Source organism: Cryptomeria japonica, chromosome 7 (assembly GCF_030272615.1).
Source record: "Cryptomeria japonica chromosome 7, Sugi_1.0, whole genome shotgun sequence".
Taxonomy (NCBI): domain Eukaryota; kingdom Viridiplantae; phylum Streptophyta; class Pinopsida; order Cupressales; family Cupressaceae; genus Cryptomeria; species Cryptomeria japonica.
In genome coordinates, this window is record NC_081411.1 from 592,517,669 (window position 1) to 592,661,847 (window position 144,179).

Here is a 144,179-nt window from a genome sequence, read left to right on the forward strand (position 1 = left end):
TAAGGCAAAACCCTACATAGCCACCCAAAACCCTATTTTTTAGCTATAGGTACAGATTCAGATCCGAGCGTCGCTGCAACTTTCAGGTCCGACAAAGTGCACAGTGACTATTCCAAATGCCAAATTTCATCAAAAACCCCTGGGATAGGGGCGTGGTTCCCTAGTCCTCCCTATTTTTAGTAGGATTTGACAAAGCAGCAAGTTTCAGATCTCAGTTTTCAGTTCTACAAGTACAGTTCCAGATCTGCAAAATCAGGACAGTTGCACAGCACCCTGGTCCTAGACATTTTGGCTTAGATTTCAGACATAGGTGCACTTTTGAATTTGCCTCCTAATCTGTACTTTTCAGCAGCATATCAGTTATTCTCAGTCTTGCATTTTTAGATTAGGGTTACTAGTGTACATTTGCATCTTTCCTATCTCTCGTTTGTAACAAGGGAATAGAAACCCTAAAGGGTAATCCTTAGCTCTCTCTTCCTCACAAGAAGTAGCTGAAGTATGTTACCCTCCTAGGCTCTTTTGTATTTCGTAAGTGTGTATGCAAGAGTAGGATTAGGGTTTGCTTGCCTAGTCTTACATTTTCCCCTACACATCTTTGGTGAACCTAACGTGAACCCAATTTTATTTTCATTGCATTTAATTGTTAGATCTACACTTAGTATCTTTTCATTTTGCTTTATAAACATAAAATTCCAAAAAAAAAAGTGAAAAATTGAAGAAAAAGAAAAAAAGAACTTTCCTTTTACTTGCATTGTGTGTTTAAATTTTCATTTCAAAATGTCAGATCTTTATTTGCAATATGTTCATACTTTTGATGATGTGTGCAATTATGTTTATTATGAGATTAGTAAGGATTAATTAGATGAATCTCTCGAAGATTTTTTGAACCCTAAGCCTTCTAAACCCTCATTCTGCCAAAAATTAATTAACCTTGTTACTATGTCATTTTATGGTGATGAGAAAGATAAGTTGAATTCCTCTCAAGGATACATTCCTATCAACTCCTCCACTATATCTAGTGACATGGTTGCTTACAACAATTCCCTTTATGAGGATATGTCTCCTTTTGAATCAAAAGATAAATCTTTCAACCGATATGACCGTGCTTTGTTGGATGATTCCCTTGATGACTTTATGTCTTTGCCTAAATCTTCAAACAAAAACAATACATCTAAAAGGATAATCAACACGATAAATGTGAATGAACATAGCAAGCCTCTTTTTTGTGGTCCAAGGTGCTTATCCTTCTTCAACTTCACCTCTCTCTAATCAACCTCTATTCATTGTTCAAGCTGCATATAGTCATGTTTCCTTTAGTACTCATAGCAAACCTATCATTACTGTGCAAGGAATAAATCCCACTAAGACTCTTTATAGTTATGCTAAACAACTAACTAAGGAGAATCATCATGCGGTTGCCCATACCTATAATACAATAAATAATAGGCAACCTAATCCTCCTTTGGTTATTCCAACTTCTCTTCTTGGTACTCAACTTATTCTTCCTCAAGCACCTCGTATCTCACAAACTCTTGGTAAGGAATATGATCTCATTGAACAACTTAAAGCTACTCCTGCCAAGATATCCCTTTGGGATTTGACTCAAACTTCCTCAACCCATCACGGAATGTTACAAGATGCCTTGAAAACTTTGAATGTCCCATTCGCAATGACATCTAATAATATGGCTTCTTTAATTAATTCTATCACATCCCCCAAAGCTCAAATTGTGTTTACACAAGATGAGTTACCTACTAGTGAGATCCAACATCAATATGATCCTTTAATGATAGTGGTTATCATAAATGATAGTGTGATAAGACAAACATTAGTGGACAATGCTTTTGGCCTTAATGTTTGTAGCATTAACCTATTTCATAATATTAATTTTGATGCATCTCTTATTAAGCTCGATTCTCTTACTATTCAAGGCTTCGATAATGTGCTAAATTTTCACTAGGTATGATCACCTTGCTTGTCAAGGTGGGTCACGTTACTTTTCCCACTCATATCCATGTCATGTATGGATATTTGACATATAGCTTGTTATTAGGGATACCTTGGATTCATAGCATGCAAGATTTTCCCTCCACATTGCATAGGCAAGTTAAATTCATTTACAATAATAAAACATATACCTTGCTAGGTGACACAAATCTCCAGTCTTGTTTGCAAACATCAACATCCAAATCCTCTTCAACCGGTTCTTCCCCAACAATCTTAGATGATTCTTCCAAAGCCTCCACTCCCGCTAGTGTTTTTGTTTCTTCAAATTCATATCCTACCAATAATTCCTCAAGTGAACCTAAAGTTCTTGAGGAAGAACCTTCCCAACCTGATTCTACTACTGAGGATGCCAACTCTCCTGAAAAAGATTCTTGCAGAAGATGATTGGGGATCCCTTGACTTTACTCCTACCTTTATAGGAGAATATAGAATTCCCCCTAGAGAACCCAAGGTCGAAAAGAAGAAATAAGAAGAAGAAGAACCTAAAAAGCAATCCACCTTATCTAGTCCATTGAGTAATAACTTTGTGGCAGTTTCTTAGACTTCATCTCCCTTGACTTCTGATCTAGAGGATTTTGATCCTTCACTTTATGAAAATCATTCTTCTCTTTCAGAAATGGCTAACCTCTATGGTCTTGGCTTTCACATCTTATCTAGGTGTGGATATAATGGTAATGGATGTGGTGCTCAATAATAAGGGATAAGGGTTCCCTTGGAAAACAACTTTCATGATATGACATTTGGACTTGGCTATGATCCTTTTGAGCGTATTAAAGCTTCCAAGATACCATCTATTAGTGTTAATGTCATCTCTACCTCTCTCTCAATAAAATATGTAGAGTATTTTGATTGTTATTCTTCTTGTGTCTTTGCTTTGGATGTTTTTCCTACTGATGATTCCTTAGCCAAGTTCCTAGGAGTTTATGACAACCTTCCTTGTTATCACCATAATCACAGTTTTCCCTATTGTTTAAATGCAGAAGCCTACTTTGGGAAAGAAAGAAATAATGATGAGATAGTTAAAGAATTTCCTTAGTCGCAAGATACTCCTCAACAAAGTAATCTCCTCATAAGTGACACTATTGATATTAGGATGGATCCTTGTGTTGAAGATAAAGTCATTAAGATAGGGAAATGTCTTGATGAAGAAGAAGAAGAAGAACAATATTCCAAATTGTTACATGAATTCCCTAAAATATTTGCTTGGATATATTCTGACATGCCTCGTATTGATCCTAAGATTGTCACTCATATCATTGTCTTAGTTCCTGATGCTAAACCTGTGAAGCAAAATATTTGAAAGATGAACCCTAAAGTAGCATTACTTGTTAAGGATGAGATTGAAAAATTATTGGATGTCGGATTCATTCATCCTATCGATTATTCCCCATTGATTTAAAACATTGTGGCAGTGGCTAAACCTGATAATAAAATTAGGATGTTTACGGATTTTTGAGATCTTAATAAAGTCTCTCTGAAGGATGATTTCCCTCTCCCAAATATCGATATGATAGTGGATTCTATAGTAGGTCATGCTTTATTATCCTTCATGGATGGTTTCTCGGGATATAATCAAATCTTCATTAATCCTCAAGATCAATTTAAAACCGCTTTCACCACCCCTTGGGGCACATTTTGTTGGGTTATGATGCCTTTTGGATTGAAAAATGCAAGTGCAACCTATCAACGTGTTATGACTCTTATCTTCCATGATTACATGCATAAAACCTTAGAAGATTACATTGATGACATCTTAGCTAAATATGTTCTTCATATAGATCATGTTAGGATCCTTCGTCAGATCTTTGAAAGAATTTGTAAGTACAATATGTGCTTGAATCCCTAAAAGTGTGTTTTTAGTGTGGATAATGGTAAACTATTAGGATTCATAGTCTCGCATCGTGGAATTGAGGTGGATACGAAAAAGATAGATGCCATTGTTAATATGCCACCTCTTAAGAATGTTTCCCAACTAAAAAGCTTACAAGGGAAGATTCAAGCTATTTGTAGGTTTGTTTCTCAACTTGCGGATCATACGTTTCCCTTTACTCAATTTCTTAAAACAAAATCTCCTTTCAATGGAATGAGTATTGTCATCAAGCATTTGAAGACTTAAAAACCTATTTGGCCAATCCTCCTATTCTTCAACCTGTTGACCCTTCTAAACCCTTTTTGCTATACACAATTGCTTCCCTTCATGCTCTTGCAGCTTTATTGGCACAACGTGATAAGGATGGTATAGGATGTCTGGTTTATTATATAAGGCATACTCTGCTCGATTATGAAGTCTGATATTTTGCAATAGAAAGGAAATGCCTTGCTTTAGTCTTTGAAACCCAAAAATTAAGGCATTACCTTTTGAATATTGAGGTCCATGTTATCATTGAATTTGATCCTCTAAAACTAACCTTTTGAGATGCTTAGCTAAGTGGGTTATGATGTTGATTGAGTTTGATCTCAAGTTTGTCTCGCAAAAGCCAATAAAGGGTCAAGCGTTGACTAGTCACTTAGTTGAGGCTCCTTCACCCTTCTCCCTACCTAGCTCGGAGTCTTTTCCTAATGAATACATTTTCTCTACTGATATTGATGAGGTTTGAGAATTATATTTCGATGGCTCTCGGTGTCGCATAGGATCGGGGGCAGGGGTGGTCTTAATCTCTCCTAAAAAGAAACCTATCCTTTTATCATATCATCTCAATTTCCTATGTACCAATAACATTGTTGAATACAAGGCTCTTATAGCTGGAATTAAAGAAGCCTTAGCATTAAATGTGAAACATCTGCATATCTATGGAGATTCTCAATTAATCATAAGACAAGTGACAGGAATTTATCAAGCTAAGCAAGAAAAATTATCACAATAAAGAGATTTAGCTATACCCTTGTTGCAAAAGTTCAATTCTTATACCATGGAGCCTGTCCCTTGAAAAGATAATCGACATGCTAATGCAATGGCATGTGTAGCCTCTCTTGTGTCTTTAGAGAACCCCTTAGTAGATCTCAAATTCATTATTCACAACCTCGCTACCCCGGCTATTACTGATAATCCTAGTGATGTGGCATATTGTTACGTTATAGATCCTGATGAATGGTACTCGCATATCGTGAGATATTTGAATGACGGTACCTTTCCCGACTCTACAAATAAGAATAATAGGGCTAGGATTTTCAAGTTGGCTGCTAGATACATTATCCTTTCTAATGTTCTTTATAGGAGGGGTTATAATGGTCTCCTCCTTCGGTGTCTTAACAAAGTTGAAATCTTGGTTGTCCTTGAGGAAGCACATTTAGGTGCTTGTGGGGGCATTTTGGGGGTAGATCCTTAGTTCAGAGATTGCTCTGAATGGGATATTATTGGCAAACCATGGAAAAGGATTCCTTTGCATTTATTAAGAAATATCATCAGTTTCAACAACATAGCAATTTGATCCATGCTCCCACCAAAGAACTTTGATCTCAAGTGCCATCTTGGCCCTTTTCCACATAGGGTTTGGATCTCATTGGTAAAATATATCCTCCTTCATCTCAAGGACATACTTTCATCATTACTACAATAGATTAATTTAAAAAGTGGGTAGAAGTAGTTCCTCTTCGATCCACTACCGCTGAAGTAATTTATCAATTCATCTTATAAAACATAATTTCTCGATTTGGAATACCTTTCTCTTTGGTTTTAGATAATGGAACTTCATTTAAGAACAAATATGTGAAAAAGTTTCTCGAGAAATATCATATTTACTATAAATTATCTACACCATATTATCCTTAATCAAATGGTCAAGCTGAGTCTTCAAAAATGATAATTGAGCAAATTCTTTGTAATATTGTGAACACATGTGGTAAGGATTGGCATACTCAGTTAATCTACACTCTTTGGGCTTACCGAACGAGTGTACACATTGCTATGGGATGTACTCCTTATAATCTTGTTTATGGTGCTGATGTCATTATGCCTTTAGAGTTGGAAATTCCATCTTTAAGAGTTTCTCTCAAGGGTATAATGGATGATGATTCCTATAGAGAACAAAGGCTTCAACTGTTGGCATTTGATCATTTGATCTTAACCGATAATTATTTATTTGCTTGATGCAACCGGTACATGTTTAATTAGAATGTTGTATGATGACTATGTTGTATGTTGTCATTCATGGCAACTATGTTTTTGCAGTCATCTAAGTCCTATAGGTCAACCGGCAAGGCTTAACTGGTAAGCAGAGACAGTTTTATCAGAACTAGCAATTAGGACTTTAACTAGTAAAAGAAAGATAGAATAATATTCCGACAACCGGTACACGAAATCTATGAGGAATGGGTTGATGCGGTTTTGTAGTAGCAATGAAGACTGGTAGATGAAGTTATGTTTGTGATCGCATGTGCATATTCGATCAAGTGAATGAGTTCCGATTGACAGAGCGGGTATTTTGACAGAGACTTAATCGGTAGTGATGAAAATCACTCAGATATGTAATACGACATAGAATTGGATTTGTTATGTCGGTGGTCGACATAAAAAAGGCGTACAATGAAAGATTGTCTAGATGCATTGAACCTATGGAATTGTTTCAAGGTTCTAGCCAACCTAATAATGTTTTTAAATTGTGTGATAAGTTATGAAAGAATATAGGAGTATGAGCTTGAATGTGTGAGACATCATTAGTGAATTTCATATTTTTGATAGTGCGATGATCAGAGGAGTTGAGAGATGAATTTTATGTGATGTTTTAATGTTCTAAAGAGGATCTTATCAGACACTGAAGGTGTTATACTGAGATCATTTGTACTTGTTATCTCCCTAACAGTTGCAGCAAGAAAATCCTCTTACAAGGTCACTCCTAACAGGGTCCAGTCGGATCCTAACAGGTCTGATCATTAAATTCTCTAACCAGGTGACACATTAACTTGTGTTTACAAATCCCAGTAACTTGGTTAGATCCTAACAGGGTTGGTCCTCACAAGCCTTATTGTATAGCTCTTAACTAAGCTTAGACACTTCTAACAGGGTGTGCCCCTAACTGGGTGTTGTAGACCTTAACCGGTCATATCTCTATACTGTAGATAGTGGATCTTTGTGGGTACTAACTCCCATAGTGGTTTTTCCCATTTGGGTTTTCCACGTATAAACTCTTGTGTCATGTGGTTTATGCTTTATGTGGTGATTGCATACTTAGTTTTATTTCTTAGATGCCTATTGAGTTTTAAGTTGGTGAAATTGATAAACATATTTGTATTGTTTTTACTTGCACTGATTCACCCCCCTCTTAGTGTCTTATAAGTTCATCATCAACAACTTGAGATGCTCGATGAGCATCGCATAAATGCTCTTGATCATATTCAAGCCTATCATAAAACTCTATAACGAAGCTACAATGATAAATTCATTCAACGTTCCTTCTCAATAGGTGATTTGGTACTTTATGAGAATCAGCACAATGTGAATGCCTTACCCGAGGAGAAAGGAAAATTCAGTCCTAATTGGATTGGACCCTACATTGTTGTCGAATTATATGGATCAAGTGCTTAAAAGATAGCAGATGTGGAAGGTATGCCTCTCAAGGAACCCATAAATGCTATGCACCTTCGTAGATACTATGCCTAATTTCTCTGTCTATCTCTCTCCATCTAGCTTATTCCCTCTCTCTCCTTGCGTCTTTTCCTTCTTCAAAATTGGATAATATGTTATCATATCTTCATTAAAGTATGTGGTATTAAATGATATTGTAATGTTTAGTCTACTTACTTCATTCTTGACAAGCATGTTTCTTAACTTTAGTGTTTGTCTTGGATTCATTTATGTAAATTGTAATAGATTTACATTTTATATGTGCTAGCATATTATACAATTTCATATGTGTTGAGTAGGATTATATCATGTTGTGTTTAATTAGGTTTAATTAAATCACATTAGTTATATTGTTCTAAGCTTAACACATTTTCCTTCTACATCACCAAAGTAGCATTTAATTAAATACTTAGTTATTTAATTAAATCACAAGTATCAATTTAGTCATGAAGCATTGATAAATCAATCACATAGAAATTAAATTAGACATACATGTTTACTACCAAATGTGTTACTTTTAATCAAAGCAATGCATACATTGTTTCATGAATTAAAATAACATGTTTGAGACAAAACATAAGCATAAATATATACATATCGATAAAATGCCATAACATGTATATCAATGTACATCAAAAATATCATATCATGATCATCTCCTATCTATGGACTAGTAGCTGGAGGACGGTGACTAGATGTCCCCTCCTGATATGGTCATGGGGGTGGTCCCATGGGAGTGTATCATGATGTTGAACGTGAGTGACTCCGCGAGGAGCTCCTATGATCCCTCTCCATCATGATCCCTCGGTATGTGGTTGCCTCTGCCCGAGATGCTACTAGATCACTCTTTGATTGTTGTAGTCTCTCTAGCAAGGATCTCTCCCTCTCTCTCCAAACCTCTATCTCGAGCTGAATAGGGGTGAATAGGTCTTCATGTCGCCCTGTATTCCCATGTGGTCTATGCATTGTTTGTGACAAGCTAGGGATGTCTGTGGCCATGATGAGATCTGTCACTGCATTCTAGATCAGGGAGCGCCACTCCTAGACACCAACTACAAAGATAGAGAGAGATTTTCATTAGTAGCATTCTATATCATTAAATTTAAATATTCAGACACATAAATTAAACAATCACAAATAATTTTACCTGGATCTCCCTCTCGCCAATAGGGGTCATGGAAAGGGGCCTGTGACCAGGACCTGCTAGAATCTCTGCACTTGTAGTGTCTCTGCACAGTGGGCATAGGATGGTGGGGACTAGAATCAGGACCCCAATAGGGTCCTTCTCCACTCGCAATGGAATGCTCAGTGGATATAGGGTTATGGTGTCATCCCCGAAGTGATGAGGAACTACATCTGACTCATTCTCCTCACCCTCCTCCTTGACATACTCCTTGTCCTCCTCTCCCTCCTTGTCCTCCTCATCCTCTCCCTCCTCATCCTCCTCCTCCTCCTCTCCATCCTCCTCATCATCACCATCCTGACCTCCATCTCTTATACTGTTAGCCTCATGTCACCCTGCATCATCATCCTAATCATTTATACCCTCCTGACCAGGATCCTCGGATGTGTCAGGGTCCTCCTTGTCACCTATGTGTCTCCATGGCCTAAGGTTCCCTCTAGGATAGTCTACTAGAAAGATGGCTCTAGGGTATGTCCTACTCCACCATGTGATGTATCTCTGGTGTGTGCGCACATCATCTCTATAATCGGTCGCGATGTCCCAATCTGACCCATTTGAATCTGTGATGTCAATCTCATCTCTAGTAGGCCTCAGAATGGCTCCAAGCCTAAGAATCACATGTGAGTGTCGGATATAGACAGGCACATCTGTAGGAACACACTGCTCAAACCCAAACTGCTACCAAACTCGGTTGAAGCTAAATGGGACAATGATGTGGCTATAGCATCCCTCTAGTGGATGGTTTTGTTGCATGCAGAACAACTGCCTATATATCCCCGTCGACATGTACATCCTAAGGTACAGTCTCCATCTGATAACCTTTGTTGTCAATCTATTAGATCTCACTCTCCAATGTAGCACATCCCCATACCGCCACTCACAAGTAAGTGGATATGCGAACACTTTAGGCTTCTCTGAAACCAAATCAATGGGTACCCCAGTAGGTCTAATGCACGTAATGTGCTCGAATATCCATATATGTAGCAGTGTGAAAGTCATCAGGTTGCATCTGTGTCCAAACACTTACTCTCCTAGGTCATGGTATAGGTGGGCTAGCATGCACCGCCCTTAGGAGAATACCCATCGATGTCTCTCCATGTCTCTAACTATGTAAGTGAAACTGTTGTGCATATGTGCGTCATACCCATTAGGGCACATGGCTAATGCAGTGGTCGCAATCATCAGTTGTATCACTAGAGTCTTTTGGTTTTGAAGCCTAGCCTAGCCTAACAGAAACCCCCTAATAATTTTGGCTCCAAAACCTCACCAGTGGGATGTAGGAGCCAACTAATCATAATGTGGCCCCTCGTCTCATCGGGCATCTCTCGCCCGATGTAGTAGACCTTCTCCCTCCTATAACTAGTAGCAGTGTGGTCGGATCGGTATCTCATTGTCTCTCCCCTGACGGGAAGACAAAGTATGTGGTGTACATCTTCGGGTGTCACCGTCATCTCCCCCACGGGTAGCAGAAAAGTGGAGGTATCCACGTCCCATCTCTCCATCAATGCAATCAGCATCATCAGATGGAACTTGATGGTGGAAATGGTCATCATGTACCACAATCCTACCACATGAAGCAACTCTCTATCCTTTGGTGAGAGCCTCAGAATCTAACCCCGCAAGCTTCAAAAGGTGTGACTGGCAGTGTGCTTGCAGATAGACGGAAGAATCTATAAAATCGAAAACATGAAATCATTAGTAATCGCTCAATCAATCATAATCATCTAATATAAAGAATCATCAATCTATTCTATCCATCTGACACCTGATCCCATGTTACCCTTGGTCGCTCTGAGATGGGACTAGGGTGCCCTGAGTGGATTGGGGCACCCCTCTGGGACCAGAGCACCCAGGGAGGACCAGGGAGCTCGTGGGGCCCAAACGGGGGGCATATCCAAAATATAGGTGATGACATAATCAATTTTGAAAAACAATGCAAACAATAAGGTCAAACAAGAGTCAATGGAAGGTCAACTCACCTCGTCGATCGGTTCGCTAGTCAAAATAGCTTGGCACAAGATCTCCATCTATGTAGGTCGCTCAAGTTGATGTCGAGGCATGATGACTACTAAGCGGGCTCCTCTGCAGTGAATAGTGCCAAAATTCAAAAAGTGACAAATGAAAGTGTCGCTTTCATATTTATGAGGTATGCACTTTTTCATTTTTATGATTTTAAGTTATAAACCCTAATTTCTCCCTTTTCACTCAATCTATCATAACTTGAGCTACGGAGATGCGATTTTCGTTCTGTGGGTGGCATTGGAGTCATAAATTTTCTTGCTTGCTCCACATTTGTTCCATAAAGCACTTGTATGTAAAATCGAGCCTTGTTGTGAACATGTTCCATCAAGGTTTTCATCACAATTCGATGTGGTAAACATGATACCCTATTTCACCTCACTAATAAGCAGAACGAAACAAGGAGGGAATATAGCTACCTGTGAATTTCATCACTTTCCTTACTAAGAATTAGGTGATTCTGTGATCTAACATGTGGTTTTTTAGGGTGCGGTTCCTAACTGTGTACTACTGATACCGCTGGGGGCTTCATCTGAAAACTTATGGATATCCTTTTTCAAATAATGTTTACTTTTTTGTACTTTAGCTTGCATATGCACGCGGTGTCATATGACCGCTAAAGTGGGGGCTAAATGTGGCGTGGTAAATTGTATACCCTTACTAGGGTGGTACAATTCCACGCTTGGTTTAGCACCCACCATAGTTTGTTTTGCATCTTGCATTTCTCATCTCCTTTAAGCATTTAATTAATTAATTTAATTAAATCTAAATTCATATTTCACCTCTTCACATATTGTAAAGTTAGGCCCTTTACCCTAAGTGTGCCCCTTTTCATTTTATTCCTCCAATAAATCATTAAATCATAAACCCTAATTATGTCCTATTTTTATCTTTAAGGATCGATTTTGCATATCAAAACATCTTGAAACCAGCTATAACTTTTGGATTCACTCTAATATCATCATATCTAACGGCCCTAAAAATTTGATGAAAATTTGATCAGACCATGTGCACTTTGCACACGGTCCCTAACATTTTTCCCGAAATTTCAGGAGCATAATTCTATGATATTATAATGCTTAACCCCAAAATATTGGTGAGAAATTCAAATCGTAGGTCAGCCTAAAGATGAAATTAAGATCTAGGGTTTGATACATAAGAGTTCTATTTCTTCATTTGAAGGGGTCCTTCTAAGAATTTAAGAGCAGGTTTTTGGAGCATAAAGAGTCTTCTATGTAGCGAAAGAGTAGATATTTGAAGTCTTCAAAAAAATTCAACATTCATCAATCAAACATTCATCAAGCACTATTCCATCAATTGGGGGCTTTTGAAGATGTAGGAAAGCAATAGGAGATCACCGACTAAAGATTGGCTTGTACCTCTCCCTTGGGGTTTGGTATCATTTCATGTTGTTTCCATGTCTTTGTATGAGCTTCATTATATCAATTTGATTCACATTCATGCTTTCTATCACTTTGCATCATTGATTTAGGGCATTTCTATTGTCAATTACAAGCAATTAGGGTTTACTCTTTAGGGTTGCTCTAGATTGTTTTCTCTCATCCTAGGATCTTGCACACACACAAGGTTCTTGCACATACAATTTCACTTTACAAATCAACTATTCGTTGAGGTGGAAATCACCAAAATGGGGGTTTGACTAAGGAAAAACCCTACATAGCCACCCAAAACCCTATTTTTTAGCTACAGGTACAGATTCGGATCTTAGTGTCGATGCAACTTTCAAGATCGGAAGAGTGCACAGGGATTGTTCTGAAGGCCAAATTTCATCAGAAACCCCTGGGACAGGGGTGTGGCACTCTGGTCCTACCCAAGCTAGGGGCGTGGCACCCTAGTCCTCCCTATTTTCAGCAGGATTTGACAGAGCAGCAAGTTTCAGATCTCAATTTCCAATTCTACAGGTACAGTTCCAGATCTGCAGAATCAAGACAATGGCACAGCACCCTAATCCGGGACATTTTGGCTTAGATTTTAGACACAGGTGCACTTCTGAATTTGCCTCCTAATCTATACTTTTCAATAGCATATCAGTTATTCTTAGTCTTGCATTTTCAAATTAGGGTTACTAGTGTATCTTTGCATCTTTCCTATCTCTCATTTGCAACAAGGGAATAGAAACCCTAAAGGGTAATCCTCGGCTCTCTCTTCCTCACAAGAAGTATCTGAAGTGTGTTATCCTCCTAGGCTCTTTCATATTTCATGAGTGTGTATGCAAGAGTAGGATTAGGGTTTTCTTGCCTAGTCTTACTTTTTCCCCTACACACTCATATATAATATATATTGTATATTTATATATATTATGGTATAATATATACATATATATATATATATAGAGAGAGAGAGAGAGAGACTAAATGAGAGAGAGGGGGGAGGTTATGAGGGAAAGAAGGAGAGGGGGGGAAAGATGGAGAGGGAGAGAGGGGGAAGAAGAGAGGGGGGAAGAAGAAAGGGGGGAAGAGAGAGAGAGAGAGGGGGGGGGAGGGAGAGAGGGAAAGGAGAGAGAGACCAAAGAGAGGGGAGAAGTAAGGAAGAGAGAGGGGGAGGGAGGGGGGAGAGACTTGAGAAAGAGACAAAGCCTAAATGAGAGAGAGAGAGAGAGAGAGAGAGAGAGAGAGAGAGTAAAATTATGGAAGGGGGGGAGTAAGGGAGAGCCTAGGAAGTATCAACAAAGTTCTTGAGGGGAAGAGAGATTAGAGAGAGAGAGAGAGAGAAAGTAATTAGGGTGTAAGAGAGAATCAAATAGAGTTGGGGGTAATTACGGGGCGGGGTAGGTGGAGAGAGGGATGGAAGTATCATATTAACAAAGGGGGGAGAGAGAGAGAGAGAGAGAGAGAGAGAGAGAGAGAGAGAGAGAGAGAGAGAGAGAGAGATGAGGAGAGCTAGGTACAGATAGATTTAATGTGGGAGGGATAGCAGGAGAGGTAGATGTATAGACATAGGGAGAAAGTGTCCAAAAGGAGAGTATAAGAGGGACAGAGGGAAACAATTTATTTAATATAAAATGTTATATCAAGCATATATATAATTTTTTTAATATATATTATATATAAATTAATATAATTAATTATATCATATTATATAAAATTATAGAAGAGATTATAATATATTATACATTATAAACTAACAAATTAGTGTAATGGGTGAAAAAGGTTGATGAGAGGAGATCAAATGGAAAGCTTTTCTCTCCTCAAGAAAAGGAGTGAAAGTTTCACAAAAGATTCTCTTCAACCTCTCACGCCCATTACATTTAAAAGAGGGGGAAGAATTCACTAGATCCAATCTCAATAGAAAGAGATTGAATGCTAATTGAATTGATAATGAATTTGGAAAGTGAAATTAACCCCTCTTTTAGAATGGATGAGTTGAGTTATGCGATTTAAGACTAAGTGTAAAAGCAACAAAGAAATGATTATAAGTTGAGATAGAAATGTGGGATGAAGTTGTGCACCTAGAATTAGCAGTAAAAGGCCATGACGAAGCTCCCCTGCAAATTTAAGCGAATTTTTTTGAGACCATGTTGAAAGTGCACACGATCCTCCAAAAAATCTGCGCATTGAAAAGGGTTTTTTCGTCTCTGTTAATGAAGTCTAAATCTGCAAATATAGATGTGCACCTACAACCTACACACTAAAAAGAGAGGAAATGTTGTTGGGATTAGGGGTTTGCCTTCAAGTCAAACCCTGGTTTTGGAATTAACCAAATGATAAAAATTACTTGCAAGTAAATGAAAGTAAATGACTAAAATAGAATTCACCTCAAGAGAGGATGCAATTGAAATATCGATAGAGTTGTTTGAAAGGATAGGTAGAATTGAATGTCAATAGAGATCTCCACTTCAATGGTTGAATCCTTGACTTGAATGCAACACCTAGTCTTGAAAGGAGACTTGAGATGCTCAATGGATGCTTGAATGGACACTTGAATACTTGAATTCTTGAATGCTTGATTTCTTGATTTTGCTTAGGATCGCAATTTCTACTTCATGTATGTATCTTATTATTATCATCTTGTGTAAATCAGAGAGAAGAATGCATCTTATATATTCGTCAATTAGGGTTAATTGACTGATTTTTCATTATAGGCAGACATAGGGAAACTTTTCTCGCATCAAAATTGCAAATCCCAATGCAAAATTTGAGTGGAGGGGGCCCAAAATAGGGCAAGGACATGGGCACCATGCCCCTGTCCTGCCCTAATTCAGGATAGGAAACAACAAATGGGAGTGCAGGATGCGAGGAAATGTAGGTTTCAGGAGGTGTGAGCATGTCTCGAGTCTCCAGTCAAGATTAGGGATTTGTTTCACCAATGTGAAGACCCAAATGCTGTCGAAAATTGTAAGGTCGCAATTTTATGATGCTACAATTAGTTATCAAAATGTATAGTTAAAATAATAGGGTCAGTAATGGATATCCATTTTTTCTAGAAAAAAACTTGCACCCTTGGGATTTACTTTGGGATTGCTTTGGAATCTAGCTTGGACATGCCAAACCTGGAAACTCAACACAAAAAAAGTGTTTAGAATTTTTTGGGGGTTTTTCAGGCTTCGCCCATGTGGCTAACGACTTCTTTTACTCAAATTTGATGAAACGAAAAGGGATTTTTAAGGAGATTATCAACTTTCTACCAATATAAATTCTATCAAATTTTGAATTAAATAAATAATTATTATTAAATTTTTTGCCTACATTATGTCTAAAATCTTGATTGATAGGCTCATTGAAAAACATTTATAGCTTTCAAATGGTTTAACATTTTGTGAATTTAAAAGATGCACCACATTTAATGCTTCACATACTATAGGATTAAAAAATTAAAAAAATTAAATTTTATTAAGTTTTGACCACGTTATGGTGGTCAGACATATGAGTTTTTATATTTGTAAAAAGTTCTATTAAAAAACTTATAACTAATTATTTACTTAGCAAAAAATTAAGAAAAAATGTGTCACATCTGGGCATGTGTCTTCTACTTATATTTAAAGTAGTATAAAAAAATATTAAGTTTTGCTTGTACTTAGGTTGGTCAAACATGCACCTACTTTTTATCTTTTTCCTAAAAGTTTAGTACTATTGCATTGAAATTTCAAATTTTCACCAAATAGATTTAATTTTTTCAAAAAATAACTAGTAGCTTAGAAATTAAATTTAAATTGCTACAAATTTTGTTCTTACATATTTTTCAAATTATGTTCATAACATATTAGAATTTTCTTGCCAAGTTGAACTCTATTTTTATAAATTTGTATTGTCACTTAAGGGCCTAATTTGGCCTACCATGATCCTACACATACCTATTTCCTTTTGATTAAGTAGATAGATTGGATTTGGAATTCATCTAGTTACCACCTCAATAGGATTGCATCCAAAGTTATAGACTACAACTAGCAAAAATCCTTTGGGAACGGAAATGTAGTCTATCTCTTTAAGCTTTCTTTCTAACACTTAGTATAAAGTGTTGGTTCCCAAATCAACAGATTCTAAGTCCTAGAGAAATTGTCACTAACTCATCAACAGACTCAAAATGGGACTTGGCCAATGAACGAGATTCAGTCACAAAACTGAGATCTCCTGCACTTTTGGCTCTGCGAGACCAAGGCGGGTCAACCTATGTAATGTCTAAACAACTTCTAGCTTTAGATATTCATGACATTACAAACTACAACATATCATCCCAATAAAAATGTACTAAGGAAGATGGATAAACTTTTGGTTTTGGCTACAACCTTAGTCTATAAACATTTATGCACTCATTGAGGTTGGGTTTCTACACTACTCCTACTCCTAATGCAGAATATAAAAGAAATTTTAATGAAGGAATGATTCTAAAACCGGAAACAAGAACCATGATCAGTGCCTTATCAGGGCAGCAGAGTCATCTTTCAACATGTAGATATGATACCCAAATAGGTTAACATGTAAATAATGAACCTTCAACATCAATGCATTGCATAAACATTATCCTTCCTAGTTGTATAACAACCATGCTTGAGAATCCCATATACACAGAACACTATCTCTTTATCTTGTAAGAAGCAAATTAATCTCTTCCTTGAAGAGAAGCAAACAACAAGATAAACACCTGAATTGCAGGGACGAAACAAAAGACCCTTGATCATTTCATTTCATAAAATAATGCATACATAAGAGAGACAGTTGTAATAAAACCTTTAAACTTGCTTGTATTCTGGTTACAAACTGTTTGAAACATCAAAATATCTATAAGTTTAAAACTTAGCACTATACATGGAAGCTCGACTTCCAGAATGTTGAAAAACTACATTCATAATCATCATACCGAGAAGAAGAGAAAACTAAATACATCAAAGAAGAAGACCTAAAAGAAGCTCTAAAAGAATCTTCAAAAAGTCACATGGCTACTTCTTTGAATTTTAAAATTTGGAAATCTGCATTCTTCTCCTCAAGTCTGATGTCAATCTGCACCTTTGAATCTGAAAATGGCTTCTCAGAAAATCTGGAAAAATACCCCTACCAACACAAGTCTTTGTGACCAAAGACTTGTCAAAATCTGCACTTTTCCCTTTGACTGAAAATTTTCTATTTTAGGCACCTGACCATCTTTGTCCTATGATCTGCACTTTCAACTTGCCAAATAAATTTGGAGAGATTTGAAAAAATCTTTGCAGTCACATGTCAAATTCAGCCTCTTCTCATTGACCAAAGTGTCAGTTTTGCATCTCTGCCCACCTCTGATTGAAGCCCACTTTTCTCTCAAACCTGAAAAAAGAAATTTCCTCCTCAATTGGTTGTACTTGTCTTGTAACTTTCTAGATTTTTCATTCTCATGAAAAATCAATTCCCATTTGTCTTTTTACAAAATATCCACCTTTAGCAATAAATATTTTATGTTGCACCTCCTACATTTGCCACATTGTTATCTCTGTTTAAGTGAAGAAGCAGCTAGCCTCTCAGTAAAAAACATTTCACCCTACTGCATCCCATTTTCTGCACCCTTTACTCAAAAATAATTAAACCACTCAAGAAAATAATTCCCTTTTAATGCAAATAATTTTCAGATTTAAATAAAAAAAATGCCCCTTACTGCAGATTGCACCAGGGTGGAAAAATCTTCAGAACAAGACCCTGTGTAAAACCATTTTCATACTCTGGAAAGTTGTCATCAATTGTGATACTCTATGTCCCCCTGGAAATACTAATACGTGAACACATTGCTCCGGTGAAAGATTATCAACACATTACCACAAATTATTTTTTTGGGTAATAACACTCATTTTAGCCTCTTATGCTTTCTCTACAATGCCATTAAAAGAATTTTCATACGATGGAAAATACTTTGTTCGGTATATTTTCACCTTAGTCCTAAGACTAAAACCTGCTTTGTGAACCTTATTTTATGCAGACCCTGCCATCATGGCACTCCACAAACACATCGGGATGGGGAAAATGCTAGTCGGGTTGTGGAACACGGCTATACAACTGCCCATTACATTTACAAATCTTTCTAACAAACTTTCTAACAAACTTTGTGCCTCCACATTCTCCCTCATGCGCTCGTTGCAAAGCCTTCGGTCAAGAAAACAACTCAATCATGACCGAAACCCTAATCTTTCTCATATCTCTTTGTTCACCTTTCCGTTTACCCTAACTTTGTTTTTCCCGCGGCTCTTTATCTATTGTTTCATTTCCCTCACAGGATGGCGGGATATTTAGAACTTTCCTGCCTCGCATGCTTCCCTAGTTTCCTTTCCTCAACCCACGGGATGGCGAGGAGGGATCTCCATCTTTCTCCATCTTGCCCCGCGCACCCCTTTTGCTTTGTCCAGTTTCCCCGCGGGGCAGCGGGGGAGAGCCTTCTCTCCTCGCTCCCGCAGGGTCGTGCCTTGTAATTGCTGCCTCCGAAGGCCACGCGGGGTGGCGGGAGGTAAAACTTATTACCCTCGTCGGCTCACACCGATTCATGCTCCGCTTTATGATTCGCGTGGAGTGAGAATCAAAAGACTTTCATGGAGTCTTTTTTTTTAATTTCTTGTCATTGTGGGTCGTTAACTTGATTCAAACGATGTATGCCGACATTGGTTTCCATGTTAAATCATATATTAAAATGATTTAATGTACATTTGATTCATTTTCTGATTGAACCACTTAGAATTATTTGATAAATCGACCTCAACATAAGGTGTCCAAACCTCATGAATGGTTTAATTAATAATTTTACCTGTCTCTTTATCAATTTAATTTAAATATAATATTATCCAAATCAATTTGATTTTGAACAACATATATTTAAATAATTGCGGTTTAATTGATCTCATTTGGACTTTATCATTAGTCGGGTGCTAGGTGGGCCCGGCTAAAAAAATTTTGTTGCTAGACCACTGACCTACAAGAATGCCCTGAAACACTAATCAGAGAAGTTCGGAGCTTTAAAAACTGAGCAGGTACTCATCAAATTTTTTCGTCTTCCAACTTTGAATTTTGGCCAAAAACACTTGAGTAACCCATGAAACCGCCCTCAAAATCTAATCAAAACACATCATTAGGGCACACAAGCTGGCACACTAGAAAATTGTAGTATGAAGAATCCAAAATATCAAACAGATTCTCAAAATGATTTCCAAGGTGAAAGATATTAATCAGAAAAGTTGCCTACTTAGAAAATCTGGAAAGTGTTGTTGTGAAACCCTGAAAAAGTGTGTTGGAATGGATCTTGAAAATTGATCAAATGAGGAGTTGGGGGGCTACAAACCAGGAAAGTGGTAGATAGTTTTATAGGGAGTCATGAGGTTTAACCACTTCTATCTGCAGGTGAAAGGGCATGAAATACAAATTCAAAAAGTGGGCTACTGACTGTTGTTTGACACAATCCAGTTTGCAAAACTAAACTTTTTGCAAAAGGAATCAACTTTGAAAACCTGTCAAACGGATTCATGGGGCCAAGCCACTTGGCATGGGGCTTCAAAAATAATAGGGAATCATGGACAACTCTACATTAAGCTTGAAAATCAACTGGTACAAAGATACAAAGCCTCAAAGAGGGCTTACTCATAAAGGTGCAATAACTACAAACAGCCACCCTAGCTTTTGGACCTCCAAAGGAGACTTCACAAACTTGTCAAAATTGATCCAATAGGTTCTTAACACCCCCCAAAGGGGATTTCTCATGAAACTCAATAGGTGCAAAAATATGAGCTCACAAACTGAGCTACTTAGGCTTGTTCTACAAAGCGATTCTGAATGCAATATACAAAATTTTGAACCTAGGTCCTCAAAATTATGCCAAATTTCGAAGGTCCCAACATAAAGCATCAATACATGCAAATGTGTAATTACACAAAAAGCAATCAAATACTAAATCATTATTGCAAGTTGTTAAAATAGTCAATTGATACATATGAGAAATGAAATTAAGCACAATTTATTTGTGCCAGGTGGAACATTTTATGCTCCCAACTTGGACTTTTAGTGTATGGAGCACATAATGAATGTGTAGTAAATAATTGATCACCATATTTATTGAATATGTAACTTGATAATAAATATCTCATATATTAAGTATAGATCTATATGTTAGTACCAAAGGAAATCAACTTCCAAGCACATTTTTATATCAAGATAAAAAAATAGTGGTTTAATTGCCAATTATTCTTCCATTTATTTTTTATATAACATGTGAACATAATTTTTTATTTTTTTTAACAAAAAGGCTCTTCAAAATTACTTTTTTATTTTTGTTATGGTAAAAATTTGATGTTGTTTTTCTTGCATGTGCAAATATGAAAAGAATAACATTTTTTTTCTTGAAGAAATCGTCATTATGTGCAATAAAGTTTATCAACATCACCAATTGATGTCCTTACAAATAGTATAAAATATGGCACCTACTAGTGTAATAAAAGAGAAACAAATATAAAACATGTACCCAACATTATAAATCAAATTTTACCAAGAAAGTAACACATTAAAGACAAGTTCTTCTATGTATCTTGAAGGCCAATCATTTTGATTGAGTCCCATAGTTACCATTCTCTATATTGTCTTTATGCTTGTATCTTTGACTTTTCATATTTGGAAGAAACTTTTTATTACCAGAAAAGTAATTTATAAAGTAGGAACATTAGACCATATAATAATTATCAACACATATTTTAAGTGGTGGATTTAATAAGTACACTTTGAGGCAATCAAATTAGAATAATATGAAAGGAAAATGGAAAAAAGAAATAAATCAATTAAAAAGACAAATAATTTACAAACTTGGCTCTCCTCCACGCCTTATAATGGTTGAATACCAAGCTAGAAATAACGTTGGTTCAATAGTAAATTTGGTAAAAGAAAACTCCCACAAAAGTGAGATAAATAACTCGTGTCTACTATCTTCAATAACAAATACAATCTTAGGCCTCTTAGGCATACAACCAAACTAAAACAATAAGGTTTACTCTCTAATATCACTTGCAACAACCACCCAAACATAGTGTACTTGTTTAGTTGGTGCTAACATTTTAATTTATCTATTGTACAACATGAACAAGAACAATGTGTGAGGATAAACCTTTCTTCAATTTAGAAGGGAAGCTTCCTAAAATCTAACTTGACCTAACCCTAAGCTAAAATAATCATAGACTAAAAGTTATAGACAAATATTCACTATGTAGGGATTTGAATAAATAAATAATTATTCACCTATTTATCTTCCTTGGATACATGTGTCATATTATTAATAGTAGTTGTTCCCTAAATTGAGATTTTTAGATATTAGAAGAAAGTACTTACTAATCTAAGAACACAAATGACACCTTTAAACTAGCTAAAACAAAGGCCATAAATTCAATGCAAATAAGGATTTAAGAGTTAAAAACAAATAGCTAAAGCTATATTCAAAGGCCTAGATTATTATATATGGTTTAGCAACTAAATATGCAGCTAGCAGTTTTGGAAAAACCTTGCATGCTTAACTCTTTAAAAGTCTCAAGTTCCTCATTTTTGCATTGATGTCGCTTTACTAGGTCTTTGATTCCTATTACATAAATTAAAGACAAAATGATTACCAAGCTATTTGATATTAAACTAAGGATATAAATTTTCCTTAGATAAGATTATAAATGCTTTATCCAAATAGGATAAGAACAACAACTAACATGATAAGACTTACAAAAAATAAATCAAAAAGAATAAATATTATTCCTAAAATTTATGATAAAAAATTAATTAATCATTATAAATGAAAAATTACTTCAATACCCTTCCTTGATGGTCAATCTACTAACTATACCAATCTTATACCAAAATTTTACAAATTTGTTGGGTTTCAAAGACATGGTAAGAATGTCTACATTTTGATCATTGAAAAGACAATACTACAACATAACCAATCTATATTTGACAAGTAAAATGAAATGATATTGAAGTTCCACATGGTTGGTATGCTCATAGAAGATTGGATTCTTGATAAGTTTTATCACCCTTTAATTGTCACAAAACAAGGGTGAAGGTCCTCTTTAAGGCATCTTCATGTCTAAAAGAATCTCTTTGAACCTTATTGCCTCACATGTTGATTTTACTACTCGATTGTACTTATATCGAGGATAGAGCTATTGTCTACTTTTTCTTGTTGGTTCATGTGATAAAACTTGTACCAAGGCTAAAAACATAACAAAAAGTGGTTTTTTTATTGTCTATATAACTTCCCAATCTAAATTTGTAAACTTAGTCAACCTATGATATTTGCTTATGTTATACAGAATTCCAAAGTCAAGTGTCTTATTCACATATCTCAACACCCTCTTTGCTATATTCCAATGTTCTACTTTGGGTATTATCATAAATCTAGAAATGAAACCTATAGCATCTAGCTCAAACGAGTATAATGGTTGTAAGATAAATTAAGTTTCTCACTAGTTGCCTATATTCTAGCTCATTAATAGTTTGAGAGACAATATTGGTCAAAATTTTCATCCATTTCTCCATAGGTGTTAACAATATTTAGTAATCTATTATTCAGAATTTTTCTAAACAAAATTGTAAGAGGTCCAAATTAGTTATGTCAAAATTTGTACTCATATTAGATTTAATCTTTGTGATTGTTTGTGCCTCCTTACTTATAGTAATGATATCATCTACATAAATTGCTAGTAGAATGATATCATTGCCAATATTTTAACATACAAATTGAAATTAGAAGGAATTTATTGGAATCCTTGTTTAGCTAAGTACTTGTCAATTTCGATGTGTCATGCCATGGATGCTTGTTCCAAGCTCCAAGATATATAAATATTTTTTTAGTATACATAAGAAATGCTTCTTCCCTACAACTTTAAAACCCTATGGTTGAGACATGTCAACTTCTTCCTCCAAATCTCCATTAAGAAAGGTATTCTTTACTTCCATTTGATGGATTGTCTAGTCAAACTGAGTTGTCAGGGCTAGAACTAATCGGATGGTCCTCATATTTGGTGTAGGAGAAAAAGGTTTCTTTGTAGTCAATTCCTTCTCTTCATGAGAACCTTTTTTCAACAAAGCTTTGTACTTGTCAAGAGTACTATTTATGTTGAACATTATTTTATACACCCATTTGCAACCAATGGATTTATTCTAGGGCGAGAGATTCGAGAGATCCCAATTCTTATTTTTCATAATCCTTTCATGTATGATGGCTAAGATCATTTCACATTCAAATTTTATTTTTGTCTTCTCAAATACATGTTGCTCATAAACTCTTTGAATTTTAGTCATTCAAGCAAAGTTAATTGTGTTCTTCTTTCTCTTTCTTATTGATGATCTACCCTTGATCATTTCACTATCTCAAATATCTCCAATGGTGTTTTCCACCATCTTGATCTCTTCTTAGGAGCCTCTTCAACTAAATCATTGTTGTCAACATGACTTGGGCTATCTGGTTTTATGTCTTTGAATACGTATTCAAGTTATCTTCAATCAATTTGGGTAACTATTGCTTCCCTAATATACTCATAATACTCATAATCCTCCCCTCCTTCAAGTGGAGCTAGATGAAGTTTACCACCTAAATCCTTAGTCATAACAAGTCGATCTTCAATAATCTTGATCCCTAAGGAAAGTTGGAAGAGCTCGAATTTTTTGTGAATCACAACATCTCTATTGGAAGTCAAGAATTTATTGTCAACATCAATTAGCCTATGTGCCTCATGATTTTCACCAGACCCTATAAGCATTAATTTCTTACTCTTAAGATCTAAGTTAGTTCTCTTTACATCTAGAATCCAAGTATATGAAATAAAACCAAAGACCTTAAGACAACTTTCGATTTTCTCTCATACCAAACTTCCTCTAGGGTCTTCTACTACACCACAATTGTTGGAGAGTTGTCTAGTAATTAAACTATAGTATATATTGCCTCATCCAAAAACTTCTTGAGAACAATCATATTCTTCATCATACAAGAAGTCATCTTTGTGATAGTACAATACCGACTCGCAGCCACTCCATTCTATTGTAGAGTGTAGGGTATTGTATATTGTTATTTTATGTTGTGTTTAATACAAAAGTCATTGAAATATTTCAAACCGAATTCACCTCCATAATCAAATCCAAGAGTGATTATGTCACAACCAAACTCTTTATCTACTAATGCTTTGAACTTCTAAAATTCATTAAACACATCTAGTTTTAAATTTCAAAAAATACACCCACATTTTCCTACTAGAAGTATCTACAAATAAAAGAAAATACATAGCACCAATAATGGATGTCATGTTTATTGGTCCAGGCTTTTCAAACTTGCTCATCCTTAAATGGAGTTCAATATTGCTTCCCTACTTTGCAAGCTCCACAATTACTATGTATCTACTAATTGATGTCAAGTAATCCATCTATCAAATTATCTAAGCCAACTAAGAGAGATAAGATAACTTGAGGTGAGTACTACCATTAGAGCAATTTGGTTGCCAATGCACACTCTTTGACCTATCTAATGTCAACTAGTCAATACAATCCATGATCTTCAATACCAACTGTAATAATTTTTTCGTCTTCTTGTCAACTATGTAGCATTTATGTTTGCTAAGAGGGAAAATGACACAACTTGACTCACAAAAAGTAAACTAAGCTCCATTCTCGATATGTAGTACACATTGAGAAAAAATAAATTTCGTTCAAAGGATATTGCTACCAACAATTAAGTACTCCTCACCACCACCAAACATCGCTAATTAGAGAAAATTGTGTACTTCATGAACTAATATTTTCTATAAATAAAATGGTGTAATGCTCCTAAATTTATACATCATGCAAATAGCATAGACCAATCTATTGGTTTTGGGGCCATGAATGCATTGAAGGTTGATTACTTCTCAAAGTGCTCTATGACATGAGTCTTTTGTACAGGGTCCTCCCTAGTTGGATTTTTTTAACGAACCTTTTTTCCAGTGCTTCTTCATATGACCCATTTTACAACAATAATGACAAATGTTTTCAAATTCCTTTTAGTGTCATCATTAGTACCTTGTCCTTTCTTTGGTGATTGTTTACCTTTACCCTCATCCTTGGCTAAAAATCCCTATTCCATGCTCTATCTCATTGCTACTACCAAATTGTTTCTTCTATCACCTATGTTGTAAGAGATTATTGCATAGCTCTTCAAACTTCAAGTCAACATTGATAGAAGTGATATTGAGTGTGTCAATAAAATGCTTGTAAGCATGTGGTATGTTTTTCAACATAATTGCCACCTTGTCCTCTTCTTTCATCTTCCAATTGATGGCTAACAACTAATCCCGAATATCCTTGATTTTGAGTAAATTCTCCATCCATCATGATCAAAAGAGTAGATTATTTAGATAGAAGACACTGCCTATATTTGAAGTCTCATGTAGTTCTCATAGTTCTTCTAAATTTTTGCAAAGTTCATACATGTTTGACCCTCCAAAACCATTTCATCAATCACTAATAATTTTATTAACATGACTTCTTCTCTTTTGCATTCATCAAACTTGACCTAGTCTTTACTCACAATTGTTGGTCAGATAACAATACAAAGAACGGTCTTTTGAGACATGTATACTTAAGATTGTGAGCATCTGAGCATCTGCTACTTCCATGTATTATATTTTTTGTCAATGAAATGTTTGTTCCCTTCCAACATAATGTTGGATAAAGAAGTCATCTTCCCTCCCACAAGTTGTAATCATGAACGGCTTATTCAAAAAGTCTTTACAACAAAATACTTTCTGAACCCTAGTTTAAAATTTTGTAAATTCTTTCCATAAATTTTGTTGTAATTGCAAAATATTTAAACTCCATGCCCTCTTTGTGAACAAATAGTAAAAAATTAATTGGAAAATTTAGCAAAACCTAGCTACCAAACAAACATTCAAAATTTTGTAAAAAAATCATCAAAAAAATTTAACAAAACATCCACATTTGAGACAAAAACTATTAAAGAACACATGACTTTAAAAAAAATGTGAAAAATGCTCAATCAACAACTATCCAGGAAAATGGGGAAAAAGGGCCAAATCCCTAGCTGTCAAACCTATGCTACACATGAACTTCGGAAAATTAGTTGCCAAAAAAAAAAACCCCACAATTTTGCAAAGACTAGTGCAATTATTACTAGTCTAGGCTATATTTTTACTTGCTAAAAACTTGTGCAATTTTTACATAAAGTTGGACGAGATTTTTTATTTTAAGTGTCGATTAAACTTTTTAACATGGTCGGTAATGCTAACACAGCATGCCCTTCGGCTCCACATGAAATGCTTTTGGCCTAGAGCTATAAACTGATGAGGTCACAAATAGGGGACCTCATCCCCATATAACAATGCTAAGGGCTCAAACCCATGAGCACATTAGATCAGCGAAGGCACAAACTTGCAATCATAATGGCCCAGTGGGGATTTGAACCTCGGTGGTCACAACAACACCACCACTTAACAAACACACTATGGGAAGAACCCCCAACATTGGACAAGATTGCGATCTACTTGAAAGTCACAATTTTTCACATGCATGAACCCATGATTTTCCTTGCATAAACTTCACACAATCTAACACAATAAACCAACCCATGATTTTTCTTTTAAAATCCAAGACTTTTATCTAAATTTGCAGATTGTGATTTTTTGGCCTCCTGATAGTTTCGTACAATTATGTATAATTTTATGCATCAAGCATCTTTTGACCCTTCATTGTGCTTCATAAGCAATTACATGATCTGTCACTTTCTCAAATGTTTAAGTTCAACTTGTCTTTGATGCTATACTACAAAAATTGAACACAATAATTACAACCAAGATATTCAATATTAAACTAAGGAATTGTTGGAGTAACTAGGACAATAATCTAATTATTTGTTAATCAGGTCATTTAATTACTTTTTCACTTAAGATAAACTTGGGTTTTTTTTAATTATCTAGAGTTTGTTTTTTTAGAATTAGTTCTAAATGTAGTTGAGCTTAATTTAGCTCCTATTTTGCATTGTTTTAGTTCTCCTAATTGTAGCATTAGAGTTTTGCACCTAGGTTTTTATTAATTCTTTATAAGGATTCATTCATTCATTGTAATTGTATCTCCAATCATTCTTTGTGCAATGATACATAATTTTCTAGTTGTTATAGAGTATAATTTTTGCTTGATCTATTTTGTGTGACAATCATGTTGTTTGCATATGAATCTTGGCTCATGTGGTTGACCATCAACTTCTACATGGTATCAGAATTAATCTGTCAAGTGCATGTCTACATGCTTGAGGAATCCAACCTAGGGTGAATTTTTTGTGCACCTTGGGATCAAACGGAGATTGTCATTGCATCTACAACATCCAAAAACCCTAAAATTGATTATCGCTTCTTGACCAATTGAAAAATTAAGCCAAATTGGCTGAGGACACAAAAATCAAGATCTGATAGAAGCTGACAAATCAGGCATTGTGGAGTGAAATGGAGGTCACCATCATGCTCAAAAGGCCCAAAAACCATAAAATCATGTGTCAAATCATCAAAATTCAACAAGTTGAATCTAAAGCAAAAAACTACCAAGCACACTTGTTCGTACAGTCGTATAGATCTATACTTGTACAGTTGTGTATTCAATTCGTGTGGGTCAGGTTCACAAATCGGTAGGTTTGAAATCTTTTTATAGGATGTTGAATATTTTCAAAAGTTTTTTGTAAAATCTTTTCAAATCACATCGCATGTGGGGGGTGTGAATTTTAAGTGGGGGAAGTTTCATTAATCGCACCATACCAAATCAGTACAACTACCGACCTCTTCCTTCACATGCCATGCTTACATCAGCCCACGCAAACCCCTTGACCATTTTTGGTGGGTTCCCTTATATTTAGTGCATCGCTAAATTAAGTGAGGGATTCTAATTTTAGCCACATAAATAGAATTCCAAGCCTAGACAAAGAATATTTCGGTGACTTTTTGAGGCGAGAGGCAAAAAAAATTTCAATGATAGAGGAGAATATTTCATGAATATTTTGCTAACGTCACCAGTACAGCCTCTTGTGCATGCCCTAGCAACCCCTCTTTGCCCTCAATACTTTCTTGTGGTTTTTTGCCCATAACTTCGTCATATGGAGTCAAAATTAGGCAAATGAGTTATCGTCAGAAAGTATTTTTGATGTCGATCTTCTCATGGTGGTTGTTTGATTAGATTCTACACCAATTGTTCATACCAAGCCTCCAAATTCAACGTTCAGTTTATGTTTATCATGATTTCAAGTCTATTTTTTCATATTTTGCCCCAAGTACATTTTATTGAGTTTTTTATGCTTTTAGTATCTACTCAATTAGTTGGATGTTTTGGCACTTCAGATGGATTTGTTTGTTGGAGAGGGTTGTAATTGATGTGCTCTACATTTTCTTAGATTTTTGGGATCTAATTTCATTTGAGGAGGTATCATTGGTTTTTTTAATTCATCCTTTAGTTGTCCACCTAGCAAAGGGCAATTATGTGTCTTGGTGTCATGGTATCCTGACACGTTACAGGTGGCTAGATATGCTAACTTATTTGTATGGACTCGTACCTAAACCAATGAGTCCTAGAGGTAAATCAATTTAGGCTAATATCATAGACCACATTGTAGGTGTAATTTGTTTTAGTGTTGATTATAACATTATGTGTGTTATATCGGACCTTGAGTGTCCTTGCACACTTTGGGCTCAACTTTGGGAGATTCATGGAGACCCTCATATCTCTCCATTCCCAAAGGATCTTACAGTAGATTGTTTGATTCCTCTTGCACATGCAGATTTCATACCCTTTGATGATGATACTATAGAGGAGATTGAATATATCAGAAGTCTTGCATGTTTTGATGGATCGTAAACCTATCTTCGTATTCATATCCTCAAATTGAGTTCTCATCTCAATCATCTTCATCTTTTGTTGTTTATGATCAGATTGGCATTGTGTCATGCATAGCCCCCATCAATTCAATGCAGCAAGACATTGTTCTTCCAAATATAGCTACTTGGGATCTGTATCTTCCAAACATATCATCCTTGTTTGTGGAGTCCCATATTGTAGATTTTGAGGATTATTTTGAGGAGATTCATCTCCTCTTTGTTGATAGTCACATCAGTGTTGTCAACCCATCTTCATCACCCATAAGGCTTGTTCATCAATTTTTGCAGAGTCCTAATTTGTCACCTCCTACATTGGTCGAGCATGTCCCTAATTGGTTTGTGATATCATATATCATGGACATAGCGACATTTGAACAATTTCCAAAGGCACGCATAGTTTGGATTTGGATTCTTACATCTTCCTATTTATGGGAGTGGCTTCTCCTATCTCCAATGGATTTGTTTCTTCCTAAAAGGAGAAATGTCTGTAGGCAATGGATCATGTTTTGTCTTCAGGCGTTATCATTGGCACAAGAGCTATTTCATTGGGGGTATTCATATCCTCATTTTCTCTCTTATGGGAGGGTAGGGGCATTCATTGTACTATTGTGACCAAAGAAATCCTTGGGGAGATGACATTGAGTCCTCCTTTCCATCTTTCTCTAGTACAGTTATTGTATTTTCTCTTTTTTGGAGAGGAATTTTCTCCAACTAGATTTTTCTCCTTTTCTTTGTTTGTGAGAGTTGCATTGTTTTGTACACAAATATCTAATCAAGTCATCATTCTCAAAACTCATTCATGCATACATTTTTGCATTCATCTCTAACTTTTTAATTGCTCTCTAAGTTTTTGATTAAGAAAGCAGCAAAAAACGAGGGTGTTGACCCTTAGTACAACAACCCTTTGGGCAATAAGAGAGACAACAAAACAGGGGGGCAATCCCCCCCCCCCCCCCCAAAAAAAGGTCGGCCTACGACAAACCACAATCCAAGCGATACTGTCATTAGGACCGTCAAGAGAGAGGTCAAGCGGGGAGGACCCTATAGGGTTACAAACAATAGCACCAACAGAGTGCTGCTACAAAATAGCAACAGGCTGCTACAAAACAATACCAAGTTGTTTCAGAGGAACAACATCAAGAGCAGAATCAATAAGAGTAAAAGGGAGTTGTAAAACAGGAGTAACAGGAGTTGAATCCATAGGGACGGATGAGGCCACAACAATGGCATCAATAGCAGCATCAACAACAATAAGAGGCACATCATCCTAGAAGATCTCATCCTCCTAAAAGGAGCCAACCCAAATAGCATCAGAAGCATAGATAGTCAAATGATCAGTTGTAGCACATTTCCACCGAGTAGGAGCACCTTTATGCTGCGGAATAAAGCAATCCGAAGCTAAGTGACCTGTAGAGAAGCATTTTCGATAGTGAAAAAGGAGGCCCTCAAAATCCAAACACTAGAGTTCAAGGCCTATCCCCAACTACAAGAACCACATCCTCCGAGAGAGGTGAAGAGATGTCAATATCAACTAAGATGTGGGCAAAGGTGGAATGGCCCATAGAAGATGTAGCATCATCAACTTTCAAAAAACGGCCAATAGATTTGTTGATGGCCTCGTAGAAGGAATGCTCCTAGAAATGAAGGGGAAGATTCAAGAGACGCTCTCTAAGTGAATCTTAAAGGGAGGTGTTAGAATAATTAGAACAATTATCTAATTATTTATTAATTAGATCCTTCAATTACTTTTTCACTTAAAACTAAATTTAAGTTGTTTTAAGTTATCTAGAGTTTGTTTTTTTAGCATTACTTCTGAATGTAGTTGAGCTTAATTTAGCTCCTACTTTGCATTGATTTAGTTCTCCAAATTTTGGTATTAGAGTTTTATACCTAAGGTTTCATTAACTCTTTATAAGGATTCATTCATTCATTGTAATTGTAGCTTCAATCATTCTTTGTACAATAATACAGAATTCTCTAATTGTTATAGAAGATATAATCTTTGCTTGAACTCTTATATGTAAGAAGTGCAAATGAATCTTGGCTCCTATAGTTGGTCATCTTCTACAAGAACAAACATTTTTTAAATAAAAGTGCAAACGTTTTATCCAAATAGGATAAGAGACGACTAATAAAGCAAAAAGAATAAAATATATTTTTTAAATCTATCCTAAAGGATAATTGACTAAAATAAATAAAATATTACCTCAATAATTTCTCTGCTTTTTGTCCCTAAATGATACTTGCAAACTGTATTTCATGACTAGGACTACTACGCACCTAATTCCTTTACTTTCTCTGTCACTAAAAACTACTTCCAAATTGCTGGACTAATCTGATCTGCCACTAACATCATCTTCTCCTGCGTCTTTGGTGCCTATGTTTGCCACCGTTAACATTTATATCAAGTCCAAAACATGACCTTTTTTGACAGCAAACAGCTGCAACCTTTCTCAACCTGTGTGATTGTTGTTAGTTTGAAGAATAAAACTTCAACATGAACGATCTTGCAAGCTGACCGGGAAAACTACAAGTCGAATTTGGTCCAAACACTGATTATATTCTGAGTATCAAACTAAAAAACTAAGTATGAACATTGATTTTCCATGGGTTGCAACACTTCGGACACTTTGAATTCTCATTGAGACCAATTATTTAGAAAGCATTTACAAAATGAATTCATGTTTATGCTGAATGCAAAATAGAAGATAAAAAGACACCACAAAGTCAAAATGTACACAATTTCTAACGCCACTGGCTGTTTTCGAATCGTCTTTTGCAGCAAAGACCAATTACAAAACTGCCAATTTTCAACTGGGGCAATTATGAAACAGCTACTTTTGTGAAATATTTGTCCTCCAACTTCTGAATGGCTAACTTTTACATACGGACTCCAAATAAGGTGTGGTTTATTTGAAATTGCATAGCTTTTCATGATAACTTTGAATAATTCACAAATATTTAAGTGACACCTAAAGTATGTTTTTGGAACCTTCAACACGAGTGTTAAGTTATTATCACTTGATCATGGTATTGTTGTGTAACGTAAATCATTTTCAGATCCATTTATGGATCAAAATGTGATATCTAAAAATATAGGATGTCTCAGAACTACCATTCTCGAGCCCACTTAATATGGCTGCATGACGCGCCATTTCAACAAATAATAAATACCAAGAAATTCATCTTTGGAGTAAGTTACCATTTCAACAAAATTTGTATCTTTACGGGAAGTTACCATTTTGACAATTAGCTAAAGAGGCAACATACATCTTGTAATAAAATGTCAAATGATACAGCATACAGATCAAGTATCAAACTAACTGCTCTGTTCTTGTGGGTTATGGAAAAATTCTACATCAGGAGCTTGGCTTTGTGTACAGATAAACACCATGCGATCTGGTTAAAAGAGTGAATCCGGACCTCAAGTTTTCCAAAAAAATATGGTTAGCTTGTTAACACTACTCCAGCAAAATACAATGCCCATTCATCCAGGATGTCTACAGGACAGTTAATTCAACCACCCTTACCCAAGCTTTTGCTCTTAATTTATTTGCATGTATTAGAGCTCGGAGAATAAAAAGGCTCCTAACTCCAAATACAAGGGCAACTAGCAGATTCTTTTCTTGGAGACCTCCAAGTGGCTCTTCTCTGATGCTCCAGAACATACATCAAATTTCCATACTTTATATGCCATGCTAGTGATTTGCAATAACAGTCTCATGAGTAACATCTGGCCCATGGGTCATCCCTAAACTCATTTGGCCAGGAGTTAACTTCGTACCCTGTAAAACCATAATATTACAAACTGACACTAAAGTTCTACTATATCCTTCATGATTAGAAGATCTTCATAGTTCTTTTGAAATCTCTCTTGAGACATGGGAACCTCTGACCAGCCTTTCAGGTATAGCTCTGGATTTGACATGAATTGCATTTCTTTCTGCTCAAACAAACCAACATTTTCTAATCTGCTCTCTTCCTTGTCCATTTCCATTGGCATTGGTTCTTGCTTGGTGGGATCTGCATCAGGTGTTTCTCCTTGAATTTGTGACCTGTGAAATTCTACAGATTGTTTACTGCCAACAGCTTCAGGCCAAGACATATTCTTCCCAAACACCTGCCCATATATTTCAATACAGCCATTCAAATCCTCCTGACTCCGAGCTTTACTCAACTTATCATTAAGTGCATTAACCAAAGATATTTTTTTGAGGCAGGCCTTTCCCATTGTGTTTGGTCTGTTCACTTCTGTATGATCACCCGTGTACACTGCAGAATTTTCATCCTCTAATAGAATTCTATCTTCATGTTCACCTCCTTTCAGCTTTTGCAAGCCCTTATCAATTAGCTTTCTCAACCTTTCTTTGTGCTTCTCTGATCTTTGAGGATTAGATTTTAACCGAACTTTCAAACCTTCCACAAGCATATCATCAATATTATTTTCAGCTAGACTATCAGCCTGTTCTGCTAATATGCCTTCAGAGATAACATGCCCATCTACAGAAAGTCCTTGTAATGGTGTTGTACTCAAGGAAATAACATCCTCAAGCAATGATACATTCTGCATATACCGTTCAAATGCTTCATCTTCAGCTTCAATCTTAGAATCGAAGTGTTCTTTCAATTTTACGAACCTCCAGCTATTTATTGCTACAATTTCCTGCACAAGCACATCAACACCAGCTGATTGTAACTATTATTTCTCGGTTGATTGAACAGAAAGATTAACACATTACTTTTAGAGAATAACTAAGTTGTGCTTAAACACCTTTCTCGATAATGGTCTTTTCACTCTGATTTGAGATTGTGATCCTGGCATGTAGGGATGACTATGATGCAAAGATGGAGGATGGTATGGCCTTGATGAGACTGCATGTGGAAACCTGCAAGAGAGCATCGTTAGTCATAAGCATTATCTAACACCAAATATACTCACAATGCCCAAACCTGGCTAAAACACAAGTACACAATCTAAAATATATATGCAAGCAACATACATATTTGAAGAGGTGGTCATTCGCTGCTGATCAAATAGAGTTGAACTTTGAGAAGGTAACTTTTCTGAATGGCCTACAATTTGCTTTAGAACTGCATAGCAAAAAATTGAAGCAAACAATTTAGCAACATATATTAATGAATGATGCTAATCAAATGAAATCCTCCATTAAATTGTGGAGCATAACTGTATGCAGACAGATGTCACCAGCTAGAAACTGATTAAAATGCAAAGTTTGAAGTTGATGAAGTTTGATATTTTTTATTGATACAATTATATAGATAACTGCAGAAAAGGCAAATAAATTGCCAGAAACCCATAAGATGAGAATAAACCCTCAAAACATTATTGAAGCAATACGAATCAGCAAGCCACTTTAGTTGTGTAATTCTTACAGCTACAATATATATGAAAAAATTCGGTATGGTGATCGGGATAAAAAGGGAGAGGACTGATGCATGTGCAGCCAATGATCCCATTGGACAAGTTAAAGACTGGAAACCCAACATTATTATCCAAGCAAAAAACTGTGTACTTCTCAAAGAGAAGAAATATATAATATATTTCACATAAAGAATTGAGATATTGGGATATCCTGTGTATTATTTTTCTAATGCACACATTCTCCAATGTAATTTGTGCCTATATTTCTAAAAAATATTAGGATATTCCAATAGCCTGTGAAAATATAACCCCTCAGAAATTTTGTAGATTAGACAAGAAAACCACTGTTATTATATTCTAAAATTCTAAGTAATTCACTCTTGTGGACATCCCAAAATCCTGTCCACAAGGAACATAATCACCATAACACAGAAAAATCTCATAAAATATCATGCTGGCACATATCACATAAAAGTTAAAACTGATCCAACAAGGTAATTGTATTCTATTTTCCAGCGTCAATCAAAATTCAAATATCAAGTTCTTTTCTTTTAATGTAATGAACATTATCCTCATTGATTGTATTCATAAATTTTAGAACTTATGCCTGAAATACTCTTCATCAACAGTGTTCCCTCTTCTTTGAACTTAGAAATGAATATTCGGGCCCTTTAGTTTGTCGAAAAGCTTATCTGCAATAAGAGATCAATAGTGTGAACCTGCTCCACAAAAGAATTTACTGTCTGTTTACAAGGTAACAAAAATTTCACTTTACAATCTACATGGCAATCTACAAGCAAAGAAAATTTTCACTTTACAATCTACAAGCAAAGAAAAATTCCACATGACAATCTACTTTCTACTTTACATGTGCATGACTAGCTAATTGGACATCATAGCAAGTTTTACCATCTGAGCTAATTATTTGGAATCTGAGAAACAGATGAAGCAAATAAGGATTCATTTATGGTCGTTAATAAGAGGAAGACATTAATAAATAAAGCTCTCCTTGATAGTATTATTTGCAATAAAGCAAAACCAATCAATCTTTTATTTTCTTTCATAATTGCACCCTAAAATTTCATAATGTATTTTTCTCTTATAGTTATTTTCTTCATAAAAATGAAATCAGATCCTGTAATGGAGGGATATTCTTGCAATCAAGCAACAAGGCCATCCTAAGCATGGAAATGGACCATATAGATATCATCTCTCTTTTGATAAGCATGAGACAGGATGTGAATCAGTCTTGCAAGAGCAATGCTTAAAGCTGTCAGGAATGGCAATTAATAAATAGAATTAGGTTTTGAGACACATGTCTGCAAAATTACATTATACATAGAGAAATCTTAAGAGTTTTTTAAAACGCAACAAAGGAGATCAAGGACAAGTCACACAAGATCATTCTTGGAATTGCCACAATCCTTTTCATGGATACACAAGTCACAACAGTTCATGAAAAAGTATCATTCATAAAATGGGTACTCAGATTCAGCTTTGCCAAGAATCATGAATACACCTCAAGTTCAAGAGTACAATCAAACTAACTAAACTAGAAATATGTCAAAATGAAAAGGATTCCACTCAAATGGATACTCAGTGAGTTTGACAAGTACTAGTGTTAATTATAGTCTCAGTCGTAACACTCAGGAAAATAAATCTGTCTCCTTATTTTATCAACGCACAGAAACTAAGTCTGTTATTTGCGATTTAATTGTGATTAAATTTAGTTAGTATTAACTAACAAATTTGCTATGCTATGTATCGTTGAGTTTATGTAAGGAAGTAATCACCGGTGTAGAAGGATCGTGGCTCCACACAGGGGTCATGACCCTATGTGGAACCACGTGGTTCCACATAGGGTCGTGACCCCCTGTGGAGGCACGATCCAATGGAAACAAAAGATATATATGCGCTACCCTCTCTGTTTATAAGACATTCGATAGAAGAAAATAATACAGTGATCGGTAGTAAATATAATCGTTTGTTTTCATCTGCAGAGGCAAATCAATAAGACTAATAAAATCGGTTTTACATTCCTTATATCCAACGCTAAAACTTCTAAACTAGTTGTCTCAGAATTCTGATTGCTCAGAAAGTAATAACAGTCTATTTAAATTTACAACTAGTTCCCCAAAAGTGGCCACTCGCTATGAAGGAAACTGCCACATCAAAATAAAAGAACAAAATTCCCTTTAGTTTTAATTAATTTTCCTTTTCCTGAGCACATTTTCTGCAGACAAACATTAGGACACGTTTTTTGTTTTACCTCAGGAGGAAAAGAAAAACTAAACAACATCCCAAATGCCTCAATGGCCTCTCAAAAGGCAAAATTCACAATGGAAATTGATAAAACTAATCTCTCCATTCCTTGACATTTACATTTTATATATCCTAAAGGATTCTTTTCCCATCAAGAATATTATACAATTATCCTCTCTAACCTCACCTTACATGCACAAATACAAAAATCTAACATCACACAGCCTGCACAAATTCCCAATAAAAATGGAAAAACATGGCAAATCCGGAGCAGACCTGACTGCTAGTGATCTGGGGCAATGGAATGGACTTCAAAAGGACAGTCTTAGGGCAGATGGTCACACTATTTCCCACCGGTGGGGGTGAAGACAAAAACCTTTATGCCCACTCCCTACTACTACACACAAATGTAAACGGTTTTAAACACAATTGCCTCCCAGGCCCTTTTACTCTAAAAACAAAGAAGCACCTGCAACAAGAAAGAAAGAAATCCTAATATTGTTTACAAACAACCAAGTAGGCTCTTTAACTGTTCTCCAACATGATATTATGGCCTTTATCAGGTTTGTTAATTCTCAGCACACTTACTGAGATATAAGGTATCTAACTAGTAGATAAGTTCCCTTTAGTTCCCAAAATCAACAAAATTGGATTCCACTTCTTTTAACAGCTAGCTCTTTGGAATAAAGCTCATTCAGAGTACATTATCATTCTCAAGATATAGTGTTCATCACTCACTTGAGCATTTCCCTACCCTACTCAAGAAGACAGAGTTGCACTTTTCTTGCCACCCAACAACAACACCTACTTCATCTATTCATTGCTATCAAAAGCTTCCACTTTGTCTTATCAATTATGCAAATAGAACAGCAAAAAAAAGAACTTAACAACATTTGGGGGGTTCTATTTTGATTCTTTTCCACCACACTATAAGTTCTGTTTAAATTTGCATCAGTACAAAAGTCATTACACTTAACATTCATACAATGGCAAAAATATTTTCAGAAAGTGAACATCCATTCTTTCATGTTCTGGAATCTCATTTTCCCGAGGACATTATTTAAAAATGTCTCCACACCTCAGATCCTTTTACTATATACAAGAAAAAGCATCTGTCATTGGACTTAACATTCATACAATGGCAAAAATATTTTCAGAAAGTGAACATCCATTCTTTCATGTTCTGGAATCTCATTTTCCCCAAGACATTATTTAAATGTCTCTGCACCTAAGATCCTATTACTGTATACATGAAAAAGCATCTCAGTTAAACGATCGATATTTCAAAAATAACTACGTTACCATGTATGCCTCGTTTTCTGGACATACCTGGATTGAACAGCCCAGATTTGGATCCTGGGCCAGGTTCAGCCTGGGTACACCCAGGGCACATTCAAGGAGGAACCAGGGCAAAACTGGGAAATAAACTAAAAAATGTATTCTAAAAAACTGGTGAAACGAAAAAAATATTTTTCTAAATCACGAATAAGCTCTGTAAATTTTCTTTTCATAAACATTACAATTTTCTGAACCGTGCTGAAGTTTTTGAAACCTCCCAACCTCAGCACTCCTGTCCCCACTCCAGGGAGAAGAATGACTTGGGATATTATTGTAGACCATTTGACATTTTATTTGACTCACAGGCAACATATTTCCTACAACCCATCTAGCTACCTTAGGGCTTGAAACTCCATACTTCAGTCCAAACAGGTCAATTGCATATGCGGCTGCTCTTACAAAAATAAGTGAGGGGACTATCAAGAAGGCTTTATTGTCTCACCTCCAAGATTGAATGTATAGTCACCTTTTAATGCAAATGGTGGGATTCCTCCTAACATCAGTGGCTCAAAAGAAAATAATATTCAGCCCCCCACAGCATTTCTTTCCTAAATATTTGGCTGCTTAATGTTTTTTAAAAAATCCCTAAGCTCATTTTGCACATTGTTCTATTTCTATGAATATGCAGCCCTTGTATTGTAGCATTTATAAGAATTAGATATTTGTATTGTAGCATTTATTGTATATTAATTAATCTAATAAATAAAAATATCTATAGAAGTTTATATTTATTTATTATATATATTTATATATTATATTCTTAATATTAAATATATGTTTTTGATAGATTAATGTGGATTCTATAGGGGCCCAATAGTTAATTAGGATTATATAGGGGCCCACTTCCAAAGACAAGAAGTGATTAAAACAAAACCTTTCAGCCAAGATCACTCCAAATGGCCTACAAGAGACTCCATAAGATTCAAATCAGCACAAACCGATGTAGACCAGCCAGTAATCCACCCTAATTTCTTTTTTGATCTCAAGACCATATAAGAAGAATTATTCTTTCTCCACAATGCATTCGTATAAGACAGAGATCCAAAACCCCTCTTCTAGGTCATCCTCTCATAAGTCCAAAGCATTCAAAAGAGAGGTCCTCTAAATGAGGAGAGGAAGAAGTCACAATATTTGGAGAAGAGTCACCAGCAGAACGAATGGTGACTGGCTCAGAATGCAAGATGGGCAACCAATCCACCATAGGAACTTAGGGTTGACACACATTCTGAGCCCAAGAAGACAAAAGCATTTTGTTTATAGAGGACCCACTATCAAAAGAAGCACTAGTAGAAGGGCAAGCCTTGGATAATGTTATCGCAAAAGCTCACACCCTTGCTGAGCTATCAACTCAGCAACCTTGTGAAACATGGAAACAACCCCGAAGTGTGGGACCTTGCACAAGGGGGTTGAATCTCCGGAGAAGGCCGGCTTCCTTCTCAATCCAAGTGCAGGTATTGAACCAACTCAACACCTCAAATCTTACTTCTAAACTACCCTAACAGCTTACAGAGGAAAAGGGAAGAGAGAAATGCTTAAAATGAAAGGAGGTGATGCACCAAGATAAGAGATTGTTCCTCTCCCCACCCGAAATGGCACAAGGAATCAACTGAAATACCCAAAAGATGCACAAACTTCAGTCGTATGAGTGACCCAAACGCATGTATGGAGGATAGAATTTGCTAAGTGTCAAGAGGGGAGGAGAATTCCCACAAGTCACACTCAAAAAAACAAGTTAACACAGCATATACGGAGAGAAAAGCCACAAAACATACACTTACGATGAAGGTAAGGAAACATACACAGCATGCATAAATTGAAGGAAGGCAAGAATGTAATTTCAATTCATTCAAAGGCCAAAGGCCAAACTTACAGTTGCAGAAATGCAAAAATAATTACAAGTCTTCAAGAGAAGAGAAGAGCATAGGAAACCTCAAGGCAGCAAGGAGAGAACCCTTTACAATGAGGCATAACAGGCTTATATAGAAAAAAGGTTACAAGAGTGATCATGACCCCTACATATCAGTCTGGGAGTGCAAGGAAGTGCATGCACTTGACTTTTGTACATGAAAGCAACCTAGCCATACCCACAAAGGGCAACCTTGAGAAGGGTGGATTGACTGAACTTCCAAAGTCAGAGTATGCAGACATGACATAAGGCACTACAACAAGCATGGCCCCGTACCTCCCTTGATGGAAATCCTGCCAAAAACATTAAATGCACCCCTATGGCTCCACAAAAGAAGGTGCATAAGTCACCAAAACTGTCGGAGCATTAAAACCTTGAGTGTCAATCACGCCACCCGGAAGTGTCGCCAATCGGAAAGAAGTCTGGGGACTTCGGAAACTCGGGTTCCTGAAGTGGAGAAGACAAGGAAAGAACTTCGAAACCTCAAGGTTACGGAGTTCTGGGGAAGAGGAAAGAGATGCAGCAGGGAACTTCGGAACCTTGAGGTTCTGGAGTTCCGGAGAACTGAAAAAAAGGATAAGGAAGGAACCTCGAAACCTCGGGGTTCTGGAGTTCCAAGAAAGAAGGGAAGCAAGGGAAGAGAATTTCGGAACCTGGGGGTTCCGAAGTTCCAAGGTCAAGGACTTAGGAACTTGGGAACCTGGGGGTTCCGGAGTTTAGGTGTTGAGGAAGAGAAGACTTAGGAACTTGGGAACCTAGGGGTTCCGAAGTTCCTGGGTCAAGGACTTAGGAACTTGGGAACCTGGGGGTTCCGGAGTTTCAGGGTTGAGGAAGAGAAGACTTAGGGAACCTAGGGGTTCCGGAGTTGAAGACTTAGGAACTTGGGAACCTGGGGGTTCCGGAGTTCCGGGGTTGAAGACTTAGGAACTTGGGAACCTGGGGGTTCTGGAGTTCCGAGGGTTAAAGAAGAGAAGATTTAGGAACTTGGGAACCTAGAGGTTCCAGAGCTCCATGATCAAGGACTTAGGAACTTGGGAACCTGGGGGTTCTGGAGTTTCGGGGTCAAGGACTTAGGAACTTGGGAACCTGGGGATTCCGGAGTTCCAGGGTTGAAGACTTAGGAACTTGGGAACCTGGGGGTTTCGGAGTTCCGGGGTTGAAGACTTAGGAACTTGGGAACCTGGGGGTTTTGAAGTTCCGGCAAGACAACACTTCACACTTCATGATTCCATTGTTTTCTCTTTGATTAACTGGGGCAGCGTTGCTCCATAAAACATATCTCTGATCGGTTCTCACTAATGGACCAAGGGTGTCATAAAATGACAACATTTTTGGCGACCTCTGCGGGATGCTTGCCTGCTAAGCATATAGATCAGTAGCCTGTGTAATCCATTGGGCACAGAGTCGCAACTGCAAGAAAGAAGAAAACTCTCTCCTTTGTAACCTGCAAAGGATCAAGATCAGCCATTCTGAAGGGGAACAGCCTATGCTCGTGCACTTCTTGGAAAACAAGAAACCTAACTAATATTTACATTGTTACAAGAAGAGGCTGTATATGGTGAAAATGGATAACAAATAACAACAATATTGAAAGACTAAAATGGATTCAACCACCAAACCCTAGCCTAACAATGAACAAAGATCCACCATAACATATGAAGATAACCTAAGACAATGCAAAATAACTCAAAAATCACAAAGATTATACCATCACATGTCCAATAGGGTTTTGATCTCCATTCTTCCTATCTCCATTGATCTTGTTTGATATGCTTGCTCTCAGATTTTTGTATGCACAAGAGCTCAATAAAGAACGGAATGTGGTTGCAAGTGTAGCAAGTTGCATGAAAGATCATTAGCATGAGTCATTAGGGTTTGACAATGAAGAAAGCATCTCCTTAAATAGAAGACACAATAAGAAATGGAGGGTTAAGATTGAGAGGTGTAAAAAGAGAGGTCGGCTAGGATTAGAGGGTAGGTAAAGGAAATAGCAAAATAATGAAAGAGGTAGGTAGTGTATGAATTAAGAGATGAATGACATGTGTCATGTGTGGAAAAGGATAATGAATTAATTAAATAAATAAAGATTTATTTAATTAATAGAAGAAGTAGGATAATTAAATAAATAAAATATTTATTTAATTTAGGAAAGGGATAATTTAAATAAATAAATGTATTTATTTAAATGAGAAATAAGGCTAGAAGAGGATAAATGAATTAATTAAATAAATAAAAATTTATTTAATTAATACAAGAATTAGGCCTAGATAATTAAATAAATAAAATATTTATTTAATTAGACATGACAATTTTAGGTGTCTACATTTTGCCCCTCTTTGAGACAATGCGGCTTGTCGCGTTGTTTCAAAGAAGATAAGATGAACTGATACAGAGTTGCCCCAGGATGGGAATGATATGCCCCCTCGAGAGATTGGATGAAAATGTCTGAAAAGATTGCAGACAATCTCTCGATAAGAAAGACGGGATAGAAAGGAGTGATCGGATAAAGTGACAAAGTCACGGGATAAGGAAGACTGACTCGGGAAATGAGAGCTAGGGCAATCTATAAGATAAACTACGGGGGAAATACATCCTCATTGTCATCTACACCATCACAAGAGCATAGTGCAAAGCAAAAATAAAGCAGCAACAGTCAGCAATGATGGCTTTTATTCATAGATTTGACCGTGTTCGCCGATTCCAGCGACCAGCAGATGCAGGAGAGCCGGTAAGTACCCGAAAACCTCCTCGTAGTTTGATGCATTTATTGTTGTCATTAATGCATACTAGGTAATGTAATAAATGCGCATTTATGTCTTCCAGGTCAAATCGACAGTTCTGTGATGAACATATGCTGTCGATTGGATAAGCTGCTGAGAGGATACACTCAAGAAGGTCCTCTAGGGAAGACTAAGATAGATCAAGGCACTTTGTGATGAACAGTGAGTACCAAGATAGAGTACTTTGTGATGAACAGGGAGTACTAAAATATGAGCAGCACTTTGTGATGAACATGGAGTGCAAATGTGAGTAACACTTTGTGATGAAAAGTGAGTGTCACACATGTAGTACTTTGTGATGAACAGGGAGTACTACTAGGATAGATAGCAACACTTTGTGATGAACAGTGAGTGTCACTAGGATAAATAGCTATGTGCATTTAGATAGCGAGTAGCATTTTGTGATAAACAGTGAATGCCACGATAACTGACAAGATTGATTGTGTGACTGCAGGAGTATTTGCCGATGTTGGAGTCACGGGAGAGATTCCCATCGACTCAGAGGTTGCGACCAGAGTTGTCGATCCAGGATAGGATTTCCATTGAGGAGATGGGTCTTACACATGTGCTATTTGTGCCTGAGTTTCGAGCAAACATGGGGTTGCTGACTGCGTTGGCTAAGAGATGGCACTCAGAGACTTGTACGTTTCATCTGCCGATGGGTGAGATGACAGTCACCCTAGAGGATGTATATAGGATTCTGCGGATACTGATCGATGGGGGGTTAGTACCCTATGATCGAGACGGAGATAGGGATGCACTGAGACGAGTGTTCTAGGATCCAGGACTAGGGATGAGGGTGGGACACGTGGCATGGGATACCATGACATGGATAGGATTAGCACTACCAATAGTGTTGGCAGGAGTGATCAGTGAGTTCCTCTGTATCAGTTTTGTACCATTTTGTATAATGATGTAGACACCTGCGGGTGATTGTAGCCATATGATTTTGACATCATTGTATCATGACACTTTTGATTATATATGAGATGATTCATTTTTGCGGCAGCTATATGCATGTGTACCTATGTGATGAGATGTTCTTATGTGATGCTTATGATATGGATGCAAATATGTATATGATGCAATGCAATATTTATTTTATTTTTTTTTTTTGTTTTATATGTGTATGCATGATGCAAATGTGAATGTATGTAATGCAAATGAATATGATAATGCAAATGATTATTTACATAATGAAAATGTGAGATGTGCTAACATGTGTTGTATGCAGGATGTGATGCAGTTGTGATATCTATATGTATGTATGAAATGCTTATATGTGGTAATGTAGGTGCAGCTACATGAAATGCAAATGTTTTTGGTGTGTCATTATACTCAGTCATGTGATAGCAGGCTACGCGGACTCGAGAAGGATGATGGAAGTCAATCAAGAAAGGGGGGACGAAAGACAGAAGATATGAAAGTGAGAGAGCTTCTTGTGCATTATCATCATTGAGCTTTATTATGGCAAGTAGGTTATGACAATCAAGGCATATGTTCGACCCAGAAAGTCATTGTACCTGTTTGCATGGAGATAAGACAGTCACAAACAAGGAATGCCCCAGTTCATACTAGACTCACAGTGTCCTCATATCCTTGGACAAGTCATAGCATTACTAAAAGACAATCCACAGACAGCAAATGCAAATAGGTGACGATACCCCATCCTCGCCTTTCTAGTCAAAGACATCCTGGAAAAGCTAAAAGACATGTCACCAAAAAGATAAAATCAAAAGAAAACCAAGACTCGACACCAACATCCACTGTAGTCCTCAAGTTTAGTGTCTCTTGTCACTTGTTTAATTCATGTTCGATTGTGGTCACAATGTTCTTTCACAAAAAGGATAGATAGCACTGAACCATATGTTGTCTGAGTCTGTTGAAAGATTTGATTTGTTGAAGCCCATTGTTGCTGCTGTGTCTCATCTGAAACTGACTGAATCCATGAAACTGATACTTTATTGCGGAGAAGATGGAACTTTATTGTGGATCTGTGATGCAAATGTTGCTTTATTGCGGATTGTGCGCGAATAGACTGAAGGAAACTGGAGGAGACTGTACTCCTCGAAACATGTGATGCTCTTAGTTCCACACCCATCACTAGACGTAGGAATTGGCCGTAGTCACAGATAGGATCGGATTTATTATGGATGGAAAGGGAGTGAAAAGGGAGGGTTATGGATGGCTAACCAATCTTAGGTAGATCAATAACAAGCCATGATGGGAATGGATAAGTTTATTATGGATGAATTGGTTGTGAGTGTGTGCAAAGTGAAAGGATGAAAGTGAATCCCGAAGGAGGGAGGAGCAAAGTCTCTACACATGGCGCTGGTGACCCAGTTTTCACCATGGTACTTGCCCAGGGCGCCACCGAAGTGGTTTTCACTGTTGGACGAAATTATTTCTCTTTACTTTTCTCGATTTTTCAATTTTTTTGTGTCACAAGGCGCCTGTTTGCCAGGTTTTCACCAAGTAACGATTTTTTTGTTTTATAATTTTTTTGTATTTTTTTGAAAATTTTTGATTTTTTTTTTTTGTATTTTTGAATTAGGATGTTCCGAAGAGCTTATGTGTAGAACCTGCGAAGGTGCATGCTGTTGATAGGATCCTCCAAGGGTTCACCTTCTGTAGTTGAGAGCTGATATGCCCCAGATCCATATACCGTTGTGATGATGTAAGGACCAAGCCAGTTTGGTTCGAACTTGCCCTTCTTATCTCTGTCTTGCTGATTCTTGGGGTTCTCTCTGAGTACTAAGTCACCTACCTCAAATGCGCGAGGCTTGACTTTGTGATTGTAGCTGCATTGTTCCTTGACTGAATGATGTGTAGCTTGAGTGACTGTCTTCCTTGATAAAGGAACTGAGATAGAATTACTAGTGTGTGGACTACGTAGGCCCATATGCGTGTCACCTGAAGAAGTTTGGGCATCACTGATAGCAAAGTCCTTTGAGGAAGCTCCATTAAAGGTCCATGATGTATCACCAGAAGGGAAAGGATGTGCGGAACAAGTGGATGAGTTATGAAGGCTTATGATTGAGAAAAGAAGTGAAAGTGGGATAGCATGATGGAGACTTAGGATCAACAAGTAATCTTTTTGACTTGAAATTGTAGAACTTTTGCCCCCAGTTATTTTGATATTAGGGGAGATCAACTCTTTCTCTTTTTGCTTCATAGGATTTTTATCCTTGACTTTGATTTTTGTAGAGTCCAATAGCTTTTGATTTTGATTTGGACTAAAGGACTTTTCTTTATTATTGACTTTTAGATTTTTCTTTTCAAAGCTTGATTTTTGATCTCCAATGAGTAAGGGCTTTTGTGATTCTTGTTGATCCAAGTCTGGGAGTGGAGTGGAAATGGAATGAGTGGATGAAATAGTAAGGCTATGTGAGTTATCAAGAGGGTTGGCGATAGACTCAATAGATTCTTTGTTGGAACCACTCTTAGGGCTATTGATATCAAGAGATGCTTGCACCACTAGAGGAGATTTGCATTCAGACTTAGTAGCCACAACACTAGGTGGTTCACACCCAATTCCTTGGCATTGCAAATTGTTTGTAGGTTGCTCCTGTTGACTGAATGGCTTAGGAGACTGTGGGAGTTGATCAACATGAAAGATGTACTCACCACATCCCATGTCTTTAATCTTGAACTTGTCTTCTTTTAGCTCTGCCTGTTTTGATGTAGAAGCTTTTAAGGATTCAGGATCCACATATGCCGATGAAGGAATAGCTTCGCAATTGACTGGGATTGTTATTTCTGATCTAGGTTGTAGATTGTTGCAATGTATGAATGGATTTGGATCCGCTTTGACAATCACTTCAGCTCCATTGTGTGGGAACTTGATACATCGATGATATGTAGATGGTATTGCTCTCATTTCATGAATCCACGGACGTCCTAGCAATATGTTATACGTGAGATCTAGATCTAGGACTTGACAAACCACATCCTTTGTGACTGGCCCTATTCTTAGAGGCAAGGTGACTGTGCCTTTGGATGAGCGCTCTTCATCATCATATGCCTTGATGGTAATTTTGTTTGTAGAATTCACAGCTTTGTCAGAATATCCCAATTGTCTTATGGTACTCAAGGTACAAATGTTAAGACCTGCTCCTCCATCTATCAGGACTCGCTTTATTCGGTGTTTATGTATGAAGGCTTCAACGTGTAAAGGTGCATTATGAGGCTGACTTATGGAGGCATCATCGGCTTCTGTGAATGTGAGGGAATGTGGAACGGATAGGTATCCCACCATGGCTTGAAACTGGTCCACATTCAGATCAGTAGGGACAGCAGTGTCTCTCAAGATTTTGTCGAGGATGGCTTTATGTGCAGGAGATATACGTAAGAGCTCAAGAATGGAGATGAGCGCGGGTGTCTTCCCTAGTTGTTCTACAAGATCGTACTCAGGCTTGGTAGATAAAGGATTGGTATTCTTAGTGGAGGCACCTGACAATGTAATCTTACCTCGACGGGTTGTAACATGACATTCGGAGGTAGCTTCGGATGAAGATCCCACACCCTTTAGGACAATTTTAGGTCGCTGAGGAGGATTCTCAGGATTTTTATTTTTGATAGTAATGGTAGAGATATGATTGTCCATTGAGATGTGATTGATGGTAGAATCATAATTGTAAGGTGCTCTGGTGTAATTGGCTTGATCATCTGTGACTTTGCCTTTTCCTTTGTCATGTTTTGGGAATGGTTCCTTAAACACCTCATGCTCTTGGTTAGATGAATGTCCCTCAATCTCAATATCTCCTCTGTCAATGAGATCTTGTACAATGTTTTTCAATCGATGGCAATTACTTGTCTTATGACCCTTGCTCTTATGAAATTCGCAAAATTCATCATCATTCCACCAATTCGGTTTTACCTTTGGTTCATATGGAGGAAAATCTGGGACCGTGATCACTTTGTTTGCTACAAGTTTTTTGAATACTGATTCAAGTGGTTCTCCCAATGGAGTATATTTCCTTCGTGGTTTAGCAGCCGTTTGATTGTTCACTTGATTGTTGGTAGAACTTGATCCAGAAAAGACGAACTTTGGTCTCACTGTGTTGGCATCAACAACACCATCATTAACTGTGTTCTTGTTCTTGTTCCAAAACTTTGGTTTGTCCTTTCCCTTAAAGTCCTCTTTGTTTTCTTTGAATAGTTTGATAACTCCTTGTTCAATCAAGACCTTTTCTGTTGCTAGGCCCTTTTCAATGACATCCTTGAATGTAGACAAACAAGCTTTTCTGAGATCATAGCCAATAGCCTTGTTAACATTTTGTGTGAACATCTCCACCATTTGTTTCTGCGGGATTTCACAAGAGCATCTGCTAGCTAAGTTTCTCCATCTTTGTAAAAATGCTGCGAAAGATTCTCCTTCTTTTTGTTTCGTATTGCACAAGGTAGTAACTGAGACATCTGTTTCTCTGTTGTAGGAGAAATGTTGAATGAATGCCTCTGCCAAGTCGCCCCATGACTTAATACCGGGAGGTAATTGAGAAAACCATTCCATCGCTTGATCTCCTAAGCTCTGTGGGAACAACCTCATTAAGTATGTTTCTTCTGCGGCTACCTCAATGCAAGCTGTGAAGAATTGTCTTATATGTGCCTTGGGGTCTCCTCTCCCTCTATATTTGTCAAATTTCGGCGTTGCAAAGTGCGGAGGAAACGGAGGCATTGGAATGCTCTTATCAAAGGGGTAAGGGCATATATCTCTCATAGTATATGTGGGTTTTGATGTGCCCATGTCTTCCACTTTCTTTTGTAGATCTCTAATTTGTTGCTCCAAATTATTTTTGGGAGGAGATGGATTTCTTGTAGCATGTCCCATGTTTGAAACACCCATTTGAGGAGGAACTTGTTGCATATATGGATGATACTGATCGTAGACATGTCCATATGGAGGTCTATATTGTTGCGACATATATGGAGCACTTGGCATAATTTCTTGTTGGGGAACCCCATATCTGTTTTGTGTATATAAACCATATTCAATAGGCCTTTCATTTTCCATTGTGTTGCCCCCAATTTTGACATGAGGTCTCCTTGTGTCAAAATTTTGAGGATGTCCTTGTGTATCCACTTGTCTTAATTGACCCATATCTTGAGCATGTGTTTGAACATAAGGCCTCCATGATGGTCTTTGGGTGTAAGTATCATATATTTGAGCTTGTGTATGTGGGATTGCTGGTTTTTGAAGCAAAACTGATGGTGACTCCGGCATCATATTATTGGGTCCTCCACTATTTGGTTTCCTTTGATCCATGTTATGTTGAGTTTGTTGTGAAGGTCTATTTTCCATAAGTTGAGATAAGTCAAAATCATGCGGTATTTTGGCTCCACTTTGTGCCATCATGTTTAGAAAGTATTGACGATCTCTCCTCATTATCTCTTCAACCAATCTATTGAATTGAGGATCCATTATAGATTCTTGTATGTCTGCTGATAGTATTGAAGAATTGTCCACATTATCATTGTGTGTAGCGTTGTGTATAGCGTTTGCGCTTTCCACATTTGGATTGTGTCTATAAACATTCATGTCTGATAATGTAGTGTGCTCAGGATTGTAGAATAGATCATTGTCATACTCATAAGAACTCATGTTTACGGATCCTTGAGCTTCTTTAGCTATTCTCCTAGATTTTTGAAGGCGGGTTTCAACCATGAACTAGGTGTTTAGCAATATGTGAGAGACTAGACGAAAATGACAAGAGTATGGAAGACCAAGAGTTGTATGGAGTGTAAATGAATCTTGAGGTGTACTTGCAATGTCCAAAGTGTAAGACCAAGTATGTAAGTAGTAGAGTAGGTGTGACTTCCAAAGAGAGGATAGTTTCTCTTGATGAGGTAAGCTGACCTTGACTCTAAGTAAGACCAAATGAGACCCAAAGGTAAGAAACCTTGATGAGGGACCACTTAGCAAAGTGTAGTAGTATGTAGTGTGTTGACAAAGTATGATGAGGACAAGCAAGTGACCTTTTGACTCAAGTTTAGACAATTGTGAATGTAAAATGAGATGTGAAGCAATGATGGACTGTATGAAACCTTAGAACAAGCTGAACGCTAGATGAAACCTGAAGAGACAACCTAAGAAGCTCAAGTATGCCGAAACTGATTTTCTTTGTTTGCTTGACTGTTAAAGTTTTCAAATCCTGACACAGACGCCTCTGTATACTTCACAGACGCGATTCCCAGACACAGACGCCTCTCTGTTTGACACAGACGCTGACAAAAACACAGACGCTATTCTGTACTTCACAGACGCGCTTATCCGACACAGACGCGGTTTGAACAGACATAGACGCGTTTCTGTAACCTTAGTGCAATTTTTCCTATCTGTGAATTTGTTTTGCTGTGACCAAATCTGATTTTTCGACTGTTTTTCGTGACAAGAGGACACAATGTTGATGACTCAATATTTGCAGACTGTTTAGACTCCAAAAGCGTGTTGTTTGATGTAAAAAGTTTTTGCATACACTTGAAGACACAAAAGACGCAATGTTTTGCTGTTTTGTTTTGAGTGTTTGAGTGTTTAGCATAAGACAAGCACAAATCTTAGGGCTGGCCAAGACAATAGTTGTTGATCCCACATAGGGTTTTACCCCCGAGGCTACGCTATTCAGAGCGGATACTTAGATGCTTGACCTCACTGGCTCCACCCTCGGCACTCACTTCTCGGGTCAGCCAAGCATCAGTCCCCATGAAAACTCCCCATGGCGAACTTTGTATCTCTACTAAGAACCGTATGTGTGTGGGCCGCTATCAGAGGTCCGACCTCCTGCCTCAACAACTAGAAGGATTTGGGCATCTAAAACAAAGAGGTGCTAGTAAGGGCATCCGCTCGTGTGGCCATACATGCGGCACTTTCAGCTCTGTAAATACAGAAGGCTCCCAGCCGGTAGGGGTTACGCCCTACAAATGATCAAATAAATTTGATCAAACGGGTTTATGGGGAGACATAGTGTCGGTATGAACTAATCAGCACACGTTATTCATAGTTTTCACCATGAATACATTTGATTATAGTGGTTTGGATGAGGTGGGTTTTCCTCGCTACCACTTGGGTCGTTCTCTTCTCACTAGTAGTCCTAATGACCACACGGGAAGACAGGCCCTCTAAAGAGTAAACAAAAAGAGCCTATTGCTCAAGACACAAAAGACAATGATTCAATTTTTAGTGCACCAATTGAAGTGTTTGCTAAGCTATGAAAACAAGGCACACAATAAAATTACAAAACCCTAGCTAAGGCCCTGCAACAAAATTGTTAGTAGTTTGGGTTGTTTCAAATGATAACCCCTTCCTGCAAGCACACAAGTTAGGTAAATTTTAGAAAACCCAAAAAGACTTTGTGAAAAAGGGGCCTTCAACAAAAACGTATTTGCCTCCAAAGCAAGCTGCACAAACCAGGTTAGCTAGATCTGCAAAGGTTAGCCGAAAATAACCAGATCTGAAACCCTAAGTACAAAATCCGAAAACCCGAATCAAAGACTCTTGAAAAATTTGCAAAACAGAAAGCACAGACGCCTTTATACCAGACACAGACGCGTCTGAACTACACAGACGCGGTTCTGTAGTTCACAGACGCGGTCCAAGGTCACAGACGCGCCTCCCGAACACAGACGCAATAAGATCAGTCACAGACGCGATTCCAGAAACCTGCAAAAAATAAAAATTGGCAAAAACACAGGCACGATTAACGATATCACAGACGCCTCTGAAACACAAAAACGCGATCCGAACGCTCGCAGACGCGGAAAAAACCTAAAATGTCGTCGAAATCGTCCGATCTGCAACTTCAAAAATGCAAAATCTGCAACAAAATGTTAAATGCAAAGGGACAAGAGTCCCACCGGGCGTGCCAAAATGTATATGGTGAAAATGGATAACAAATAACAACAATATTGAAAGACTAAAATGGATTCAACCACCAAACCCTAGCCTAACAATGAACAAAGATCCACCATAACATATGAAGATAACCTAAGACAATGCAAAATAACTCAAAAATCACAAAGATTATACCATCACATGTCCAATAGGGTTTTGATCTCCATTCTTCCTATCTCCATTGATCTTGTTTGATATGCTTGCTCTCAGATTTTTGTATGCACAAGAGCTCAATAAAGAACGGAATGTGGTTGCAAGTGTAGCAAGTTGCATGAAAAATCATTAGCATGAGTCATTAGGGTTTGACAATGAAGAAAGCATCTCCTTAAATAGAAGACACAATAAGAAATGGAGGGTTAAGATTGAGAGGTGTAAAAAGAGAGGTCGGCTAGGATTAGAGGGTAGGTAAAGGAAATAGCAAAATAATGAAAGAGGTAGGTAGTGTATGAATTAAGAGATGAATGACATGTGTCATGTGTGGAAAAGGATAATGAATTAATTAAATAAATAAAGATTTATTTAATTAATAGAAGAAGTAGGATAATTAAATAAATAAAATATTTATTTAATTTAGGAAAGGGATAATTTAAATAAATAAATGTATTTATTTAAATGAGAAATAAGGCTAGAAGAGGATAAATGAATTAATTAAATAAATAAAAATTTATTTAATTAATAGAAGAATTAGGCCTAGATAATTAAATAAATAAAATATTTATTTAATTAGACATGACAATTTTAGGTGTCTACAGAGGCAACTAATGCTTTTTCCTCTGTCAACGAGGAACCTTTTGAAGGAGTTGATCCCCCTCATACCATTGTTACATTCACCAACTAGCTGCAATGGTTGAAATCTCTTGTATGCATGCATTAGATCACACATACTACTCATGTGGTGAAAGAACACTTCACCATTTACCTTGCCACCATAGGGAAACCATAGAAAATAGCCACCTGAGACATCCGGGGATGCATGAAGCATACACATAGTAGCAAGGGGGGAGTTTTTTAGGAGTCGGCTAGCATCAAAAGAACTACTCCTTGCAAAAGAGAAGGCATCTCTTTTATACAAGGGGGCATCATTTTTTCCACAATAGCTGACCTCCTCTTGGCGTGAGTTGAAACCAAAAGAAAAGGCCTCGAACTCACATGGTGATGAAAAGTATACCATATCTTTGTCTTGACCAGCACAAGGGGGCTCTTCAGACACATCAAATTGGAAACTTTGAAACTCGGGTATACTGTCAAGTTGAGCAACCAAAAGACTGTCAGCATGACCAACATGTTGTTGCTCAACGTCATCAAACTTGGCATGTTGGTCCCAAGTGAAACATTCAAGCTCAGGCACATCATCCCTAATACCAAAAGAAACATCTTCACCTTGAATGAAGACCTCATATTCAACATCATCACTTTCAGGGACAGGGAAGAACCAACATACATCATAGTCACATGTGCTAATATCCAACTCATCCGCACAAATCTCAGGTTTATGAGACACCTCAAAAGAAGAACAAAAATCTTTAGATTGTCTCTTTGTTTTTGTTTCCTCCTCCTGGCAATAGAATGCAACAACCTCAAGTTCATGGTACGATCCATCTACCATGCAATCTGTAGTAAAAACATTACCCCTTGTGCCCTCCTCAAGACTAGCATGTTGCTCCAGAGCTACCACTGGGGGAGGTGTAGACATATCCTTCTCATGATCAATAGAGAAAGGAAGATTTTCAAATGAGAGGGCAGTGTCCTCTTTACCTTCACACTCCTCATGTTCAATGACCTATTGCTGCAACTGATTGTTCTCAACATCCTCCTGCAGCATTGCCAATTCCTCTTCCTTTAGAGCATATGAAGACTCACCAATGGCTGATTGAACCCCTTCGTCATGATGATGACGGGAATCATCTGTCCTCCATACAACAGGTCCACCCTTAAAAAGGGAGATAGCATCAGGAAAGGGCCTAGGTGGTGGGGTGTTTTGCAAAAGGCATTGAGGAGAAAGCTCTTGTAAAACAATAGCTGGAGCTCCCTTGAAACTTGGAATTTTAAAACTAGGGGGGAAGTTGAAGGCTTGGGAGGTCTCCCCTGCCTGAAGCTTGGGATTTCAAACTTAGGAACCCTAGGGGCAGAAACCTCCTCCTGTATAAGCTGCATCTCTATGGCTGCTAGTTGCTCAATTTCTTTCTTCCTAACAAGGCAAGCTACCTTGCAAGGAACTCCCTATGTTGTCTTTGGGCTCCCATCTATTGTTGCTGAAGCTGAGCCTGATAAGCAAGTTGATCCTGTTGTAAATCCCACTCCTGTTGTCTCTTCAACTACTCCAGCTGCTTGGTGAAATCAAGCAACACCCTTTTGATTTCTGCAATTTGCCTTTTTCGTCATCTTGGGGCTGGTTGGGCTGCCAAGAAAGTTGAGCAGGGGTGGGTGGGTGGCAAGCATTAGGAAAGTACCCACATGCTGCTGAAGTGAAGTTGTTTGGGTTGAAACTAGGAGCAGTCCTAGTTCGGTCATGTTGGTAAGGGAAAAATGGTTGGCATTCTCATAGAATGGGAGTGAATAGAAGTTACACCAATGATATGAACTCATTTTAAAGCATTTGAAAGAGATGGAGCTTTTTAACAAAATGCTTAAAAGAGCAGACAGACCCTCTCAACAAGAGACTGATAACATACCACAGATCCACCAAATGATTGTAGAGTCACCAAGTGCTTGAAAGATGTTGCCTCCAAAGGCTTGCTGAACTGAAGAACACACCGAATCTTCAGTTGGCTTGGACTTGGGACTGCATGACTTCGGAACCTCGGGGTTCCGGAGTTCCGAAGTTGGGGACTTGGGAACCTGGGGGTTCCGAGGAACTTGGCATGAACAAGAACAGGACTTGTTGAGCAGAGTCGCCAAGTGCTTGAGAGATGACTGCCTCTAAAGGCTAAGACACTAAGAACAGCACTGAATCCTTAGCATGTGCATTGAAAGTAAGTCCCACCGGACGTGCCAAAAACTGTTATCACAAAAGCTCGCACCCTTGCTGAGCTATCAACTCAGCAACCTTGTGAAACATGAAAACAACCCCGAAGTGTGGGACCTTGCGCAAGGGGGTTGAATCTCCGAAGAAGGTCGGCTTCCTTCTCAATCCAAGTGTAGGTATTGAACAAACTCAACACCTCAAATCTTACTTCTAAACTACCCTAACATCTTACAAAGGAAAAGGGAAGAGAGAAATGCTTTAAATGAAAGGAGGTGATGCACCAAGATAAGAGATTGTTCCTCTCCCCACCCGAAATGGCACAAGGAATCAACTGAAATACCCAAGAGATGCACAAACTTCAGTTGTATGAGTGACCCAAATGCATGTATGGAGGCTAGAATTTGCTAAGTGTCAAGAGGGGAGGAGGATTCCCACAAGTCACACTCAAAAAAACAAGTTAACACAGCATATACGGAGAGAAAAGCCATAAAACATACACTTATGATGAAGGTAAGGAAACATACACAGCATTCATAAATTGAAATAAGGCAAGAATGTAATTTCAATTCATTCAAAGGCCAAAGGCCAAACTTACTGTTGCAGAAATGCAAAAATAATTACAAGTCTTCAAGAGCAGAGAAAGAGCATAAGAAAGCTCAAGGCAGCAGGGAGATAACCCTTTACAATGAGGCTTAACAACCTTATATAGAAAAATGGTTACAAGAGTGATAATGACCCTTGCATGTTAGCCTGGGAGTGCAGGGAAGTGAATGCACTTGACTTTTGTACATGCAAGCAACCTAGCCATACCCACAAAAGGCAACCTTGAGAAGGGTGGATTGACTAAACTTCCAAAGTCAGAGTATGCAGACATGACATAAGGCACTACAACAAGCATGGCCCCGTACCTCCCTTGATGGAAATCCTGCCAAAAACATTAAATGCACCCCTATGGCTCCACAAAAGAAGGTGCATAAGTCACCAAAACTGTCCGAGCATTTAAAGCCTTGAGTGTCGATCACGCCATCCAGAAGTCTTGCCAGTTGAAAAGAAGTTCGGGGACTTCAGAAACTCGGGTTCCCGAAGTGGGGAAGACAAGGAAAGAACTTCAAAACCTCGAGTTCCGGAGTTCCAGGGAAGAGGAAAGAGACACAACAGGGAACTCCAGAACCTCGAGGTTCCGAAGTTCCAGAGAACTGGAAAAAAGGCTAAGGAAGGAACCTCGAAACCTCGGGGTTCCGGAGTTCCAAGAAAGAAGAAGGGAAGCAAGGGAAGATAACTTCGGAACCTCGAGGTTCCAGAGTTCTGGAGAAAGAAAGGAAGAAAGGCTTAGGAACTTGGGAACCTGGGGGTTTTGGAGTTCCGGAGTTGAGGACTTAGGAACTTGGGAACCTAGGGGTTTCGGAGTTCCGGGGTCAAGGACTTAGGAACTTGGGAACCTGGGGGTTTCGGAGTTCCGGGGTCAAGGACTTAGGAACTTGGGAACCTGGGGGTTTCAGAGTTCCGGGGTCAAGGACTTAGGAACTTGGGAACCTAGTGGTTTTTAGAGTTTTGGGGTTGAAGACTTAGGAACTTGGGAACCTGGGGGTTCTGGAGTTTCGGGGTTGAGGAAGAGAAGACATAGGAACTTGGGAACCTGGGGGTTCCAAAGTTCCAAGGTTGAAGACTTAGGAACTTGGGAACCTGGGGGTTCCCAAGTTCTGGGGGTTGGGACTTAGGAACTTGGGAACCTGGAGGTTCCAGTGTTTCGAGGTTGAAGACTTAGGAACTTGGGAACCTGGGGATTCCGGAGTTCCGAGGTCAAGGACTTAGGAACTTGGGAACCTAGGGGTTTCGAAGTTCCGAGGTTGAAGACTTAGGAACTTGGGAACCTGGGGGTTCCGGAGTTTCGGGGTTGAAGACTTAGGAACTTGAGAATCTGGGGGTTCTGGAGTTCCAGGGTTGAGGAAGAGAAAACTTAAGAACTTGGGAACCTGGGGGTTCCGGAGTTCCGGCAAGACAACACTTCACACTTCATGATTCCATTGTTTTCTCTTTGATCAACTGAGGCAACGCTGGTCCATAGAACATATCTCTAATCGGTTCTCACTGATGGACCAAGGGTGTCATAAATTGACAACAAATACCACACAATGCTTCCAAGTAGCATACACGATTTAGTGGTGGGGATTAGCTTCACTCCAAGAAAACAGACCAAGATCTTTATACTTTACCCTTGAACAATTTTCAACCATATGACCAAGGCCATATGCCATACTAGTTACAATATCAAAAAGCCAACTTCACATCATCTAACTATTGTTTCCATATACAATCTTGCACCGAGAGTCAGATTTCTACTGGCAAAATCTTTTCAATAAATCCATCTTACTTGGATAAACACAAAGGTAAGACCAAAAAGAGCATTCATCACATCCATTTGTGAAGAGATAGACAGAAAAGAACCCATAGTGTTTCCAATAGCTTTAAAAGGAAAGGTTTCTAGTTCCTAGAAACATAGTTGTGGAGATCAAACAAACTGGGCCAAAAATGATTAAAATTATAGACCAAGCCCTTTCTCAACATTGCAAGCTCTTCAGCCAAAACATCAGATCCCAAGAAGAGCAGAACAAGGAACCTAACACACGCTCTTAGCTAAACTTTTACTCCCTTCACGCTCTTAGCTAAACTTTTACTCCCTTCAACTGCCGCGAAAAAGGATTGGTCACCCTCAGACAATAGTAGCTACTGCAATTGAAGCCTCAACAGCAGATAAATCTTGAAGGAAGTTGAGACACCATCTGGAAGACTACTGACAATCGCAAAAACAGGAGCACCATCAAGAAGACACCAAAAAGCACATAGCCAAGAGTTGCAAGGGCCACAGCACCCAAGCCAAAAACCAACAGGATGATGAAATCCATAGAAGGATGCAAAGCACACTTAGCAGATAACAATAAAGGAGAGCAGCCATGAGCATCAAATGCATTTACACCCAATGTGGCAAAGACAAACTTCAAACCAGTTGTAAAAAACATACTCTAAATAATCGTTGCATAAGTGCAATTAGAAATTGAAGGTATAGGACTGGAAGCCATCTTAGTTAATAAAGTCCAATATAGAAATATTTTGGGGTAAATAATGGGCTAATATTAAATATATAAATTATATTTATATATATTAATTGTATTATTTTATATTTATATATTAAATTATTGCTAGTATATATATAATTGTTTGCTTTATATATAAACAAAACCCAACCATACCAAACCCTGGAAAAAAATTGGTGAATCACCAAACCAAATCCAATGACATAAAAATAATGATATTTGGATTGATATTGAATGTTTAAGCTTTGAATTCTGTTGGGTATGTGACGTATCCTTTGCATTTGTTGTACACCCTGCAGCATCTTGGGGGTCTAGGGTCCTTGTTGCTGGATTCTTGGCCCATGGTTTTAGCTTTTATATACAATGTATTGTAATACTGCTCAGCAGTGTCATTTGTCCATGTGCCTGTAAATACATCCATCCATATGGATTAAAGTTACGCAAAAGCATGAAATATCTTATAGTATCATGAACGGTTGAGTTCATAGTTGAAAAACTCTAATTTAGCAAAAACTTGGCAAGCCCAAAAAATGTGACTTGGCATTTTTTTTGCAAAATTCAATGACAAGATGCATCCAACAAGTCCATAATTGAGTACTAAAGTGTTTTCTATTAATTTGATTGATTTGGATGCAAATTGAGTACAAAATCGCATCCTCATGTAGAATCCTATATGATAGTTAGCCGACAAGTATTATGAATTTATGATCATTGCCTTTGAACATTATCAAGATTCAGCATAATTCATAAATTGCATATTACAACAATTTACATCTTCCTCTTCCCTGGTCTAGTTAAAACTTTGGGAGAGATTCTAAATTTCTAATAATCACATTTGAATCTTGGATATTGATATTATGATAATGATAAAATTAGTTGTTTATGCTGGGCTTTTTCCCAAAAGAACTTCCTGGGCTAAAATCTCTTGTTATACTTCATGACATTATTTCTTTCTGCTGCATTTAAGATTATGTTAGCATTGCTTCTTTTCCATAGGTTTGTCAATTTTCTCTTGAATTCATGCTTGCTGCATAACGTAAGAGTATCTATTTATGCACATAAACACACAGACTGTATACTCATTACCCTTCCATAAAAGCAGTATGCTTTTATATCCTGTAAGAGCTCTTACTGTTTTAAATGTTCGCTGATCCCTGTCAGATTCAACTAATAATCTTCCCTGTTATCTCAGTTGTTTATTTTACCCATGCTTATAATTCACATTTGGCTAATTAGTTACCAATTCATGGGCTATGTCAATATTCATTATCACCAGTGGCCATATATAAACCAGACATCAACAATTCTTGCTACTTTTCAGTTTCACATTGAATTGTATTCTCTTAAGCAACAATCAAGACTACATTTTTTTCATGGTTTAACAACGCCTTGTCTGATAAGATTACTATAACCTGCAACATACAGCATTCACAAAACTAACCTAGTTTTCCTTGCCTCACATTTCCATATTCCATGTTGGTGTTATAAAACACAATCATATGCCATCAGCTAAGTTGCCAGATTCTTCTGGAAATGCTCAGGGTCCTGGTCTGGTTCTGCACAAATTCTGGTTCGGATGCGGTCCTCTGCAAATACACCCAGGGTCCCACGTTTGGCCTGTGGGTTCGCTGTGAAGGAACCAGGGCGAATTTGCAGAGAATTCACAGAGAATTTTGCTCCAGAGGCAGAGCCCGGGAAGTATTTGACCGGTATGACTCACTTTTTTGGACTAAAACATTGATATGGTGGTGTATTTTGGCATTTTGCTATGTTATTTGGACTAAAACATTAATATATATGGTGGTGTATTTTGCTACGTTACTTTACTATTAGCATAGTTGATAGTGGTGTATTATGAATTTATTTGCTGCTGCATATATGTATATATTTTATATTTTATATTTTTATATGTTTTTGTATGGACAAACCCAAAGCGAACCCAAACCCACCCCAAAAAATATTTGAATGAACCCAAATCTGAATCCAAACCGGAACCGGCAACTTAGGCCATCAGCAATTCATCATTTTCTCACTTTTACCCTCAAAGAGCTTTAAATGAAAACTCAAGAGTCCCTACCTAAAAACAAACTGCAACAGCTGTAATGTGAGCAGATCATTTTGTTACCTTTTGCTATTATAAAGCATGTTTCCCCAATTATTTAAATATCTCAGATCAAGCCATTCTATATTTGTCCAACACCATTATTCAACCCACTATAAGCTCTTTTGCCAACACATCTCTAAGGAACACTATCTAGAATTCCCATTATATAGAACAATTACTAACAATTATGTAGCTCAGTAAATTAAATCTTTTCAGAGTTTCCCATAAAATGAAATTATCATTATTGGGTATATGCTAAGCTAACAATTCATGTTGAGGTACGGGGATTCAGATACACCAGTACAACAAAAATATTGGGAGTTGGATTTATTTTGGGTACATCTGTACAAAAAAATATTAAATCATAGATACATGCATATTTGTAACCTAAAAGCAGGGATTAAGTTCAGAATACCACATAACATGCATATAATAAACAAAACTACCATAAAAATTAAAAATACTACTTTGATGTCAATTTGTCAAACTCAAATGTCGTGATAGATATTCATCATTCACCATTAAAAATAAAAATCAGCAATCAGTACCATTTCATTTGTATTTTGTTTTCAAAATGAAGTATATGTGTATGTTTTTCTGTTTCAGGTTATTTTAAGTCAAATTTTGGGTTTAGGATTGCTATTTTAGTTGACCAATGAATGATAGTGGCCAAAAATGCAAAAAGAAGAAGAAATTTTGAAGAAAAAAAAAAGAAGTTTTTGGGTGCCCGTTCTTGCCAGGTTTCCCTAGATCCTCCAAGGCACACCTGGGCATATAATACTTGAAGAGGATGATTTCATCCACTAAAACTAGTAAATAGATTGGCAAGACATTTTTGATACATACCCACATAGGTACTAACCTGCTCAGAAAACAGTCCAAATATGTTTTTCTGTTTCATGTTATTTTAAGTCAAATTTTGGGTTTAGGATTGCTATTTTAGTTGACCAATGAATGATAGTGGCCAAAAATGCAAAAAGAAGAAGAAATTTTGAAAAAAAAAGACATTTTTGGGTGCCGGTTCTTGCCAGGTTTCCCTAGATCCTCCAAGGCACACCTGGGCATATAATACTTGAAGAGGATGATTTCATCCACTAAAACTAGTAAATAGATTGGCAAGACATTTTTGATACATACCCACATAGGTACTAACCTGCTCAGAAAACAGTCCAAATATGTTTTTCTGTTTCATGCTAAGTTACCGGTACTTCCTAGTTTGCTCCCAAATCCGGATACGATACGTACCGGATTCGGATTCGCCATGGAATCCCTGTGGATTCGAACAGGGTACTGTTTTTTTTAACCTGAAACGTATCCGCGTTTTTAGACACGAACCCCGACGCATCCGATGTAGACGTGGCGATTCCGTAGGGTTTTTTTGCCGAATCTGCACGTGCAAAAATGTCGAAGGTTTTTTCACATCGTTTTAAACCCTAAAGTTAAAAAAAAAAGAAGAAACATCCCACGAAAGCGCAGGAGGAGGGCACGGGAGCCACGAAAACATAGGAGGCCACCACGGGTTGCACAGAAGGAGGAGGCCGCCGCCACGGGTTGCACAGAAGGAGGCCGCCACGGGTTGCAGGTTGCACAGGAGGAGGAGGCCACCACGGGTTGCGGGTTGCACAGGAGGAGCCACGGCAGAGGACGCGCGAAGGAGCCAAGACGGGAGGCGCCATTTCGAGCTTGCAGGTAGGTTGTTAATTTCGAAATTTTTATAATAGTTTGTTAAATTTTTTATTTTTATTATAGTTTGAATTTATTAATTTTAAATCAATTAATAGTTTGTTAAATTAAAAGTTAAAAAAAAAACCTAATATAAATTAAAAATTACAATTTTCGATTTTTAATTTTAAATAATAAAAGACTAAAAACTATAAAACTATTTTAATAGGTTAATAATTTATTAATTATTATTATAGTTTTTAGTCTTTTATTATTTAAAATTAAAAATCGAAAATTGTAATTTTTAATTTATATTAGGTTTTTTTTTTTAACTTTTAATTTAACAAACTATTAAGTGATTTAAAATAAACAAAGTTCAAACTATAATAATAAATTATAAAACTATTTTGCTAAATGTTAAATATATAAAATTAAATTTAATAATTTATTTAAAATGAAAGTGAAATTATTATAATATTAATTATGAAAGTAATAACAACATTTAAATTTTTACAAACTTCTAAATTGCACAATAAGTAATTAAATATACCTATTTAAAATTTTAAAATAAATTAAATAATAAAACTATTTTGCTAGTTAATAATTTATTAATTATTATTATTTTAAATATGAATATTTTAACATTATTAACTAGCAAAATAGTTTTATTATTTAATTTATTTTAAAATTTTAAATAGGTATATTTAATTACTTATTGTGTAATTTAGAAGTTTGTAAAAATTTAAATGTTGTTATTACTTTCATAATTAATATTATAATAATTTCACTTTCATTTTAAATAAATTATTAAATTTAATTTTATATATTTAACATTTATAATCTATTGTTTAATATTAAATATTAATATTTTTTTTTTTAATTTGTTGTAGAAATCATAATGGCAACGACTACTAGCTCTACTCCTTAAAGCTCTACTCCTCAACGGACTTTCAAAACTGACCCAAATTCACCTTTATGGAAATATGTCAAAATAATAGACCAAGTAAAAGGTGGTGGAACATTTTTATGGATATGCAACTTCTGTAGTACGAAAAAAACTAGCTCCTACAGTCGTGTCAAAGCCCATTTTTGTGCCATTCCCCAACAAGGAATCAAACCATGTCTAGGAAAGAATGGAAATGGGATGTCACCTCAAGAAATAGCAGGATATATTAGAGAGCAAGAGGAAGCAGATGCAAGAGTTGGTCGTGCCTCAAACCATCCTTTGTTGACAGGAAGAGGAAGTAAATCAAAGAGGCCCCCTACTTCTCCATCTTATAGCGATTTTCCTGATATCGTGGTAGAGAGCCACCCATTCTTGGACCCAATTAGTGAAGAACCTGTTATTGTGAAGAGAAGCAAGGGACCATTAGAGAGAGCATTTAAGAATGATGCTAGAGAGATTGCAGATCAATCCGTTGGAAGATGTCTATATGCAAACGGTTTGTCATTTAATGTGGTACGATCACCATATTGGCAGGATATGTTGAAAAAGGTAAATGAGGCTCCACAAGGGTACACAGGGCCAGGTTATGAGAAGGTGCGTAGCACCTTACTAGCAAAGGAGGTAAAAAACATAGACAATGCATTGGCTCCCATTAGAAATTCATGGAAACAAACAGGGGTGTCCATCATTTCAGATGGATGGAAGGATACCAAAAATCGGCCATTAATTAATGTAATTGCAGTGTGCCCTAAAGGGGCAATGTTTCTGAAAGCTATGGATTGTGAGGGACAAGTGAAGGATGCACAATTTATTGCTAACATCCTTATACAATGCATTCAGGATGTGGGACCTCAAAATGTTGTCCAAGTAATAACGGACAATGCAAAGAATTGTAGAGCTGCAGGTATGTTGATTGAGACACGGTTTGAACACATATTTTGGACACCTTGTGCTGTCCACTCTCTCAACCTCATGCTACAAAAGATAGGCAGGAAAATAGATTGGATCAAACAAATTTATGTTGAGGCTGAAGAGATCCAAATGTTCATCACAAACCATAACATGTCACAGGCCATTTTCAGATCATTTTCACAGTTGGAGTTGCTAAAGGTAATTGAAACACTTCAATTTTTAAAATCTACATTTCACTTTGATGGTTACTTAATTTTTATTTTTTTATCATGTCTTCTTTGTATTCTAATTTTTATTTTTAATTTTTGAATAGGTTGTCGAGACCCGATTTGCATCCAACACAATCGTCTTGAGGCGACTTGTGAAGGTGCGACAGCCACTTGCTAGCATGGTAATTAGTCAAAGTTGGTCCCTATGGAGGCAATCCAATACTGAAAGGGCAGCAAATGTAAAGCGCATGATCCTAGATGACATTTGGTGGGATCGAGTGGAATATCTTTTGAGTTTCACTGAGCCCATCATGAGTATGATCCGTTATACTGACATGGATCACCCATGTTTGGGAGAGGTATATGATGGCATTGACTCGATGATTGAGAAAATGAAAGCCATCATCAATGCAAAAGAGCAAGATCCCGAAGAAACTTTCTTCAAAGAGGTTCAATCAATTTGTGTTGAGCGGTGGAACAAAATGACCACCCCACTACATCTTCTTGCATTTGCATTGACTCCCAAATTTTATAGTGATGAAATGCTTGCTAAGCCATCAAGGGTACCACCATATAGAGATTCAGAAGTCAGTGAAGGGTGTAGGACAGCACTTACTAAACTCTTCCCAGATTCTGAAATGGAGGATTTAATGACAAGTGAGTTTGCTGATTTTGTAGCCTCCAATGGTCAAAGTGTTTCCGCTCTCCGTGACAAGTATAAAAAGGATTCTCATGCTTGGTGGTACCTCAATGGCCATACATCACCAAACCTTCAAACTCTTGCAATCAAAGTTTTATCGCAAGTAAGTTTCTTAATTTTTATTGCTCTCTAAATTTAGATTTTTTACTATTTTATAATTGTCACCCTCTCACTTTGTGTCAATTATTCAATAGGTTGCTAGTTCCTCTTCATCTGAGCGAAATTGGAGCACATACTCCTTTATCCACTCAATGAAACGCAACCGACTGGCAGCAAGTAAGGCAGAAGAGCTCGTTTATGTGCATTCAAACTTGCGCCTTCTTACTCATAAACAAAATGAGTATAAGGATGGGAGCACAAAGTTTTGGGATGTAGATCCAGAGCGAACTGATTTGGATTTTTCAGCTGCCACACAATCTTTACTTTCTGGGGAGTCTGATAGCCAATGTGCTGCTAGTGCAAGTGGCAGTGAGGCTGCATGTGGTTCCAGTACTCTACCTACATCATCTAATGTCAATGATGATGTTGATCTTGATCTTCCTAGTGACCCATATGATGCTATTGCTGATTATTAGTTGTGTTATTTTATTGTTGAACGGTTGAGCCAGTGAACAATGAATTCGATATCTATCATAACATTCAAAGTTTGTAATTTTGTTATAGACTTATAGTTATATCAATATGAATCATATATGATAGTTCCAAGTTTTGTTTAGCATATGGATGATATGTGGGATTCTAAATTTAATTTTTGTTTCTACTTATTAGAGTGTATATATGTATATATTTATGATTTTTACATTTTTTTGTACGGACGTACCCGGACGTACCCAGGCCCCCCCTAAAAAAAATGCTGTACCAGCGTACCGTACCCACGTACCCGTACCCGTACCGGCAACTTAGGTTTCATGTTATTTGAAGTCAAATTTTGGGTTTAGGATTGCTATTTTAGTTGACCAATGAATGATAGTGGCCAAAAATGCAAAAAGAAGAAGAAATTTTTTAAAAAAAAGACATTTTTGGGTGCCGGTTCTTGCCAGGTTTCCCTAGATCCTCCAAGGCACACCTGGGCATATAATACTTGAAGAGGATGATTTCATCCACTAAAACTAGTAAATAGATTGGCAAGACATTTTTGATACATACCCACATAGGTACTAACCTGCTCAGAAAACAGTCCAAATTTGCATCTGATAAATACCCAATTCAGATCTTGATTTGGATCTCATATGGATTCCCACAAGATCCCCCCCAAGTGCACCCAGGTTCACCATGCAGCATATCTGGGCAAACCCTGGTTATATGGGGGTGACCTGTTGATGTGTTTTTTATGCACTTGGAAAACAAAATAAAATACTAAGTATTCTAACCTCTCTTAAACAAGGAAACCTTATATGCTAGATAATATGATCAAGTGAGATTACCCCAAGCTTTCTTTAGTCAGGTCTTGATATGCAATTTGGATAGTCTCAGTTAAATGATGTGATATGCTAGCATCACAAAGGGACTTACATTTATGAATCACAACTGGAACGTGGAATCTAACTTAATTGAACAAAGAAATATCAATAGAGAAAGGGTCTTGAGAATCTATGCTAATCCTAAGGACAATGATAATAATGAATAATGCTTTGATAGACAAACTCCTTCAAACCAAGCTTTGCTTCGTTATGATAACAACAACTACACAAAACTAGTGCAATCTCCCAAGGTAATGAAAGATTTCCATATTACGAACCATTCATTCAAATACCCAATGTTGGCGCAACTTGAACAAATACCCACAATCGAACTTAGCAACAATAATTAGGTTCAGACTAACTTTACGTTGTAGCTTACAATCAACAAACCACAAAAAGTATGAACCAGGGAATTTATCATATATCATCGCATTGCTCCATTAAAATCAGTGAACTTTAACTAAACTTAAAGAAGTAGAAACCATGCAACATGTTGAAATAACACACAAAATCCACCATATCTTTAATGAAAGTAGTATGTTTATTCCATCAAGCCTTGGCAACTATCTCTGCCTTCCCTTCTACTCTACTTCAAGACTAACTATTCTATAATCAATCATTCTCCTATTTCTAATTCTTAACCATTAACCCTTAAAATGAAGGACCAAGCCATTATATGGAGGTCCCAATTGCAAAGAAGGGCCAGGATTGATTTGGAATCAATGGTTGAGATTACATGATGAAACCCTAATTAGGGTTAGTTACAACTAACACTTCTTTGACCAATGAAATAATCACAACACTTGGACACATGTCATGAATTGAACATGGACCAATGAGGAAATGGAGTTGTTACATAGAATTTAGTGCCTTCCACATGTCTAGTTGTTAATGAGTCGAGTTCAATGCACTTGGATGCCTTGACTTGGAACTATTTGATTGGTTGAGTATGATTTGTCGCCACCTCAGCTACTTGCATGCCTTGTAGACTTTCATACTTCATTGCAAGCAATATCTCTTGATACTCAACATTATCCAGTCCTTTGACAAATGTGATGGGTCATATTCCCAAATTACATCATCTTGCTGATCAAGTCTCATCTTCACATCTCCATTCTTCATGATGTCAACTCTTGATCTTCATGTGTGATCATTGCAAGTGTATCCTCCATCCGCATTTGTTACTTGTGCATGATGTCCTTGATCAAGATTACTTCCTAGTTGTACTAACCTTGCTCTTGGATTTCGGAAGGAAATTCAAGATTTTTATAGCATCTTCCATTTACAATGTTAAGATTACTTTCATATCTTAGCTCTTGAACTTGCATTCGCATTGTTGCCTTCTTCATCTTTCATTCACCATCTACCATTACTTGTGCATGTGGATCTTAACTTCTTCATTGCATTGTAGATTCCTTTCATCCATTGAGTCATGATGATAAATCCTTCATCAGGATGTAGAGTCATCCTTTGTCCTAAGCATTCTTGTTGTTGAGTTTGTAATGCCAGAGTAGTGAAGTCCTTCTTGGAGTAGCCCTTCCTCCATCTTCACTGTCATCTTCCTAGCTCGATACCCTCTCTCCCCATCCTTTTGAGTATCACCCGAAAGGAAAAGAAATATAGTAAATCGTGATCATAAATAAATCTTAATTAAGCAAATTGCAAGAAAATTGATAATTTAAGTAAGATCATGATAATCAAAGAAAGCTTTTACACCCTATTTCAAGTCTTAAACACCTCATATTATAATCCCAATCAGGATTGTCATCTCTTCACCATTTTGTGCATTTCGGGATTTCTAAGGAATCATGTATGATATTGGAAGTATCCCATGCCTATGTATAAAATCGGGAATCATGACATGTTATGCATAAAATCAAAGATCAGCCTATGTCATGTATTAAATCGGGTTTTCACCCTTGGCATGTATAAATTCAGAATTTCACCCCTTTATGCACAAAAACGGGTTTTGATAGTGCTTATGTATGGATGGGTGGAATTTGCTAATGCTTATGCATTGAAATCAATCCTTCACTTCCTCCATGTGGTTTTACTTCTTCTCAAAAGCAGGTGCATTGCAATGTTTCTTTAAGGTCGGCCAGCCTTAGGATCCACATATTTCACCACTTCACTTTCATGTCAGTTGCCTTGCATGCTTTAAACTCTCACATTTTACCATTCTCCCCACACGTTTTGAACAACTTTCATTTGCAACCAGATCAGACTTTTAAGCAAGTTATGTAAGGTAGGTTGAAATTTTGATGAACTCCTGCAATGCAAATCGGGATTTTCATGACCTCATGTATTGAGCTTGCGGAAATTAGGAGGGTTCATCCAATATGGACCAGAAAAAAATCAGATTGCCTTGCTTTACATTCGCTTCTATAAGCTGGTATTTGCATCACATTGTGAAATAATTGTTTGGACTCTTCTTTTACAGTTGTAACTTGCATTTGCAGTCTGCTCTACCGCTTAAAATTGTTTGAATTAAACTTGATTGAATGAAAAATGATTGTTTGTCACTTCATATTTATAGGAGGCTGATTACTTCCATGGAGGGGTCGGCCTTCACCTCATTTTCTTTAATATTCTCCCTATCTCACGTGTTTTGTGAAGCCTTAAACATAAAGTCAGCCTTCTTACCTTTATGTTCAGGTCGACCTCCTCTTGTTTCTCATTTTACACGCTTCAAAGAGGCCCTATCTAGGTCGGCCATCATGTTATGCACTTTACCTTACACGTTTCATTAATTTAATTGTTTTTCCTTGTAATAAGGATGGTTAGGCCCTGCTTGAGGATACATTTTACCTTGCATCAGCACAAATAAATGAGTTAAGTACTCAAACCTCACAACGCAATCCACACTTGAATTAATTTAGCTCTCTTCTCTGCCTTACGAATTCAGATCTGCACTTTAGGATTTGATTCTGATTTTAGGTCTGATTCTAATTTTATGTCTGATTCTCTGATTTGTAGGTCTGATTTCCCTTGACCTACAAATTCTGCCCTAGTTAAGGTCTACATTTCAAGGTGGGATTTCACATGATACATGCATAAAATTTTCAAGGCGGACTTTTGTCATGCACATGTATTGATGGGCAAAGATTTGAAGATGTCATGCATAAACCAAGGTGAAGATTCACCCGATGCATGAATTGAAGGGGCAGAAATCACATTGTTTGTGCATTGAGAGAAGATTAAAGAGCAGGAATTAGCATTATGCATGCATAAGTTGAAGGTCGGATATTCACATAGGCCATGCATTGAACAAGGCGGAGATTGCCATTGTGCATGTACTGAACAAGGCGTAGATTCCTTATGCTCATGCATTAGTCAAAGGTGGACTTTTCATGTAATCAATGCATGGCAGAAATTAGGGGATGTGCAATAAAAGGCTTATGCAAGGTGGAAACTAGGAGTCATTATGCAATGCATGGTGGAAATGCCAAGTGCTCATGTATAAGGAGGCGGTGATTCATGTTGTGTGTGCATAAACAAAGAGATGCAAGGTGGAAGTTCTCATAGAACCTGCATAAACAAAGAGAGTAAGGTTGGAAATTAACATGTCTCATGCATTGACAAGGTCAGAAATTCACCCTTGTTGTGCATAAACATCACACCTCAATGGCGGGCATTCATCTTGCTCATGCGATGGACAAGAATATCTTGACTTAGGGCCCTTACTTCATCCTTGCACTAACCATTTTCACAACTTTCCTCATACTTGACAACACCACACAATCTTGACAACTTTTTGCATTTTAACAACTTTTTGACAACATTTGAAAACAATTTTGCAAGAAATGCAAATTCAAGTTTTAATTGATTTGATGCTTGCAATTCCGTTGAATTTTGGCATCTACACAAGACTTATTTTGCAATTTCAATCCTCAATCAACATCAGAAATCAAACCCTTATGTCTCCTCTAGGATAAGAAACTCCTCAACTACCATCAAGCTAACTAAAACAAAGCAAAAACACTAAGCCAGCTAGCAAAAAAGTGGGGTCCCCATTTGCAATGGAGCGATGTGTGAAAACATCACAACATGACCCTGAGGAGATCCACAGGATGCAGAGTAGTCATGTGGGGGGTATGGCTGAGAGGAGGAACCCCATGAGAGCCTACAGGGGACACAGACCAGGACTCAAACTGGGTACATACCAGACCTGGATGGATATCATTTCTGAGAAAAATGGTAATTTTGTAGATACCTATTGAAAGTGTCTTGCCAATATATTGTAAGCTACGGCATTTTTTCTTTTATTAGTTTTTGTGGATGAACGCATCCTCTTCAAATATTATATGCCTTCCACAATTATTATAATTTGTTATACATTTTCAAAAATCATTTGCTAGAAGGATCACATTATTATAATAAACAAGCAAATATATTCTTGAAATTTATCTACAAAACGAAAGATGGCGTTTCTTTCACTTCTTGCTTCCATTTGAAATATCACCTAGGCCATAATGTAAAAGGAACTTAAACTTTCAACACTTTCAAAAATGCACAATGACAGAGTATGACATAATCAACAAGAAATGATGAATTTCATTATTCATTTAAGTTGGAAAGGTTGGTTTTGATTTGTCTACTTTGCAATCCTTTGAGAGCTGCATTTGATCATTACTGAAGCTATGGTACAAAAGCTATTCAAATTAACCAACTAAAATTCAATGATAATGAAAAAATCATACCATGTATATGACATGGATTTCTTGCTTTCACACAGCAACTCTTACAGGCTTGAAATGGACACCTGCATATAAATAAATGAAATCAAGTCAAATACTCACACCGCTAAACCTGCAAACATGCATTCTCCAATTTGTAAATTTCATCATAATTGCCTTCAAAGAATTCAGTCATAGTAATACCATGGTCATAAAAATGTGAAACACATTTTTAATAATGCAATTTGCAGCCAAAAAGCATAGTTTAATTCATAAAAAAAATGCCCAGAAAACTGCCTTTTTCAAGATTTTATCATGATAAACTCACTACAATACCAGAAACCACAGTTTTATGCTTCTCGTGGGATTTTATTGGTGTATACTGCAAAAACATTTCAAACCACAAAAACCTCTTGTGCAATAAATGCTCCAAAAATCTAAAATGTTCACCTGAAAACACTCTGAAAATCTAATAAACATCTAGGCAAACTCATCAACATCAAATTTGCATCTACTTCAAATCAACCAACTGATTAGAAGCCTTCACATATCCCATTTTTTTTCTTAAATTCACCTCATTTTATTTTATAAACATTTGCAGCTACACTAGGATTACAGCCTTATCCTAATGTTAAAAACTGGTTTTCCAGGCTTTGGGGTTAGGTTTAGGGTTTTGTAACTTTTGTAAGCAAAACTCTAACCGTGATCCCAAACTGTGAGAAAAATCAGCATTAGTGTTGAGGTTAGGCCAAATATTATTTCTAGTAAGCCTTCCCTTAACCCATTTTTACAGGATTTGGGGTTAGGGTTAGGGGTTTTTTGTTACCAAATGTGCCTTAACCCAAACCTTTTTCACTGAAATCGTTTTCAAGGTTGAGGGTTACAGTTAGGGCATGTTTTCAGGTTTTAGGGTTGGTGTTAGGGTTTTCTAAGCAAGCATGCCCCAACCTAAACTTAAATATTTTGCAGAATTTTTTCATTGTTTAGGCTTGGGGTAAGGGTCTTCTGTTATTTAAGTATAGCCTAACCCTAAACCCTGAACCCTGAAATAGGATTAGGTTTTTCAGGTTAGCATACAAGCCCTTTTCCCAAGTCCAAACCCGAAAGACCTGATATTTAGCATTGTGTAACACTGTTTATTTTTGTTGTATATTGCTAAAAGCTTTGCACAAAATCTGATATACATAGCAGCAAAAGTTTGGTTCTTAAGCCCTTCTATAGTGCACCAAACACAACATTTAACAAGATGACCCTCTCGTACTCTAGGAAGTGGTGCCCCATAAGTAAATTTGAGGACAATGAAGATTGGAGTAATAAGGAGACTCCGGATACTTTTCCCTACAATTATTTCTCTTCTTTCTTTCTTCTAATGATTTGTCATTATTGACTAAGCTAGATTCCTCAAAAAGGGTCTAGTGAAATAAAGGGTGCTACTGCTCCAATACATAGGCCTCAGATAGACCCAAAACCTTTCACATACAATTGTTTCCAGTGCCACTCTACTCTCTCGTGCCACTCTAGTTTCACATGCCATCACTCTTCCACGTACTTTTGGGTTTATGAAAGGTGCAGTATATCAAAAGGTTTGGTATATCAAGAGGTTTGGTATGTTGACACAATTGCTCTTCCATAGCATTAGTCTCTCACATACCTTTGACAAAATAGGGAGGGATTGTTAACTTAAGATCAGAAAGATAGAAATTAAACAAATGAAAAGAATGAACACAGAGAACACAAGAATACCCTGGGAAAAACCTTCCTCCTGAAGGTGAAAAACCCAGCAAACAATCTCAGATTATATTAGATCAGAATAAGTATGACTTTACAAGTTTGCTTCAACTCTTGAAGCAATATGAACTGTTGTTCATGAATCTGAGTTGTAATAGGACATCAACCAATCCTCAAACTAATTCGCACATGCTGGAATATGTCTTCAATATGCTGTGAATGAATTCGCCGTGCTGAATGTGGAATTCGCTGCTCAATGAGGTGATTCACTGCCCTAGGAGGTAAATCGCTGATCATGTTATGATTCGCTGATGAGGAGATATCATTCGCTGATCTGATTATGCTCTGCTGAAAGAAATAGTTTGCTGAATTCTTCAATTGTTTGTAATGATGTATGAATGAACCTTGTATATATATGCGATCTTAGCCACCTAATTCATCCTAGGTCGGCTCACAAGGATAATCAATTAATAATAATATGATGACCTAAACTTGGCGCCCAATATGGGGTCAGCCCCATTGCATTTACAAGTTACAATGTTCAATATAGGGTTAGCCCTATCCACAAGTTACATCGCCCATTATAGGGCCAGACCAAATTACAAGTTATATTTAATTTTGCACATTTAATGTGACTAAGGCCGATAGGCCAATTAGTCACCCACAAGTGCTAGGTCGGCCCTAGAAGGAATCCGATCTAGCTACAAACATCAACACTCCCTCTTAGCTAGGGAGGAGTCCTTCTCAATATCTGAGTCACATAGTGACATCCACCATGGCTACTCCCAGAGGGTAAGACCATCATGGCTACTCGCATGGATGGAAAACAAATAAACACAAGTGCCCATCATGGAATCCTCAACGTGATGTCGTCATCTCATCATGACGCTCACCATGGCTACTCCCAGAGGGTGAATAAGCACAAGTGCTAAGTCATGGAGTCTCTCACATGACATCCACCATGGGTACTCCCAAAGGGTGGATCCACCATACCTACTCGCAGAGGGTGGAACAAGGGCTTTCACCTCAAACTTCTCGCGAAGAAGAATGCACTAACAAGGGCTTGCACCTAAAACTTCTCTCACGGAGAAGAATGCACTAACAAGGGCTTGCACCTCAAACTTCTCTCGCAAAGAAGAATCCATTAACCAAATCTTCAAGACGATGTGGCTCCCTCTGAACTTGATATCAACCTTCTGACCTCCGCGTCCAAATATGTCAAGCTCCCTCTGAAGCTTAAATGCCAAGCTCCCTCCGAAGCTGAAATGTCAAGCTCCCTCTGAAGCTAAAATGTTATTTCCTCCTTCCTTGAAGGTACAAATCGCAGAGACAATCTGAGAAATGCTTTGAGTCATCAACTCAGTCCTATGACTGCAAGCATTAGGTTCTTTCTCCCTTGAATGCAATCTCTTTATCTTGAAAGACCGCCTAAATGAGCATTAATAGCCAGAGCAATATCTCCAAAACATGAATGACAGGTCCTTCAGAAGTTGTGTCATAATATCATCACAATAAGGAAGAACTTATTCATCCAAAGCACGGAAAATATCTCCAACCATACCTTGACATACTTATAGAACTCTGGCATATTTAATTGCTTATGTTGTGATTCTAAAGATTACCTGCATGTATGAGGCAAGTTTCTCATAGTAAGTTGAAGAAATTGAAAAACAAGACATTAAAATGCAGCTTGACATATGCGGACATCTACCAACAATGTTGTTTCACAAATAACATGCATGAATTACCACTACATATGAAATTCATGAACTACTTATCTCTTGATGGTACACCATTGTGCTAGATCTACAGTTGTTAACCCTGCTTGGTGCTGCAGGGAGTGAGAGTCGTGGTGCCTAAGGCGCAGACACGAGTGCCACCTGTGCATACACACAGAGATCGTGGTACAGAGGAAGACCTTCCACGCCTCTTGCCTATTGATTATGCTCAATTGCTACTAAAATTCTAACCTTGCTGCAGTACCTCGGAGGTGTACAGTGTATAAAATGATGAAAGGTACAGCAATATGAATGCCAGTGTTGGAAAGAGCTAGGCATCCATAAGGATATTTGACATCAAACTTCACCAAATGAAACTCCCCGCTGGTACAATACCTTCCTTTCAACTATTCGCTCTAGCAATATCTCCCGCCCAGTTTTAATAGGTATCTCTTGGTGCATCTCCTGCAATGCCTCCCCACCAATGTAACAGTATATCACTTAAACAGCCATAACCGATAAGAGAAATGAGCCACAGATTAGAGTTCCAAGTGTGTTGCAGGACAGACAAAGCCTCTATCAATTATTCAATCCTCCCTTCTATCAATCCTGATAGCAATCACAAACGCCTATAACAAGATCCAAAAAAAAGTGTCACCAACCGCACAAAATGTACAAACCACACCAGCAATTCGTATCTCCCAGAGTTAGCCACTACCAGTTCATGCTAGGAGAAAATAGCCACACCAGCATAGCCTGCAACCTTTGTATATGAACAAGCCAAACTCAAGACAACCAAAATAAAACTCACAACATTGATACTTTATCTGTATTATTCTGAACAAAGCTTCTATTTCCCACTCTCAAATTATTCATATTGATGCGATAACACATAGGCCCAATAAGGAAATAATTGAATCACCAAACATTACAGGATAATCCTTTACCCCCAAGAGTTGGAAGCCACACCCAATATAAGTCTCGGTAAATGAAAATGTGTTCCACGGTTTGCCGATATACTAACAACCTAGGACCTGAGGAAAAAAATGCGATAGGCGATGCATAGTAGATGCATCCAAAAGACACTAGTCACCAATTGCTTTCAAATTTGATTACGATCTTTACAAACCCTGGCTCTAATACCATGTTAGCTTTAGATCAGAAAGATAGCAATTAAACAAATGAAAAGAATGAACACAGAGAACACAAGAATACCCTGGGAAAACCTTCCTCCTAAAGGTGAAAAACCCAGCAAACAATCTCACATTATATTAGATCAGAATAAGTATGACTTTTTAAGTTTGCTTCAGCTCTTGAAGCAATATGAACTGTTGTTCATGAATCTGAGTTGTAATAAATCATCAACCAATCCTCAAACTGATTCGCACATGCTGGAATACGTCTTCAATATGCTGTGAATGAATTAACAGTGCTGAATGTGGAATTCGCTGCTCAATGAGGTGATTTGCTGCCCTAGGAGGTAATTCGCTGATCATGTTATGATTCGCTGATGAGGAGATATCATTCGCTGATCTGATTATGCTCTGCTGAAAGAAATAGTTCGCTGAATGCTTCAATTGTTTGTAATGATGTATGAATGAACCTTGTATATATATGCGATCTTAGCCACCTAATTCATCCTAGGTTGGCTCACAAGGATAATTAATTAATAATAATATGATGACCTAAACTTGGCGCCCAATATAGGGTCAGCCCATTGCATTTACAAGTTACAATGTTCAATATAGGGTTAGCCCTATCCACAAGTTACACTGCCCATTATAGGGCCAGACCAAATTACAAGTTATATTTAATTTTGCACATTTAATGTGACTAAGTCTGATAGGCCAATTAGTCACCCACAAGTGCTAGGTCGGCTAGAAGGAATCCAAACTAGCTACAAACATCAACATGGATCGTATAATGTAATGTCCCCACTTTGAAATATAAAAAATAACAAATATTAATAATAAAATTAAAATACAAAAGATTAAAAATTAAAAAATTAAATTAAAATATAATTAAATTTGATTAAAGTTAATGAATGGTCAAAAGGCATAAAATGTTAAGTTGTGACTCCCTTAAATATGAGGTATAAAAAGGAGAAGAGAACTCATTTTATCAAAGTATAATTCTTGTCATTGACAATTTAATCATTAAATAAATATATATATATATCAATTTTATAAAAAAAATATATTTAAATAATTTCATATTTTATGAAACATAAAACTGTTTTATTAATGATCAAGAAATATGGCTAAAAACTTATGGGAATGAGTGGGAGTTGGAGATATACATCATAAAAGTTGTAGATGTAGTACGGAAATTGTTCCATTAATCCATGAATCATATAGGGTTTCACATGCCCAAAAACTGACAACCAATCAACGTCAATCTGCAATTTATCACTAAAAAATATTATGTAACTTGCCTATACTGTCGTTAATCTGTACTTGCAGTAGTTGCTACGTAGGTAAACTGAAAGATCAACTCGTCGAGAAAGGAACTAATAAACTAATTTGGATTCTTGCCTGGGGCTGGCCGGTAGTTGAAAAGAGGCGATGATTCCCCAGATGGAGCATACTAATAAGTTTCCTCATTCCATCCTGCACGCACCCCCGGTGTGGTAGCTCATGATAGTGCCTAACTGGTGGAGTCAGGTTTCTAATCCTGATGAGCAGGGCCCTTTAGTTAGGGAGGGAGTTAAGCCCAGCTAAAATTAGTTAGGTCCCTCGAACTCAAAACCATACTGAATTGCCAACAACTAGTCAGTTAACGAGGAGCTAATAAAATGGATGGAACTCAACGAGTACCGATGGGCCTTCCACTTACAGCTATTTGTTTTCACCCAAACACCTTCTATTTGTTCTAGTTAGCAAGGACAGGTAGGGAAAGGGAACCCCTGTAGGAAGGCTAGAGGGAACCCCTGAATTAGGAAGGGTAATGTTCTACTGCTAGTCGTAAGGATGGTCAATTAGAATTACCACATCGGGGGTGTAAAGGGTAGCCACCGGTTGAACTCCCTTCCTTAACTCGATAAAGGAATATAGAAGCCAGTCTTCCTGGGTGGGCTTCGCCCTCCTTATTATAGTTGTTGAACTCGATATAGTTGAGTCAACCGGCTAGTTCCTTATTACCGTGGTTAAGTAGGTAAAGCAGGATAGGAACCGAAAGGCACTCTCCCACTCCCCTAGTGTCCCCATAGGAATTGAAGTATTTATTCTGAAGTAACCTTTTACGACTCGACCTACATGCCTTAGACGAGGATCGACCGCCCACCCATTCTTCTCCATCCTGAACCGGGGGTGCATGGGCTAGGATGGGAGACAAGAGTAGCTCCAGTAATGAGTTAACAACCATTACCGTTGGCAGGTCCGGACAGCAGAGGGGAGGAGTAAGATAGGCTAACTAACAACTAACTTCTTCACCCTCACTCGGTTTCCCATCTATTTGAGCATCAATCTATTATGCGGGAAGGGAGTTAGCCGGTTACGGTAGTCCTTCCAATTGAGTTAGCCGGTTACGGTAGATGTTGTTGCCTCCTAGTTAGGGTAGGGGCACAGTTCCGATGCTTGGAAGGTCCAAAAGAAGAGGTAGAGGCACCTGTGGTTGCATTTTACCGAGTAGCAGATTCCCCAGTTGCATATAGTTCCCTCCCACCCCCTTAGAATAGTAGGGTCTGGGGAGGGTGGGTGGATATAGGAGTTCGGGTGGGAGGGCCCCTAGTATTCTAAGGGATGTGTCTCCTGCCAAAGGGCATACATGATGAAGAGGTGTGACCTCTCCCTCACATTAAGAGATGTAAAGGAAAGGAATCATAAACATCCATTGAAATCAGCATCAATCAGATCAGATCAGAACTGTTATTAAGTTACAGGCAGTAACATATTTGTTCTTGGTGGAATGCATGGGGATGTGCTTAATATATGACGCCTGATAATGTTCTTATGCAGAATTTAATAGTAATATTAATATAGACTTGTTGTGACATTTTCACACATCGCCCCATTGCAAATGGGGATCCCCTCTTTTTTCTTTTTGGGTTAGGGTTTTGGCCTCTTAGCATTTTGTCTCCGATTTCTCGTCTCTACAAATGAGTCAATTTCAAAATTTGAAAGAGTCACCGAAGTCAGTAGAGTGAAGAAGTGGTCACATGGATGTTCTGATGTCACGAATGTGGTCAAAAAGGTCAAAGGAGTAAAATCGCAATTTCTCGGGGTTAATTCTGACTTCCTATTTTTAGGAAACTTTGCTTTCTGTTTTTTTCTAAATTTAGAAAGTTTTGTTTTTGGCATTTTGGGGCCAATCCGGGAACCTGCTTATTCGGTCTGCTTTTTGCTTTTTTCTAAAAAATAGTTGCCTTTTGCTTTTCCCAAGATCAAGGTGGTCATCATCTTAGGAGAAATGTTAAGTCAAGAGAGTGCATCCAGAACGAATCAAGTATGAAATAGCTTTCAAATCTAGAGGATAATTCCTAAAAAGCTAAGTTGAAGATCATGAAGAAATGGCTAAGTCTGGACTCAAGATTGCTCAAATCACCGAGATTACTGTCCATAGTAAAAATTCCCAATCAATGATGAAGTCCGCCTTGGGACATGGAAAAGTGCCTTGGGCGAAGTTGAAGTTCGTCCAAGGTGTGAGAAAGAGTTTCTTGTCTCAAGCAAAGTCCGTCCTACCATGTGTGGAATCAATTCCTAATCAAGTGTGAAGTCCACCCAAGGAGTGGGAGAAGAAAGAGGTTAAGTGTTGGCATTATGAAGGAAAGGGTCAAAATTTTGGTTGTGTTAAGACATGGAAAGAATTCCTCATGCCATATCGAAGTCTGCCCTTGAAAAATATAATAAAGTTTCCAAAAACAACATGAAGTTCGCCACCTTGGTGTGAAAATTTCCGATCCACCATGAAGTCCAACCAAGGAATGGGTCAAGAAATGGTTAAGTGTTGGCACTTTTGAAGGGAAAAGTCAAAAAATAGAGCTAAGTGTTGGAGTGTTGAGATGAAGTTCACATGAGAAAATTCCTAAACCACATATCAAATCCGCCCTACCTAGATTGAAAATTCCCAAACTACATGCAAAGTCCGCCCCCCCTTGGTATGAAGATTCCACAAGCCATGATGAAGTCCGCCCTTGGTGAAAGGGAAAATTTTGGAAAAGAAAGAAAAAAACAATTAAAGCAAGAAGTTCGCCAAAAGGAAAGAGTGTGAAATTTGGGGTGGATTAAAACAAGGAAAGAGAAAAGTCAATGGCAAGAGCAAAAAGTCGCCCAAGTAGTGGATGTAAATGGATTAAAGCAAAAATGGATTAAAGCAAAAATGCGTTAAAGCACAAGAGAATTCGCCTAAGCCATAGAGGAAAGAGAGTTTGAAAATTCGACGAAATGTTGGGAATTAAAGCAAAAAGCCAATCAAGAAAGAATTCGCCATGACTTCGAAGAGTAATTGGATTCAAAAAAAAAATAAAGGAGAAGAAGCTTCTAGAATAAAGCAAAGAAGAGTTGCCATTGAGTTTTAAAACACAAAAACAAAAAAACAAAAGGAGGAGTTCAATGTGAGGTCTAAAGCATGCCTAAATTCATTCCAAGCAAAACTCATTAAAACACAAAAAAACAGAGCAAGGCAAGTTCGAACTCTCTATAAACATTGCCTTGGCAATTCATTATTCACAAGTTGCCTCTCATACTTGAGAATTCAAGCTCTTAGAAGAATCCCTTTCAAGTTGCAAGGTAGATTTTCAGAGTGAATTTCGGGTGCAAAAGAAAATCAGGCCAAGTTGGAAGCAACTCTTTTTAATAATTCCTTCAATATTTTCAGGTTTATAAAATTTCTAAGGCAGATTTTCAGAGTTTCAAGTTCAAATTGCACTTCAAGACTTCCTTCTTTCAGTCTAAAAATTCTGATTCTCAGACTTGCATATGATTGCCCACCTCAAATTCTGCAAGGAAAGGAATAGTGTTGCTTTTTGTGCTTTTTACAATTTTAAAGGAAGAAAATTACAAAATCAGACTCAATTTCGCAATTTCCAATTTTTTCTTAAGTCTGATTTCTGATTCTAATTTCGATAAGCCTGATTTTATTTTTTATCAGATTTGACTGCATCTGGTTTTCATTCTGATTTCAGGAAATTCATAAGTAGATCAGAAATATACTTCATAATTCCCTCAAAGTTAACATCAAACCCCCTTATTGTTTTTAACTTAGAAATTTTTCATGATTTTCAGGTAGTAGATGTCAGCTTGGGAAGGGATTTCCAGAAAGGGGAAGATGAAACAAGCGAACCGGTTGGAAAGACGATTCCACAACACATGGAAGGACAATATTCACGCTTCGAGGTGGAATCCAAGGATGAAAGGAACAAAGGACTTGCACTCCATCAAGACATTCAAAAAGATTGAGTCATCCAAGGATGAAAGACTCTACATCAACCTTGGATTTCTTTTGAAAATCCAAAATTGAAAGGAAAAAACTTGTCACCAAGGGGTGATACATTCAAGGCACAATGAGAATGAAGAAAATGTTCTAATCAATTTGAATTTCCTTCGAAAATCCAAGAGTAAGGTATCAACACTTCTTCATGATGGGGAATCAAATCTACGAGACAAGCTGAGGTGGCATCCCAATTATCAATCGACCAATCCAAGGGTTCCAAGTCAAACATGTCTAGGTGCAATAAACCAAACTCACCAAGTGGAAAATATTAAATGGCTTCTATTTTCTCATTGGTTATCCAAAGTATTGTAATTTTCTCATTGGTCCATTTAAGATAACTATGCTAGTTTGCCCTAATTAGGTTTATCTGTTAATCTTGGTCGTTCATCTTGCATCAATCTGGGTCATTGCTTTGTAATGGGGTGCCTATATAAACCCTCCTCTCATTTGTAAAGGGAGAGATTTCTCAGAAATTGTTGTAGTGATACTTCTTAAGTGCTAAGGCATAATTCATTGTTCAATTGTTGGTGAATTTTGTCTACTTTTGCAAGTTAGCATGGTTTCTTGGCTCTCAATAGAATAGATTTCATTTTCAAGTTGATAGATTGAATGAAGGATTTGATAGAATTGCTTAATATGGAATGGATGTGTTCATACTTTTGATAATTAGATGATTTTCAATTATTGTGCAAAGTTAGCCTAAACCAATAAATGAAAACTTAACTTCTATTGCTATATTCATTGTTCAAAATGTTGGTGAATATCAGTGATATGAAAATCTTTTGAATTCCTTAGAAGATAGAACTTGTATTTGTTGAATTTGGCAAAACAAAAATTCGTTTTGAATCCCACTTTTGGTATTTTTTGTCTCCCGAGTTCATAGGATTAGCCTAGGGTTAGAATTATCTTCCTAAACCCTCCCTTTTGCCTTTTTTTTTTCTCTAAGTCTTAGTAGAAATAGGATTGAAAAGAACATATTGCAAATTATTTAAAAAAAGAGAGAGAAAGTTACAAGTGTTGGTAATCAACAAAATCCTTTGATTGATTCACTCCTCGAACAATTGTGTAAGTCCCCCTTGAGATTACCAGAATATCACAACAAACCAACTGAGACTATCCACATGAATCTCGAACCTTGGAGTCATCTTTGTAATCACACAATCCATCTATTTAGCACATAGAAGATTTTGATCAAGAGAGAATAGGATATCTCCGGGTATTTTATTCTTAGTTGTGCATGCATAAAAAACACACCAACAAGACTGCAATATGTATGGCAGTGTAATATTGCCTTTCTATCACTAAATGTTCATATGACGATTAAGTAAATTATATGATGGAGTTTGTAATACCTTTCAATCTCACCATCCAATTATGGAGGGAGAATACAAGGAAGCAAGAGCACTAGGCTCCAACAGGTACGCCAACCCCCGAGTGTGGGCCAAGAGGCCGAGTTGACGAGGTCCTTGGTGCTCTTGGGCTTGTTGAAGAGGGATAGACTCGAGGCGCCTTGTGTGATTCTCCTTGAGCTCCATAATGGGGACAGTTGTAGGGAGAGAAAGGGTTGTTGAATTCTTCATATAAACTGGGCAATATATAATGAATGTTGAATATATGATCTATCATAGCATAATGGAAATGTTGACTAACCTGTTGTGCAGGTTCCAGACCAAGCTTTAGTTGACAATACTGTCCCTCTATTGTATTTACTATGCAATAAAATTGCGATTCTAGGTCAGAATATAAGAGGTTCCTATTAGGGGACATTACATATACTGGACAATTTAACATTGCGGATATATGTATATCAAAAGGCAAGCATGATAAGGTAATAAATAAAATTTTGAAACATATGAAAGCCTAATCCACATTATTTTGTAGATTTAGTCATCATGCCAATTGACATACTTTGCCTAAGCATATAGAAAATCAATCACAAGTACAAACAAAATGAAATGCAATTTTCTGCTTCAAATGGTATGATGTTTTGCAAAAAGTGCCCTCCAAATGTCACCCATTGGGCACAACAGGCTCTTTGGGCATATAAAAAAGGTACAGCCAAAAAAGGCTGCTAAGACACTTGGAACACTTGCAGCACTCTTGTAAGTAGTCTCACAGCCATTCAACACATTCAACCTTGCAGCCATTATGAATACCTACCAGTACCACACTGATGTAGGTCACACCTTGAGCTGAACCAACACTGCTGTAACACCTACAGTACCAAAACATTTGCAGCACTGACAAGTGACACTTGAAGCCCTCACCTAGCTGGTCCAATATTATTTGACACATATGGCACTGCTATAAGTCACAATTGCAGTACAAAAACACCTGCAGTGCTAAAACACATGCCACACCATCATAGGTGACACATGCAACTCTGACCTTGCTCTTCCAATATAAATTGATCCCATTTTGGATCCTACTTCCCAAACCAGGGAAGCTTACCAGCCATATTACTATATGACTACTTTCCACCTCTCATGGTACTCCAATTTGTCCTTCACATGGATCTTAATAAATCTGCATCAACACACTAAATACAAAAAAACTCACCCTTCCACATAAGTGTTTTTACAACAAGATGCAAGAAATAAACCTCTCCAAAATGTCTACTCAGCTTGGGTCTTATCACTTATGCAATGGATAGCGAGTGTAAAAGTGTCAAATGCCAAATGCCAAACAAGCACAAGGCAATTCATAATGACACAAAATCAGTAGCATATACGGTGTTTCACTCACCATGCGTGCTGTCCACCCCCTTGGATCTACATAGTTTGCAAAACGTCTAATCCCCCCAGAAAAACATCTAGGTCCATGAGCATGTACCAAATGCTCTCAAAATGCTGTTGTCCCACTGAAACCCAAATTAAAAAACCTTTCTACATTTTCTCAAGAGTGCAAACAGTAAACAAACTGTCTTGCAGCCAAAAAAAGGTAACAAACTTGTTGACCTTTCACTGTTAGCACATTGCTCAAACCTAGATTTTGCACTTGACCTATAGCTCCTCCAAACTCATACTTCCCTTGCAACAATGGAATCAGTCCCAAAACTCAAAAGTTTAGAACACAACAAATAGAGGTTTTAGCTACTAGCAACTACAAACAATGGAAACTTTCTACCCAGACGTGAAGGAAGGTTTTCTTACCATTATCCTCTTGCATTGAAGATAAGGGTCTTCTACAGGTTGCTCCATCCTTGTGGCTTCTTCATCCAATGATCTTTGCTTCCACCATAGCATTCCCCTCTTGCATTTCTTGTTGAGTTGTGGATATAGACCCCAACAAACCTCTTAACTATGCCCACTCTTTCTGCAATAAGAGCAAATACATTACCCAACCCTTTGGACAATTCCTCCTTAATGGTGTTCCTTGGTTCCCTATTGATACTCTTGCTCTGTTTCCAACAAGTAGAAAAAGAATTTGATGAGGTCTCAGCCATGCTTACTTCCGATTGGTTTTTGCATCATTCATGGCGGATGTTCCTTTCCTCACCATCCCTTCACCAGTGCCTTCCAACTTAATTAATGTCTCTTACTTTTCTTGCAATTCTTTTTGTAAGACTCACGAAGGGGCCAATAGGAAGTTTCTCTGGTTCTCCATTTGAATTCAGCACCTGGTTATCCCCTTCCAGCTTTTCAACTCTACACTTCTTCGTTCTTTGTTTTCCCATGTCTGTCCTCTACAAGCCACAAACCTACACTACAAAAGCAGTGAAGAGCAATCTACACAGGGCCGTTAGCAATGCTAAAACTGCTTCCTTCCAATCACAAGGAAGGAAACACTCTAATTCTACTTGATTTGGAATTTGAGGTGGTTATGTCATACTCCAGCACATCAACAAATAAATTTAATTAAGCAGCACTCTACTAGCTATCTCAAGATGAACAAAAACAACAAATGCCTATCTACCTCATAATTACAAGACAAGGACTCATCTCGGACTCAGCAAGCTGATATTTGACTCAGACTTGGACTGGGTACCCAGACTCGGCAAAGACTCAGCAAATTGAAAAAACCATGAAATATAGAAATTTCTAAGGATTTAAAACTTGTTTCATGCACTATTTAATTAATAAACTTTAAAGACACAATAAACTAATCATATAGAAGCTACTTTGACCATATACTTAAGTATGCATCGAACAAATATAAGTATAAAATTATAAATAATGTCAAATGTAAACAAAATCATAAGTTACCATTGCATCAAAACAAATATCAAAACTAAAAATATTTGTTGTTGTGATGTATTCACACACTGCCCTATTGCAAATGGGGACCCCCACTTTTTCGCTTTCTAGGTTAGTTGTCTTAGCTTAGCTGTTGGTAGTAGTATGGTTTTTTTTTTGCTATTAGCATTTCATTTGAAGGAGTGCACTTTCTCAAGTGGCTAGGCAATGGTACAATCATTTCTCCCTCCTTAGGTTGGAAAGAGGTCGAGTGATGTCAATTTGAGCATAGTGGGTAAGGAAGGTCAGTTGGACAAAATTTGACTAAGTATAGGAAAATTTCCTTTGCTCTTCCATGGAGTAGGGTGTCAAGTCAGGTGTCGATTTGAGCATGACAAGCAAGGAGGTTTAATGGATGCATACCTTGGATCAAGTCTCATCAACTATGCAAGTGTTTCCTTCGTCATCCGGGTAATCTTATCATACTCCATTGAGAGGCAAGTTAAAAAGGGCAAAATTTGACAAAGTACATGAAAATTTCCTTTGCTCCGTCCTAGGAGCGAAATCTACTTCCATTGCTCCCTCATAGGAGCGGATTTCCTTCCCTTGCTATCTAGGGGGTCCAAGATACCCTTAATCATCACAAATTGCAATGTGAAGTCTTGGTAGAACAACGAGTTTGATCTTTTGCCTAGCCTAATGCAAAATTTGACTAAGTATGAGAAAATTTCCATTGCTCCTTCTCAGGAGCGAATTTCACTTCCTTTGCTCCTTCTTAGAAGCGAATTTGACTTCCATTGCTATTGTGACCCCTTGCATGACTCCCATTGCATTCTAGAGGTCTGAAATGGGTGCAATGAATCCAATTGAAAGGATGAATAGATGAAGAGATTGATAGAAAAGCCAAGAATGGTAAGTGTGCTCCACTTCCATTGCTCCTTCCCAGGAGCGAAATCCTCTTCCATTGCCCTCATCTTGGAGCGATTTGGACTTCCTTTGCATATCTAAGGGCAATGAACAAGTCTAGTGCCTTTGACATCATTGAAATAAGTAAATGCATCATGATTTTGACAAAGGAAAGAAGGGAAGATGGCGGATTGAACTTGACTTCCTTTGCTCCTCTTCATGAGCGAATTGTACTTCCTTTGTTCCCCTTTAGGGGCGAACTTCCCTTCCTTTGCTCATTCATGAGAGCGAAGTCATCTCCAAGGCATTTGTTGAGGGTGATTTGATGACCTTTTGTGCAGAAACTAAAACTTAAGACATGAGTTCATAAAATCTAGCTAAGGGGCGAATTTGAGGATGACTTCCTTTGCTCCCCTCCAGGAATGAAATTGACTTCCATTGTTCCTTCCTAGGAGCGAAATCTACTTCCTTTGCCTTGGTTTTGGAGCGGAATTCCTCTCATTGCCTTCTAAGGAAGCTAAGATCATCATATGTTGCCTTTGTCGAGCAAAGAATTCAATTTCCAATCAGCAACCTAAGATTTGGCTAAGTGCGTAAAAATTCCTTTGCTCCTTTCTTGGAGCGAAATTCACTTCCTTTGCTCTAGTTTTGGAGCGAATTTTGCTTTCCTTTGCTCCTTCCTAGGAGCAAATTTCCTCTCCAAGCCTCATATGTCATCTAAAACCCCATTGGATCAGCATGTGATGTCTTACTTTGAGCAATGAATTCAATCCTTGGGCAACAATCATGAATTTAGCTAAGTATAAAGGTCATTTCCTTTGCTCCTTCCCAGGAGCGAAATGGACTTCCTTTGCTCCTTCACACGAGCGAATCTTCTTCCATTGCCCTCATCTTGGAGCGAAATCACCTTCCTTTGCATATTTGAGGGTAAGAAACAAGTTTAAGCGCCTTTAATATCATTTTGATCAAGGGAAGAGATTAATACATCATAATTTGGACAAAGGGAAGGATCGTAGTGGTAAATTTAGAGTAACTTCCATTGCTCCTCTCCAGGAGCGAAAAACACTTCCATTGCTCCCCTTTGGGAGAGAATTTCCCTTCCTTTGCCCTTGCTTAGGAACGAAGTTGATTTTAAAGCCTTCCTTGAGGATAGTTTGACACCTTCATATGCATAGATGGCAAAATACCCCAAACTTAGGTTGGTGAAGAGTGAATTTGAGCTTACTTCCATTGCTCCCTAATTGGAGCGAATTATGCTTCCATTGCTCCTCAAGTAGAGCGAATTATGCTTCCATTGCTCCTTCTTGAGAGCAAAATACCCTCCTAAGCATTTTTGAAGGTGATTTGATGACTTTTGCACATAAGGATAAAGAACTTAAGGAATGAATTGATGGAATGGAGAGAGTGGATGAAAATTTGGTTAAGTGTGAGAAAATTTCCTTTACTCTCCCCTTGGAGCGAAAAGTGCTTCCATTGCTCCTTCTTAGGAGCGAAAATCACTTCCTTTGCTCCTTAATGAAGCGAAATGGCTTCTAAGGAATACTTTGGAGATCATTTGAAACATTTTCACGTTAGGCGGATGTGGAACCTTGAGGCATGATTGATAAAAGAGAGACAAATTGATGAAATAAGGCTTAAGAGCAGATTGGAAGGTGATTTGAACCTAATTTCCTTTGCTCCTCCTTAGGAGCGAAAATCACTTCCTTTGCTCCATCATGGGAGCGAAATTCACTTCCATTACTCATTCACAAGAGCGAATCTCCTCCATTTGCACTGAAAAGTCCGAAATTCTTCTTTTAGTGTGACAAGGAGTGTGTTGATTGAGTTAAATTTGTTATTTCAGCAATATGATTCAAAATGTTTTCTTTTCCAGGTCTGATTGGAGAATCAAAGCAAGGAGTGAGGAAACACATTCAAGATTACACCAAGATGGAACATTCAAAAGCAGAAGGACTTCATCAACAAGCACAGGGTAACAAGGAAGGTGATTACACAAGAAGGATCTCAAGGTATTCAAGAATCCTCACTGCAGCATCACAAAGAAAAAATTTTGAAGGAGTGAAGAAGCAGCTATGGCATCAAGGGTTCATTCCAAGGCAATATCAAGATTCAAGACTAAGAAGAAGTCAACATCTACACCTTCCACCTTCATGGCTTTCAGCATTGAGACATTCAAGAAGATAGTTTCAAAAGAGTTAATCAAAGTTAGAAGATCATCTTGAACAGCATGATATAATTTGGATACACGCCTTCATCATCATCACTGTTGAAGCTTTATAATGTTGAAGCTAGGTTACCGGTTCGGGTTCGGATTCGGGTACGGATTCGCGAATTCGGAAAAAAAAAACTTGAGTACGAGTACGGGTTCATCCGTACACACACACACACACACACACACACACACACATATATATATATATTTTAATTATATATATATATATACACACATATATTATATATATGTTCAATATATACAATCCATACAAAAATAAATTATACAATGTGACTTTCCATACATAAATGATAAATCATAAATCCATAATTGCCAATGCCAATAAATATATCGCAAATGTAATCAGTAAACTAATAACTAAAGTCTAATATCATATTCATAATTTGCAAAAAAGATAATATTCAAGTTTCAAGTCTTTTTTAAAAAGTCATAAAGGGGCAAATTAGAGTTTTATTATAAAAAAACCATTTTAAAAAGTCTTTTTTTATTGTTTTCTATTGTTTTTTTGACCCGTGGACCCCATTTTTGGGAACCCACGAACCTGGGTTCACGCGGGTCCTCCTGGGTTCTCCCTGGGTTCCACCCGGGTCCTTCCCAGGTGGTCGGGTTCCCTGTGGGTCCTGCAACCTGGGAAGGACCCGGGTGGAACCCAGGGAGAACCCGGGGAGAACCAGGACCGGGCAAGAACCAGGACCCAGACCCAGGCCAAAAGGGGAAGAACCGGTAACTTAGTGTTGAAGTATCAAGAAATATTATTCAATACTCATTCATGATGATGAATCCAATCCGCAAGTGCAAGTTGAGGTGGCACCCTAGTCACCACTCCATCAATCAAAGAGTTCCACATCACCATGCCCAGATGCAATGCACTTGACTCGTCCATGAGGGCACAAACTCCCATGTACCTACCCCTGTTTTCTATTGGTTCACATTCAATGTTGAGCCTAAAAGTAATTTTCTCATTGGCCAGAGGGAATTGTTTTAACAACCCTAATTAGGCTTTCTATCTTGTAATCTCAATCGTTGATTGTGGATCATGTTAATGTTAGAACCAGAAAAGTAAGACACGTAAATCTGAAACTCGAAAAAATCTCACAAGAACAAGATACACAAAATTTTATCTTGGGAAAACCCTCCACCTGAGGGTGAAAAACCCAGCCACACCAAAAATCAACCTTTATTAAAGACACAAATCCAATCCAATGCTCTCAAGCTTAATCAAGAAATGATTTAAGCAAGATTGTTAACACTTAACAATCAGCACTATAAGTCGATAACATCTCAGAACAACTGAAAGTTTCTACACTACAGTCAGCACGGATGATCACATATTAATATAGACTCTCTCTTGAGAGCTTCACCCCCCACTAAAGCACAAACAGCAACATTGCTTTTTTAAAGAGAAGACAAGGGTCGAAATATATCTTGCCGGAGATAGACGAAAGGCCAAAAGACACCATAAGCTTATCAGCAGTTACATATATGCCATTACATAATGTAATGTCCCCTACTTGATCTATTTCAATATATTAAAATTGATTGATATTCTTCAATTAGTTATTAACAAGTGCTTATCTATTTTCCTCATTAGATGATTAATTTCATTATTCATAGTTCTTAATATAGATATCAGACCCTGCTACTACTTCAGCTTTAAGGGAGAAGGGTTTATGTATGTTACCAAAGCGCTTAGAGACCAACTACGATAGGTTCCCTCAAAGTTTACAGATCCAAGCCCTTACCTATCTTGGGTCTATACCCTCAAGGCTTATGGGTTGTTGATCCCCACCCTATCTTGGGACTTAACCTATTGCTTGGATTTAGACTGCCCCTCTTTGGAACATCTCATTACCATCTTCTTAAATACTGACAGTAATAACATGATTTAGACTATTAAGTATACTAATTTCTTATGTATTATGAATATATATATGAAATTAAGTATGGCTGTCATACATATTGCAGTCCATATTAATAGTACTATTAAATTCTGCGCAAGAACATTATCAGGCTTTATATATTAAGCATGCATATTAAACACATCCCCATGCATACCACCAACAACAAGGGTGTTACTGCCTGTAACTTAATAACAGTTTTAATCTTATCTGATCCATGGTGATATCCCTGGATGCTTTTAATTCCTTTCCCATATATCTCTCAATGTGAGGGAGAGGTCACACCTCTTCATCATGTATGTCCTTTGGCAAGGGACACACCCTTTCACCATTAGTACACTTTGAAAGAGTGCAACTCTTCATTATTTCTGCCCTTTGAAAGGGACACAACCTTTCACAATCAGATCTGCACTTCTGATTCCCAAAGTATCCCCTCTTCAAATGAGTACTCTCCTCCCTTTTATACCTTATATTTTAGGTGAGTCACAACTTATCGTTTCATGCCTTATAACTTATTTTAATTTTTATTTTATTTTTACTTTTGTATTTTTAATTTATTATTATCGTTTATTATTAAATTATATTTCAAAGTAGGGACATTACACATAAGCACATAGACAATCTTTATACCGGATGAAATGCGAGGAGGAAAGAAACAGCTGCCAGCATGCATGAGGCTCCCACGAAGCTGCAAGTCATACATGCAAGTCGGTGGCAATTAACAAGAAACTGGAAAATCTTCCAGCTAAGAAGGAACTCATAAATGCAGAGATCAATATCTTCGAACAAAGACGAACTAATAAAATTAAGGCATGATATCAACAAAATGGTTATATAACCATCGCAGGAAAAATAAAATCTCCTGCAGCGTACGCAAACATTAACACTCCCTCTTAGCAAAGGAGATATTATTTTCTGATTTTCAAGTCATGGAGTCTCTCAACATGACAAACACAATGGCTACACCCATATGTGTAAAAAGCAACATTTTATCACGGATTCTCTCAACGTGATAGCATCATGGATTCACTCAACATGATGTTCACCATGGCTCCTCCAATGAGTGAAATAAACACAAACTCTCATCACGGAGTCACTCAACGTGATGTTGTCATGGAGTCTCTCGACATGACATCCACTATGGCTACTCCCATGAGTGGAAAGAGTAACCAGGACTTTCACCTCAAATTTCTCCGTCACGGAGAAAAATGCATTACAAGGGCTTTCACCTCAAATTTCTCCGTCACAAAGAAAAATGCATTGCACGAGCTTTCACCTCAAATTTCTCTGTCACAGAGAAAAATGCATTACAAGGGCTTGCACCTCAAATTTCTCCATCACAGAGAAAAATGCATTACAAGGGCTTGCACCTCAAACTTCTCTCACAGAGAAGAATGCATTAACAAAATCTTCAAGATGATGTGGCTTCTTCTGAACCTGATCTCAACATTTTGACCTCCTCGTCCAAGGTTGCCTCTAATAAAATGTCAGGCTCCTTCTGAAGTTGGATGTCAGGTTCCCTCTGAAGCTGAAATGTCAAGCCCCCTCTCACTGGGAGATCCCTCATCTCAATTTTAATATTTTCAGTGTTGTAGCGGTCAAGAAGAATGTTGGAGCATACCCCAATTCCAAATCTCCCATCAGTAGAGTGACCAACAAAACATAATGATAGCTCAGATGATGCTCAAATATAGTTTTCAATTGGAAGTTCACAAACACATGTTATGCACCTAGAACATGTGTGGCCTCCACCTATAATAACAAGCACAAATAGAAATAATGATTCACTATTCCAATGTTATGAAAATTCATGAACATCATTCAAACATAAAAGAAACTTATCTCTTTATTGTCAGTTCCCATTGAGTTAGTCTTGTAGCCGAGTCTTATCTTCTCATAAGACTCCTCCAGCACTGTTCTTTATATCAGGAATCTTTTGGTATGCATTAAGGTCAGCTCAAATACACCTCATACTGAATGTTCTCTCCTTTGAACAAAACAGAGATTGCAGATTCTAGCAATGACAACAATGTGATAAATGATCACAGCAAATACAAGCTAATAGGATGCAGATGCAAAGATCAGTCACATTGCAGAGATCTCATCGAGTTTTGCAGGGCCACTCAAGAAATTCGAAATAGGAAGAAATGAAGTCGCAACTTAGAGAAAGGTGTAGCCTTCAGACAATAGTTTGAATAACACCAAACAATAAACAAGCAACCCTCCCAGAATCCTAAGACCTCCTGTAAGGGAGACGGACTCAAACCTGGCTCTGATACCATGTTAATGTTAGAACCAGAAAAGTAAGACACAAAAATCTGATACTTAAAAAAATCTCACAAGAACAAGATACACAAAATTTTATCCTGGGAAAACCCTCCACTTGAGGGTGAAAAACCGAGCCACACCAAAAATCAACCTTTATTAAAGACACAAATATGATACAAAGCTCTCGAGCTTAATCAAGCAATGATTTAAGCAAGATTGTTAACACTTAACAATCAGCACCATAAGTCGATAACATCTCAGAACAACTGAAAACCTCTACACTTCAGTCAACACGGATGATCACATATTAATATACTCTCTCTTGAGAACTTCACCCCCCACTAAAGCACAAACAGCAATATTTCTTTTTTAAAGAGAAGACAAGGCTCGAAATATATCTTGCCAAAGGTAGACGGAAGGCCAAAAAAGTGAAAAACACCATAAGCTTATCAGCAGTTACATATATGTCGTTACATAAGCCACATAGACAATCTTTATATCGGATGAAATGCGAAGAGGAAAGAAACTGCTGCCAGCACAGGCTCCCACGAAGGTGCAAGTCATACATGCAGGTCGGTGACAGTTAACAAGAAACCGGAAACTCTTCCAGCTAAGAAGGAATTCATAAATGCAGATATCCATATCTTCGAACAGAGATGAACTGATAAAATTAAGGCATGGTATCAACAAAATGGTTATACAACCATCGCACGAAAAATAAAATCTCCTGCAGCGTACACAAACATTAACAGATCAATCTAGGCCATTCATTGTAATGAGCTCTTTATATAAAGCTCAAGCTCTTCATTTGTAAAGGTTAATAGAATAGAGAATAGTTAAGAGTTTAGTAGCAAATAGAAGCTAGAGTAGACTAGGCGGAGAAGGCAGAAATTGTTGCATAAGTTGTAAATAAACTTCCTCTTCATTAAAGTTATGTTGGAGTGTGTTGTTTCTTTTACACTTGCATGGTTTCTTGTTGGATCTTCATGTTAGCTATGATAATTAGGTGGATGAAAGAACATTGTGCATGATTTATGGTGAAACTCCTAATCCATACCACTAGCAGTTTGTTTATTGCAAATTTGCCTTGTGTGGTAAAATGGAATACTTGAATGAGCTTAAGTTCAATTGTTACACAATCATTGACAATTAATGGTGTCTATGCTTGATAATGGCTTGAAAATCATCTAATTTCCTTAGAAGATCACACTAAGCTTTGTGAAGTTGTTGCTTCTCATGTCAAAGCAAGGCTTAGTTGAGTTGAACCAAAGACTGTGCATCATTCCTACATTACGTCTTTTGCCCTTTTCTTAATTCTCCAAGCAAGTAGTTAGAATTTGAGTTCCGGCAATTCAAGCATTCATGTACAACGTAAGTCCCCTTGTGATTCCAGCATTATCACATCAAACCATTGAGCTTATCCACACATCGTGACCTGACATTGAAGAACCTTGGAGTTATCTCAAGTGATCCTTGTGCAAATCTTTAGCATTTGAGAGACTTTGATCAAGAGAGGATAAGATACTTTTGGGTATTTTATTATGTGTTAAACTGTGTCTAAAAAAGATATCAACATAAGTCTATGGTTCAGAGGAGCCTACATCACTCATCCTGACTGTTGTGACATTTTCACACATCACCACATTGCAAATGGGGACCCCCTCTTTTTGCTAGTAGTTTTAGGTCTCAAGTAATCTAGCAGCAGTCGGGTCTCTCTTCAGGTTAGAGTGAAGTCATTGTAGCTCTCAATGCTTAGGTAAGGAATGGAGGTCGAGATGATCCTTAAGTGATGCTTCACAATGTGACCTTCAGGTGAGGTCAGGGTATGAGTCTTAAGTGTGATGAGCAGTCAAGCAAGCAAGTAAACATCCTCAAGATAGAGCATGGAGATGAGGAGCGATCAGGAAGTGATGATCAAATGAACAAGATGAAGTGCTTGATGAAGATCAATCAAGGTCTAGGTGTTTATGAGCAAATCATTCTACACTTGGTATAAGTCATGAAGTGATCAACTTAGTGTTGTGACCTTTTCACACATCACCCCATTTCAAATGGGGACCCCCTACATTTTTGTCCACTTGGTCTTTTGCTTTTGAGATTTTGGGTAGTTTAGCAGTAATTTCCTGAAGTTCTTAAGTCTTTGGATGAATTTTGTATTAGAATAATATCTTTCACTTTGTGTTATTAATGGTCATTTAAGTTGTTTCTAATTTCGCCTCTAGTTAAGTTAACGATTGTTTCTTTTAGAAACACCGTCTTTGTAACTCTATTTAAAGGAGCTTTGTCTCCTTGATTAATTGAACAACATCAATTCTTTGAAATCCATATGCTTTTGCATCTGTATTATGGTATCAAAGCAGGGATAATTTTTGGGATTTTTAGCTATTCTAAAAATTTTCGAAAGGAATGTTTTAGAAAAAATTTCAAAAGTTTTTCCAAGTGGTTTGCTTCCAGTTCTTGGATTTTTTGCTGCAAATCGTGTCGTGTGTCTTTGCCCTCGATCCGCATCTAATCTCCACGTGTTTTTGCTCGATCTGGTTCATTCATGGCCGCCTAGGGTTTTTGCAATTTTTGACTAGGGTTTTGACCCTTCAGTTCAAGTCGAAATTTTATTCTAGTTGCAGATTCTTGGTGGGTTTTTCGAGACCTCAATTGGGTCGTCATCAGATTTTTTGAGTGCATCATTTTTCGTGCCTCAATTTTTGAGTCGTCGGATTTGCATTCTGATTTCAGATTCTCGATGGGTTTTTTGGGTTGGTCTCAGATTTCTCTGGGTGCCTCGTTTTTCGTGTCTCAAATTTTGTGCCAGCGAATTTGCCTTGGAATTTGTGCATGTACTTGTTTCAGTGCATTGAATTTCGTAATTCGGGTTTTGTGCACTCAACATCTTCTCAATATCTCGTTTTTTGTGCCTCGAAAAGCATGAAGATGGCTTATGGGCATCGACGTTTGTTTCGGTTTTTAATTTTTTTTTACCTAAAAAAAAATTCTGATGTGTTTTAATATTTTTTTCCCTTGAAAAAATCTGTGGGTTTTAATAATTTTGTCCTCAAAAATTATGTGGGTTTTTAAATATTTTTTGTCCCTGAAAAAAAATCATGGGAGGGTTTATGATTTTTTCCTCAAAAATTGTACATTGCTGCAATCTGTTTTTAGTCGCACCTAGAGTTGTTGTGCAAACATCTGCACTAGTCTCTTATTTGCAGTCTATTTTCGGGCATCTTGGTCATCTGCAATAGTTTGGAGGGTTTGCCGATTTTTTCCTCAAGATCGTGACAGATGTTCTTGGTGTGTCTCTGGTTACAGGGAGGTACGGTTCTCCAACATCATGTTGGACGGTTGGTGTTGTTTTGGGTTTCTCCAAAAGTTATGCAGTTTCTGGGAGGGTTGGTGACAAACTCATCTCAAGTGGCAAAGTCAGTGGCAGGCTTTTGTCTTCTGTTGCAGCATGTTTTGAGAAGAAGGGGGCAACCTTCTCTGTTATTTCTCTTGGTAGTTAGAATAATGACCATTAAGGGAGGGTATTAGAATAATATCTTTCTCTTTGTGTTATTAATGGTCATTTAAGTTGTTTCTAATTTCGCCTCTAGTTAACGATTGTTTCTTTTAGAAACATCGTCTTTGTAACTCTATTTAAAGGAGCTTTGTCTCCTTGATTAATTGAACAACATTGATTCTTTGAAATCCATATGCTTTTGCATCTGTATTATTTTGATGATATGTGCTAAGTCTGGAAATGAGCATTATCTGTTTTTTAAGGTTTCTATCTTGCAGACTCGGAAAGGAAGTCCGTAATCTTGAGCATAGTAAAATTTGGCTAAGTGTAGAAAATAAAATATTTCAAAAGGCCTACCAATGAAGTTTTGAGTGCTTTTCATGAACTTACTATTTTTAGTAAGTTTCATTGTGACCCCGATTGGCCTAATTTTGAGTTCAAACAAACTTACTATTTTTAGCAATGTCTATTTTTAGCAAGTTTCGTTGTGTCCCCGTTAGCCCTAATTTTGTGTTTGGACAACCTTACTATTTTTAGTAAGTCTATTTTTGGCAACAAATGAACACTGGCTACAGGACAAATGACCAAGGCATCCAATTCCAAATCTGGTGAGATGGACGAAGCAGACAAACAATGGAAGTTTGGCTTAGTCCGAGAATCCTCCTTCAAGATCCAAATGCTAAATCAAGGAACTCTACATGGGCGCAAACCTCAAGGAGAGGAGGATTCCTCCCAAAAGGAAAAATCCTCCTCCAAGCTCTAAGTGCGTCAAGAAGGACTCCTTGGGCGCAAATCTCAAGGCATGGAGGATTCATCCTTTTGCTCTAAATCCTCCTTCACCCCCTATATGTGCCCAAGTATCCAGAAAGGCATGAAAACTTCAAAATGTGGCCAAGTGTTGGAAAATTCCTTCTCCAAGCTTCAAATGCGCCCATCTCCAGAAAGGGAGGAAATGATGAAATTTGGCTAAGGCATTGAAAAATCCTCCTATCCCTCTAGAATACGCCCAACTTCATGAAGACATGGAATGGTAGAAATTTGACTAGGTATGAAAAAATTCCTTCTCCAAGTTCTAAATGTGCTTATGCACTCAAGGCATAGATCCCATGAAATTTGACCAAGGCAAGGAGAAAATCCTCCATGTCATCTCATGTGCACCCAAACAAAAGAATCATCCACCATGGAGAAATGGCACCCAAACAAAAAGAATCCTCCCACCTATCTCATATGTGCCCAAGACAAGAAGTTTCATGGAGGACAAATTTTGAACGCTCAAAAAAGGAATATTTTCATTAACGAGGCGTGGCACACAAAACATAATGGAAATTGCTTTTTCGAACAAAGTATGACGAGAGGGCTCCACTAGAATGACAAGTGACCTCTCCCTCAACAATAGAAACACGAAATGTGTTTTGGAAAGAATTAATGAGTTGCTAAAAATACCTCAATGCCAACTTGGTAGCATAGTGGGCGAATTCTCTATTTAAAGAGAGCACGAGATTCCATTTTTCACATTGCATTTTGAAGAGCACAAGCAAGAGCAAGGCGTGCTATGAAGCAAGGATGTATTTATTTATCCAGGAATTCTTTTCCTTGGAGGTTCAAATTTATTCCAAGTCTGAAATTCGCAATGTGGAATTCTTCTCATGATGAATTAAAAATTCCTTGGAATGACTTTAACATTGGTTGTTTTATTTTGCAGGTAGTTAGATGGCGAAGTCATAAGAGAAAATGAAGCATGACTTTCCTTGGTGGTATTGTGTAGTGACCATCGGGAAGGAATTCTTTGAAAGGTCAAATGAAGAATCAGCTCGACTAAGGAAAGCAATCAAGAACATTCGGGAAGGAATCCTCAATACAACTGAAGCATTGTTCGCAAGGAGACTAACTAATGAAGAGATGGTTGTGGATAATTTGAGAAACAAATTGGAGGAATTCTTTTTCATGGAATATTTCTCAAAGGATGATTTGGAGAATGTTTCCATATTCTCAGGCATCATGCGCAGAACTCAAGAGGCAATGTTAGTATGGGAAAAGATTTTTTGTAAGTGTGAAAAGGACGTGGCTATTATGGAGTACAAACTCGAGACTAAGCCAAGTGTCTATGTGGGTGAGCTTGAAATTGCCATGACCTGATTCATTGCACTTGCCGTCAGAGAGAGGGATAGTGGGCGTGCTATTTTAGGGATGAGCTATTAAATGCTTAGTGGGCGTATTGTCTCATTAATTGCTAGACCCAATACTTGGCGCCATAAGGGTTATTTTTGGTCAAACCCTAATTAGGGTTTGCATGTTGTAATCTCGGTCCTTGATTCCAAGTTGATCTTGGTTGTGCATTTCATTTTGAAGCCTACAAAAGGGGTCCACCCCTTCATTTGTAACAAAGGGAAAATTTCGATGAAATTGTTGCTAGAAACTATCAAAATAATAAAAGTAACTCATTGAATTTTGATTACTTGTGTTGTTTTGGAGTTTGCATGGTTTCCCTTAAGTAGATTAGATTTGCTTTCAAGTAATTAGATGAAGGAGATGGATAATACTGTTTTATGGTGAAATCATTTGCTCATACCTTTTGAAAATAGATGATTCTACTTGCAGTGTAAAGTTGGTCTGAGCCTATTATGTGGATGTTTAACTTCGATCATTTAATGTGCATTGTTCTTCTTGATGGTGTGAAAATTCTTAACACAACCTTTAAAGATTGCACCTCCTTTGTGTAGTTGCCTAGGTTGGTGAAACAAAGTGTGGTCGATTGCACCAAAACAATCATTGTCTTTCAAAGTTTCAAGTTCTTTAGAATTAGATCTCTCGACCCCTTACTCTCTTTTACTTTCAATACATTTCATTGGAACGTTTCAAAAGCACTACTCATTGCCAAAACATTTGCAATATTTCCTTGAGGTTCAAAACTGTTTAAGTCTCCTTAGAAGATCGTTTCACGTCACTTAAGTCCCCCTTGGAATACCAGCATACATCAAGCCAAACGAGCTCATATCAAACATAAAGTCGCACATTCACAGTAGGAACCTTGGAGTCACTTGTATGATATTTCACAATCTTAGCATTCATGGGATTTTGCTCAAGAGCGGATAGTGTCCTTTGGAAACTTCATTCTATGTTAGTGTGGTCACAAAACACCCATCAACACTTACACAAGCCGTGAAGTGATCAACTCAAAGTGCAAGTCATAATTCTTCCTTCGCTTGCCAAAATCCACAACCTTGGATGCATTTTTCCTTCACCTGCTGAAATCCCCGACCTAGGTCATGAAATGATGATTTTGTCCCTGACTTGCTAAGATCCATGACTTGTGGAGGCTCAAAGATTAAAGAACTTGAAAGCAATGATGAGTAATGCTATCTTAATACCTTGTTGAGTAATGATCAAGTTGCCTCGATGAATTGGATGAAGAGATTTTAATGTTGAAAGTGATGACAGCAGTTAACCCATGACTTGAGCATTTCCTTAACTCACTAAAATCCACGCCTCAAGCATGAAGGTAGCAAGATAAATCCATGAAATGAAGAACAAGGACGAACTCACTCAGTTCTTGCTTGGAGAGTAAAGATTAACATCATATTGAGGGCAAAGTAATTGGCTAAGTGTTGGAGTTGGCGAAATTGAATCAAGGTGAAATCTTCCTTCACTTGCCAAAATCCATAATCAAGGAAGAAACCTTCCCTCGCTAAAATCCCCGAAACTGATCATGATCTTTCCCTTGCTTGCTAAAATCCACGACAATGATCAATCTTTCCTTCACATGCTAGAATTGATGCTCAAGGAAAGGTGATCTTCCTTTACTTGCTAAAATCTGCAACCCAAAGTAAGGAGGTAGCACATTTGGCGCCCAAAGCAAGGATAGGTCGAAATTTAGATCATAACCGTTTCAATTCAAATTAGAAAAACAAAAAACATGTCAGCTACGCATAAGATTTTGAGAAGTTGCAAAATATTAAATATAAAAGGTTGGCCTAAATTGGAAGTTGAATCTCAAGGCACACACCTCTAGGGTGTAGCGGCTATAAGAGGAAGTTGATGATCATTGCATTTGATCATCAACTTAAAGCGATTTTCACCTTCACACAACAGTGATTTCCTCCAAGCAGATCAGCAGCGAACTTCACCATTGAACAGTGAAATTCCTCCTCCAATCAGCAATCACTAAGTCTGGAATATCAAGGAGAAGGCGAATTTTGTAACATCAAACAGTGATTTTGATCATCAAACACAAGGAAGAATCCAGCTAATAATCAGCATTTGGGCAAATTCCATCAGTTTTAAAGACATCTTTTCTGAGATTCAGCATTATTTGATTGTCATCCAAGACACATACCAGGTCTGATTTCTGAGTTTTTTGAAGTATTTTATTGAGATTCAGACCTAACTTTGCTGGTGCAGTCACAAATCAGGGTTATAAAGGGGATTTTGAATTTTGAAATTCCTTGAATATCACTTATTTTTAATTTTTAAACCATTGATTGCTGATTGTGTTCCTAATCGAACATCATAGCATTTTATGATCTTTTTTAAGGTGAATTTCAGTCAAGTATAGGGTTGGGGTTTGAATTAACGCTAGGGTTATAGCAATTCATTAGGGTTTTTATTGATTTTCAAGTTCTCAAAGACTAAATTGCTATCCTAGTTATCATTTTTCAATCCTCTATACTTCAATATCCTTTCAAAACCCTAACTTAGACAATTCTCACAAATGAAAGATGTCAGCCTTGAAGGCCGGAGGAGTTTCAAGGCAAACTCTCATCAAGGAAGATTCGAAAGGAGCGCTACCGGAGTCTAAGATCGTATCACTATGGGCTAACGTTGGAGAAACCAATCTAGGCAAGATCGACATGAGGAAGTTCCAAGGACCTCTCTACAAGAGCAAACCCTCTGAAGTATCAAAGAAGATGATTGAGAGTGGAATTGTGCAAGTAGTTGGCTTCGCTCTGACTATCCAACGAGTTGATGGTTGAATGTGCCAAACACTACAATGCCAACACAAGACAAATAGTTGCACCTGAGGACAAAGTTTTGGCAATCCTATCTAAAGCCGCCATCAACGAAGCATTCAACATACCTAATCACAAGGACATCATATATAAGAATAAGGAGGGCCCACAGGAAATCTTTGATGACGACCCTGACAAATGCTTGGGCATCATCAATATGTACTGGATATCAAAGGCTAGACCTCACCTCTCCAAAGTGCCAAACAAGCTTCACCAAATCGATTTCAAGGAGGAGTATAGTGACTTGATCACGTTGCTCAACCGAATCATGGGAAGTCCTCAAGCCTCCTCGTTTGAGAATTGGAAGTTTTGCTACATTGGAGCAGTGACAACGGGTGGAGAGAAGGTCAATTGGGCAAGGATCATAAGCAATAACATTGATCTACAATTGAGGAGACTAGAACACACTAAGCAGTTCTACATGAGTTCCTACATCATCTACTCACTGGCAAGAGCTTATGAATATAAAGGACTAATGGATAGAGGCCTAGTTGGAAACGGAGAAGGAGAGATAAGAGTGTGTGAGTGCTACACACAACTGCATTTCCACAACAAGGCACACTTTAAGAGGGTGAATGATACCTTCTCCATGCACATAGTGAGAACATTGCAAGGTGGCATCCATCAAAGGCTATCCTTGCAAGCAAAGGAATTGAAGGAGAAATATGGAGCTTGGTTCATTCAATACCCCAAGATCACCTACATAAGAGCATAGGGATACTATCTCCACCATACAAGCTTCCACATTATCCTACGAACAAGATGGTATTATTGGAACTCTTGACGCAATTAGTCACCCATGATAAGCTTCAGAATAACAGGCATAAGGCTGGAATTTCCTTTCCTATTTCAATTGAACAATCAATGGAAGTAAGCCCATCCATACAAGCTGCCGAGAAGTTAGAGGAGGATATGAAATTCTATCCCATAGTTGAATATCCTTCACGAACTAACTTTGATCCATATGACAACATAAGGAAGATAAATGGTAGTAGGCACAAGCACAAGCCACATATGGAAGATTACAGGATGAACACCAAGGACAACTTTGAGATTAGAAGGAAGATGTTCTCCAGGCTACCGATAGAGATCATCAAAATGTGTAGGGTATTACCCATCCCCAATCAAGTGCAAGATGATGGAAGTCGCCTCCAACGTGCTTATGAGAAAGAAAAGGATAAAGAGATAGAAGTCAATTGGATTGACATTGAGATCACTGAGTTAGAAGAGCTAATGAGACCAGTCATGGCCAACACGTGAAGATGGGTAGATGTCCAAACCCACAAGTTGAAGAGTTAGAATGCACAACTAACATTTGATATGATGGGAGATTTGAATTCATCCGATGAAGCGACAAAGAGCATAAGCATGAGTGAGAATGCTACTCAGTCATCTCAACCTGAGCGTTCCAAGAGGAAATGAAGTCATAAAGAAGGATCAAGACAAAAAAAAGCACAAGACAAATTTAGATCATCCTTCTACTAGCACCTCATCCATACATGAGGTCATAATGAATAGAGTAACCACCAATGAAGGTCAATCATTCAAGAGAAGCATGGATCAAGGCATGAATGAGTCCTTAGAATCTACTATACAAGACAATCAAGGTGAAAGGACAGACAAGGGAAAGCAGCCTCAAGTACAAGATCCTCTAGCAATGCAAGAACAAGCTATAAACAACAAAGCCGCGGAGGATGAATATGTGGAGATAATGGATGAAGATGATAATGAGGAAACAACTTCTCCACCCGAGTGGATCAACAAATTCAGAGAAATACAAGTAAAGAAGGAGCAATCTACTATTCCGGCATGGCTCAAGGAAAGAATGACTAAGGAAGTAATAATAGCAGAGGAAGAGGCAATAGATGATTTGGATAGCTTCTTAGAGAGGATTGGTAAGACAGTTGAGAAGAAGAAAGCTACTAAACTCTCTAAGATTATATTAGATAATACAAGGTCTCAAATTATACAAATAGCTACCCCAAGAGTGGACAAACCAAGATGAGATCATTCCAATGACTATGACTTGACAACAACTGAGTTGGGTTTTGCCACCGCTAAACAGGAGATGGAAGATTTGAATGATTTGGTGAAAACGGTCCAAGATAGATTGAAGATAGTGCAAGAAGATAAGAAAAAGTTAGAAAAGGAATTGAATGCCTTAAGGAATTATGTTCAGCAACTCAAAAATCCAATAAGGCAAGCTGACCCTTCATGTATTCCTCCATCATTGCTTCCGCCGGATTCAGTTGATGATTTGGAAGAGATGAGGACTACCTCTCATGTGGTGAAGAATTGGATTGATAATGTCTTCACCAAGGCAAATGAGTTTGTGGTAGAGTTAGCACACATAGTTGAGAGAGTTTCAACTATACATGATAGGACTCAAGTGCTCATTGCTTCTTATGATGTCTTTGCTTACACTAAGGAGATAACTATTCCAAGGCTGCAAGTATTGATGGATATCCACAAACAAACCTTGGTGAACACTAGAGTGGTGAAGGATGGACAATCATGAAACTTCTATAGATGGTATTGTACACTTAGAATGAGAAGGGATATGTATGAAGGTATCAACAATGGTTGCACTCAAGTTGAGTAGATGATCAAGGTGATAAATGATAGGATCATGGCAACAACTAAAAGCACATTCAACATAGAGATGAAAGAAGAGGTAGACATAGTTGTTGACATATTGACTGAAAGAGTAAGGTATGTCTTCTTCAAGACAGCTGGATCACCTTCAAAGAAGCAGCCAGAAGACATTCAGTCATTCATCACACTTGTGAGCAACATCAGCAACTTGGGGCCTGAGTGGGAGAAGATTTTCATCTCATCCTTAGCCGAGTTGGATTACATGGAGAATCAATTGAAGATCATGCCAAGTGTCCCAATGGATGAGCTTGAGTGCATCATGTCTAGATTCATTGAATTTGCTTCTAGAGAAAGAGATAAGAGGAAGAAACTTCTACATGAAAGTTTGTTATGGTCCCATGTGGCATTGATTTTTCTCATTGGAGGATTCTTCGTCGTAGTTTGTGCCAGAAAGTTGGTTGATATTTAAGGATATGCAATAATTAGGTATTTTGTTGTAACAAACCCTAATTAGGGTTTAGGTGACATAATCTTGGCCCTTAATTTTAGATTGATCTTGGCCACTCGTTTCTATTGAGAGCTCTATATAAGCTCAACTCATTTCATTTGTACTCATTAGCATAAAAAAAATTTAAGAATTGTTGCTTTGATACTACGAAAGATGATAAAATCATTGATGTGTTGATAGTTATTGTGTTTGGAGTATTCACATGTTTCTTCATCCTTTCAAATCAGAAAATTGAAAACAAAAATAGTATAGATTTTGCTTCAAGTGTTTTAGATGATTGAAAGATCATTGTTGATGATTAGCGGTGAAATTCGCATGTTCATAGTACTGGTATTTTGCTGATTGCCAAATACTTTGTGCGGTCAACTGAACTCTTTATTCAAGCTCAACTTCAATTACTACTTACCCATTGATATGCATCACATTGAACATCATTAACTTACCTTAGAAGATCGCACTAGCTTTGTGGAGTTGGTGGTGATTTGAACATCATTAGCTCACCTTAGAAGATCGCACTAGCTTTGTGGAGTTGTTCCTTGCATGTCAAAGCAAAGCCTAGTTGGATTTCACTAAAAATTGTCCAGTGTCCTTGCATTCTTAGGTTTAGTTTAGCATCCTTCAAACCCTTAATCCCTTTTGCACTTTTTTTATCAATCAATCATTAGTAGTAATAATCAAAGAGCCTCATTGCATATCATTTGAAAGCATAAATTAGACTCATAGAGCATTCCTTGTGTTTGAATGATTCATCTCCTAAGAACAACTACATAAGTCCCCTTGGATTACCAACAATCACATCAACCATTGAGCTTATCCACAAGTGAAGACCTGACATTTGGAACCTTGGAGTCACGTCAAGTTATCACTTAGTTCAGCATTTGAGGAGATTTTGAGGAGATTTTGTTCAAGTGAGGATAAGATACCTTGGTATTTTATTCTGTGTATGAAGCGCATAAAAAACACATCAACACCGACATCACAGCAGGTCTCGTGCTGACTTTTATTGAAAAAGCGGGAAAAAACTCACTTCGAAACTAAAGCTAATCTAAATGAAGCTTGAATAAAAACTTACTTAAGACAACCAAAACAAAAGCTGTCCAACATCTTGTCCAAAAATAGAACCTCCAATACGAGCAACCACTAAAAATAGCTAGGCTTATAAATGAACTTTCTCAATGATTCTAATGCAGCTCATTTGTTCTGAAACATCACAGATTTTCTAAAGAAACTCAAAACCCTAACCACCAAACTATTGAGAACTTGAGCCTAATACGCATATCACCCTTCACATGTAAATTTCAGTGACTCCCTAGGCTCTGTCATAGATAAATTTGTGAGAAACTCCTCCTTATGCTGATGTTTTCACCCTAAAACATGGCTATTTTAATCAAATCTGAAAATTGATAACTGTTGTTCTGGGGTTTGACTAGTCTGAAAAATTTTGTCAAGATTTTGAACACTTTTGTATGCAGAATCCTAGTCTGAAACTTGACGAAAACTGGCAACAAAGAAGCAGAAACTGTCATAAAAATTTTGATAAAGACTGCTGAAATAAATTACTGATATTCTCTCTTGAAATCTGCCATTGAAAACCCTTGATTTTATCAATGAATAAGTATCGAATACAATCAAACCCTAGGTGGACCCTTAAAAACCTAATGAAAACACACCTACAAATCTGTCGTTATCTTCTGTAATGATGAACAAATAGAGAATAACCTGTAATAAATTCAATGATATTGCTGAACTCAAAGGACTGAAACTTCACCAAAGTTGCTATTGTGTATCCTCGAGATCAACAATAGAGGCCAGATGAAAATGTATTGTTGCTAAACCTGCAATAAAATGATTGAACCTTCCTGTGGTATTTGAAGGTGGAGTACATAATGCGAAACCGTCTCTACTGCTGTTTGTTGAAATGTTTCACAAAAACCTCAATTTCTCTTTGATGCAAGGCTGCACTCTAGCCCTAGGTCCCTGTATTCTGCAAAAATCTATTGTACCCCATATGGCTGGAATTTAGTTTGAAACTCTCACAAACACTAGCATCACAAGACACTTCATTGATCAAACCCTAGATGCCATGAAAATTCACTATATTGCCTTAAAACCTTAGCAATCTTTCTTCTTGATTTGATAAACAAAGTGCATAAATTTCTGCACATGTCAATTACAAGCCTGACAACATTTGTGAAGACACTTAAAAACTGCTATAACTTTCCTCAAATCTGCAATATTTCACAGATCCCTGCCGCAACCAAGTCTAGCCTGCCGGACTCGCCATGTACTCGAGTCTCAAGTCCTCAGGATTCAATCAAGGTCACTCAACTCAGGACTCGGTCAGGGTCACTCCGCCTCAAGACTTGCCAGGTCTTGGCAAGTCTGAGCGAGTCTTGTAACACTGATCCAACCTAAAGAAACACTTAAACACTACCCAAATGCAGAAACAAACAATCATGCACACACGCACACAATATTGCAATACAAGATATGATACAATTTTGTGTGAGATTAGAAGGCAACTTTTCATAAGGCAAAGTTATGGCTAAGCCAATGTAAATAGGTTTACTATCAATGGCAAGTTTGAATTGCGGAAGCATTGTAATATCATGTTGTGGGCTAAAGCAATGTAGAGACACAATAGATACATGAAGAATACCATCCTTTATTCCTTGATGTTGTGTGAATCTACCCAAAGTATACAAAGGCAATGGCAAGAAGCATAGTCCAGTGATCAAGTAGTGAAAAATGCATAAACCTAATTTGCCAAAAATCTCTGGAGTACAAGCAAACTGGGCCAAATGATAATAGATATGAATTGGCTCATATATCAATAGACTAGGCCCAATCAGTAGATTGATTTACAGAATGTATAACGATTAGTATTTATACAATAGGTTGTCAATTAAGCCCTGCACAATATGACGACAAGTGTCACACCTCATTTTATCTATTCAAATTAGATGAATTTTAAATGTTTCAGTTTGGCTGGTGAAATGTGCGATCATAAATGTATTAATGCAATCTATGTAGTACGATGACATTACAGTTGAATGATTATTAGTATTTTACAATTTTCTAGATATGAATTGATTTTAATTAATTTTATGTATTTGACTCGTGGACTCATTTCAGATGATTCCTAGTTAATGTGATGAAATTGGTTATTTCATTGATCAATTAGTATTGTAATGATTATAAATCTCAGACTATGTAATATCCCATAAAAAAAATTAAATATAACAAACCCTGGATCACAATCATAATAGACTGCACAAAGAGAATACTGCCAATATCAAATCCTAGCATAATCTGTAAGAATTTACACAATTAAAAATAATATGAAATCCTTGTTTCTTCTTGTTGTGATAGATTCAAAAATTATAGTCAATGGTTTATTCTTTAATCAGATAAATGTTCAGAAATTAGTTCAAAAAAACCAAACTAATTCTTTGTACTGGCTGCTATTTTATCCCAGAACTGCAGCAATCTATCTCTTAGAGAAATGCCCCTAAATCTGCTTGATATACGCCCTTAGAATGCCATGGTTGAAAGGATATTTTAATTCAAACTAAAATTAATCAAATTTGTGCAATGGTGATCTTCATGTGAAACCACTCTAAGGTTTACCTGGCGAAGTGGATATGGAAGCAAGTCTTAAGAGTATGAAAATATTCCTTTAAGTGCCAGAAATGCTTACAGGTAGACCATATTGCAGCAGAGAGTATTGTGGTTAAGCCAAAATAGCAGGCTACATGGTGGAAAGAAGCCCACTCCTCCCAACTAACAGTAAAATGTGTTGTTCCTATTTCTTTGGATGATTTATAGAACAAAGCCCAATGTTAATTCAGCCCCTCTAGACACTAGGGCTGTGGCTAAGGAAATTATTTTCTGCCTTTACCTTAGAAATTTTCACATGCGGTCCACTCTCTTCTGATCCAGCAAAAACTCATAGAAGGAATCTCAGAAGAAAGGTAAACAGAAGGCAGTGGTTAATTTAGCACGCAATCTGTGGTCACAGGAAAAATCAAATAATAGTCAAGAACAACAATCTCTCTTAAAACCCATGCCGCCAAAGACGCCAATCAAAAGGCATCAGGTAGCTGGATAGCCTACTGATTTGTTAAATGAAGAGGAATAAGGTGTATATGCTCATTTACATTAATTTTTATTGGCAGCCATAAATCAATCTTGTTATGATTTATCTTATTTTACAGATAATGATGTGAATGGGACTGCAACCGTATGGACTGAAGTAAAGCAGACGAAGCAACCTTTAAAGATAGTCTAGCAATCAAATGGTTCGAAGATCACAGAAAAAAGATTGTAAAAGTAATTGTCAGGCCTTATGGTGTAGTTTGGCCAGGGTGGTTTAGTTGATTTTATAAATGTTGTGTCCTTTTATTTTGAAGGGGATCCAACGTATAGAACCCTAACATTTTAACTAAAAAAAAAGTATCACATAAATTTTTAAATAATGATACTCTAAAATAGACAGTACACTCCCCAGTTCGACGAGTGTCTATTAACTAGAAACAAATTATACAGGGCGTGTGTACTGATTTGCTGATTGAAAACATTTATAAAAAAATTGTAGACAGAACACCATTGTCAACAGGAAATCCTGACTTGAGCAAGAGCCCACGAAGCCAGGAATTACCTACCCTAAGCAAAAGTTCTAGCACTGAAAATTGATGCTATATAATAATTCATCTCGCAAGTTTCAGTACCACACGTTGACCCATGTCGCAAACTGAACCACTCACGCCCATGAGAGATGGCCACTCGTGAATAACTAATAATTAGAGACGGGATTATTGAAGGAATGACTGGAAGCAATCAATTCCAAAACCAAGAGGTAATAATATCATATAAGATTTGCTTAATTGGTAAGGTAAGGGGAATTTCATTGCGGAGGCCCGAGTTCAAGTTCCCGGAAACATGGTAAAGCAATGAATTTGATCATAATACTGCACACGAATCATTTAAGCCAAAGATGAGACCAAGTTGTTTTTACGAAATTATAAGAGAGAGAGAAAAAGAAAATAGCATCCGAGAATGCTAACTTGTAAAGAGCCCATATGAATAATGTCAAATGGGCTGAGCTCAAGTGATAAAACATCAGGGATTTCATGGAAGGGCCCCAAGCTCAAATTCAAGGAAACAATATAATATGCTAAATTGGGGTAACACGCCATATCCACGAAGAAATACCCCCATGTCAAAAGTCTGAGGCCAGAAGTTGTATTACAAAGGAAATTGACCAGACCGTAAAAGAGAGAAATAATACGCAATTATGCTGAATTGCAAAAGGCCCGTATACATTATGTCTCATGTAATGAGCTCAAGTGATAAAATTATCAGGGCTTTCATAATAGAGCCCCTAGTTCAAGCTTGAGGAAACAGTATAAAATGTTCAAATTGGGTAAAATAGCACATCAAACAAGAAATACACTCACGAAGGGGAAATGAACCAAACAAAACAATACGCGTATTTCTCTTTGAAAGAGAAAGTAAATTCAAAAACTTGAATATGCATAATGTAAACAAGGAAAAAAGTGGGAAGTGACCTGGAGCGAGCGACATTGCCACATTCAGAGCATTTGGGCTTATTGAGGCCTCTCAAACTCTTTGGTGCCTCCACTGAATTAGTGCGCGGCGTGGTGTGAGCGGTAGAAGGGCTTGGTGTCAGTATAGTGGGCGTCAAAGGAGGGTTTGTTGTTTGAGGAGAGGGCTTTCTCACTTCTTCTGCCTCTGCTGATCCAACCTTTGTTGCCACAGCCGCTGATTTGCTTGGACTTGGAGTTGCAGGGGTTCCATTACTGTTGCTATTATTACTTACTACCTCCATGATTTTTTTTCCTTTCTTTTTTCTTAGATTTCCTCCTGTACACAATGGAAGCTCAAAACGGAATTTTTTTGTAAACGGGATCTTCCATAGAACCCAATTTTGTGATACCCACAATACAACACCCGAGATATTCTACCGCAGTACTATTGGTTCAATTCACCGGCTAAGCTCATTTGGGGAAATTAAGGATCTGTAAACTAGGTTTATCATTTCATATATGGGGAAAAGTCAAGGTAATTATGTGGATAAAGTAATTTGGAAAAAAGAATATTATGTCACAGAATTCAATTTAATTTAGGATTATAAGTTAAAAAAAGGATTCAATTTAATTTAGGATTATAAGTAAAAAAAGATTATAAAGGAGTAGAAATTAAATGGAAAGTAAAAATTTTAATTTAGGATTATAAGTTAAAAAAAGGATTCAATTTAATTTACGATTATAAGTAAAAAAAGATTATAAAGGAGTAGAAATTAAATGGAAAGGAAAAATGTTAAATAGTTTAGTTAAGAATTAGTTTGCACCAAGTAGGATGTGAGATTAGGATATCTTTGTAAGAAGAGTGGTTACAAATGGATTGATAGAATATATTATTTTTGTAATTAGGTTTTAGTGTAAATGAGATGACATTGTATGATAATATGTCTAACTTACAAAGATATTTTACATGTCGGTTTCTTGATTGGTTTGAAGGGAAAATGCTATCAAAAATGGGAAACTATGTGATCAAGATTCATAGTAGAAAATCCAAAATTGAAAAGGAAATAAATGTCAATCAAACTTACTACAAGTAACTCATCTATTAGAATAGTTGTAAACAATAGTGTCCTTATCTTATCATCCCATAAACATTATTAAAAACTTTCATTTCCATGTTATTCTACAACATAAGACATGCAATATTAATTTTTAAATATTGTAAATTTTAATAAATATTATTTTTAGATAAAAATTAGAAAAAATTAAGATTTTGTTGAATTTATTGGATTGTCATTAAAATAAAAATTTAATGAATGTAAAATCAAGATGAAGTGATGCCTCATCTTTATCTTTTTTTTTTTCATCCATGTTGACAAAATGGAAGAATGTAAGGGTGAAGGGTGAATGGGCATGAATTTGTTAGACTTTTGTTATTTTTCTATAATGCTTTTTTAATAAAGGTTATTGAGAATTTTCACAAGGTCTTTCTCAATTTTATTTTGAAGGTGTTGTTTTAAGTGAGACAATTTTTGTCATGTCCCTTCTTTCTCAAAATTAGTAATTTAATAAATATAGTAAGTTCTATTGTTCAAAATTAATAAGTCATGATTACAAGACAATTTGAGAAAAATAATAGTAATTTTACATTATTTGTTTTAATAACCATATTTCACAAAAAAATTAATATTAAATTAACATTCTTCATGAGGTAGGTGTGGGATTTTGAGATATTTCATTAGCATCTATTAGCATCTTTGGCATTAAGTAGCTCATGTGACAGTTCTGATGGCTCATTGATTGTTTATGACATATTCCTATGACAATTGTTGTAAATATTCATTTCCATTTCATGCAATACTCCTCCATGTCAAGTATTGGGATTTGGGTGCCCAATTAGGTTTGAATTTGGATTTCATATATTGAGAAATTTTTGTAATTCATTCACAATTTGGCTTTGTGGTTTGAGCTTTGACTTGCAATTCTTCATTGGCTAATAAGCCAATGGATATGGAGACATGTTGAATAGGATGTTTATGGTTTCCAAGTAATCTAAGGTCCGAAGACTAGGGGATGTTGAGAGTAATCTTATTCAAAGGTTATCATTGTGTAGAATGGTTGAAGATTTGTTTACAGGTTTGCAAGTGTTTTTGTGTAGTTTGTAGTTATTACCTTGATATTTCAATTTGTTGAAGATATTTAAAGATTTTGGACATGGGATTGTTGTTGTGGGCTATCCACAACCTCATTCTTTGAATTTTTAGAGAGTTCTCTCTGATTTTTGGTAGGTTGAAGATGAGAGATTGAAGTTGTAATTTGGGTTTCAATTTTTTAGTGAGGTTTACTAATATGGGATAGCTTTCTTGTTATTCATTTGTATGTCCAAATTTATTCCATGTATTGAGTGTAACCGTTTTCTTATTTTCTTTCTTTTGAGTCACTTTTGTATTGATCGAGTGTAATAAATTGATAAATTTATATGCAGATTTGTATCTAATTTTATTGATGAATATGTAGTACAAAATAGAATGAGGGCATACAAATGAATTTATTTGTATATATTTACCTAAATTTATATTTTGGTGAAGTTTTCATTTGATTTGATGAAGTTTCCATGAGAATAGTGGAAATTAGGAGCATAATTTGTGAAGAGAATTATTCATTTTTAAGGATGATTTAGTTTATTTTGGATATGTTGATGTCGAGGGGTTTTGGAATGAAAAATTAATTTTATTAGATTTACTTTTCTACAAAATTTATTGAATTGCCTAATTAATTTAATTTAGTACATTACAATGGTATCAAAGTTATGATCTTGCTAGCCTACAAGGTCCGAAGTTGCAAACCATGGGAGATTTTTTTAATTTATGTTCTAGGGTTGAGAAAATGATAGTTCAGCATCCAAAATCTCTAGTTAGTATGATGAATATCTAATTAAATCCTTAAATTGTACTAATACAACTCATACATTTATGAATATGCAAAGCTTACAAGAAAGAAAATGCCTCAAGTAGTGGTTGTTTGAATCTTCAAAGAGTTTTATGGAGAATCTGAAGATTTAAGATTTCTAATAGCCTTTGATCAATATTTCATGAAAAGTAAAAGAAAAGAAGATCAGTTGAAGAAGGATACAAAAATTACGGTAATGAAGAATAGTTGAAGGTTGACTCACAAGACTCCACCAAGTAGATCAATGAGGAAGAACAAAAAGGTTACACACCAAAATTTGAAGGTAAAAATCCTTGGATAGAAAATCAAAATTTAATTTATAATGATTATTTGTTTCTATCCAAAACCAATGAATTCAAAGAGGGAGGGGCAAAGTTACAATAAAAAATGGATCAAGAAAAATATCAGACTAGTCCTTTAGAAGTTTTAGTGGAGAAGTTTGTTGATTTTGAAAGTGAAGTCAAGAAGAATGTTTGGATTGATCATAGCTTAAGGTATGAAAATATTTCACAATTATTGGTACCTATATCATTACAAAAAAAGTATTATCACGGAAAGCATGCAAGAAATGGTGATAAAGTAATGGATATAACTTATAGTTTATGGTATGTGGACTCTTTATTTCAAGTTTCAAATTGTTGTTGCATATGAGACTCAAGTAACATCATAAGGGTCAAAGCAAGAAAAAAAATTGTTGTTTCTATTGAGCTATCCACTTATGGAATCTAGAATGAAATGAAGCTTAGAAGCAATCAAATGGGTTTGTTTGAGCATTCTAGGCACATAGTGAAAAATTAAATTTCATGCCTCGTAGATAACTTACAAGATTAGAGAATCAAATTTAAAGGCAAGACTGTGGGAGATGGCCTAATGGGGATTGTCTGATGCTAGACCATGGTAAGAAAAATAGGAATCAGTTTGAGGTTCATTATTTTATGAATAACTATGTTTTGATGTTATGAAAATCAAGTTTCATGAAAGTTGAAGAATTCATAAAGGATGAACTTTTACAAACCTATAGCATCAGGAAGGCAAAGAAATTGGTCTTACCATTTGGTGAACAAAAGAAATGCAAATACTTTCATATCATAGGTTCAAGAGATGTAATGGTTATATGGTTGAAAAATAAGGGTGAACAATCTTTAATATTTAGCCCATATCATATAAAATCTAGTCATGCAAGATTTTACAACATTTTGACTTTTGAAAGGCCTATAGAGGTAATCAACTCATATTTTACAATTCTTATTTCCGATTTATCACACCCATGTGTAGAAGAATATGGTATTACAAGAGAAGCTATGTGGGTAGAAATTTTGTTGATAAAGAGTATGCAAGATATGGTATTCTTTGATGAGCATCATAAATCTCATTTTACCATTTCACTACTTCCAAATTAATAAAGGGAAGTGCTCAAATAAATTTTTCTAGGATCATGATTAGAGGGAGATTCCTACATTCTATTGGTTGTGAAAACACTAATCTTGTTTCATATTTTGATTTGGCAATATGTTACTCTCAATAATCCATCTGCAAGAAACACATGAAGTACAAGTTCTTACCTTAAAATTTTATTTTTAAATTCATAGAGAATCAAGTGAAATTTTTTGATTTGATTTATGTTGATAATAAGTTTTACTTCAAACAAGGTTTGGAAAAATTCTTTAAATATTTAGATAGAGTTGTGGGCGTATTTTAGCAACAAGAGTCCTTTAATAAGACACCTTTTTGGGAGATTGGTATCACACACTTGAATCTATTAAGTTTTGATCAGATTATAATAGGTAGGTAATTTTTAATTTTATTTGAAGTTTAATCTTCGTTTGGTGTCAATTCAAACTATATACGATGGAGATCCAATCAGCAGAATGTATATTGAATTCACTGCAAGTGAATACCATAAACTAAATGTGTATATGTCAAAGATTGATGTATATGTATCCACCTTTTATTGCTTATAGTTCTCTATGCGAATAGTGTATTTATTGCTAGTTGTTGATTTTATCTCCGCCTTATCGTATCATGTATATATCATTGTTTGCTTATTATATCTCCACCTTATCGTATCATATATGTCTTCCTCCCAGAGGAATTGCATTGTATGATATAGGATACTCGAGATCATGGCTCTACATGTAGGGACATGATACCTTCAGAGGAAAATTGATACCTTAATGTAATCGATATTTATAACTAAAGCAATTTAAACATAATCAGTTATGTGCAATAACACACATCACCGATAATTAGACAATACGGTGATAATAAAATCAATAATGTAATATAGATATCGATAGTCGATTATACATATCGACAACAATCATTTGCTAATGTTTTTCATATTGATTATATATATAAACATTAAATAATATCGATTTTAATATTGTTTAATATATTAGGCATTTAATATCAAATTTCATTAATAGCTGGTATACGTAATTGTCTAAGGTCGATAGGCGAATTAGACAATTGCGTTGTCTCTATCAGTCCTAATGGATTCTAACCATAGTTATTATATCATTAACACTCCCTCTTAGCTAGGGAGGAATCCTTCTTAACCTTTATAAGTTGCATCACCTCTTGTGATGATATATCACAATAGTTACATCTATTTGTGAAAGAGAAAGACATCGCCTCACAGTGATATCAAGCATTATGGCATATCCATGGATATCACTTCTCATGATATCCAGCATAGATATCTCCTTATGTAATAACCACCATTATGGCTTGTCCATGGATATCACTTCACATGATATCCACCATTATGGAATATCCATAGATATTACCTCTCAAGATATCAACCATTATGGCATATCCATAAATATCACATCACATGACATCCACCATTATGGTTTATCCATAGATATCACCTCACGTGATATTAACCATTATGGCATATCCATAGATATCACCTCATGTGACATCCACCATTATGGTTTATTTATAGATATAACCTCACATGATATCAACCATTATTGTGAGATCGTCACCTCACAATAATGGTGAGATGTACAAGTGTTCATCATTGTGAGATCGTCACCTCTTAATGATATTCACCATGGCTCATCCAGAGGGTAAACACACAAGTACAAAAAAATCATCACACTCTCTCATGTAATGTTCGTCATGGTGTCACACACATGACATCCACCATGAACCATATCAGAGGGTGTAGATAAGGGCTTTCACCTTAAGTGTCTCTCAAAGAGAAATGCAATCAAAAGAGTTTACACTTTAAAACATCTTTTGAAAAGAAGAATACATTAGTGAATAGCATACCTTTCCACCATGTCTCTAACATAGTGATACTTTATCTCCACATGCTTTGACCTTTCATGAAATACAAGGTTGGATTCTCCATCACTCTTGGTGTATTCCAAGCTCACCAAGTATTCATCTATCCAGGAATATCATGACCTAGAAGTCAGCATAAAGGCCTTCCAGCCTACATGAATGGGTCTCCATCTCATGAATCATTGTCCTTTGACTGATCACTAGAGAAACCATCTTGACATGGTCCACTCCCTCTGAACCAATATAGCCAAGATCCTCGAATATCAATAGAAGCACATCCTCTTAGTCGATCCCTCTGTGACAGAAGAATTCCCTGCTCACATGGTCCCAATCATAAAAGATATCTTGCTTTAGGAAACTCTCATCATCTGGTATGATTCTCATACACTTGGAAGTGTTAGATCCAAAACCACCATGGATCTACTATCATAAGATCAAGCCCTAGGCAGGAATATGATCATCTTTGAGATTTAAAACAAAATCCCCTTTTAGTATGCTCCCTCTCACTAAGAGAGCCCTTTTGTCTCAATCTTGGCTTTGTAACCCTAGATGATATCATTACCAGCACAAGAACCTCTATGGATTTCACAAGTGAACTATTGCACCTCTGCAGGTGGATATTTGTTTTATGCAAAATATCAGAATCTTCACTAAAGTCCTCTGCATATTCCTCTTGAATTTTAATCTCTTCATCACAAATAGAACTTCAAAACTCTATAGCCTGAAAAGAAACAGACTGTGATTCTAAAGATAGCCTAAATGTAAGGGACAAATTTCTCATAGTAAATTGAAGAAATTTAAAACACAAGATATCCAAATGCAACTTGTCACAAGCGAACATCTACTGACAAAGTTGTTTCACAAATAACACGGATAATGTAATTGCATGAATTAACAAAGAACTACATATTAAATTCGTGAAAATTATTTAACCAAAAACAAAACTTATCTCTTCCAAATCAGAATATGAATCCATCTGAATCCTTTTGTGGAATAGTCTCACCAACCTCCACAATGGAGGCTTGAGGCATAGTCCTGGTTGGACATTTCATTGCGTAGTGACCATATTTGTCACATCTAAAGCATTGGATTTCTGAAATGTCCTTCCTTCTTTTGTGCATAGGAGCAACATTTGATTCCTCATCTTTCTTTCTTTTGGAGTGTTCTTTCTTACCCTTCTTCTTTGAGGAGTGCATGACAAGAATATGAATATCTTCATTTGTGGAGCTTTGGCCAATACCTCTTGTAGCCAATATTGACTCTTCTTGAATGCAGTTTGTCTTTAATTGATCAAACTTAGGAAGTTTAGATCGTGCACTTATCCCTTGAATGAATGATTCCCAAGAAGAAGGGACACCATTGAGGGCCAACATGGTTGACTCTTTACTTTCAATTGTGTGACCAATGGTGGAGAATTTGACTCTCAGTTCTGTTATCCTCGTGAAGTATGTGGTGATAGATTCGCCTTTGATCATTTTTACACGATGGAGTTGTTGCTTTAATGCAAGAACTCTCCTAGTGTTATCTATCTCATACATACTTTCTAATGATTTGAACATGTCATAGGTCGTTTCCAATTTTGTGATAATCGGTACAATATGATCTTTCACAAAGTCAACCAACATTTTCATTGCTTTATTGTTCTTTCTCTTCCATTGAAGCTTCTCATCCTCTTCTTTTGGTTCCGGTACGACATCTTTCATGAATTCATCTAATTCATTTTCCCCCAAGGCAAGCATAACTCTAAACTTCCAAGAAACAAAGTTTAATGCTCGTTCAAGTCGATCCTCAAATCTAACACCATTCACCATTTTGATGTATAGAAGGGAGTAGAAGAATTCGAGGATATATAGATAATACTCTCGCCTATAGAAATCTGATATGGTCTTTTTCTTATGCTGGCTCTGAAACCATGTTAAGTTTTGATCATATTATAATAGGTAGGTAATTTTAAATTTTATTTGAACTTTAATCTCTGTTTGATGTCAATTCAAACTATATACGATGGAGATCCAATCTGCAAAATGTATATTGAATTCACTGCAAGTGAATATCAAAAACTAAATGTGTATATGTCAAAGACTGTTGTATATGTATCCACCTTTTATTGCTTATAGTTATCTATATGAACAATGTATTTATTGCTAGTTGTTGATTATATCTCTGCCTTATCGTATCATGTATATATCATTGTCTTCTTATTATATCTTTGCCTTATCATATCCTATATGTCTTCCTCCCAAAGGAATTGCATTGTATGATATAGGATACTCGAGGTTGTGACTCTACATGTAGGGACATGATACCTTCAGAGGAAAACCGATACATTAATGTAATCGATATTTATAACTAAACCAATTTAAACATAATCAGTTATATGCAATAACACACATCACTGATAATTAGACAATACGATGATAATAAAGATTGATAATGTAATATAGATATCGATAGTCGATTATACATATCGACAATAATCATTTGCTAATGTTTTTCATATTGATTATATATATAGACATTAACTAATATCGATTTTAATATTATTTAATATATTAGACATTTAATATCAGTTTTTATTAATAGTTGGTACATGTAATTGTCTAAGGCCAATAAGCCAATTAGAAAATTACGTTGTCTTTGTCGGTCCTAATAGATTCTAACCATAGCTATTCTATCATCAACATAATCAAGCTACTAGTTCTCACAACATACTCAAAGAAAGAGAATGTGGTGTTGCAGTTAAGATAATTATTTGGATTTTAATAAAAAGATGGGAACTTGAGAAACTTGACAACATGAAGTTCAAAGTTTTAAAGGATAGCCTCATAAGGTATGATGAGAAGTTTGAAATCAAATTTTCTTTGAAAATACTCAAACGTCGAGTTGTTCATGATAGTAATGTGATGGATTACATTGGATGGAGGATCTTTTTGTTTTTGTATGATGGGTATGATGAAACGCAAAATTTGGCAATACATGGAACGGTAGAATATTTTAACATCAAGATTGCTTCTTGGTATTTACATACCATCCATAGAGGTCAACTTACTTCCATCACATGGCGGATTATGTTGGTGATGAATTTTCCAATAATATTCTATATGGAACTGTGAAGGGTGTCAAGTACATTCCAATGAAAGATTTTAGAAACTACATTATCCTCCAACAAGATAAGCTGTTGTTGGATTTTTGAGTACCTAGAGTATCACTAAATGAATGTTGTTGTTGTATAATTAATTTTATAATAAAATTTGGAACTTATGTATTTGTCCATGAGGCTGAAAATGTTCTCTCATAGGTCGAGGTAAAGTATGAGCCCAATACTATGAGTTTCAATTATGTATTTGTCATTAGTTTTAGGTTCAAGAAAACTGTTATTTTCAAAATGTGTACTTGTTGTTATGAAGGTTGTAATGGTTGTTTTTATAGACTATTATTATTTTAAAATCATATTTTTATCATTATCGAATTCTTCAAGAGTTTTTTTGTGCAAGTTGTCCAATAACAATCCATTACTAGTTAAAAACTCAAAATATTTAATGAATTGCAAGAACATGAGAAAGAGTTTGTCCTGGAGGTAATTTAAGGAGGGAAGTATCAAGAATGGTAGTAAGTTTTCTATCCTAGTAGTACATATAATAGATATTTATTTATCACTATCATTTTGGAAAATTTACTAGATGAACTGTGAGCTAGTGAATGGACATAAAAGGTGCACAATTTTCTACAAGAATGAATCACTGATTATAGAATCATTTTTTTGGAAAATGGTGTTGTATTCAATGTTGTTATATGAAGATTACTTTTTATCCTCAATAGTTCCACTATTTTTATATATCAAATCCTATATTTGCATCCAATAGTTACCTTGAAGATGAGATGAAGAATGAAAAAATAAATGATGATTTAAGCAGGGTGCATTTTCACAATTCAAAGGTAAAAGAGGTCATTATTTCATCTGTGTGTTGTTATAGATTGTGCATAAACTACTATAACATTCGTATACAATATAAAAATCATAATTATATTATTAGTAGTGGTTGCAAGAGTTTTTGGTTTAACTTGTCTTATGACAGTGCACATATGCAATACAAGAAATAATTTTAAAAGAGGACGTTATTGTTCAGAAAGGTTGTTAGGCATAGTACAATAACACAAGTGAAGTGGAATAAGAGGTTACATAGTGAATTTTATTTTCTCAATATTAAAAAGTAGGTAAATTTTTTAGAGATTTTTCATGATGCTTGGCAGGAAGATACAACATTTGACAAATGTGAAGAAAAAGTTTGGTAAGCAACTTATTATGATATATCATTTTGGAATCAAGATCTTGGAGATACATGTTTGCAATTGATCAAGTATAAGAAATTTTGGGAATGGAGGACTTGCCTTGTCCCCTCTTTTGCATAATTATCAACTTAATAAATATGGTAAGTCCCATTGTCCAAAAATAGTAAGGCGAGATCACAAGATAGTTTGGGATAATTAATAAAAAATAAATATTATCTATTTTGATGAAAACCATATTTCACAAAAAAATAATATTAAATTAATATTCTTCTTGAGGTAGGTGTATTGCCCCACCAAGGAACACTAGAGGATATACAAAAAATACACATAGAAATACAAGGAATGTTTTTTTTTAAGTAGTTAATTGTAAACATACATATCATATACAAGTACTAATCTCAAACCTCAAGATTACGCCAACTTGTCATTATGCAAAAATGCACATGCAGAAGAATAAACACCTAGAAATTTAATCGAACCTGAGGAAAGGTCTCCCAGACATTAGGAAAATGTTACAAAATTAATTAGGGTCACACTAAACCATTCCCTAGGTTACAATTCTTATTCAAAAAATGGGATCATCTACTAGGTCCTAGGTGTCACCGATGAGCTATCAAAATACCTAATTACACATGGACACTGATGATACTATCTAAAATTATGCTAAACCACCTCTAATGGTTCTCATATATCATTGTCTTTGTAACACATCTGAAATGGAGTCAAACTAAGCTCTCAAAACCCTAAAAACCCTAACAAACATGATAAGAAGGCTCAAATGCCCAGACTGGACATAGGCACTCAGTAAGGACACCTACATGCTTGAAGGAAACTCATATTCCATGTTTATGCCCTTGACTCACACTAGTGTCCCAGATATGCACTAGTGTCCTTTGGACTAGCAGACTTGTGATGTCATCCTTTAAGATGCGTGTTTGTCCTAACTAGTGAGCTTCTCGAATAAATAGGTTGGACCCTCAGACACCCCAAACCTCTTTTTGAAGTAAAAATACCCTTTCAATTCTTGAATCAATATATTTGGGCAAAAATGTGAGAAGACAAGATAAGAAAAGTGTCTGAGTCACTAGATGACACCTACGAGAGTAGTCAGGATTCAGATGCACCCTAAATTTACTCAATCGACCATAAACTTCCTTAAACCATTACAAAAACTCTTAAGGGTGTCCAAAACATATAAAACCACATTGGGACATCTTGGGACCCCTTTCTAATTGTCTCAAATGAGTTCGGGATGACTCCAACCACTTAAAACTACTCCAAAACAAAGTAGAAAATATGACAACATCAAGATATGACTATATCAAACTCTAAGTCTCCTCAAGACACATATATATTCATTTTAGAGCACCAATTGAAGTATTTCTACCACATATCCATATTGCATTAAGAATTGATAAGCATACAAGATCATAGTTCATGCCCAATTCCAACACTAGTCATGCAAATCTAATTTAATCCATATCATTATAATTATATTACATCACTCTCCTCTTGGACTTTTCAATATACATATAATCAATGTTTAAAATGTTTTATTCATAATAGATTTTATTACAACTTTGCAAGAACGAAAGAACGAAGAACAACTAGTGTTGAGGAAGATGGAAGAGCTGTCCAATGTCAATATTGAACCAAGTCCATAAGCCCCCAACGATAGTTTGGAATGCCACCCAACCATGTGGAACCCTTAGTTCCACCCCACTATTCTCATGGAGATAGTCACATGACCCATACAATCATACAAAGCATAAAAGGGAATAGTAGGCTCACATACACACCATACACGATGCATACACGACACATCATGAAATACAAGAGTGTGATGCAACATTAATGATAGGAGTGATACAAGTCTATGAATCCACATCAATTTACTAATCAAATCTACACAAGTTATTAGGTGTTAGAGTACTAGTGGAGGGAGTGTCATTGTGTGTGCTCAAGAGGACGTGCCACACAAAATTGAGCATTCTCTCATATGAATGATAATTACGATCACTCAAGTCCTAGCACTACATGAGCGAACACATCTCTACGAACAAATCCCAATACTCCATGTGTGCAAATGCCTTTCCAAGACACCCTTGGTCTCGTGATAACGCACAAGGCATGTTTGAGGAACCAATTATCCTATTAGTGTTTATCCCCATTATTTTATTACGTTATCACCTGATTAGAAAACTCCCCATACTATGATCAAGCCTACAAGCCACTTCAAGTCAAGGAACATTGGGAGCCACTCCCTAGAATTAGTCTAGGGCCTAGCCCTAAGCTCATGTCAATCCCAATGAAAGACATCACAAAATGCATCAAAAGAACACAATCCCAAAATGTCATTTCCATACATATACAAGGTAATCCCATTTGGCCAAAACACAAAGTGAATGGATCTAAATCAATCCCACATCAAAATTTACATATATAATACTATCATTCCACATTATAATCCACATTAATTACATATCTCAAATTTGGACCAAAACCAATCCCATGACCATCCACCATCGATGGACCTCAAAAACCTTAAATTTTCAAAATTGCTAGAATAAACTTTTGAATTTTATCAACCCAACACCATCAAAAACTCTCAAGTATCATTACATTCATTCTACACAAAATTAGGTAGCATAACCCATATAAAACCATGTTTTTAAAATGTGAATCAAACAATTTACATAATCACTAAAATGGAAATTTTTTAATTGAAAGAGTGCTTGAAATCATTCAACAAATCATTTGCAATATGTTGGAAAACATAAAATTGACAAATGAAAGAGAAATTGAGTTCCTACCTCCAAACTTGCACAAATCTTCAAAATTAGAATGCAACTCACATGCATCAAGAGAGGGTGAATCCTTTGGACAACTGGTAACATTAACCCATATAAATATTTAAAGCCACTACCCACAAAATTTCTCCAAGAAAATCTCCCACCATCGCTAATCCAAGATCCAAGTGTAGGGTTTTTGAGAGCACAGATGAGAAAAATAACCGTGTTTTAAAAATGAACTCCAAATTCATAATATAAACTCACTTTTTGAAGTAAGAATAATATAATATGAAATTACACTCGTTAATGCGTCTCAAAGGGTTAAACCTTCTCACCAGTCAGAGTTGATTACTAATTGGTGACCAGTGGATTCAAGGTGGATCAAACTCAATTTTGATGGTGTTGCTTGTGGTAATCCTGGACCGTTAAGCACAATTTGTGTTGCGAAGGATAGTAATGGTGTAGTGATGGCCAAATGTAAACTGCGGCTTCAATCAGGATCCAACAATGAAGCCAAAGTTAAAGTGACTCTCCTAGTAGTTCAATTGGTTGGGAGGTTAGGTGTTGAGAGTTTACATCTAGAAGGGGACTCCCAAATCATCATACATGCTATTATCAAAGGTGAAGCTCATAATTGGAAAATAGATAGAGAGATAAAATGCATCAGAAATCTCCTTTCATCTTTTCAAAATTTCAAAGTGTCCCATGTGTTAAGGGAGGGAAAACAAGATGTTGATTCTTGTGCCAACCAAGCTTTTGATTTATAAGTTGGTGAATTTAGCTTAGACATTTACTCCCCCAACGTTAATCTTTCAGTATGATTTGAAGATGAATATGGGTGGGTCAACTTTTAGCGGTGGGAGGCTATGGTAATTAGAGATATTAAACATGTACTAAATGAAGCAAATGTTTAACCAAGAACATTTATTGCTTGTCAAAATAAATTCGATGACTTATCTATAAGGGCATGCAAAGTGATGAGGATCTTCTCCAAATCTTTTGTTTCTATGGTGGAGAAGAATTGTTTTTTTAATGGACAAGGTGGTAATGTTTTTGTATTAAACCATGTTGGCATTCTACACTCTTATGAGAATAATTTGTGTTGTCATTGATGGCAACCATTTGGAAACCTTCTGGCACTCGTCTGGTAAAGCCACTGGCAGGCACCGACACCGACATAGACATTTACATACACCGGCAGACACTTCACCGGTAGCGGCAACAATGCATACTGGCACCCCAGCCAATAGGGAATAAAATTTTGTTTATTGTATTTAATGTAATTATATTTTGTAAAGCCAACATGGCATATTGTAAAAGACTCATATATATGTATGAGATCTTATAGGTCATTTTATAGTAGAAGGTAGTATGCATGGAGAAAATGTATGGATGATATTTTTGTATAAGGAGATATAGTTGACAACGAAGGTTTTGGTTATAGAATGAGCTTAAACCGGTACTGAACCTGGCATAGTTGATGCTGATTTGAAGCAGTACATTGTATTGGATTTCATAATCCACTTTTGTAGTCAGTGTGACTCTTATTAAGCAGTGAGCTCTAGGCAGTTGGCCTTCTTGCATGTTGTAGCGTCCTAAAATTGCGACACTTGCAATTTCGACTGCATTTGGGTCTTCACGATGGCGATGCAACACGGAACCTGAATGGAGACCCCGAAACTTGTTCATGACATCAAAACTGCATTTCTCAGCACCCTGGCCTAATCCTCCTTGCACCCCGCTGTCCCTGGAGGTGGGACCATGGCGCCCAGCGCCCTAGTCCTTGGCCCTATTTTGGGCCCAGTCTCCTATGGGACTTCGGGTCTTTTTGTTTGCAAATTGGAAAATAACATTTCCTGGTCGGCCTAAGGTCGGGAAAATCAGTCTTTTAACCCTAATTGACAAGTATATAAACTACTTTTCCTCTCTCATTTTGGTAAGATGGGAAAAGGCGCGAAAACGATATTCAAACATTCAAGCATTCAAGCATTCAAGCATTCCTTCAAGCAATTGATCATTCTAAGTCTCCATTCAAGGCTAAGTGTTGCATTCAAGACAAGGATTCAACCATTGAAGAGGAGATCACATGCTACAACATACAACATACAACAAACAACAACATCTATACCTTCGCATATAAGGATACAAACATCCTTACAACAAGGTACTAGTACTTGTTTACATTACAAACATTTACATTTACAGCATTCTCATTTCTTGGTTAATTCCAAAACCGGGGTTTGACCTAAAGGCAAACCCCTCATCCCTAACCCCCCAATCGTCTTCGCTTTTCTGTGTGTAGGTTGCAGGTACGCGGCTGAAATTGAAGATCTGGAATCCTTGTGTAGAGACGAACAGATCCACCTTCGTTTCGCGGATTTTTCGGAGGACCATGTGCACGCCAGGCGCCATCGTCCCGTCAACTTTCGCTCAAATTTGCAGAACAACACCGTCTCGACATTTTACTGCTAATTCCAGGTCCGCAGCTTCATCCTATATCCCTATCTCTATTTATAAGCAAATCTTTCCTACTTTACATGCATTCCTAGTTCAATCTTTCTATCTACATTTCTTTACAAAAGAGGGTATCCTTGATGTCACAACTCTTGAAAGTCATATAGAATCCAATCTTGCATTGCGTGGGATTGGATCTTGTGGGTTTCAACCCCTCTTTTGAATGTAAAGTCCCTCCTAAGTGAAAACCATCAACCCTAGTGACTCTCCCTTCTCTCTCCTTGGAGTTGGGGAGGGGAGAACGACTAGGGTTCGATTTTTCCGCTTTACACATGTGCAGGCCCCTCATTGTAAGTAATATTTATTCATTGGCCAGTGAGTGAATATTGTGGATCACAAATCCCACCGATTTTTTTCCCACACCGGGTTTCCCTGTTAAACATCTTGTGTTATGGTGTGTTTTCTATGTTGTCTTTATTGTTCTTGTTTACTGCATTAATTCTTATTTACCGGTACACTATTTTGAATGCAAAGTTCTTAATAAGATTAAATATTCTGTCAACCGGTTAGATACTGATTCACCCCCCCCTCTCAGTATCTTTGGGACTGTCATTAATCCTAACAATTGGTATTAGAGCCTGGTCCTCTATTTTCAAAAGCCTAACAACTTGAGGAAGATTCTGACACTGGTACAAATGGAGAACTTAAGAAAACAATTGGAAGGAGCTCTTGTTGACTATGATTCAGCGAAGTTGAAGAATATCAAACTTGAAGATGATCTAAGGACTGCACAGGAATTCATTCAAGGACTTCAGGAGAATCTTACTATAGCTCAAAATAAAATAAAAGAACTTCATGAGAAGATGCAGAATGATAATGATGAAAAGGAAACTCTTAATGAACTTGTGAACAAGTTGAGACAAGAAAACAGTAATGTGAAGAATGAAATGCAAGATATGACTATGAGATTTTGTAAAGACATTGAAGACATGAAGAAGAATGAAGATGACTTGACTAGGAGACTCAATGATGCTGGAAATGAAAATCTAAGACTCAGTCATGAAAATGATATGTTGAAGACAGATCTGATTCACATGCAACATGATAAAACTGAACTTATGAGACAAAAAGGAATTCTCAAAAATGAGTTGGCTACTGCAAATCAACACAAAGAGAAATTCAAGAAAAGTTCAGAGGAATTTGATAATATGTTGAAAAGTCAGAAACCTAATGGAGATACTAATGGACTTGGATTTGAAGTTGGAGAAAGTTCTGGTACTGCAAACAATCATGATCACAGTAAACTGGTAAGACAACTTAATGCTTACAAATTTAATGGGAAATGCTTTAATTGTAACAAGTATGGTCATAGAGCAAATCAATGTAGATTTAGAAACAATCAGAACATTAATGCACCCACCGGTCAATGTTCCAAATGCAACAAAGTTGGTCATAATTCAGAAAATTGCAGAATGAATGTAATATGTTATGTTTGTGGAAGATTTGGGCACTTATCTAATCAATGTTGAACACAAACCGGCATAGGATATGGAAAGGCTATTCAGAAGAATAATGTGACTTGTTATGCTTGTAACAAAATTGGACATATTGCAAAATTTTGTAGAAGCAAGACTTCATCGACAAATAATAAAGGACCCAGTTTGAAAGGCAAAGAAAAGGTAGATGAGGTAAAGAAATAATTTTCAAAACAATGGGTTAGGAAGACAGATCAGAATGTTGATGAGACTATTTCTTCACCAGTAGAACAGAGTATTACTCCACTGGCAGGAGATTCTTCATCCAACTGAGAAGTAACCCTTTGGGGGTATTGTAGCAAATTGAATATCATGTAGATTACCCTCGGTTGATGGTGAGAAGATGGATTTCTTCTTTATTGGCATATGTGTTAAGTTTTCACTTAACCGACAAGCATTTAATGCAGTTGTTGAGAGAAATTTAATTATAAATCATCGTTTTTCCCTCATTTTTGATTCACCAAGCATTCAAATTAGCAGAGAGTGCGAAATCTAAGCAAAGGCATTCAAGGCGAGGTGTGAAGCGATTTCTTTCAAGCATTCAGACATTATCAGGCAGCTAAAGGTATTTTTCAAATGGCTTCTTCTTCTGCTCCTGAATTTATTGCAAACCCTACTATCATGGAGAATGTAAAACACCTTAGGCTCATGTTCAAAATTATTCTTGAAGTAGCTAAGCAAGATGATTCCATAGGCGCATTTTCAAAGATTCCTAAAGGTGTAGCTTATGTTGAAGACCCTAGGATATATATTCATTGCAACATTGAAGAATTAGGATCTAAGAAGTTGTTAAAAATGTTTAGAACCGTAATTTGTGATGAAAATGGCACTGTTAAACTCGAGCACAAGATTGTGGAGACTTTAGGTTTTGTTGAAATATTGAACATCCCTAAATTTCTGGAAGAAGTAGTGAGAATTGTCCTAAGTAGGGCACATGGAGAATTTCTATGGTTAGACCTTGTCTACAAACTCACCCGACACACAATTAGAGTAGTAACAAGTTTACCCTGAACCGACAGCATACCAGACAAAACAAAGAAGGTTTCTAACAACAAAGTCATGACCCTAACCAGAGCAACATCTGATAGTAGATCTCTAAGAGTGAATGACATCAAGGACATCAATGTGAGATTCATAAGTATGATACTTGGTTACAAGACTACACATGCAAACAAACTTAATTCAGTTTCTAGTCTTTGCATTAATAGTGCATATGAAATGGTGAACAATAATGCAAAAATAGATGTGTGTGAATGGCTGAAGGATGAACTCATTGATAATTTGAAAAAGATAAAAGGTGACAAGAAAGGGACATTTCATTTTGGTAGTCTCTTAGTATGCTTAATGTTGTATTTCACAAAGGAAATCCCCGGTATAGGACATAAATACTTTGGATATGACATACCGGTAGGAAAAAAATTACAAGAAGCTTTCACCGGCATGGGAACTACTAAAGAAAACAACATAACTGAATACTTTAAAGTTTTTCAAGCTAAAATGAAAACTAGAGAAATACTACCACAGAGTGTAGTGGATAAATATGACAAAGAAATCTGTTTTGTCATAAAAAGGGATGAGACATGGATGGAAGCAGTACTTCCTAGAACTGTATGGGTAACTGAAATGGGTTATGAGGTACATCTCAACATTATTGAGACTTATGCAAAAAAATTGTTAGATGCACCTAGAGAACCAACATAAGAAGTTTTTGGTAGTGCATAAACAATTGAAAGTAATGTACAAATAATGAAGCAAAGGAAGAGAAGAGAAAGATATATAAGAGATGCATCAAAATAGGTAAAGGAAATCAAAGAAAATGTTATGAACATTACTGGTATAAAGGCCAGTGAGCTAGAAGGACTGCAACCGGAGGTACACATTTCACCGGTTGGCACATCTTCTGACAGTGAGATACCAGCTGAATTCAAAAGAGTTGAAAGGAAGAGAAAACCTTCATCGGTACCCTCTCCTCCACCCAAAAGAACAAGAACCTTAAGGAAGAAACAATAGGCAGTAAGGCAACCGGCTAAGAAACTAACTCCCAAGAAGAAACAGAAACCGGTTATACCTCCATTGGATAACTTGCTAAATGAAATAACTGATGATGGCAATTTGGCTAATGTGAGTAAATTGTATAACACATTCAATGATTCAGACAAGGAAAGCATTGAAAACAGTATAATTTTACATCTGGATATATACAAGAAAGTTTTAATTGAAGTTGTGGATGACTTGCCTAATGAACTATATAGAAGATTAGATGCAAAGAGGATTGTAGTAATGGAATCGAACAAGAAATTTAAAGTTGAAAAACTTCTAGCTATACATCTGGTTAACTCAAAAGAGGAGATTGATGACCTGATTTGTGAGGCTAACAGATCCGTTTTTGCTAGTGGTCATTGACAAGTAAGTTTGATGGCAGGTAGAGTAAATGAGATTGCAGAGGAAACTACTGAAAAATGGGATATCTTTTTTGTGGAAAAAGAAAACAAGAAGAATTGAACAAGCCGAAGAAAACATTCAAAGTTTATTAGAAGGATAAAGACAAAGGGAAAGGTAAAGTTGGTGGAATACCGAACATCAAGATAACTGATAACTTGCCACCACCCTTGGACACTGCACCGATGTATACTATTGATCCACTGGTTACTGAAAGTGAAGGTGTAACACATGATAACACTAATCTTGAATCTGAAATTCTATTCACCATGAATGTAGATACTCAGGAAGTGAACATTGTTGTGGATAAGGACAATACAGAGGTTAAGGATGATATTGTTGGTAGTGGAAACATTGTTGAGCAACCGACAGAGACTGTAGAGATTGAGATTCAAAGAGAGAAAAATGAGCAAACATTACAAACTAAACAACCATTGGATACTAGGAAGAATACTGAAGGTATAGACGTTGACACAGAGAAACCTATCGAGACAAAGATACCGACAGTTGAGCACACAGAGAAACCTACTAAGACAAAGATATCGGCAGTTGAGCACACAGAGAAACCGACAGAGAAACCTACAAAGGCACAAGTACATATTGAGGTAGTGAAACTGGTAATCACTGAGAAACCCAAACCTTTACTGGTTGAAATGCAAACTCAGACTGATCCACTAGAGGATAATACAAGCAAAATGATTACAAATGTTGGAAGCACAGAGGTAATTAAGGTAGTTGGTCAGATATCTGGTACTTCATTAAGTGAATTCAAGCCTACTAATGTGACAAAGGTACTCCTAGACTCTATCAAGAAGATAACTGCCTATAATGCATTGGCTTACAAGGCAATTGATGACACCATACCAATTCTTAAATTGATTGCACCGAAATGTAACATAGATCATGTAAAGGATTCTTTAGGTAAGTTGGACACATTGTCCAAATTCATTACTGACAATGTAATAATGGTTGATAAGGTGAATGAGGACACATTCAAAGAGAAAGTTGAAAAGGAAAAGGATGAATTCTTTGAGGATACAATAAAGAAGTGCACAGAACACATGAAAACACTTACCAATATTGAACACTACAATTTTGGAATATAAGGAGTTGTACAGAGAAACATGCAAACCACATCTATTGACACAGGACATAGAAAAGGAAATAAGCAAAGTACAAAAGGAAATAGATGACATAGCTGATAACATAATTGGTTCATCCGAACCTATATCAGTTATTGAGCAGGAAATAGCAGGTTTTGAGGAGAAATTGGAGAAATTTGAGAAAGACAAGGCAAGGATTAAGGCTAATGCTAGAGAGCTTAAATATAAACTTGGTCCTAAGTTGGATAACCTTATCTCTCTGAGAAATGAGATCCCTAAGGCATTACTTCAAGGAGAAAGATCACCGGAAGAGCACATGCATCATCTCATCGACACAATCCAACAGATTGAGGCAACCCTGAACGACAGCAACAGATTCATGCAGAGTTTAAATTTGGTTTTGGCAGACACATTTCAGATTGTAACCAACCGGTTACAAACTTTGAGGTGACATTTTTTTTGCACTCATTTGACAATTTTTGACAACCTTTGTCATTGATGTCAAAGGGGGAGTAGTGGATAGAGAAAATGATTATTCAAAGGAGATCATCTGCTCAGGGAGAGCACATCTTTTTGGTAACTTTTTGGACTTCGGTTTTTGGAAACAATTTTTGGATTTTTCTCATGAGTGTTGCCATCAATGCCAAAGGGGGAGATTGTTGGCATTCTACACTCTTATAAGAATAGTTGGTGTTGTCATTGATGGCAACCATCTGACAACTTTCTGGCACTCATCTGGTAAAGCCATCGGCAGGCACCAGCACCGGCATAGACATCTACATACACTGACAGACACTTCATCGACAGTGGCAACAATGCATACTGACACCCCAACCGACAGGGAATAAACTTTTGTTTATTGTATTTAATGTAATTATCTTTTATAAAGACGACATGGCATATTGTAAAAGACTCATATATATGTATGAGATCTTATGGGTCATTTTATAGTAGAAGGTAGTATGCATGTAGAGAAGGTATGGATGATATTTTTGTAAAAGGAGATATAGTTGACATCGAAGGTTTTGGTTATAGAATGAGCTTAAACCGGTACTGAACCTAGCATAGTTGATGCTGATTTGAAGTAGTACATTGTATTGGATTTCATAATCCACTTTTGTAGTCAGTGTGACTCTTATTGAGCAGTGAGCTCTAGTCAGTTGGCCTTCCTGCATGTGCAGGCCCCTCATTGTAAGTAATATTTATTCATTAGCTAGTGAGTGAATATTGTGGGTCACAAATCCCATCGAGTTTTTTCCCATACTAGGTTTCCTCGTTAAACATCTTGTGTTATGGTGTGTTTTCTATGTTGTCTTTATTGTTCCTGTTTACTGCATTAATTCTTATTTACCAGTACATTGTTTTGGAATGCAAAGTTCTTAATAAGATTAAATATTCTGTCAACCAGTTAGATACTAATTCACCCCCTCCTCTCAGTATCTTTGGGACTGTCATTAATCCTAACAAACTATACAAACCACGAGTTGTATCAAGGCACAATTATTAACCATTTGCAGTACCTATCTTTTGAATGACTAAGTGCATTAATGGCAACTTAGTAATTTTGAAGTCTTCAATCTGGGTGCTTTCAATGTATGACTCAAGCCAAAAGAATTTGAATAAAATTTAAGAAGGAGAGAGGGTGCATCATTCTTCATTTTCCCAATGTTGGTATCAAGATACATTTCAATGAACCACATTCGACACTAGAGAATGGAGCCAAACTTCTCCCTACAAGTAGTGAGACCCATGGTGTCATTTTGGGGTCAAATCTTTGATTAAAGATTAACAAATGTTTTCAAATTTGAAAATAAGAACTTCCTTAATCAGGTAAAGATTGTTTTAGGGGAGGAGTGCCTGAGGGCTCACTTCAAATACCCCACCAATACCGATATTGCTTCCATGTTTGTGGCATGGTTCTTTGAGTTGGAAAACAAATAAAAGGTGAGGTGGATAGTTAGTAGCTGCATCAAAGAAGAATGGTGTGGGGGACTTGAAATTTTCATGAGGATGATGCGTGATCGGAAGGGCTTCTCTTTTCCAAATGGTCCTTGGCTTCATGTTGGTGAATTTCATCCTCCTCTGTACCCATATCTCATATGGAGCACAAATTGTAACAGAGAGATATGTCGGGCCTCTGCACAAATCGAGATGCATGACATTAAGGAGTATTTGAATGCTTGTGAGAGGCAAGAGTCTCAATGAGAGTTGGAGAAGTGGGGTCCTTTTGAAATGAGTTCTTCATGATTGGCAATGGCATCCTCATTGAGGTAGAAGCAAGGTCAACTGTGCAACTTGAAGAAGAAGAAGGTGAGGAGAACACTATGGACAGGGTTCCCACCAAAACACATCGATGAGGCAGATGATCCCAAGGAGGCGGTAGATGGTGACGTGGTTGCGAGCAGCAAAGGCAAGTAAATAGTTATTGCGGATTAGTAGTGGCCTGAGTTTTTGTTTTTTTATGAAATCTTTGAGTTATTTGGTCTTAAGTTTTTGTATTATTGTGTAAATGATTATCAATAGTTTAAGGTGGTTATCCAGGTAGTGGGTGATGGAATCAAACTGAGTAAGGGGGTTTTGGTTTTTGTAGTTTACTAAGACATTTTTCATAAGGATGATTTGAACAATGCATTTTGTTTTTTGAAGAATATGTAACTTTTTGGAAATATCAATAAAAGTAACATTAATTGATCAAAAAAATAAAAAAATGAAATCAAATTAAAATCTGTCCAAAATAAACCCCCAAACAACCCCTAGGGTCAAATCATACAATTCTCCACAATATGAATGCAAATAAGACATATATTTTATTTAAATATTAAATCACCTTATTAATATCCAAATATCAATAATATACACATTAAATGATGAAAATTTACAAATGACTGACTATACAAAAACAATCATTACAATTCTTACAAAAATATACATTAGAGTATATCAGACATACCGAAATGGTAACCAGAGGTGTAAGCACGTATAATCAATTAAATCATCCAAATTAGGAAAATGGGTATGGTTGGGTGCCATTATTGTCATGTGTGCTATCTCTGATAACCACCATCAGGGAAATGGACACACTCAAACCCGTGGAGCCAAGTGGAGTCAATGCCATATAAGGTCTAAATCATCCCAAACACAACAAACACCTATGCATGTAAATATGTATAATATAGTTGAAACGCATAAATAATCATTCCCCAATTGGAATCACATAATGGCATGGTCATATATCATCAAATCAATGTCAACATAATCATCACATAGTGGCATGGTCATATATAATCAAATCAATGTCAACATAATCAATGCATCATCATCAATATAATCAAAGCATTGTCATAATTAAAATCCAAATATCATCATATAATCATCATGCATGTATGACCATTATTGAATCTACATGTATAACCAACTATCAACATCAACAATGATATCTACACAATCAAAAGAGTATAACTATAAGAAGGGTGCACCAAGTGGATGCCAATACAAAAAAATAACATATTTACAATCCAAGTGTATCATATACAGATTCAATATCAGATCAAAAGTAAGCAATAGCATAATGAAAATGTGGGAGGCATTATAGTAGGTGTGATATTTTGGAATATTCATGTAGTCTCATAAATTGTAACCTCATACAATTTCATGCTCAGTTAGGCCTCTCTTTAGTGTTTATGCCTTCTATACCCCAATTATGCCTGATTATGCTCAAACTAGTGTTAGATCCGTGATCTTTGCCTTCTCCTCTTGTTTACTAACCCTTTTCAAGTCCAAAAGGACTAGACTGGGGTTCCTAGAATCCTAGTCCTCCTAGACTAAGGTGCCTAGCATCTTAGTCCTCCTATACTAGGGTGATAGGTGTCATAGTCCAAGCTGAATGGGCCCAAATTTGAATCCTCTAATGGTCAGAAAAAGTTGAGCAAGAAATTATATTTGATGTTATCCTTCATAAAATTCAACACATTTCGTGAGGTTAGGTATAAAAGTAAGTCGTATCCCCTCATTTGAAACATCTCTCCACAAATGTCCAATTTATCTTCAAGTGAGCAAGCAAACAAGTTGTAGTGTCATAAAATTGTGACCCTTGCAATTTTCGACCACATTAGGGTATTCACGTTGGTGAATCGGAACCCCAAGCCTGATCGGAGACCCAAGACTTGCTTAATCCCTAAAAAATGCACTTTTTCTGCACTTTGCATGTCCTGAAACTTGCTTTCTATCTTGGATAAGGGCAGGACAAGGGCATGGTGCCCCTTTCCCTGCCCTATATTGGGGCCCCTTCATTCAAACAATGCATTAAACTTTGTGATTAAAGCGGGAAAACCTTCCTTATGTCAGCCTATGACGAAAAATCAGTCCAATAACCCTAATTGACGAATATATATGTCGCATTTGCCCTCCCATTTACATAAGTGAGAGCTTCAATCGATCATGCATTCAAGCAATCAAGCATTCAAGCGTATTCAAGCATTCAAGCATCCCTTTCAATCATTGAGCATCTCAAGTCTCCCTTCAAGGCTAGGTGTTGCATTCAAGTCAAGGATTCAACCATTGAAGAGGAGATCTCTTTCATCATTCAATTCCACATAAGCAAATCTATCTACATTCCTATTACAACCTCTCTTGAGGTGAATTATATTCCAGTCTTTCATTTACATTTACTTGCAAGTACTTTCTTTCATCATTTGGTTAATTCCAAAACTGGGGTTTGACCTAAAGGCGAACCCCCAATCCCAACCCCATTTCCTCTCTTTTTTGCGTGTAGGTTGCAGGTGCACGGTTGTTCTTGCAGATTTGGACTCCATTTGTAGAGGCGGGAAAACCCTTTTGGTTTCGTAGATTTTTCAGAGGACCGTGAGCACTTTCAACACGGTCCTGGTGACTTTTTCTCAAATTCACAAGGCAGCTTCATCTCAACATATTATAGCTAGATCCATGTGCACAACTTCATCCCATGCTTCTATTTTAAGTTATAATCAGTTCTTTGCTACTTTTACATTTAGTCTTGAAACACTTAACAAAAAGTATCTTTCCATTCTTAAAGAGGGGTTAGCTTGTCATTTTCACACCATTATCAATTCATTTATAATCCAATCTCTTTCCTAAGAGATTGGATCTAGTGAATTTTCCCCCCTCTTTTAAAAATAATGTGGGTGAAGTGTTTGAAGGGAAATCCACAGTGAAAATTTCATCTCTCCTTGGAGGGAAGAAAAGCTTTCCTCTTAATCTCCCCATCATTCACTTTTCCCCACATCATATTTTCGTGAACCTGACGTCTTGCATGCTTTCCTTTGAATATCATTGCATATTTTTCATTTGCAAGTTTAATTTTTCTACAAACTTAGTGGTTAATTCATTCAAAACCCTAGTCTTTAAAATTGAAATTGAACTTGTGTTTTGTAAACATTGCTTGCTATTGTCTTAGATCTAAAAATTGCTTTGTTTGTCAAATTCAATTTCTTCATTGTCTTGTTCAATTTGCAAATCAAATTCACAAAATTAAGAGGTTAATTATCAAAACCCTAACTTTCAAAAATCATCTTGAACTTGTGCAAAAATTGAATTTCCATTCAATTTTTAGATTTGTGAGTGTTTTAAGACTTATCCTCTTTCCTAAAATTCAAATTTTCAATTTCCCTCCTTTTTCAAAATTCAAAATTTTATAAATTAAGTGGTTAGGTCCTAAAACCCTAATTTTCAAATTAAATTAGATTTTGTGCAAATTTTGATCAATTTCAATCAATTTCAGTTTTCTAAACACTTTTCAAGGTGTCCCTATCCATTAGGCTTGACCCTTTTCAAATTTGCAATTCAATTCCTCTTTTTTCTCAAAACCCTAACAGGGTCCTATTTTCACATTCAAACCTTAATTTCACCTATCTAGAGATCGTAAAATCCACCAATTTTTTTGGGTTAGCTTTAAAATCATCGTAACTTTCATCCTTGAAAAATTTGTGAAAAACTTGGGAGGACCGTGTGCACTTTCAACACAGTCCCTGACTTTTTTCCTGAAATTTCAAGAGACTATTATGACAGTATTTAATAGCTTAAATCCAAAAAATTGGTTGATTTTGTCGATTTTGATCCTCTAAAATAAAAAATACCTTCAAAATTCAACATTTCAAATTTCAAGAAAAAAATTTAAGATTAAGTGGTTAATTATAATCTGCCCTGATTTTAAAAATTCTGATTTTGTCAATTTTAAGATTAAGTGGTATCCCCTTGGCCCTAATTTTAAATTCCAATTTCCTTTTACTCATCATAAAATTATTTTTGGAATTATGTCATTTTCCCCTTTCAACAAAGCTCAAATTGTTTAATCATTATTTTCACAAATTTTGGATTATTCAATTTTTGTAAACTTTGTTTCTATAATTCAAAATTCAACTTCAAAATTTCAAATTTTCCCTCTAGTGCATGATTTTTACCACTATTAGTCCCACCTATACTATCCCTGTTAGATGAAGTATTAGAATTAAGGCTTCCCAAGGTTTAATTATCGAGGAGATGGAGCATAATTTGGGTGACTTCTTTAAAGAGGATAATGCCAATTCTTCCCATCTTAATCATGTCCCTATCTATTCCATTGATGAATCCCATGATGAAGAAGATGCTTGGACTAGAGTTTCCATAGATCAACTTTCAAAATTGGATAATCAATTTGATAACTTCCAACAATGGATGTACAAAGAATGCCCTAATAGTGAAGCTCTTCCATTAGTTGAAGGCGTTAAACGCATGATTCAAAGTGATAAGAATGGAATTGATATATTGTGTGGCATTTCTCATATTGTTGATTCTAATTTCATGCCTATAAAGAGTTGTGTCCAAAACCTAGGTTTTTCACAGCCTTCAATAGAAATCAATCCTTTTATTCCTTTGACTACTCCTATGACTAGTGTCCCTACTTTTACCTCAAACATAATAGCTACAACTCAAAATGTCACTCCTACAACAATTAGTCATGGGGGAAATCCCTCTTCTTCATTCAATCCTCCATCTTTACCTGTGTCTTCAATAAGCATTCCTATTATCCCTCAACCAATCGATGTGACACAAGGGGGCAATTCATTCAACACTTTTATTCCTCCTTTAAGTGTCCCATTTCCTACTCACTCATCACCTATGCCTACTTATCATAATGTCCCACCACCTTATTCTCAATCAATGCCTTCCTTAAATAACATCACACCACCTTCTCAATCAACCATGTCTAACATCAATTCTTCTATTGAAGCGACCATTACCAATCTTGCTCAAACTGTGTCTTCCTTACAACAACAAATTGCTTCCATGAGTCAATCTAAGTTTAGTGTGCCCACATTTGATGTTGCGGGCCCACTTTATCTTGATATTGTTAAAGTTGTGCCACCTAAGCATGTTGAGGTCCCTCAATTGGAACTCTATAATGGAAAAGGTGATCCTCTAATGCATGTCTAAACATTTCAAACCTTGTGTACTGACTTTGCTTATGATCAAAGATTGCTTGCAAAACTGTTTACAAGAACACTAAGAGATAAGGCTTTACAATGCTATTTCTCTTTGCCTTCTTTTTCTATCACTTATTTTCAACAATTAGCAAATGCTTTCATTCAACAATTTCAAAACAATATTGGTCCTCAAATCACTTTGACTGATTTAATGCATTGTAAACAAGGTGTTAAAGAAAAAGTGATTGATTTCATTGGTAGATATAAGCATTTGTGTGCTCAAATTTCTTTTCTTGTTCCTGATAATGATATTCAAAGAATTTGTATTTCTAATTTGCAAAAAGATATTAGGGAAAAGCTTCTTTTGTCTGAGTTTACTTCCTTTTTTCAGTTGTGCGTAACACTCCACAATTATCAACTAGTTGTGAGTCAAATGGAGTAACCTACTCTTATGGCTCCGAGTGATAAGGGGGAGAGTGTTCAACAATCATTTGCTAAGTTCAAACCAACAAAAGAATTCATCAAGTTCAATGATACAATCAACAATAACAATGTGAATGCTACAACAGGTGTGCCTCCTATTTCTAATTTTTTCAAAAGAGAAAGACAATTTACTCCTTTTAATAAATCTTTACATAGTATTGTGTCTCATTTGTTGCAAAGGAATGTTATCAAACTTCCTCCTATAAAACCAGTTGACACATCTAAGCTATCATCCCCCTATTTTGATAACAATTCCTTTTGTCAATTTCATTGTCAGCCTGGTCATGAATCTGAGAAATGTTTTGCATTGAAAAGTAAGATTCAAGATTTGATTGATAATAATACTATTTTTGTGGCAGGTGTGAATGATAAGGGAAACAAATCAGTAGCTCCTCCTAATCAAAATCTTAATATTTTTACTGATCCTTTGCCTTCTCATACCTCTAACGTGATTGAGACTAGACATACCTCTTTCTCTCCTTTTGATCTTACTACCACAACTCTGAATTTAGTGAACATGGTAGAGAAATAAGAGACACCTAAGAATCCTTGTATTACATTTAACCCTAGCGAGACCATTAGGGCACCCGATGGTCCTTTATACATAGTTACGAACGTTAAGGACATACCTTGTCGTGGTGCTCTTGTATATCCCTCTTGCATGGTTAATGTCATCACTGAGGAGTATCTTTTCACTTTACAATTGCATAAACCAATTTATGATGATACTAATATGGTTGTGAAGTTATTTGATGGATTCTCTTGTCCTACTATTGGTTCTATCACCTTTCCTAAAACTAGACATTTTGATTAGGTCTTATACAGGATATATCGTTCCTGAAAGACGCTTCGATCATCTTTGCATTACACAGGCGGTATCATTCTTGAAACCAGATGCTTCGATCATCTTTGTCTTATACAAGCGGTGTCATTCCTAAAACTAGATGTTTCAAACATCTTTGTCTTATATAGGATATATCGTTCCTGAAATGAGACGTTTTGATCAACTCTTATGCAGGATATATCGTTCCTGAAACCAAACATTTTGATCAAGTCTTATATAGGATATATCGTTCCTAAAACTAGATGCTTCGATCATGTTTGTCTTAAATAGGCGGTATCATTCCTAAAACCAGACGCTTCGATCATCTTTGTCTTATACAGGCGGTGCCATTCCTGAAACCAGACGTTTCGATCATCTTTATCTTATACAGGAGGTGTCATAATTTAAACCAGACTTGATCTCAATCTGATCAATCTTAATCTCAATCCAATCAATCCAATCAATCTTATCAAACCCATGTCATCAGTATCCACTTTTCTATCTTTCAAATAACATTTTTCTTCTTTCGAGAGATCATTCATGCCTTTTGTGCACAAATGCTCTCTCAAGGGGGCATTATCGTATCAAATATCGACATCAATTCCATATCATCATCAATATCGTTCATCAAATCTGGGGCATCATATCAACATTTCAACACACAACATCATATCAACAAATTCTGACAGCATATCTAACAAATTTTCTTTGAATCAACATTTGATCACATATCCACTCAAAGAGGGGCAAAATGTAGACACCTAAAAGTTGCATAATAAATTAAGTGAATTTAATTCATATAATTATTCTTAATTATTCCTATTAATTAATATCCCTATTCTTCTAAATGCCTATTAATTAAATTAAGATTTAATTAGTATACCCTTCTTCTATCTAAGTCATTTAATTAAATTCACATTTAATTAAAATCCCCCTTCTAGCCCATTTAATTAAATTTACATTTAATTAAATCCCCCGACTTACGAAATCCTACAAATGCAAGTTGCAACCACAATTGAAATAAATTAATTTTATTTTAATTAAATTCTATTTTCCCCACCCACTTGCAAAATCCTACATCTCCCACTTGTCTCCTAAACCCCTTCTAGATTCTTCTAATCACTTCCAATTTAGCCTAATCCATCTCCTAATTATTGTCACATTCCTAAGCAAAGAGAAGTCACTTCTCAAAGCCTCCAAATTCTTTGAAAACCATTAAAGGCTTTATGTCTTCAACAAGTTAACCCTCAAAGCCTTCCTAACCATTAATGGTTAACTCAACCTTCTTGTATGATTAGAGACTTTCTCTCTAACTCAACCGTCATCTAACCCAAGGGTATCATCAAGCATTCATGGCTTTAACCTTGGTTATCCCTTTAACCCTTGCACAAGACTTTACCCCTTGGATAAAACCTTTATCCATTGGATAAACCTAACCTAACCTTAACCCTTACCTCCTAAGGTAACCTTCATGTCTTCTCAAGCATTTAATGCTTCTTTCATCTCCTCTCAAGCAACCTTTTGTTGACCATTGTCACGATTTCATTGATGAGAATTGTAAACATGGATTGATTAACTTTCAATCCTAACCCTTGTTAAGATTATTCAATCTTGAGCATCCATTGCCCTATTTTTCCTATAAATAGAGCTCTCATTCTTCATTTTAAAGATCCAAATCTTTGTGCATCAAACTTATAGTCTCATAACATTAAGCATATTATCTCTCTTTGATAGAATAGCATTTTAGATCATTTTGATAGCATTATAATCTTAGATATATCATGTTAATCTCATATCATGTTGGCTTCATCTTAGTATCATTTTCATACTAGTTTAAGCTTCATATCAATATCTTGCATCCTATCATCATCTAGTTTCATATCTAAATCATCACTAAGATCTTGGTTGCATTCCATTTAGATCTTATAATCATTTAAATCTTGTTCTTTAGGTTGTCATCTTAAAGAATCAAGTGCTCTTTCAAGCTGAGAGCCACCTTGAATCTTGAAGATCCTTGGAGATAGAGGAACATGGAACGCTTTTAAAGAGTTTAGATTCATTTAACTTGCTTTATTTGGATTTCTAACCTCTAATGCAATGTTTCATGTGTGTGTTTGAATTGTTTTCTCCTCTTGTAGGTTGATACCACCTCCTCATAATCTGTGTAATCTGGCGTTGTGCTAGCACCCGTGCCTGTAGCTCTTGTATCGTGACTTGTAGCGATCTAATATATGAATCATGTCGATGGGTGGGTACCCTAATTTGAATGGGTACTTGTGTCATGGTCCCACCCATACCTGTCCCTGTCTGAGTTGCTGGTGAAGGTAAAACATCAGATCACCTCCTCTGGGCGGGTCACCTAACATCCTCTATACCACCCACCGCTGCTAGCACTGCACCTACCCTACCAACCCCACCAGCACCTCCTCCTCTCCCTCCATCTCTCCCTTGTCCTCTATCTAATCCACCACCTCCTTTGTCTCCTCCTCTCCCTCTATCTTCTCCTCTCCCTCCTCCCCTCCCACCTCCTCCATCACCTCCTCCACCACCTCCTCCATCATATCCACCTCCATCTCCTACCTCCTCTCCCTCCTCATCTCTCTGTCTCACTCCTTGTTGCCTCTCTGGTTGCTCATCCTTATCATCATCAAAAGTGGGTAGCATCTCTGTTGGATTAGATATCTGCGCCACTGCACGTGCCACGAAGTATGCTGCGAACTCCTTCATCATCTCAACATCAATGACCCCAACTCCATAATCCCAAATCTGACCTACCAATGTCATATACTCCTCTACCATCGCTACACTATCTATAGTGGGTCCCCACTCAAGCACATCATGTCTCCGATGAGCATACAAACATGCTCCCTAGGGCATCCCCTTTTGTCTCCCATACTGCCGCTGAACACAACTATGCAAAAATCACTCAATGATAAAGGGTGTCTACCTGATCAGGTAAATTGACATATACACATAGGGCATCTCTAGCCCATCCTCAACCCACACCTCACAATCCATATACGTTCTCCAAATGAGTGTATCGATGTCATCCAGTACCCTCCGCCAATGCTCTAGTTTGCCCAACTTACGTTGGACAACTATACCTGTATAACCATAAGCATATGCTCGCCCAACTGGCCTATCCTTGTCTGCAAGTGGCCTCGTTGCAGGAATGTGCTCCCATGCCCACACCTATAGTAATGCCACCCTCGCTAATAAACTATTATATCCTAGATACACCACCTGGTGAAGCTCTCTATAAATGTGGGCTAACATACAGGACCCCCATGCGAACTTGCATCCCTGTGTGACCATATCCTCCAACACCAATCCCCATCCTATGGCTAGTCCCTTCGACCTACGATCGGAACATATAAATCCACCAATAAAACCTGCTAGTACTAAGGGCAACGAAGCATAATCAAAATCCACGAACTCCTTCCAGGGGATCTCATATGCACTGATATGATCATCTTGGAAGATGCGACGGAGAGCCTCTGTCCCACCCTCCTGAGTTTGCTCATATGGAAACAAGGCCCTGACTATAGGAATCCGCAGAATGTGATAACAGTCCTCTGGTATGACTGTTATCTCGCCCGTAGCCAAGTGGAAGGTGTTCGTGTCACTGTGCCACCTCTCTGCCAAAGCTGTCAACAAACCCCAATTAATGATATACCGAGGCATGTCTAGTAAGGACAATAAACCGCATCTCTCAATCAAATCTCTATCAGCCTGTGATAAGCAAGGAATCAATGACCATGGTCTCGGAAATCGCTCTCGTGACTGAAGTACACCAAGTTGTGCCTACAAACAACAAATGTCCATCATCAATTCCCACATCTATCTGATATATCCAATCAAAACAAAATCAACTTGAAACAACGAAGTATCAAATCAAGATCCATAACACAAGCAGCTTAAGATCCATAATGCAAGCAACTCAAGATCCATAATACAAGCATCAAATCAGGACCCATATCGACAATCAAAGACCCATATCAACAAGCAAATACCCATAACACAAGCATCAAATCAGGACCCATATCGAAAATCAAAGATCCATAATGCAAGCAATCAAAGATCCATAACGTAACTAATCAAAGATCCATAACACAAGCATCAAATCAGGACCCATATCAAAAATCAAAGATCCATAACGCAAGCATCAAATCAGGACCCATATCAAAAAATCAAAGATCCATATCACAACCATCAAATTAGGACTCATATCGAAAGCAACAATCAATGAGCATCATATCAAAATAAATATCAAAGACCCATATCGCAAGCCTCGCATCAGTATCATATCAAAAATCAAGAATCGAAACTCATATCAGACATCAAATTCATTTCGCAAGGCAAAAATCAAAGATCTACATTAAAAGAAAACCAGGATCCTCATCAAAACAATCAATCAACTTGGCACTCCATATCAAAAGCAATTTCAATAGAATTCAAATCATTATATCAAAATCGGACATCATCACAATAGGCAAAACATTGGCTAATGACCCATCCCAAAACACTCGACAGACACCTATCAACCCCTAAGCCATCTACCTAAATTATTCGACCCTTATCGCATTCTTCTAAACCTTTTTTCACCCATTTTTGGACCCTACGTGCTAAAATAGGGCTCCTACGTGCTAAGCTGCTACTTATGCGCTATCCTTTTCTTCCAACGCACTAGAAAATTTACCCTGCGCACTAACTTATCTATTGTATGCGCTATGCAAAAACCCCTACGCACTAAAATGACAAGTTTTAAACAAAAATAAATAAAAAACGTGATCAAAATAGGCAAAATCAATCAAATTCTATGTTTTTGGATCACTTAGAGGTGGGCCATATGCGATAGGCGTCCGGTATCGACGAATGCGCTCAAATCTGTGCGAAGCATATGGAACCAACATCTTTGTCAGAGCTCAAGTGTCACAATCACAAGGAGACAAATGTGCAAATGATAAGAATCAAATCACTTTTTACCTTTTTATAGGATAAAAGTCAACAAGGTTAATAAGTGGGGCATGACTTTTCCTCACTTTTTCATTTTTTTTAACCTTATCAACATCATTTTCAGGAGATGAATCAATTAAAATGCAATCAACAGTCAAAATAGTCAAAATGCAATTAAATTAAAAACGCTCATCAAATCAACAAAATTTTCAAATCCTTGATTCATCTCCTGAGGGGGCATCATCAATATCACTTATCAAATCTGGGGCATCATATCGACATCTCGACACACGACATCATATCGATCAAATTTTGACAGCACATCTGACAATTTTTCATTGAATCAACATGTGCACACACATCACTTCCAAGAGGGGCAAAATGTAGACGTATAAATCTGACCACCTTCCTAAGTGAATATTTAATATTCATTTTAACCTCATTCCTCTATTCAATTAGCATCCAATCTCTTTCCTACGAGAGTAGATCTAGTGAATTTTCCTCCCTCTTTTAAATGTAACGTGGGTGAAGTGTTTGAAGGGAAATCCACAGTGAAACTTTCATCTCTCCTTGGAGGGAATAAAATCTTTCCTCTTAATCTCCCCATCATTCACTTTTCCCCACATCACAAATGCAGTGAGGGAGAGGTCAAGTATTTATATTTTCAAGCATTAAAGATGGCCGCCATGACCAATTTTACGTGAAGACATGCATGATTCCTTCATAGCAACATCAAC

At 36.9% G+C, this 144,179-nt stretch overlaps 1 protein-coding gene across 1 annotated transcript; it reads right to left on the reverse strand.

Annotated features, from left to right (window-relative positions):
• Positions 1–32,264: 32,264 nt before the first annotated feature.
• LOC131048847 (uncharacterized) lies at positions 32,265–109,378 on the reverse strand. The gene is made up of 5 exons (XM_057982925.2): positions 108,910–109,378; positions 70,404–70,465; positions 34,098–34,188; positions 33,869–33,983; positions 32,265–33,760 (listed from the first exon to the last, which is right to left on the reverse strand). Exons 1-5 carry the CDS (start codon positions 109,188–109,190, stop codon positions 32,912–32,914), a joined length of 1,398 nt encoding a protein of 465 aa, XP_057838908.2. The 5' UTR covers positions 109,191–109,378; the 3' UTR covers positions 32,265–32,911.
• Positions 109,379–144,179: the final 34,801 nt, after the last annotated feature.

Bases quoted from the DNA above. Each gene is read 5' to 3' on its own strand.
- LOC131048847 (XM_057982925.2), bottom strand. From the start codon at position 109,190: ATGGAGGTAGTAAGTAATAATAGCAACAGTAATGGAACCCCTGCAACT. The intron at 34,189-70,403 runs GTATGATTTTTT...TTTGCTATGCAG, and splicing joins AAATCCATGTCATATACATG to TTCTAAAGCAAATTGTAGGC. The intron at 33,761-33,868 runs GTGTTTAAGCAC...GTGCTTGTGCAG, and splicing joins AAAGACCATTATCGAGAAAG to GAAATTGTAGCAATAAATAG.